The 144,179-nt window shown below is 32.5% G+C and overlaps 10 protein-coding genes, 1 long non-coding RNA gene and 2 other non-coding genes across 24 annotated transcripts in view; 4 read left to right on the top strand and 9 right to left on the bottom strand.

The window, feature by feature from the left end:
* The window catches only part of LOC109793231 (nuclear transcription factor Y subunit C-1), a 7,049-nt gene extending 6,544 nt beyond the window's left edge, over window positions 1-505 (bottom strand). For both annotated transcript variants that reach the window (XM_029270314.2, XM_020352696.3), the window contains exon 1: window positions 1-505. This exon is cut by the window's left edge and continues 309 nt beyond it. In XM_029270314.2, coding sequence (XP_029126147.1) covers window positions 1-365 — 365 coding nt within the window. In that variant the 5' untranslated portion in view covers window positions 366-505.
* Window positions 506-30,753: 30,248 nt separating this feature from the next.
* LOC109795801 (uncharacterized) lies at window positions 30,754-34,955 on the bottom strand. Its single transcript, XM_020355342.3, has 2 exons — window positions 34,748-34,955; window positions 30,754-33,544 (listed from the first exon to the last, which is right to left on the bottom strand). Exon 2 carries the CDS (start codon window positions 33,378-33,380, stop codon window positions 31,035-31,037), a length of 2,346 nt encoding a protein of 781 aa, XP_020210931.1. The 5' UTR covers window positions 33,381-33,544; window positions 34,748-34,955; the 3' UTR covers window positions 30,754-31,034.
* A 6,701-nt stretch (window positions 34,956-41,656) lies between these two features.
* On the top strand, window positions 41,657-41,730 carry TRNAR-UCG (transfer RNA arginine (anticodon UCG)). Its single transcript has one exon. It is a non-coding gene; the product is annotated as a tRNA-Arg (tRNA).
* A 6,572-nt stretch (window positions 41,731-48,302) lies between these two features.
* Window positions 48,303-52,621, bottom strand: LOC109797522 (protein NUCLEAR FUSION DEFECTIVE 4). Its single transcript, XM_020357579.3, has 3 exons — window positions 52,196-52,621; window positions 49,544-50,517; window positions 48,303-49,195 (listed from the first exon to the last, which is right to left on the bottom strand). Exons 1-3 carry the CDS (start codon window positions 52,529-52,531, stop codon window positions 48,718-48,720), a joined length of 1,788 nt encoding a protein of 595 aa, XP_020213168.1. The 5' UTR covers window positions 52,532-52,621; the 3' UTR covers window positions 48,303-48,717.
* An 8,426-nt stretch (window positions 52,622-61,047) lies between these two features.
* LOC109797103 (thylakoid lumenal 17.9 kDa protein, chloroplast) lies at window positions 61,048-62,775 on the bottom strand. Of its 2 annotated transcripts, none has more exons than XM_020357019.3 (4): window positions 62,408-62,775; window positions 61,948-62,062; window positions 61,717-61,786; window positions 61,048-61,351 (listed from the first exon to the last, which is right to left on the bottom strand). In XM_020357019.3, exons 1-4 carry the CDS (start codon window positions 62,659-62,661, stop codon window positions 61,332-61,334), a joined length of 459 nt encoding a protein of 152 aa, XP_020212608.1. In that variant the 5' UTR covers window positions 62,662-62,775; the 3' UTR covers window positions 61,048-61,331. The 2 variants fall into 2 exon arrangements, with proteins under 2 accessions (XP_020212608.1, XP_020212607.1); XM_020357018.3 differs by having other exon boundaries at window positions 61,048-61,436; window positions 62,408-62,769.
* Window positions 62,776-63,641: 866 nt separating this feature from the next.
* Window positions 63,642-63,723, top strand: TRNAS-UGA (transfer RNA serine (anticodon UGA)). Its single transcript has one exon. It is a non-coding gene; the product is annotated as a tRNA-Ser (tRNA).
* Window positions 63,656-67,137, top strand: LOC109797165 (mediator of RNA polymerase II transcription subunit). 2 transcript variants are annotated; one of them, XM_029270812.2, is made up of 4 exons: window positions 63,665-63,702; window positions 63,774-64,165; window positions 65,961-66,050; window positions 66,603-67,137. In XM_029270812.2, exons 2-4 carry the CDS (start codon window positions 63,821-63,823, stop codon window positions 66,699-66,701), a joined length of 534 nt encoding a protein of 177 aa, XP_029126645.1. In that variant the 5' UTR covers window positions 63,665-63,702; window positions 63,774-63,820; the 3' UTR covers window positions 66,702-67,137. The 2 variants fall into 2 exon arrangements, with proteins under 2 accessions (XP_020212696.1, XP_029126645.1); XM_020357107.3 differs by having other exon boundaries at window positions 63,656-64,165.
* A 997-nt stretch (window positions 67,138-68,134) lies between these two features.
* Window positions 68,135-71,110, bottom strand: NPC6 (non-specific phospholipase C6). Its single transcript, XM_020357947.3, has 3 exons — window positions 69,737-71,110; window positions 69,038-69,214; window positions 68,135-68,766 (listed from the first exon to the last, which is right to left on the bottom strand). Exons 1-3 carry the CDS (start codon window positions 70,809-70,811, stop codon window positions 68,468-68,470), a joined length of 1,551 nt encoding a protein of 516 aa, XP_020213536.1. The 5' UTR covers window positions 70,812-71,110; the 3' UTR covers window positions 68,135-68,467.
* Window positions 71,111-91,965: 20,855 nt separating this feature from the next.
* On the bottom strand, window positions 91,966-98,355 carry LOC109796825 (CBS / octicosapeptide/Phox/Bemp1 (PB1) domains-containing protein). 2 transcript variants are annotated; one of them, XM_020356641.3, is made up of 15 exons: window positions 98,053-98,355; window positions 97,807-97,942; window positions 96,588-96,756; window positions 96,336-96,468; window positions 96,078-96,242; window positions 95,853-95,934; window positions 95,630-95,743; window positions 95,446-95,512; window positions 95,147-95,252; window positions 94,990-95,057; window positions 93,369-93,463; window positions 93,159-93,292; window positions 92,751-92,836; window positions 92,566-92,655; window positions 91,966-92,413 (listed from the first exon to the last, which is right to left on the bottom strand). In XM_020356641.3, exons 2-15 carry the CDS (start codon window positions 97,917-97,919, stop codon window positions 92,243-92,245), a joined length of 1,593 nt encoding a protein of 530 aa, XP_020212230.1. In that variant the 5' UTR covers window positions 97,920-97,942; window positions 98,053-98,355; the 3' UTR covers window positions 91,966-92,242. The 2 variants fall into 2 exon arrangements, with proteins under 2 accessions (XP_020212230.1, XP_029126644.1); XM_029270811.2 differs by having other exon boundaries at window positions 98,049-98,256.
* Window positions 98,356-101,132: 2,777 nt separating this feature from the next.
* Window positions 101,133-107,796, bottom strand: LOC109796783 (F-box/LRR protein). 4 transcript variants are annotated; one of them, XM_083076572.1, is made up of 10 exons: window positions 107,435-107,796; window positions 107,248-107,355; window positions 107,063-107,155; window positions 106,849-106,983; window positions 106,152-106,253; window positions 106,037-106,076; window positions 105,375-105,554; window positions 104,623-104,798; window positions 102,777-102,895; window positions 101,133-101,724 (listed from the first exon to the last, which is right to left on the bottom strand). In XM_083076572.1, exons 1-10 carry the CDS (start codon window positions 107,675-107,677, stop codon window positions 101,265-101,267), a joined length of 1,656 nt encoding a protein of 551 aa, XP_082932698.1. In that variant the 5' UTR covers window positions 107,678-107,796; the 3' UTR covers window positions 101,133-101,264. The 4 variants fall into 4 exon arrangements, with proteins under 4 accessions (XP_082932698.1, XP_082932699.1, XP_029126642.1 ...); XM_083076573.1 differs by having other exon boundaries at window positions 101,133-101,706; XM_029270809.2 differs by having other exon boundaries at window positions 105,396-105,554; window positions 107,435-107,795.
* Window positions 107,797-118,440: 10,644 nt separating this feature from the next.
* LOC145958509 (uncharacterized) lies at window positions 118,441-118,830 on the top strand. The gene has a single exon (XM_083076003.1). The coding sequence runs from the start codon at window positions 118,441-118,443 to the stop codon at window positions 118,828-118,830; it is 390 nt and encodes a 129-aa protein (XP_082932129.1).
* Window positions 118,831-119,444: 614 nt separating this feature from the next.
* On the bottom strand, window positions 119,445-124,412 carry LOC109797843 (squamosa promoter-binding-like protein 13A). 4 transcript variants are annotated; one of them, XM_020357991.3, is made up of 5 exons: window positions 124,160-124,412; window positions 123,954-124,019; window positions 122,954-123,471; window positions 121,678-121,811; window positions 119,445-120,200 (listed from the first exon to the last, which is right to left on the bottom strand). In XM_020357991.3, exons 3-5 carry the CDS (start codon window positions 123,394-123,396, stop codon window positions 119,656-119,658), a joined length of 1,122 nt encoding a protein of 373 aa, XP_020213580.2. In that variant the 5' UTR covers window positions 123,397-123,471; window positions 123,954-124,019; window positions 124,160-124,412; the 3' UTR covers window positions 119,445-119,655. The 4 variants fall into 4 exon arrangements, with proteins under 4 accessions (XP_020213580.2, XP_020213583.2, XP_020213579.2 ...); XM_020357994.3 differs by having other exon boundaries at window positions 123,954-124,015; XM_020357990.3 differs by having other exon boundaries at window positions 122,954-123,474; window positions 124,160-124,411.
* A 6,268-nt stretch (window positions 124,413-130,680) lies between these two features.
* LOC145958825 (uncharacterized) lies at window positions 130,681-134,052 on the bottom strand. Of its 2 annotated transcripts, XR_014434381.1 has the most exons (3): window positions 133,868-134,045; window positions 131,833-131,933; window positions 130,681-131,455 (listed from the first exon to the last, which is right to left on the bottom strand). It is a non-coding gene; the product is annotated as an uncharacterized LOC145958825 (long non-coding RNA). The 2 variants fall into 2 exon arrangements; XR_014434380.1 differs by lacking the exon at window positions 130,681-131,455 and having other exon boundaries at window positions 131,592-131,933; window positions 133,868-134,052.
* Between the last annotated feature and the right edge of the window lie 10,127 nt (window positions 134,053-144,179).

Raw genomic sequence — 144,179 nt, 5'->3', positions numbered from 1 at the left:
GTGCGGCGCTTGTTCTCCTCGGCGTGGAGCCAGGAGCGGATGGTGAGCTCGAGGATGAAGAGCTCGCAGGCCTTGGCGAAGAGGATGGGAGCCTCGGCGGAGATCATGCGGACGTCCTCGTCGGCCTTCATGATCTTCTTGATGCGGGCGAGGGGGAGCTGGTGGTTCTTGAAGTCGTTAACGTGCTCGATCTCTTGCCTCTGGTAGGACCAGAACATCTGCAGCTGCTGCTGCTGCTGCTGCAGGAGGTGCTGGAAGGGTGGAGCCCCTCCTGCTCCTGGGTACGCCCCACCCGATTGCCCTTGCCCTTGACCTTGACCTCCTTGCTGCTGCTGCTGCTGCTGCTGCTGCTGGTTGTTCTCCATTCCCCCAATTCTCAATCCTCAATCCTCAATCCTCAATCCTGATGCATACCAATTGCATTCAATCATGGATAAGGTAACCTACCACTGCAACGGAACGGAACAACCCTTCCTGCTTTTTCTTTTTTCCTTTTTTTTTCGAATTTAAATAATATTATCTTACGTTACGATATAAATTATTTATTGTCAATTTAAAATATGATAGTTTAATTAATTAATTAATTTAGTCTTTTTAGCTTTACTCTGTCTAGGGGCATTGATGGGTCCATCCCCTTCTGTTCTACTTGAATACAATTGGCTTTTGTTAGAAAAACCAAATCGCTTTCGTTCCGGTCATTTGGCTTCATCTCGATGTTTTTTTGCTCTTGCATTGCATGTGATCTCAACTTGACGTTTTGTCACTTTGTGTATGTAATTTACAACTTTGCATCATACATTTACTATTTTTCTTTCAAAATAAACTATTCATTTTGTAATCCTTAGTTATATAATTTTATTTCAATACTTTATTTTTTTAAGCTTATACATAGTTTAAATTGTGAATTATATGACGTAAAAAGGTTGAATTGTACCTTTATTCGTTAAAATATTATAATTTTATTTATTTATTTTTTTAAAAAAATTCATAATTATTATAAATTCACCTTACATATATATTAGAGTTTATTTTAGTTGTTTATATTTAAAGTATATATCTAGATATTTTAAATATAAATCTTTCACTATGAGATAATTTCGTTGTTAGTAGTTGTAATTTGTAGGTGTAATGATCATAATGAATTAATATAAATTTTAATAATTATAACCATCATATATTTTAGAAATTAAAAATATAAAACTATACTTAATAAAAACATATATGATATATGATTTTAAATAAATATTTAAAGTTTGACTTACTCTATTATTTAATAAAAAAGATAAATTTAGACTTTAAAAAATATTTATTTAAAAAAGTTGAATTCAAATTTATAAAAAAAACTGGTAAGTCTAATAAATTAATTTTATCTATATAATATAATAAAAAATTAATATATAAATTAAATTATAAATTATATAAATAAATAAATAAATATTCATAATAAAAATTAAATCATTAATATTTTTTTTAATTTAACTACACTTAAATATTTTATGTTTCTTAAAAAAATATATTGTTATGGATTATAATCCTCGTCGAGTCACTTAAAATTTATACTTTCTTTGGTGTAAAAAAATTATACTTTCTTTCACAAAAAAAAAAAAATTTAATATCTCAACGTGAGATCACTAGTCCATATTAATATCACGAGTTGTTATGTTACTACCGAAATATCATCATTAATATTAGCATTAAAGTCAACTAACGGCTAACTAATACTTAATTAATAGTTAGTAATAAAATTACATAATTTAAACTTATAAAAAATAAAAAATATAATTTAGTTTAATACTTTAACAACACATAAGATTTATTCTAATAATGAACACAAATATAAGGGCTTTTTTTGCCATTATAAATTTAAAAAAAATTAAAATTGCTAAAATAAATTAATAAAAAAAATAATTTACCAAAATAAATACTTTTTGCCATGTCAAATAGGAGAGAGAAACACATGCATATACGTGGAAACACAAAAGATGAGGCAATGAATGGAAAACGTCAAGGGCATTGACGTTTTGTGAGAAGCCATATTGAATAGAAAACGTCAAGGGCATTAACGTTTTGTGTAGAATGCATAATGAATGGAAAACGTCAAGGGCATTGACATTTTGTGTAGAAGGCATAATGAATGGAAAATGTCAAGGGCATTGACATTTTGTGTACAACCCTTTCACTGCCCAGACATTTTGTGAACATGAGCTTCTCGTCTTCTTGGTTGACATTTTGTTATGTGTCCCATCCAATCCGTAAAAAACAACAAGTCCGTGAATGTGATGTCCCTTCCACGTGAATGTAAAGCCTCATCGTTTCTGTGGTTACGCGTGAAGGTAAAGTAATTACGTTTGACTATCCGTGAAGCTTGTCAGTAGAAGTTTTAATATATATAGATGAAGGAGTTGTTCTCTTCATTCCATATTCCTCAAGTCTTCGACCGATATTTTCATTCAGCAACTCTTATATGCGTTCTCATATCTTTATCTCTTGATTCTGCATATTTCTACTTTCATTTACAAAATGTCTTTCATTTGCTTACTATATTATAATGGTAGTAGAATTAACAATGATCAAGGTTGCATTTTTACAGGTGACACGAAAACAATTCATGTAAATCATGGATTGGATTTTGAATCTTTAAAGAAAAAAATTCATGCCAAATTGAAATTGCATCGTAACCAAATTGTTTCTAGCATCACTTGTAGATATTTACAATCTTTGAATCCCATTTTTTATCTAGCTGGAGAAATTGCAGACGATGAAGATGTTGCATGCATGCTTGATGGTTTTGAAGGGAAAAGTTATATGACTATGGTAGAATTATATATTGATGTTGATATTGTTGACACATCTTCTTTTTCTTTACAAGATTTAACTACAACAGAAGAAGCACATCAACCTCTAGTGTTAACACATTCAAATGTAATGAGTAGTTACTATCAGTTTGAGCAAAGAATTTCGCCACTAATAAATCATCTTGATTCAAACGTTGATTTTGCAACAAACTTAAGTGACGATGATGATATCAATGTTGAACAAGTTGATATGATAACTCATCAGACGAAGGTAACATTGAGCCTCTAAGAATAAACGAATCAGGTAATTACAAATTTTTTGTACTGTCATTTTAATTTTGTCATATTTATTATTGATATTATGGTTGGTGTCACCGTGTAGGTCCATCACAAACTCCATTTTAGAGCAATACTCCACATTATAGTTACATTGATTGGTCTCATTCGGATCAAGAGATGTGGTATGGTGGGTTAGACATTCCCAATTCTAAGTGTGTTGGGGATGAGTTATATGTTGGACTACGTTTTCATACGAAAGTTGATGTCCAAATGGCTGTTAAACACTACTCTATGAATGCTCACCAGACATTTGTAGTTGTTGAGTCTGGATTGAAGATTTTGTCTATCCGATGTCTTAATAGTAATAAAGGTTGCCCTTGGAAACTAAGGGCTATTATGTCGACTAAGTACAATAACAAGTGTGACACCCTTACTACCCCAACACATATATTGTAACAATGTAAATATACTAAATAAAATTTTCAACATTGGTAAAAGGGTTCACATAAAACCTTCATAATTGTTCTTCAATATCTAAAATAAAACTTGGCAAGTAAAAGTTAAGAGTTTACAAATTGTTTTCAAAAGAAAAGGTACAACTCCAAATACATATAAAAATTTATATCCTAGAATCCTCTGCCCCGTTGTCACAATACCAGAGCACACCCATAATTCAATTGTTGGCATTCTAGATGTCACTCAAAGCCGGATCTTCCTCACCTAAAATATCCATAAATTATACGGTGAGAAAAGAAAACATCTATATGTAAAGCACATACAAACACACCACAATGTAATCTCATCATAACTCATTACATAATGAAATATTTACAATCATTTCTACATATCATAATTCTATCAATGATGCATTAACTTCACATCACAATTTCACAATTACACCAATCCACCACAAATCTTACAATCAACACTATGTCAATGGTCACGCCACCTCAAGGTCGTGTCACTCTAGACATAAGTGATACGTATTAATTGCCTCAGTCATCCCACATTATGCCAGGGGCACGCCATTCCTATAGCATTACTTACCTAGGGTCGTCTCATCCCTGGTCATATGTGTGAGGAACCACAATCACAATCATCACAAATCTTACAATTAACATTATGCCAACGGTCACGCCATCTCAAGGTCGTGCCACTCTAGACATAAGTGATACGTGTTAATTTCCTCACTCATCCCACACTGTGCCAAGGGCACGCCATCCTTGTAGCATCACTTACCTAGGGTCGTCTCATCCCTGGTCATATGTGTAAGGAACCACAATCACATCACAATCACAATCATCACAAATCTTAAAATTAACACTATGTCAACGGTCACGCCATCTCAAGGTCGTGCCACTCTAGACATAAGTGATACATGTTAATTGTCTCACTCATCCCACACTATGCTAGGGGCACGCCATCCCTAAAACATCACTTACCCAGGGTCGTCTCATCTCTGGTCATATGTGTGAGGAACCAAAATCATATCACATCAACATCTCATTTCATATCAACATACTCACGTCATGTTATCAATTCAATATTAAAACAATAGATATAATGTATACATTTGTACGAAGGCAGCACACCATATTCCTACTACAACAAAATTTAGTATTACCGACAATTATTTAATGACAATAAATTAATTGCCTCTATTTTATTATTTAATAAAAATATTAATGACTATTATATAATAGTCATTAAAAAGGTATTTACATCACATCAAAATTTACTATTAGCGACAATTATTTCCTAGAAAAAACTTAAGTCCCACATCGACTAGAAATAAAATAATTAAAGAGTATATAAGTGAATGATAACTCTCACCTTACAAGTATGTTTTATAAGGTTGAGTTAGGCCATAAATTACTATTCTAAGTTGGTATTTAAGAGATAAGATAATTAAAAAAATTAAAGAATATATACTTAGAAGATAACCTTCATCTTCTAAGTCCCACATCAATTAGAAATAAGGTAACTAAAAAGTATTTGTACTCATCTTACAAGTCCTACATCGACTAGAAATAAGATAATTAAATAATATTATAAATCTTTTCTTAAACTTTTAGCAGCAATTTTAAATGCCAGTAACAAATGACACAAAAAGTTATACATTTTTCCCGACCATTATGTACCAACATATAGAATAATTGCCGGTAAATGTTTTAGCGACACTGCATACAATAGCTAATGTGTGAAATGCCGGTAAAAGATTTTGTAGCAATTTTTATTACCACTAAAAGTCATATTAAATGCCACTAAAAGTCCATTTCATTGTAGTGTCCATATCTAGATCATCAATTTTACCAAATAATGTAACAATAATATTTATAGATTAATATAAAACCTAATAGAATCATCAATTTAGTAGAATCTTAACTCAAATAGTAAAACCCCCAATTTTTCCCAAAATCTAACTCATAAGCACTTTTCTACAATTTCGTTCTCTCTCCTAGATCATCATTTTTACAAATTAATATATATTCATAATCCTAAATACATACAGAATCTCATAATACCATTAATTCTCCAAACATAAACAATTATAAAATTATTAAAAATTCCATAGGAACTCTTCTCCGCCCACTCCCTCATGTAACTCTACACATAAATCTCCCATTTTCCCCCTACCTCGATAAGCAGAAACTAGAGCAGGATTTAGTTGGTCTCCTCCTCTAGGTCCCCCTCGGTCTTTAGAGAATGTAGAAGGAAAAGAAGTCAGAACTGAAAGGTGTGCTTTTTGGGAGTGCTAGAAAGCTCTATTTATAGGCATCAAGAGTAGCTAGAACGACCCGTTCTGGACTCTTCGCTATATGTAAAATTTCACATCCAGAACGGCTCGTTCTAAAACCAGAATGGTTCGTTCTGGGGTTACATTTTAACCCATAACGACCATGTTTGGAATAACTCGTTCTTAAACCAGAACGGCCCGTTCCCAATTAGGGTTACAAGCTTTTTTGGTAATTTGAAACGCTCCGTTCTAGTTGGGAACGCCCTGTTCCAGTTGGGAACGCACCATTCTCAACAAAGATTTGTAGGAAATTTTAGTAGTTTGGAACGGCCCATTCCAATTTGGGAAGGGCTCGTTCCAGTTTGGGAATAACCCGTTCTGGACTACTAAATCACCCTTATTGGGCTTTGGCATTCGTACAATCTATGAAAATCGGGCTGTTACAACAAGTGGGTGATAAAGAAATGGGGTGGACGACACATATGAATTAATGCAATGTTGTCTCGAGATCACAACAAATTGGATTCCGAATTCATTTGCTCTTGCATATTAGGTAACTTTATCTATACATACTCTTTAAATATTTAAAAATAAAGGTTATTTTCATGATAACTATTAGTAGTATGCTTAACATTTCATTTCAGGAATGGTCAGGGAAGATGTTTTCGTGTCAATTTCATTAATTCAAGAAAGAATAAGTGAACAATTTAATTAAAAGGTTTCGTACAGAGAGACCTGGAAAGCAAAACAAAAAGCTATTTCAAGAGTTTTTGGTGATTGGGAAGATTCATACGACCTTTTACCAAGGTGGTTGGATATGATGCTAGAATGTGTCCTGGGTCTGCTTATAGACTTGAGACAATAGATTATGTATCCAATAATGTCGTTGACGCACATTTTTGCAAGTTTCACCGTGTGTTTTGGACATTCAAACCTGCTTGCGATGCATTCAACTATACAAAACTCATCATACAAATTAATGGAACATTCTTATGTGGGAAATATCGCGGTGCCCTACTAATCGGTACAACACAAGATGACAACGCTCATGTTTTACCAATTGCTTTTGTTGTAGTTGAAGGTGAAACATTAAGTGATTGGTCATGGTTCTTGTCAAACATTCATCGATATGTGACTACAAAGCAAGGCATTTGTTTAAAATTAGATTGACACCAAAGCATTAAATCAGTTGTGGCAAATCAAAATAATGATTGTAAACCACCTTATGGCTATCATGTGTATTGTATTCGTCACATTGCAAGCAATTTCAACCACCGGTGTAAAAATGTCAAACTCAAAGAAGAGTTGATTCACATGAGTATAATATTATTTCCTTCTTATATTGTATGTTTTTCATAGTGCATAATATGTTATGCTATTACATAATGTTGATATTTGTGGTAAAATTTGGACAAGCTACACAACTTGCAAACATAATTTTTTTAGGAGGCTTGAACAATTTCATGAAATAAGCCCAGAAATTCATCGATGGATTGATGGTATTTCGTTAGAAAAATTTGTCGATGTCCTCCTGGAAAAAAAATATAGTTTATTTTATATGTTCAACTTAATATAAAACACAAATATAAACAATCAAAATAATTAATTATAAAACATATATTGTTATATATGACTTACCACATAACCTTGTTTTGTAGTAATGCGCCCAATCTAACGTCTGGTGTGTCTTTTATACCACACCATGTACTCTGAACTACTACTTAAACGTAGTAGTACAAGCTTCTTGCGTCCAAACATGATTTGACCTTGATTCCCACTCGTGTACAAAGACATCTTTGCCACGTAGAGTTAGATCATGCAAATTATCTGGTTGACGTGGAGGATGAGGAATGTGTTGTACCATACCAAACTGGCGCATCACACAGTCAACATGGTGATACTCAATTATATGAAAATCTATTAATTACATTACCACCCTCCAAATATTTGTGTTCTCTACACAATATGGTGGTAGAGAATGAAAATATTGAAGGTATGGTTGTCAAACAAACTGCATACAAAAAATACAATAAGTCATAAATTAAAACTAATTTCAAGATATTTACTTTAAAATAGTAAACCCTAGAAACTGTCAACTTATATCTTTATCTTTCATCTTATCTAACGCATCTCGAATCTGAATAAGAGTTCTTTGCGTCACCTGTAAGGCACTATTCCACTTGAAAATATTAAAATTTAACAAATTAATTAAAAATACTTATCTATTGTTAAATCTAATATTAAATAAGATAATTTAATTTAAAATATTACCTTACACCTAAAGGAACGCCAACAATATTTAGTGGTGCAGTTACCGGTGCAAAATATGACATTCGATACCATGCCCACAATTGTAGTAAAACACATGCCTCACTAATTTCTTTATTGTCATAATTAGTGGCAATGCACAGCTCTCTATATAAATGAGCAAGCAATGCTGATCCCCAACTAAGTTGGCCACATTGCTCTAAATCTATTAACATGACCAAATATCGCGTAGGTACTAGAGTTGAAGACTTGTTAGAGAAAAGCATACCCCCAAGCAACCGAAAAATATAAGCTCAGGCATATCATTCCAATTGTTGCACGCTGTGCGCATGCATGGACACATAAAAAAAATGTTGATCAACCCAACTCATCTTTAACCTTCCTCCTTTAATTGCAGTTGGTGGTGGTGTAATTCCAAACAAGTCTTTAATAAGTGAAACTCATCTATATGTTGAACAACATATAATTGGGTCACCATGTACCTTAAGACCAAGTATAACTGAAACATCTTCCAATGTAATTGTACACTCTCCAAATGTTATGTGGAAAGTATGTGTTTCAGGTCTCCACCGCTCAACTAATCCTGAAATTAACTAGTGGTCAATACGAAAGTATGACATTTCTACCACTCTCAGCATCCCTGCTCGTGCAAGATAAGGTCTAACTTCATCAGGAATTGACCCATCTCGATAACCACTTTTGCTAGCTCTTCTAATACGAAGAACTCTATCAAGCTCACCATTCCAAATGTGCTCAGAGACATGAATTGATTACATAGTCAGCAAGGATTCATTAATGGGTCTCGGATTAACTTTTTTACAAGGCACTATAAAATTTTATAAAATCAAGAAACACACGCATAAAATTGAAATAATAAATATTTAAGCCCATAAAATAATCAATTAAACCCTAAACAAAATATTCTTATTCCCTAAACAAAATAATCTCACACTACTACATCAAAATTAATATTATTAATAAACATTACATTTTAAACATAACAATTTAAATTTTATTACTGCATCACAATTATAAATTTAAAATCATATCAATTTAAATTTTATTACTTCACCCTAAACTATAAAATAAAAATTATTTTAACATCTACAAAATTTCTTTATTTAGTACTGTAACATTTATTTATTACATTCCCAATTGTGTAACATAGGTGAGTCCATTTTAATTTCATGTGCTTGTAAGTCCAATACATAAACTATTAATAGTTACCATATTAAAATAAATTATAATTAAATATATAAATTTAAACCTTAACCAAGGGAGAAACTACTAATAGTTCACATATAATAAATTTTAATCATCAACATATTTTTCACATATAAATATTTATAACTTAAAAATTACTAAATATACATATTGATAACAAAATATACTTTTTTTCAAACATTAAAAAAATTACATTTTTCAAATTTATTTCAATTAACAAATTTTTTTATGTCATTTAACATAAATATATAAATGCAAAAAACAAAATATTATTATTATTACAAAAATTAAATTTAAATATAAAAATATTTAAGGCTAATCAAATAAATCTTATATTACTACATCACCATTATATATTTAAAAATCATATAAATTTAAATTTTATTATTTCACCTTAAACCCTAAAATAAAAATTATTTTGACATATATTAAATTTTAATCACAAAAAATTTATCATTAATATTTTTTTTTAAAACTTAAAATAAACATAAACACAAACATACTATAATTATTTTAAAACATTAAATAATTAAAAATTTTGAAATTTACCTCTTATTCTTTTTTCTCCTCCTTTCTTCTTTCTCTTCTTCTTGATTTTCACTCACGTTGTGAGTCTCTCCCTTGACACCTTCTCTTCTCCGTTCTTTTTTTCTATCTTTTCTCTTTATTCTCTGATTTTTTTTTCTTTTTTCAAAACACTACTCACACGTCCTTTGTCACCCTCTCCCTCGGCCTCACCATCTTATTTAAAGGGAAGAAGTGACAATTTTCCCCTTCTCGGTGCAGCATGCATAACTTTCAAGAAGAGTGGGTGTGGTTAGATAGAAAACGTCACGGAGGATGACGTTTTCTATACGTTTTCACCGCACATAAACGTATCCACGAATGACGTCTTCTACATGGCCTCATAGCCTAACACGCGTGGCAGGGAAAGGAAACTTGAGAGCACGTGTAGCAGGGAAAGTGATGGAGATGAGTAGAAGAAGTGAAACACAAACTCCTCCTAAGCTCCTCCTAGGCTCGGATCTTCTTCAATGGAGATTAAAACACAATTGAAGAACACGTTGAGATGAAGAACACTTGCGGAAATGGAAGAAGGAAGCATCCAAGCTCAAGAACTCAAGGGATTGCACACTTCAAAGTGAAGGAAACTAGGTTTTCCTAAGGATTTTGAAGGCATTCTCTTAGGTTTTCTCTCTTGGAATTTTCGGTGACTCTTGAGGGAATTAGCTGAAGAAAATGTTCAGAAATTCTCATATATTCAAAAGTGTTAATACAAGGTGGTAGAAGTCACATTTATAGGAAGAAATTAGGTCAAAGTTGGCGGCAATTCAAACTAGCCAAATTGGCGCCAAGTTTGAATTTCAAATTTTGAATTTGAAATTCAAACTTTGGCTTCCAACGTGATTAATTCAGATGCTACCATCATTTAGGTGTCATTTAGGAGTGATTTGAAGAGAATTTGAGCTCACATGGCCGGAACCACTACATGCCATCCATGTGACTCAAATTCAACTCAAATTACTTCTAAATGATGCATAAATGAAGCCTAATTCTCCTATTAATGTATTCTTCATATAATCCTAATCTAATGACCGAAATACATTGGTCTAATGAATACAATGAATAGGAAAAAATATAAGAAGAAGAATGAGCCTAATATTGGGTACCAAAAGCCCAAAGGCCCATGAAGCCCAAAACTAAGCCCAACTAGCCTAAAACCTAAAATGCTATTCTATGTGGTCCAAAATACAAGACCAAAATATATGATACCTATACTAATATGATGTATACAAAACATATGAAATTATCTATAACAAAATATGGCCCATGAAAAGTTCAACTTAGGCCTTCCCAGGCCCATCAGGCCCATTGGGCCCTGACTGGCCCAAACCTTCATGTCTAGCCAACTCCTCTTGGATCTTTGAGTGTGTCACCTCTTGCATTCCCAAGTATGATTCCATCATCCCCTCCCTCTTGAAAATGATTTGTCCTCAAATCTAGAGGATGCATGGAAGAAACATTAGCACCTACATGTAAAACATGCAAGGAATAAGAAGTGACATGGTAAGAAAAAAGATCATGGATCCTAAGAGGAGTCCTACTTTCTAACCTAACAAAGAAAGATAAAATATTAGACTCTCTAGAAATAGGCTCCTCTCCTAAGCATAACCTAGAAGTAAAACCTAAAAATGTGAGAACACTATGCCTAAGACAATGGAAAGATTGATTTTTAAACACTACTATATCTTGCCTAAAGTACCCTAAATGGTAACCTAGGCTTTTCCTAAAAAATAAAGAAAAAACTACTAGAAAACATCCTAAACAATTTTGGATTTGATTGTTTGCTAGATACTTATAATCATATAAACTATATTTGTCTTGTAGGGAAGGAATCATATTAAGTTCAAAAGAATAAGATCTTCCCATAGAAGCAAACATAGAATATAGATTATTACAAGTTGTATCTACCAAACAATGTAAACCAAAAATTGGGTGCTTTATTAAGACCACAAAAATACTTTCTCCCTTGTGCACCTCCAAGGAAGTAGTATAAGGAGTAAAACTAAAAATAGTCCTCTCCTTCTTCACTATATCCCGAAGTTGAGAATTCTTTGTTTGAAATTGATTTTGTTCCTCATTCTCAACTTTAAGATTAGTGGCAGCATTAGGATAAGAGTCAAAACTTTTATGAATAAAGAGAGTTCTTTGCAAGGCTTGTTTGGTAATAAAATAACTCTCCTTGTTCACAAATGTTTTAGTGGAGTCCCCTTCATCCACACTCTTTCCTTCTTTCCTTTCTTTATTTCTTTTTCTTTTCATTTGCTTTTGATCCTCAAACACTTGGGATGGTGTTAAAGGATTAAAAACAATTTCTTTATCTTTATGAGTGAAGGTTATTTTGTTAGTGAGGCCATCATGTATAGTGTGTTTATCAAATTGTCATGGCCTACCAAGCAAAATATGACAAGCTTCCATAGGGATCACATCACATAAAACTTTGTCTTTATAGTCCCCTATAGAAAACTTGACCTTCACTTGTTGATTTACCTCCAATTCCTCACCTTCATTGAGCCAATGAAATTTAGAAGGATGAGGGTGAGGAATAGTGGTAAGGGCTAACTTGTTAACCAACCTTGTACTACAACAATTAGAGCATGATCCACTATCAACAATAAGAGAACAATTTCTTTTGGAAACTAAACATCTTGTGTGAAAGATGTTCTCTCTTTGTGATAGTGAAGTGAGACAAGGTTGACTTCCAAGAAGCCTTTTGATCATAAGAAGATCACCATCAACATGATATAGCTTTTCACTTGGATGATCTTCCTCACTAGTCTCACTATCACTTGAAGTGGTAGAACTAGATTCATCATGACTGCTATAAATGTCTTGTCCTCTCAAAATCATAACCTTTTTAGTTGGACATTGAGAAGCTATATGGCCTCCCCCAAGACATTTAAAACATTTGATGTCACTAGTTTTACTACTAGAAGTGACAACATTTTTATTTTTATCTTTTTCTTTTTCTATTTCTTTTTCTTGACCCTTACTAGAGTTTTTAGAAGAGTCATATTGACCCTCCCTCTTGTCTTCTTTCTTGATATAAGAGCTAGTTTGAGTTTTACCTTTAAAAGAATTTTTCCTTAAATTTTGTTGTTCCACCCTTATAAAAAGTTGGACCAAATCATCAAGGTCCCTATAAGGGAGTAACTCAACCCTATCTTTTATGTCAAAATTGAGACCACTTAAAAATCTAGCAATGGTCAATCTTTCTTCTTCCCTTATCCTAGCCCTCATGAGATATAACTCCATTTTTTGTCTATACTCCTCCACACTCATGTTCTTTTGTTGGAGTCTTTGGAGTTTATCCATAAGCTCCCTACTATAATAGGAAGGAATGTGTCTTCTTCTCATAGCACTCCTCAATTCATTCCAATAAGTGATGGGAGGATCATTGTGAAGTCTTCTCTCTCTTTCCAAGGATGTCCACCAATACATGGCTTGTCCTTGAAAAGCTAGGGTGGCCAAAGGAACTCTTCTTTCCTCACCTACTTGATGACAAGTGAAGATTTGCTCCACTTTCATCTCCCAATCTAAGTAGGCGTCCACATTTTCTTTTCCATGAAAGTAAGGGAGATCAACCCTTGATTCCCTCACTTTGGGTTCTTTAATGACTCTTCTAGGATGGGGTTGGTAATATGCATCAAGGTTTAGGCTATCCTCATTTTGGCTAGGAGAGTCATTGGAACTCTTTGTGGAACCTTTTGAGGAACTTTTTTGACTTTTGTTTTTATGTAATTTTTTTAAAAGTTTTGCTTCTTGTTGCTTAATCTTTTGAATCTCTTCTTCTAAAGCAAGAAGTTGTACTTCTCTTTCAATCTTTTCTTTTTGTTTTTGAAGTACCTCTTCATGCTTCCAAAGTTTTAGTGCTTCAACCTCCTTGACAATTTTTCTAAAACTTTTAGGAGTATCAAAGTCACTACTACTTGGAGCATGATGACTCATGATTAAACAATAAGAATTTGTATGCTATGCAAAAAGGTATAAAATGTTTTTGGGATTTTCTAGGAATGAAAATAGCACTTGGAAGTCTAAGTGTACAAATTGCACTATCAAGGGAGGTGAGCTACAAAGAGCCACTTAATAACCAAGCCTTTTCAAGTGGAAATCACTAAACTCCTTTGTGGTACTTCCAATTCCCCAAAACTTTTCACAAAAATTTTGAATGCTTTTTCACAATTGGTTTGTTTTGAAAGCTAAGCTAAACGTGAACAATTAAGAACTACACAATTCTAGACATTTCAAGGCAGCAAAATAAACAAAATTAAAGTTCAAACACTTGAAGGAAGCAAGGATAATCAACTAGTCGGTTTGCCCTAGGTGGAAGCTTGAAACATATGAAATTTCCAAGCCACTTCCACTAGTACTACACGTGAGAATGCTAACAAGGAGTTAGATATACCTGACCAGCTTCTTAATACTCCCTCCAAGCTTTACAAATTGATTTTAAAATACAAAAGATATTGCAAAATTTAAACTAGCCTAGAAAGCAAGTAAATGATGGCTTTAGTGACCAATTAGTGACGGATTTTGATGTACAAATTTTCAACACTTATTCAAGAGTTTAATCCGCCACTAATCCTTCAAATATGATGCTACTGGACCTGCAAAAGAAACACAACAAAGAGGTTAATGGTGGCTGACTCACAAGGTGAAAGGAATGGTCACTCAAGTGAAGGAAGTTTAGGAAAAGCTAGGTCACTAAATTAGGTCAAATTTTTGTAGTCTTAGTGTCCAAACTTTTCCTACTCTTTGTTGAGCAATGCTTGATCCTTGAGGAAGGATTTGAGGCCACTTCCAGCACAGGTAATTTAATGAAAGAAAACTAGACAAGCAATAAAGCACAATTTGGAAAGCTTATACCAAAAGTAAAGAGTAATAGGTGTATATGACAAGACATAAAGAGGTTCAACAAGTAAAACTGAAAATTAAGACTCCAAATAAAAGCTAGCACTCAGTTAGGAAGGTTCCTAGATAGGTACTAGAGTAGATTAACAAAACAAAAAAAAATTGAAAGCAATTGGATAAGTATAGAACAATTAGTAGTCAAAACAATAATAAGGAATCAAGTGAATTTTATCCAAGAACACCTCACAGCTTTTTCAAATTAAATTGTCTTATATATTTTTTTTTTAATTCTTTCTTTTTTTTTCAGTCTCAAATTAACACTCCAGAGAAGGTGTTTGCCCTTTGTTTCAAATTTTTCTATGATTCCAAGCTATAGAAATCGTGACTACAAAATTAGGTCAAAAATTCAAGTGAAACTATGAAACTAGTGCACTAGTTTTAGGTTTTTGTTGTATTAAATTCTTTTTGCACACTTTTCTTTTAAACTTTAGAACTTTTCTTTTGTTTTAGGCTCTGTTTTATCTCTGTTTTCAGCCTCTAATTTTTTTTAAAAATTGAATCCACAAAATTAGTGCACTAGAAGTAAGAATTAAGCACTTGAAATTTTGAGTCACAAAAATTTTTATAAGATTTTTCAATGGAAAGTGATTTGAAAACTCAAGTACACAATGGAAACCTAACTCTAAAGAAACTTGCTAGGACTAATAGCAAATTATGAACACAATAAGGTAAAAGAAAAAGCACATATAGGTAGGCACAAATTAGAGCAAACCGAGAGCAACATGTAGACACAAAATTCAAAATAAAACTAGGTTAAACATGTTATTCAAGAAATTTGCAACATATAAGGACTAAACATGAACTTCTAAGACAAAACAAGATTAAAAACCAAAATCTAATGTATATGCATGAGGTCCAATCACGGACACATACAAGGAATGGAGAGACTCAAAAATAAAATCAAAATAGCACAAGCAAATAATTCCTAAACAAGTTGATTGAGGAAGAAAATTCAAAAACAATCAACCAATGGATCTATGGAACAAAATGTGATTCAAAACGTATAGATCCAAAAAGAAACTCAATCAAGACAATTAGAACACAAAGAACACACTAGAACACAAGAAGAAACGGACTCAAAAGTGAAACAACTTATCTCCTTGAAGACCTTGCTCTTGATACCAAAAATGATGGAGATGAGTAGAAGAAGTGAAACACAAACTCCTCCTAAGCTCCTCCTAGGCTCGGATCTTCTTCAATGGAGATTAAAACACAATTGAAGAACACGTTGAGATGAAGAACACTTGCGGAAATGGAAGAAGGAAGCATCCAAGCTCAAGAACTCAAGGGATTGCACACTTCAAAGTGAAGGAAACTAGGTTTTCCTAAGGATTTTGAAGGCATTCTCTTAGGTTTTCTCTCTTGGAATTTTCGGTGACTCTTGAGGGAATTAGCTGAAGAAAATGTTCAGAAATTCTCATATATTCAAAAGTGTTAATACAAGGTGGTAGAAGTCACATTTATAGGAAGAAATTAGGTCAAAGTTGGCGGCAATTCAAACTAGCCAAATTGGCGCCAAGTTTGAATTTCAAATTTTGAATTTGAAAATCAAACTTTGGCTTCCAACGTGATTAATTCAGATGCTACCATCATTTAGGTGTCATTTAGGAGTGATTTGAAGAGAATTTGAGCTCACATGGCCGGAACCACTACATGTCATCCATGTGACTCAAATTCAACTCAAATTACTTCTAAATGATGCATAAATGAAGTCTAATTCTCCTATTAATGTATTCTTCATATAATCCTAATCTAATGACCGAAATACATTGGTCTAATTAATACAATGAATAGGAAAAAATATAAGAAGAAGAATGAGCCTAATATTGGGTACCAAAAGCCCAAAGGCCCATGAAGCCCAAAACTAGGCCCAACTAGCCTAAAACCTAAAATGCTATTCTATGTGGTCCAAAATACAAGACCAAAATATATGATACCTATACTAACATGATGTATACAAAACATATGAAATTAGCTATAACAAAATATGGCCCATGAAAAGTTCAACTTGGGCCTTCCCAGGCCCTGACTGGCCCAAACCTTCATGTCTAGCCAACTCCTCTTGGATCTTTGAGTGTGTCACCTCTTGCATTCCCAAGTTTGATTCCATCAGAAAGGAGTCTCAAAAGGAAACTTGAGACTTGAGACTAGCATGTGTGGGTCTCAACGGAAGTCATCTCCTCAAATGACGTCTTCTACATGGTCGCGTGAAGAGGGGGAACTCGTCTCAAGAGGTGATGTTTTCACCTTGCGCGTTGCTTTTCTGAATGATTCCCCTGCAATCTGCATGATTCTCTACTGGTCAAAATCTGCATGATTCTCTGTTGGTCAAAAAGCTAATTCCCCTGCATGATTCTTTGCTGGTCAAAAAAGTAACCTATCTTCTACGTTATGTTCCTGCATGCATGCTTTTATGTGGTGGTTAAATGTAAGTAAAATGTTATAGTGCTTGACGTTTTTCGGAAATCGTCACCTTTCCATGCGTTTTCTTTTCTCCCTCCCTTTCCTATGTAGCTGAAAGTATTTAGTTTAGTAAATAGTTTTTATTTTATTTTATTTTAGTAATTTTTATTTTTTTTATAATTTATAATGGTGAAAAAACCCAAATATAAGAGAGACAACTTGTTTGGTGTCGCCACCGGCCCGAAACGGGCTTTCGGCATTCGCGAAGGATGGTTGGACTCGTTTAATTGTTTTGAAAATGTATTGGATTATTAGAACGACTTGTTCTCAAACTGAGACCTTGTCGATCTTATCCAATTTATTTATTAAAATGTCTCACCAATCCATATTAATCCCAAGCGGGACCCTCCATGGATTAGTGGTTTTCGTAAAAGGAGGGTTCGTGGAGTCGCCACCAATGTTTTACTCAAAACATTGGAAAAAGAGATAAGGCAATTGATTTTATAAATCAACTTTGGCCATTACAACCAGAGTTGGGTAAGGGAGTCGGTTACGCGTGGGGAAGGTGTTAGCACCCCACAGCGCCCCTTTCGGGTTCCCTATGACAGATTATTTTCTAAAATAACAGTGTAAAATTACTAAATTACCCCTATTTATTATAAGCGATTATAAATTAACTATCTACATGATGACAGTTTAAATATGCACACAGAAAGCAGTAAAAGGAAGGATTTAAGAAGAAACCTCTTGAAGCGTGCTTTTATATATTGAGTAAAACTGGGAAGCTTTTTGGCGTTCCCTCGCTCTACAAGCTCGCTCGCTCCTTCCTAAAAACTTTTGACTATGGAAATCCGGAGGATTTCCCTTCGACTAGGTTCGAATCTCCAAGCTAAGTGCTCAGAATTCCAGAACTTCGTCGGATCGACTCCCAGAGAGATTTCTAGGGCAGAACACTGCTCAAAAACCCCAGAATACTCAAGGAGGGAGTCAAAACTGAGTGAAAAAGTGTGTATTGACGTCAAATGACGCCATATTTATAGGAAATAGGAGCAATACGGGCGCTGGGGTCAATACGGCCCGTATTGAGAATTTGTTCTTCAATACGGCCGTATTGAACTCAATACGGCCGTATTGAAGTTCACAAATCTTCAATACGGCCGTATTGAGTCCAGTACGGCCGTATTGAAGTTCAAAACTTCAATACAGGCCGTACTGGTCCCCAAGCAGCCCGTATTGGTCCCAATTCCTCCTATTTTCTATTTTTAGCTATCCTAAGACCTCTTAGACCTATAGAGAACCCTCCTTGGGCCTTCTGGAAGTCCTTCTGGCTGATCCTTCTTCAGTCTTCGAGAGTCTTCAAGCTTTATTTCCGACCCGGACAATTTTAGGGGTCTACAGCTGCCCCCCCCCTTTACTTGGTCAAACGGCCTTTTAGTTTACCGGTTGACAAGTAAAGGAGTTGACCCAATTGTCCGGGTGATGTGCCAACCTTCTGACTTGTAGCGTCTTCCGGTGGAAAATTGGTTGAGTAGCCTCTCCAGGTTAGTCTCGCTAAACGCCCTAGCTGGAAGCTGTGAGTACAACTTCACTCGCTGCCCGAGTCGGAAGTTGCGTACCTCCGTGCTTTCTGAACACTTTGGTACTGAGTTTGCCCTCTCCAGGGTGAGTACCGTCTCTCCAGATACAACTTTACTCGCCGCCCGAGCCGAAAGTTGCATACCTCCGTGCTTTCTGAACACTTTGGTACTGAGTTTGCCCTCTCCAGGGTGAGTACCGTCTCTCCAGATACAACTTTACTCGCCGCCCGAGCCGAAAGTTGCATACCTCCGTGCTTTCTGAACACTTCGGTACTGAGTTTGCCCTCTCCAGGGTAGCTTCACTAGACGCCCTAGCCGGAAGCTGTGAGTACTGTCTCTCCAGATACAACTTTACTCGCCGCCCGAGCCGAAAGTTGCATACCTCCGTGCTTTCTGAACACTTCGGTACTGAGTTTGCCCTCTCCAGGGTAGCTTCACTAGACGCCCTAGCCGGAAGCTGTGAGTACTGTCTCTCCAGATACAACTTTACTCGCCGCCCGAGCCGAAAGTTGCATACCTCCGTGCTTTCTGAACACTTCGGTACTGAGTTTGCCCTCTCCAGGGTCTGCCTCCGTGTTTCTGATCACTTTGGCAAAGTGAGTTTGCCCTCTCCAGGGTCTGCCTCCGTGTTTCTGTTCACTTCGGCATGGCGAGTTTGCCCTCTCCAGGGTCTGCCTCCGTGTTTCTGATCACTTCGGCATGGCGAGTTTGCCCTCTCCAGGGATCTGTGATTGATTTGTCTCCACAGTCCACGATGCTGTTTCGACGGTTTGATTTTGATTTTGATGCCGCTGAGGGCTGGATAACGCAGGGATCCGTCTCGGGGATGTGCAGTTACTCATAGGTTCTTGTGTCCCAACTTTGCATTGTATGGTTGGTGCCCATTGAGGAATTTCTGTTTCCTTGGGGTGTAGACACAAAGATGCTCTTTTTGAAATGAGCGATGCCTTATGTTTGGCTGACGTCCTGTCGACGTTGGTGGAGTATCCCGGTTATCCTTATTCGGGTGACTCTTTTTGACTTTTCTGGTTTTGTAGCCTCTGTGTAGGCTGTTATCCGCTAGGGATGTTGACATGTTGATTTTTTACTGGCCTCTTCTGTTAGGCAGATAGTCTTGATGTTCGATGTTTTGGCGAGATGCCAAATTCCGCTTGGTGAATTTTATTAATCTTTTTGATTTTCTTCCCCTTTTGTGGGGATGCCTCTTGGATAGGCGATCATCCACTGGGGATTGATGTTGATTGGCCTCTTTTGTTAGGCAGATCATCTTGACGTTCATTTGTTAGGCTGAGAGCCAAATTCCACTTGGGGAATAGTTTATTGGTCTTCCTTTTGAAGAGATGCCTCTTTAGTAGGCGATTGGGGATTTGAAGTTTTTATTCATCCCAGAGTATTATTTAGAAAGCCTCTTCAGGCTTAGCTTCACTCATCGCTTTTGAGTTGGAAAACTATCCTCCATTGGGGAAGTTTAAAGTCCTTAGACATTTTTCTTGGATGATCAGGCCTCCTTTGGGGATTTCGCTGATCGCATTCTGATAGCTTTCACTGGGGAATTTGGCCCGTGAGTGTAAGCTTGAGATATCTCTGGGGAATCGAGCCTTTCTAGGCTCAACTATTCTGAAGGAAGAGTATTGTTTCTGCGAGCCTCTCCAGGCTCAATTATTCTGAGGGAGTATTCTTTCTGCGAGCCTCTCCAGGCTCAGTTATTCTGAAGGGAGTATTCTTTCTACGAGCCTCTCCAGGCTCAGTTATTCTGAAGGGAGTATTCTTTCTGCGAGCCTCTCCAGGCTCAATTATTCTGAAGGGAGTATTCTTTCTGCGAGCCTCTCCAGGCTCAGTTATTCTGAAGGGAGTATTCTTTCTGCGAGCCTCTCCAGGCTCGATTATTCTGAAGGAGTATTATTTCTGCGAGCCTCTCCAGGCTCAATTATTCTGAAGGGAGTATTCTTTCTACGAGCCTCTCCAGGCTCGATTATTCTGAAGGAGTATTATTTCTGCGAGCCTCTCCAGGCTCAATTATTCTGTCTGATCGGGAGAGTATTATTTAGGAAGCCTCTACAGGCTTAGCCTCACTCAATGCCTGAGTCGGAGAGCTACTTTCCACTGAGGAAGTCTGAAGTCCTTTGACTTGGAGATATTACTTGGATGATCGTACTTCCTTTGGGAGATTTTGACGATCTTGCTTTGAAAGCTCTTGTTGGATATTGGCTTCATGAGCTGAGGTTCCCTTTGGGGAGTATTATTTCTGCGAGCCTCTCCAGGCTCGTTTATTCTTTGATGTGGAGGATGAGGAGTATTTTGGTAAGCCTCTCCAGGCTCAATTATTCTGAATGAGTATTGTTTCGGCAAGCCTCTCCAGGCTCAGTTATTTTGAGAGAGTATTATTTCGGCAAGCCTCTCCAGGCTCAGTTATTTTGAGAGTATTCTTTCGGCAAGCCTCTCCAGGCTCAGTTATTTTGAGAGAGTATTATTTCGGCGAGCCTCTCCAGGCTCAGTTATTTTGAGAGAGTATTATTTCGGCAAGCCTCTCCAGGCTCAGTTATTTTGAGAGTATTCTTTCGGCAAGCCTCTCCAGGCTCAGTTATTTTGTATGACGCTGTTGATTTTCTGAATCTTTGCATTTTGTTTGCTGCTGTCATACACAAGCAATTTTTCCTATTTTTTTTTTTATGTAGTTGCCTCATGACGAGGTCTTTGAAAATTTCTTTATGGCCAATACGGCCGCATCCATTTCAGTATGCCCGTATTGAATTGAAAATTTGTTCATAACCCTAATTTTGGTACGGGCGTACTGAACATGATACGGGCGTATTGTTTTTTCTGAAGTTTATATATTTTTTGTTTTTTCAATAAACAGAGAATAAGTGATCTTCCAGTACACCTATCATCTGTATGCATGTATGCAGTATGATGCACCTAATTCTATTTGATTCTTTTTTCAAAAGAATTAACCGATGCGTTTTTGTGTTTGGATTTTGCCATTCCTCCAGACGGACTGTGCTCTGCCGATTTCTGTTACCGAGGAATGATGCATATTTGATTTTGGTGTCATCAACCAAATGATTCTTCCCTTTCTTTAGAAGATGTGTCAACCCTCCTATTGACCACTATATCTCCATGTTTCCACTAGATTATTCAAAAATCGTTGGGACAAGAGAGAAAAGAAGGAAAGGATATATATTTTCAAAAGTTTGTGTTTTAGAGGGGATTATTTTATTTTTGAAAAATGGATTTTGTAAGAATGGCTGGCCATTGGTAGGCTTATTGTGTTTAGGCTTGTTTGATTAAACACTTATGAGGTTAAGCACATCTTTGTTATTAATGATTGTGCTTTGACAACTTGGATAGCTTTTCTTGAGCCCCTTGTTGAATTCAATTGATGGTACCATCATGGATTTATTTTGTTTTTTTTTCTTTTTTTGACGGCCCTAACTTTTGCCTAAAACACCCTTTTGTGATGTCTTAGCGGGCTTTTGTATTCATTTTGTAACCCTAACTTTTGCCTAGGTCACCCTTTTCGTGGGATTCCTAGCGGGTTTTTGTCTTCATTTTGTAACCCTAACTTTTGCCTAGGTCACCCTTTTGTGGGATTCCTAGCGGGTCCTTTGCTCTTATTTTTGCGCAGTCCCCTTTTTGGGTTTCCTGCCGAGCTTATTATCTTTAGGATTTCTTTTATCCATGATGGCACTTATTGATGCCAAGAAAAGGTGCTCCAAGTTGACACACACACTTCCACATAAAAATGATGTGGGTTTATTATTATTAAGATGATTTTAACCTCATTCATGTTTATTCAAACAGGGTTAAAATAATGTGGTCTAGAATTTTATTGCAAGCGAGAAAAGAAGCAATAAAGAATTAATGAAGAATGATTTTATTATAATCATAATGGAAACATGTGCCCTATCGAGGCTCGGGGGTCGGGCTGTCCCCGAGGAGTGATCTCTAATAGTCACTGAATTTACACATCCCTATTAGAAGGAAAAGGACACTTGATGACGACGACGACCGGCCTAGACGCTTGTGAACCAGCCTTCCTAAAGATCTGGCTTAAAGAACGTCGAGAAGGATCTTGATTCCTCTTCGTTCTTTGATCTTTAATAGGGTTGTATCCTAACCCTTGTTTCCCCGGATTGTCCTTGATAATGGGTAGCTCCGGGATTCCTTGGGAGTACTTGCCTAATCCTTGTCCTGGCAAGTATCCGTTCTTTGTGAGCATATGAGCTACCTTCTTCATTTCTCGGGGAAACGTTTCAACATTGGCAATTTCCAATGCTTGGAAGGCGGTTTCCAAAGCTTCCTCTGCTGCATCCACATAAGGTATGTTGGATGGCTTGCTGATGAGTATGTCATCTTCAGCTTGTACAGTCACCAGTTTGTCACCCACTATGAACTTGACTTTCTGGTGGAGCGTAGAAGGAATAGCTTTTGCATCATGAATCCAAGGTCGGCCAAGGAGACAACTGTATGTTGGAGTAATGTCCATCACTTGAAATTCGACGTTGAAGATAGTGGGTCCAATTTGGATTGGAAGATTGATTTCTCCCATTACTTCTTTTTTAGAACCGTCGAAAGCTCGAACGATCATGTTGCTCGGGCGCGTTTGGACTCCCTTGATTGCCAATTGCTTGAGCGTTCTTTTTGGCATCACATTCAAGGAAGATCCATTATCTACCAAGACTTTAACGATGTGATACTCCTTGCACTTTATAGAGATGTGCAAGGGCTTGTTGTGGTTTGATCCCTCGGCGGGGATTTCTTCATCGATGAAGGTGAGGTGATCATTAGCCGTGATGTGACTAACAATCCCCTCAAACTTGTCTTGGGAGATAGTGTGCGACACGTATGCCTCGTTCAAGACTTTCAACAGATTTTGTCGATGCGGTTCGGAGCTTCGGATCAACGATGACAGCGTAATCTTTGCTGGCGTCTTATGAAGTTGATCCTCGATGGAGTACTCGCTCTATCGGATATACTTTAACAGCTCGTCTGTCTCCTCCTCAGATTCTTTTTCCTCGGTTTTCTTTTCTTCTTTTTCTTTATTCTTGGGGGCTTTATCATGAAGATCTTCGGGAGTGTAGATCCTGCCACTCCTAGTCATGCCCCCAAGTCCAGCGATGTTGGAGATATCGCTGTCGGCAGAAGAGTGGATGTCGTATATCCACGGCACAGCCTTATTTGATTTGTAAGGGAAAGGTCTTGGAGCGGTGATCCTTAATGGTGTCGGACCTTCCCCTTTATTCGTCTTGATTACCAACAACGGAGTTGATGTACGCTCGCTTGGCGCGGTTGTTGGCTTACACTTGATGACGAGTGGCGTGCGATCCATTTTTGAACATACGCATCGATTTAATCCTTTCTTTTTATTTATGTTTATTACTGAATTACTAGGAGGGATGTATGAAATGAATGATTCCTAGATCCCTCCATGATCTATATGCATGAGATGATGATGTTGAATATGCATACATTGTGTTTATTGAACTAAGCATTATCATGTTTTTAGGATTTTCCTAAGATGATGCATGATATTGCTTGGTTTGGGTAAATACATATTTTTCTTTTGAATATTTTGTATCTTTTTTGTATTTTTGGGTGAAAAGGGAAACTACCTATATGAATGCAATGAAGGTAGATGTTAACACCATGTACTAGAAGATCCTTATTTCTATTTATTCTTATTTTAATAGAATAGGAATGTTGTTTGTTTAAAGAATGCAAATGTATGCTCATACAATGTCACATAGTCAATGCACAAACAATTCACTCATCCACGAACAGTCACGAGCGAATCACGAGGTAGGGGTATCCTGCAGAAAAGTGCATATTCAAGGTGGTTCTAACTGTTCTCACCGGTCTGAGGCCCCCAAGGTGCCCCCATTATAGGGACCCAATTCCTCTCGTCGTAAGCCGATGGAAAGTTCCAACGCACTGTCGGACTTGAGTTCATGGTTATCACCTTGAGTGATATTTTTCCGACAACGGTCTCATAGGCTCCTATAAACCCATCAACCGGCCGTACTAACATCCACTCCCTATGGATTATCACTCATGCCCCCGGGTATAGAGGGAACTGTTGTGTGCAAAGGTTTGTGTACAGTTTGTATTTCAAACAATTGCGGAAATTAAACAAACAACAGTTATTAAAGCCATATAATAAATCATGTTATCATACAAGTGAGGGGTAGTGAAGTAATTTTAGACTATTATTTTGAAAATAATCCATCACTAAATGGGACTGACTCTCAAGGCATCCCCAGCGGAGTCGCCATCTGTCGCCACCGGCCCGAAACGGGCTTTCGGCATTCGCGAAGGATGGTTGGACTCGTTTAATTGTTTTGAAAATGTATTGGATTATTAGAACGACTTGTTCTCAAACTGAGACCTTGTCGATCTTATCCAATTTATTTATTAAAATGTCTCACCAATCCATATTAATCCCAAGCGGGACCCTCCATGGATTAGTGGTTTTCGTAAAAGGAGGGTTCGTGGAGTCGCCACCAATGTTTTACTCAAAACATTGGAAAAAGAGATAAGGCAATTGATTTTATAAATCAACTTTGGCCATTACAACCAGAGTTGGGTAAGGGAGTCGGTTACGCGTGGGGAAGGTGTTAGCACCCCACAGCGCCCCTTTCGGGTTCCCTATGACAGATTATTTTCTAAAATAACAGTGTAAAATTACTAAATTACCCCTATTTATTATAAGCGATTATAAATTAACTATCTACATGATGACAGTTTAAATATGCACACAGAAAGCAGTAAAAGGAAGGATTTAAGAAGAAACCTCTTGAAGCGTGCTTTTATATATTGAGTAAAACTGGGAAGCTTTTTGGCGTTCCCTCGCTCTACAAGCTCGCTCGCTCCTTCCTAAAAACTTTTGACTATGGAAATCCGGAGGATTTCCCTTCGACTAGGTTCGAATCTCCAAGCTAAGTGCTCAGAATTCCAGAACTTCGTCGGATCGACTCCCAGAGAGATTTCTAGGGCAGAACACTGCTCAAAAACCCCAGAATACTCAAGGAGGGAGTCAAAACTGAGTGAAAAAGTGTGTATTGACGTCAAATGACGCCATATTTATAGGAAATAGGAGCAATACGGGCGCTGGGGTCAATACGGCCCGTATTGAGAATTTGTTCTTCAATACGGCCGTATTGAACTCAATACGGCCGTATTGAAGTTCACAAATCTTCAATACGGCCGTATTGAGTCCAGTACGGCCGTATTGAAGTTCAAAACTTCAATACAGGCCGTACTGGTCCCCAAGCAGCCCGTATTGGTCCCAATTCCTCCTATTTTCTATTTTTAGCTATCCTAAGACCTCTTAGACCTATAGAGAACCCTCCTTGGGCCTTCTGGAAGTCCTTCTGGCTGATCCTTCTTCAGTCTTCGAGAGTCTTCAAGCTTTATTTCCGACCCGGACAATTTTAGGGGTCTACATTTGGTATAAGTTATTTATACATCTTTCACATTTTTATTTGTGAGAAAGTTATTAGAAACTAAAAATATTTAATAAATAATCTTATAAGATATTATTTAGTTTAGTCATAATATTTTTACAAAATTTAATAAATAAATTTGTATAATTAATAAGTTTGACTAATTAAAATAAAAATATTTGATGAATAAAATTATTGTCTCAACTTTTAATATTTTTCATACAATAAATATGAACATATATTTGAGATGTCACACTTTTTATAAAATTAAAACTAAAAACAAAAAATAAAGTTTTGCATTTCAAAGGTCATACAACAAAAGTTTTCTTACATCAAATAACTAAAAGTAATAAAAGATACATAAAAGGTCTAAAACACATACTAATACCTAAATCATGATGTCACATCTTATTCGAGTAAGACAAACACAAAAGCATAAGTATTGAGTTCCAAACCTTGACCCTAGCATCAATTTCCAATTGAATCTCATCCCGCAAATGACATTAAGTGTAACGACATGTTAGAATCCCTACACTAAATGGTACAACTATTAACAACGAAAAGAAAATTTAACTTAAGATCATATACTTATAAATAATAGAATGTGTTATATCACACACATATAAGGATGAAACAACTACACAAATATGTGTAATATACATACAATAATCCTATAAATGTAAATATACAATTGTGAGTCAAACAACTATAACTATCTATACAAATCTACCACATAAATCTACCACCAATATAGTCATAAAAAAATCTAGCTCTAACTCCACTATATGGCTTCCACTATGACATCTCAGTTCTATCCCTATCTTATTCTCATATAATGTATGATCATCACAGTTCAAATCACAAAAAAACATGCAAAGTTAGAGTAAAAAAAGAAACAATATATATATATATATACACACACACACACAACACAGGAACATCACATCATCATCTCATCTTTGACAACATAGCAATGGAGCATCACAATATACAACACAGTCAACTCAACACAATATATATTCAACACAACAACTATATGCGTCGTCACACATTATAACTAGGAGATCTCTTACAATATAGGGTGAGCAATTTAAGTGACTTGATCCTATCGAACCAATCAATACAAATGATATTTTTTGGCTTGCTAGATCAACAACAAATTTGGATATCAATCCATAACACAGACATAATTTCTCAGATATCGTCACTTAAACTAGGAAAGTCTAGTTCTATAGTTAGGAATAGTATAGTAGGGTATAAGCATATTACAACCTTGACATGCATTACCAAGTCACATATGGAGTTAGTCCACTAATTATTCACAAGGAACCACACAACATTTCTAGTAATCAATTAAGGATGATAGCCTTCGACTTCATACCTTACTCTACATCAACTAAGGAGTTGGATGAAACTCAATACAGTTCTTCACTTCAAGGGTCAACTCCCTAAGAAGGGTTTTCAACAAATTTGGTTCTCAAAGTACCACAACATAATATCCTCGCAATGTGATTTGCAACTTTTGAAAATATCTCCTTCAATCCTAGGTGGTCATCATAGCTCAACAACACAACAACTTTTTACACAACAAAGAAATCAACATGCAACTCCACATCTCATAACTCAATCATCATTACTCATATTCAACTTCTTACTCATCATACATCTTAACAACACATCAACATTATGCATATAAAATCCCTACACAACTACACAACATATTGCTTGACTTAAATTTTAACTAGCAACTCACAAAATAATGACCAACATATAACTTATCAACATTCAACATATAAAGTTCCTTATCATACAACATCTCTATAACTTATTCATCATCGTTTAACCATAAAACAACTCAAACAACAAGCTTTTAACATACAACTTATTCATCAAGCAACCAACCAACTCAATTAGAAAATAAATTTATTTTACTAAGTCTCAATGCTCAGCACAAAATCTCATGTTAAGCCTCGACCTTTCAGAGGGACATCTCAGCTCCTACGCTCAACATGAAACTCATGCTTAACGCAAAATCTCATGCTAAGTCTCAAACTTTCAGAGGCATTCCCCAATTCTCACATTCAGCGTGAAACTCACGTTTTTCAACATCAATGAAGAACATCCTAAATCTCCAATTTCTTTCAACTTATGCAATAAGCTATACCTACAACCTCAAACCTTCCAATTTTCACGGCACACAACTCAAAAATCAAAGGAAAAGCAACATGCATCAACCACAACTCAAAGAAATCATCAACATTTTAACCTTTCATCAAGAACATCAAAACTTCAATTTCATCATGCAACCCACTTTGAATTCATCCCTAGAGTTACAAATTTTAGAAATTCTACCAACATTAAGTTCTGAAATCATTCAACGGCCCAACATTTCAACTAAAATATAAGATTCCAACCTTCCTTACCTCGGAACGGAGTGAAATTGGGGAAGAACTCCAAACTACTCCGAGGTGGAATAAGAGAAGGAAAAAGAAATGGACTCCGAGCTCCAATAACCTGAGCTTTGCACCTCCACCACGAGATTCTCAACTCCAAATTGCTTTGAATCACCACTAGTTACAAAGTCTCATAGAAGAGGAAAACAAAGTCTACGATTATGAATCTTCTCTTAAAAATTTGAGAAGAAGAAAGAGAAGTGTTTAGCCCCTTAAAGTTTCTCTCCCTCCTAAGTTATATCTTACATTAAGCCCAAATACAAACAAAATACACAAAGAGAGGGGGTGACAACAATATGCATAACAAAGCATATAAGGATAAAATAGCACATTGTAGAATAATCACATAAAAAAAAAAAAAAAACATGTCATGCAACGCTCTCATATTATAATACAATTATGCATGCATATAATTAATGCTAATTCAAAAATACATCTCAATTGCTCGAAATCTCATACAAAATTTTTTATCATCACTAAATTAATTTTATTATTTAAAAAATAACACATCAAATGACATTATAAACTCTTTATTAATTATCTTAAGAAAACTATACATAAAATATCATCGAAAGCTCTTATTATTATTCAAGCATTCAGGCCGCAACTTGTGTAAATTAAAGTATTAACAATCTTATAAAATCTAATCAATACAATGCATTTGTGCATGAATACACCAGTGCTTGGTTTGGATCTTGAGAAATTAGCAGGACAAATTAGCCGAAAAGTAGTGTTCTTTAACATCTGAGTTGGTATGGAAAATAGCAAAGAAATAAATCATATCGTAATTTGTGCATAATTTTCTCATCCCATGAGCCTATAGTAAGTGGAAGAGTAAGAAAAATAATAATTTACATATCCCAGTTATATGAAATGACCTTTTTCAATAATATAATTTTTAAAATATAAAAATGAAACAATATACATGCCATTATACACAGAGTAAACATTCATAAATAAGTCCTTAAATGATATATATGCCAATCTAAAAAAAAATGGTAAGCGCCTTTATATTAGTTATTGAAATTAATAAAAAAATTAAATAAGTTTTTAAATTTTTATCTATTGTCATTTTATTTCTTAATTATATATTAATAATATTATTTTAATCATATATTTTAAATTTTAGATTAATCTGATTTTGAATTTCTATTTTTATGGACTTATCTGATATTTTTTTAGTTTTAGGATAAAATATAATAACATCTTCCAATTAAAATAAAATGACTATTTCCAATTCATGATCAGAAAAACCTTCCTGATCTGATTCACATGTGAAAAGTAATTCCAAAGCTAAATGCTTGGTGATGAGAAACACATTCATGACAATACATAAGATAATTTACCATCAAACAAATAAAGTAACTCCCTTGTACTTGCATGTGTACAAATTTGCTTTGTTCCTTATAAATCATCAAACATTATGCATCACTGCAATGTTTTATCTGTTTATGGACTCAAGTTATACAAACTTTTGTAACATAATTGATTGAGTTCCATAATCTATATAAATTCTTAAATTAGTATCTACAATTTAACAAATTTTAATAGCCACTAATAAATGAGAACTTACTTGAAAGATTTTGAAATATAAAAGCTTATAAATATTTTAACCATTGAGAGTCATTGAGAATAAGAGAAACAATATGTATAGAATAATTTAATGGTGATGCATGAAGAATAATTTAACCATGTAGTTATATAACAAAAAGTCCTTATCTCAAGCTTGCTCTCTCTATCTTAACAACTTCATAACAGGCTAGTGCTAAGAGGAGATTACATTGGCAGCTTCCTAAAAAGAAAGAACTTTTAGTTGTAAGTTTTAAGTTTAAGGGAGTCTTAATATCTACTGTTTTTTCAATTAAAAAAATGAATATATTACTAGTGTTGAAAAGGTCTAAGACTTGTTCTAATTTGTTAGAGAAACTGAATTCATGAGGAACTTGAAAATTATATATGTTTTAATGCATGTGGTGTAAGAAGAAAAAAATGCAGCTTATGGTGTACAATTTGAACTTCTGTATAGCTATGGCCAAAACAGGATTTTTTTTTAAAAAAAAATGAAGCCGAAAAATAGAGATATACGTTTCCGGTGGAAAGAGGTAAACTGAATGATGCTGAATTTTATTGGCTTGCAGAAACTAGTAACTGGCGCACATTGGCATTTCAGAAAGTTTCATAGATACAACTGAAATAAGTCCTGAGGGCAACTTCAACACTAAATGCAAAACTGTAACCCCGCCAATATACAGCAAAAACAACAAAAGATGTTCTAAGTTTTGTTGAATTGGTGATTGTAAGCTATAGCTATAGTTTTGTTGACTATTTAAATCTGCTATCTCTAGCTAAATAATGGAACACAGAATCTCTTCCAGTCATTAACATTACTTTCCACTTCCCAGCTCTTTCTTTTTCCCTAGACGTCTCCGCTTATATACAAACAAAATCTCAGGCTTTCTTCTCTTCTCTCCCATTCCTTCATCAGAACCTTCTCCCTTATCAACCAAACCATCCTCCCCGGAATTCTCTTTCTGCTTCAATTCATCTTCCACCGGCTTTTCAGTTGGCATAACAATTTCTTGCTCCAGATCTTCGGCAAACACCTGAAGAAGTTCCATGGGTGTAGCAGCAGGATCAAGCTCCAAGCAACCTTTAGGAGCATTGTGACCCTCTTCACCAGTAAGCAAGTAAGAAGGTACCTGGTGTGAGAAACGAAACATCTCCACCTTTGAAATGTTCCTGACTTTTCTTGGATCGACATTCTGGCGAAAGACAGTCTTGAAACCAGCAACCTTGACAAGTGGGGCAACATTCACACCTTGGTCTTCAATGTAGTCTTCAAGCACCTCTACCATGTCATATTTCTGTATGATTTCATCATCAGTGAATTCAGTCCAGTCAAGGGACCAGTTTCGATACAGAGCCCATACGTCGCCTTTCTTTGGATATATATGGACAACTCCCCTTGAACCTTTTGTCCACTTAACCCTGTGTGAGAAGGAATTAAGAGTGCTATAGGATACACGCTTTCCTATTCTGAAATCTCCGCTGGTCTTGGGAAAGCCAGAACTGATCCACTTTATAGGGGCCAATTCATCATTGCTTTTGGCATTCAGCCAGCTGATCCTCATGTTGAAAGGGTTCTTCGAGATTACTTCATGAATTAAGCAATAATAGCGTGGCATGCCATCATCATTATCATAAGCAGCCCACACCTGGTTCTCGCCAAAAGCATTTTCAATGCGGTCTCCATCAAAATCATGGAAATCTGGGTCTGGAACATTCATTGAGAGAGAACCAGGCAGCTCTGGCTCTGGATCAGCAGAGAAACACTTCTTGCTGACAGTCTCAGAATCAACAAATTCTTGAGGACCAGGTTTTACACCAGTTATTGCCCTTTCTTTGCCCTTCTTCTCTTTGATGTCTGTGTCAGTTTTCTTTGACTTGTCTAAATTCTTTGATGCAGAAGAAGCACTCCATTCATCAAGCTTTTTAAGAATCTCCTTCCGTGCCTTTTCCACCAATATGCTCCTTAGTTGAAGCTGTGATACGTCCCTAACACCATTGCGTTTGTAATTTCCGGCAGCATTAACCCTTCCTGTATCAAAACTATTCTTTTGAGACCCAAATCCATTAGCCAAGTTTATTCCTTCATTTTGAGAGGCTGCTTTGTTTTCCAAATCCCTACCATCACTTCTGACTTTATGTTCATCAATGGGCCTTATTATCCTTGGCCTTTCTCCTTTCACAAAAGAATTTGAACCAAAACTACAGAACTGAAAAGCTGAACCAGCACCAGTTCTCTCAGCAGTATGAGTTTTCCCAAAATGGACATCATCCCTCAAGACAGGTGTTGAATCTTCACGCCTTCTCTTCAAATTCTCAGATGACATCCTAAAAACACCAGGAGCTTCTGCAACACAAGAAGCTGATGTCGGTACACGGGAAATATTGTCAGGCATAGAGAAAGGACCTGACCCAAGGGATGAATTGACAGCAGACGTTGGTGTCCTTCCTGAAACATGATTGCTTTCCATTCTGGTACAGTTGAAGTTATGTTGCTTCATCTGAGAAATTCTTGAAGTGGATGTAATATTTCTGTGTCCAGGTGGAGGCAATGTCTCAGAAGCCACAAATGGCTTATGACAGCAGGTACAGACAAGATTGCAGTTAATATAAACATTATGGTACTCAAACTTTGTCTGGCAGAAAGTGCACACAGTCCAAAATGTGGATTTCAACATCACAGGATTGAAGACATTATTATTATATACACCATTCTGACTAGCTGGTACAGAAGGAATACCACCATGATTTCCACGATATATACCCAATGAATTGTACTTTTGGTCATAGGAGATTCTCTTGGCCTTATCAGATAAATAACTCCAAGCCTGTGAGATAAGGTTAAATGCCCCATCTGCACCTACGGATTTATTTTTATCAGGGTGCAGAGTAAGAGCCAGTTTCCTATATCGTCTTCGAATTGTTTCCTCATTAGCCAAGGGTTGCACACCAAGGATCCTGTACCAATCAAATTCTCCATCAACTTTTTTTTCAGCAGAGATATACACCTCAATAGTTGTTAGCAATTGAGCAAGGCCATCAAGTTTGGGATATAACTGTAGAGCCTTCATTGCAAGCCTTCTTGCCCCATCAAAATCCTTCTGTAAAAGCATCTTCCCTGCAAGTTCTTTAGCCCTTGAGGCGTCATCTTTATTACATTCCATGTTAGCTAGTATCTTTCTGCAAATGGCCACTAATTACTCTACTTTATACAGCAGAGTGATACCAACAAGAAGTGAGGACCTGACAATAATCATTTACACCCAGAACCGACAGCTCCACGTGCACAATAAAGATGCTTCCTTCAATTACAGAAGCCCAATAAACCCTATAAATAGTCCAAAATGATACAACTACGTTAGCAACAAAGGAAAGAAAAAACAAAGTGATGACGGCGTACATAAATCTTAACCAATTAACAGAAATAATGATTAATGGATAACAAAACTCTGTCCAATGCTTATTTATATCCATTAACTCCCAACATTTTACCTAAACAATCAGGTGACTACAAATTCAATGTCTGTATTTTTTCCAAAATAAGCATAACAATATCATAATATTAGATTTCTAATACATTTTCACATTCTCAGTCCCTTGCAACCTTCCCCAACCACAACCCAGGGAACATGTTCCAAACCTTGCAGACTCTGTAAAAGGAAATTGCAAATGAGAATTTCAATAATATAGCAACAAAACAAAGCATGCTTCTTCATATCTCTTAAAAGTAAATTCATGCTCATGCAGCTCTTCAAATGAACAACTTCAATAAATCCACAATCAACAACAAAAGAGGAAAATTAAAAACTAAATTCAAAATTTAAGAATCTGTTTGATTCTCTTCTCACTTCTTGGTTTTAAAAACTGTGTCCTAAAACAATTCCACACTAATCAACAATCATTTTCTCATCTAAAATCCATTCTGTTTTAAAAATTGCTTCCAAAGCAAGTGTTTCAAAAACCCAAAAAGCGAAACAATTGGGAGATGTTTTCTCATCTCCTTTTTCAATTTTCATCTTGTTAAACCTCTCCCTCAATTCCACACCCTCCACCAGCTGCCTAAGCAACCTTTTGCAATTGAATTTTGAAAACCAAAAACAGATTCTGAAAATAAAAATCAAGCACACCCCAAGACTCTCACCAAAAAAGGGGCAAATCACCGCGCATGCAGTCCTTCAAATAAACAAACAAGAACCACATAAAACGAACAACAAAAACACACACAAAAATAAAAATCAAATTTTTAAGACTTATAATCATGTAAAACTCAAGGTTTCAAAGTTTCCACGGCAATGCGGTTCCAACAGACCACATTGGTATTTCCGCTTGGGTTACAAAAAAACACAGACATAATCAAATGAATAAAAACCGACCACGAAACACAAAATCCCTTAAATCTTTTTCCATTCAATAGAATCAACAACTACCGGAGCAGATATCAAGAATCGAAAACCGAAACGCAATCCAGAACGCAAAACCACATTGATTCAGATAAAGAGAAAGCAAAGGGAGAATCAGGAAAAGGCCTCACCTGAAGCAGACACGCGAATGAAGCGTAGCGGGAAATTGAGTTGAGAAAAGCTCTCTGTGTTTGTTTTCTGAATGATTCGGAAAACGGTGGCTGAGTTAAGAGAATTGGGCTCCGATCAGAGTTTCAAAGCTTACTCTGTGTGCGGTGCATGTTAAGGCCATCATGGTGAGAGGTTTTTATACCGTTTCTCATTCACCTCTCAAATTTTTTAAATAAAGCTAATTATTCATGTTTATATGTATATATATATAAATAAATAAATAAATAAAAAGCCAGTTAAAAAATAGCACAGGAAGGATAAAAATCTTATAATGATTTAATTATGATAATGCAAGTGCTATCTTAACAAAACATGGTAATTTTTTCCATGACGTTTTCTTTTATAATTACTTGATCAATCCAAAGAAGTAATTTTATTAACTTTTTTGACATACTGTACATGACTATTAAAATATTAAAATCCTTTGAACAATTACCATGTGTGTATGGTTAGATATTTATCAAGTTTTGTTTGCGAAAAGTCGTTTTGTTCTGTGAAACGAGGTTCAATATAGTATAGTAATTTTTCCTGATTGAATTTCTTATATATGATAAGGTCAATTAGAGATATTTCTATATTTTAAAAGATACGATAAATTAATGCTTTTATCTAGTAGATAATAGATTAGCTTTATTTGTTAATTTTCTTTTTCCTTTTATTTCACCACATTATACAAGTATTAGGAGTGTGCCCCCTATGCTTTGGATTAGTACCATTGAAGGTGCATCTTTCAGTGGAAAATAAATGGTGCAGTATATTCAGTTAATCTTCATCCTGGTACTGTTGTTTGATGGAGTTTGTTTATCTAACTCTTTTAGATTGCAACTAACTCTAGTTAATCCAGTTGAGATGGCAGTTTTCAAAAATTGAGGGTAAAATATGTTTACAAATGATCATAAACTGGTTTTACAGTCATGCATATTGATACTTCCTTATTAGACTATTTGCGCACAATTATAGATATGCACACGTACTAAAGTACCTTCTGTAGATGATTGGATTCCGAGGATTTTGTTGAATACAATTCAACTCAAATTAGTGTTATAGGATTTTCTTCCATTGTTGGAGGCTACCTGATATGCCAAGAATTTGACAAAAAATAATGCTGTTAATTTTCCTTGATGGGATTTTGAGGCATTCTTCATCGATTCCATGCAGTCAAATTCACAGTAAATGCTCAGTATGCATGATAAAAGATGAAAATTTATGAATAAGCAATTATAATGCTTATTATGAAAATCCAAAGCGCCTTTCTTATAATGCTTGTTCTAAACTACCTGACAGAATTCCTCAGACCATAAAATGTGAAAAAGTTTTAGTACACATCAAACTAGATAGTGATGATGATCCTGTCCACAAACAAAAGACCCTTGAACATTGTGACTCGTATTTTCTTAAGTGGTTTGCCAGCATTCCCATTTCATGAGTTTTTATAGATCACAATGAAAAGCTAGAAACCTGATTATGTCCTATTAACCAGCATGTTCTTAATATGTCTTCTAATCATTACCTGGGACTTGACATGATCCATTATCAAATAATTTGAAACTTAGCAGTAATCCTTGACTTTTTCTTTGTTATCAATTCTCACAATAATTTTATAAATAAGGTGAAAATAAAGAGATTCTCGACATGCATATGTACACGCACACATAAAGCAGATGAATTGTGAGACCTCTTTTCTACTAGTAGAACCTTGAAACCAACACTTTTTATAAAGTAGAGCATAAACCCTTGGAGTTTTATTGACAATAATCAAACACTCCACGATGTAGCGTCCTAAGAATATTCTCATAGGTAGGGAATAGCTTATAGAACATTTTAAAAAACAGAATTCTTCAAGCCAATTAACTAAAACTGAAGCTGGAATACTTGTTCAGTAACCCTATTACTGAACTCCAATCTATTTTTCTTATAGTAACATGCAACACAAACCAGAGTAAGTAAAACATATATAAGAGGACTTTCTACAAGAATTTCATATATACTTATTTTATCATTTTATGCCTAAATTAGTTGACAACTTATGATGGTCTTGAAGATACAATCACTGAAGTTGCAAACGCAGATCATGACTAAACTACTTATAGTTGCCAAACTCAGTGTTAGTGAGACAAATATAACCTATAACAAGTCTTCACACTTTGGTTTCCATTAAGGAGAAATACATGTCTGTATTTCACTGACTTCAGCTAATTGAATAAATTTATCTGGCTCGCAATTCACCTTTGTCTTATGAACGCTGGAAGTGTCTATTTCAAGAGGCCATTTATCAGCAGCCTATTCAATTAGTAATTCCAATTCCAAATGCATAATAAAATGCTATGATTTTGGAATTATTTTTGGCATATGGAGGAGCTCACAATCATCTTTGGAAAAAATAAACAACATATTTCAATGGTCTTGGAAAAGTAAGAAGCCATTAATATTTACTTATCTATTCTTAGAGGAAGTCTAACTATATTTAGGGAGTCAGGAAAATAGTTAGGGCATTCAGGTCCAAAGAAAAGTGAACAAGTATGAGTGATCACTTGTAGTAATGAGTGTAACTTGTGAGTAAATGTTTTCACCATTCTTATTAACTCTTTTAAGTGGTTTATTTGAGTTCTTATTAGATGATAGCTGATACACTACTTGGGATGAGATTTTCAAGTTTAGACAACTTATAATCTTGGATTCTTGATTGAATTAACGAACAGAAAAAAAAGGTGTTGAACTATGTATCTTCTGTCTTCATACTCTTCTATTATTTCATATGATGTATCTCGAGTGTTCTCTTCAATTTTTGGTGTGTGTGAGTCTTCCCAACAAAAATATATTTTGGGCCTTAAAAATGTTAAGTCAAGTTGTTCTTACAACATACAAAGCATTCTTTAAAGTTTATTTTATCATGCCATTCATTTTGTTTCATATATATTTCTTTCTCTTCTCTTTTTACCTCTCAATGTTATAAAAAGCTGTAAAAATATTAAGCAAGAATAGAATTTCTCAAATGCTAATCAATCTTATATAACGTTTCTTTACAAAATGTCTGTTACATGAAAGTTGTCTTTTGTGCCATCTTCTATGCATTACACTCCGGTTTCCATGCATGTGAACTTGTTTTTCTTGTCATAGGCTATGTATTTTCATTCAACAAACGTAGATGCCATGTCTTTAACCAAATTCATCAGTTTTTTTCTTCCAAATAGCATTACCCTCCAGAACAAGGAAGTTCTCGTACACACATAATAAGTTGGCCATTATTGAGTAAATTACATTATTGCCACCAATAGAAGAGTAAAAAGACTATATTTATTTAAAAAGGAAAATAATACATGTGTGTATCATGCTATTGATCAGTACACAAACAGATTTGAGAGTTATTTACTGAGGTGTCATGCATGTGGCACAGTACAGACAAAGTCCAGCACTACTTATTTACGTGTGATTGAACACTTGTCTGTAACGCAAAAGAACGCTTCAAATATGTAAAAAAATAGAAGTTACAACTAATAGCTTTTGTCTTATACAGAAAATCATGTCATATAACAACTAAAAACGTAATTAACTAGCTGTCAGTCAGAGAGAGTAAATGATGCTTAAGAATATCAAAGTCCAGGTCTTTCAGAAAAACGCCCCCAGGAAAAACTTACTGTTATATAATAACGTGTATATATATATATATATATATATATTGAGTTCAGTTATACTAAAAAAGGGAGGCAAATGAGGGAGAGAAAGCAAAACAAAAGTGAAATACTGAAGAAAAGTAGTGGGAAGATGCATGAACTAATGTAGTTAGAAGTTACACCGCGACAGTTTTTTTTTTTTTTTTTTTTTTTTTTTTTTTTTTTAAATATAAATTATGTATATATATTGACGATGAAGTGGCGATAATGTTCACATCAAACATAACGTGGTATTTCAGTAGTGATTTGCCGACTAATATTGACGGATGATGTAACACATTACTATCAATAACGTGACATTGATATGATAAAGTAATATAGGATTTATTTTTAAAAATAATAATAAAATGGCCTTAATTATTGAAAATTTATTATTTAAATTATTAATTAAATTAATTAATAAGGTGTGACATGATCAGTATTTTAAAAGACTAATTTTTAAATTACATTAGTTTCAAAAAAACACATTATATAAGTCAGTTACTTTTTTTAATTATGTTTTAACAATATATTATATATAATATTATTGTTTGACACTACAAGAAAATTGACATATAGTGATATAATACGTGCTATTAAAAACTACTTTTACCCACACAATAAATATAATATATGTTGGTATATTGTTAAAAAGTGTAGGTATAGAGTATAGACTATACGTGACACACAAAATATGTTGTTAAATCTTATTCAAAAACAACACTAAATTTATATGTAGTTATATGTCAAATAAGTATATACCTACATATATTATACATATAGTTCACTATATGGAATATTTTTTGTAGTGTGAGTTAATTTTTTTTTCAACTAATCTTAATCTAGTTTAACATCAATAAATAAAAAATTTATTTAATAAAGAAATGTTCTTTAAGTAAATTAATTATATTATTATTATTTAATATTTTATACAATAAATATAAATATAAAAAATTGTAAAAAAAAATAAATAATAAAATAAATAATATAATATTAGTATATATTATTTAGTATATTTTGTATAATAAATAATATAAGATCTATAATATTAAAAATAATATAACATTATTGGTGTATTAAAAACATTAAAAAAAACATAGTTAAAAAATAAATGAAAGATAAAAAAAATGATTTTATGTTGATATTTATTATTGTATGAAACATTAAATAATATATTATATAATTAATTTATTAAAAAATTTATCATTTTATTGAATAAAATTATTATTTAATAATTTTAAACATGATTAACATTAAATAAGGAATTTAGAAAAATAGCTAACTCAAATAGTAATGTTATATATAATATAGTGTGCAGGGTATGATTGAAAAAATTAAGTAGATTTGTTGTTTCAATAGTGACTTTTATAGTGAAAGTTGTGGATTCTAGTCCTCATAAGGTTATTATTATTTTTTTATTTTTAAAATAAATTTTATATTACAATTTGCATAAAGAACACAAATTGTATAATAGGAAGACCAAAAGTATAATTTAGTAAATGAATAAAAAATGAATAAAAAGGTATAATTTACATTGATGAAAAATAAAAATAAAAATTACATGAAAAAAAAGTGACATTTTTATAAGCATAGACAAATATATAAGCCTTAAATATAATGTATAAATGTAATTTAAATTAATATAAATTAAATAACAAAAAAATATTTTAATAATTGTTTTTTCTTTTTTTATTTGTTTAACACTATAAATTCCCTTATACATTACATAAATATTTCAAACTTTATCACTCACTACCCAACATTCCTTCCCGTTTTTTACATGCACATACCTTACAAAATAATGATAATAATAATAATACACATTCTAGGTCTTAATAATGGTTACCCCTAGCCTTTCTTGGGTTGTCTTACTTCCAACATTAAGAGTGATGATATTTAATCCCAGGTTGACAACAAATTTACTTATGATTGTATCATGTGGTTATTTTATTATTTTGTTTGAGGTATATTTGCTTATTAAAACTTATTTACAATTATATTTTGTACTTATTTTATTATTATCAATAGATTTGTTATTAATAAATTTATTCGTGATTATATTGTGGACTTATTTTAATGTTATTGATAGAAGTATATATTTCATTGAATATTTGAAATATCTGATTTATTGCTACTTTTATAATTTTTTTAATAGATTAGTGAATTAATCCAACCTAACTCGCACTCATTAAGGGTCAGGTTCAATTAGGATTTTCAAGCTAATGAAAAAATTAATCCAATTTAACTTGCAACCCACCATGAATTAGATTGGATTAGTCCATTTGACACTCCTAATTTTGTAAAATTAATGATTTTCACCTTACAAGTCGCACAATTTTATAATGTTGAGATAAATCCTAAATTAAAATTTCATGATAATCTATTAATTATCTACCATATTATCTCTAGTGCTAACCAACTTTCACTTACTTTTATAACATATATAATGAGACTGTGGGAATGCATGGTTTTATTATTATTAAAATTTATTTTATATTAATTTTATTAATGTAATACATCACATTTAAGACATACATTTATTTTTGCTTACAAATATATCAATTTTTTTAGTACATGTGTTTTTATTCATTTTCATATTTGTAAATTATTTTTTTATTTATTTTTTTTTCTTGTAAAAAATATATTTTTAATTATTCTACTCTATTATAGACTTGACATATAATGACACGACACTATATTAATATTGATATTAATTATGTGACATTATGTTAATATGAAACATGATGTCATCATTATAAAACATTTATCTTATAAGAATGATTTTGAAAAAAAAAATATTGACAAAATTTTTTAAAGAATGTGAAATTAATATCATGTTTATGTTATATATATATATATATATATATATTCACAAAGCTAGAAAAAAATTAACAATATTAAAATTCTAATTTATCTTACAAGAGAGACTTATTTAATATTTTTTTTCTAATTACGAAAGTGCATTAACCATTAAATTATCATTAATTTACGTTTTATCCTAGTTAAAACAATGAATTAGTATCTTCAACAACAATTGAATGCTTGTTATTCTTTTTTTCTTTTATTGGTTAAACTAAGAATAATGATAAGTTAATTTTGGATAACTTAATTCATTTACTCTAATGAATTAACATGTTAAATATTGTAATGAGGCCACCTAAATAAAATATAAAATTTAATTGTATTAATATAAAATATGGGGATCTGATTGTCATCCAAGACCGCATAGCGCAGTGGATTAGCGCGTCTGACTTCGGATCAGAAGGTCGTGGGTTCGACTCCCACTGTGGTCGCGTTTTATATTAATTATTTCTTTTTAGTATATAGTCTTTTATATCTGTTCATAATTTTTACTTGCGATCTGGAAATGTAATTATAATTTTTTATCAGCAAGGAATTATATATAGCTTTTTTTTTTGGCACAGAATTAAATAAATACCTGACGGAAATTATTGGATATTTAATCTTTTTATAAATATTTTTATTTTTTGTGAGACTAAATTGAAACATTTTGATTTGCATATATAATTTTCAGAACACAATAAATATATTTCATTATTCTAAATTTTTTGTGAGACCAAATTGAAACGTTTTGATTTGCATACATAATTTTTTTATATAATATTTTGATTTGCATATATATTTTCCGAGCACAAAAAGAAATAGGAACTTGTAATACTAAAAGTAGTTATTAAAAACTATTTTCATGTTTGTGTGGAAAAGGAAGAATTTTGGTGAACAAGCTTGTCGTGGCTATCACTGTTTGTAGTATTGGAACCATGTAAAGGGGTCACATTCAGATACATTATAGAAAGGTGAGATTTTTACGGTAGCTTAAGAATAGATCTCAACTTTCCAACAGACAAATACAAACCAAGTTAATAGGAAGAGCACACTCCACACCCCACCAAAATATAAAGAGAACTCTTTGATTCTCACGGAGATGCAAAGGAAATGAAAACACTGAATATACTTCTATCTTACACTGGCTCTTTCCTTTTGAAAAACGGAGGACATGGGTGATTATTACAAATATACTAATGAATAAAAGTTTGTACCCCATCTCATTCCAAACAATAAGAAGCACAAGGAAATACCCACATGAGAATGTGATGAAAAATAGTGCTTTGATTGAAATATTTATCCCCAAGAAAGAGAGAGAGAGGAAGAAGGAGAAAAGTTGGCTTTGAATAATGGTTAGGTTTTTGGTTTCATTTATGGAGGAAAAGATAGAAAAGAGTGTTAGGATCCCTCCTTAATTGGAGAGGTTCTAGAAAATTCTAGAGCTTTCTAGAGAAGTATAGAATTTTCTAGAACATTCTAGAGAATCCTAGAGAATTGTAGAATTCTCTAGAAGTTTGTGGAATAGTGTGGAATCCTCTGGAACATTCTAGAGATGTGTGGAGCCTTCCGGAACCTTATGGAAGAGTATAGAAGGATATAGAAGGGAGTAGAGATTCCTGGAATGTGTGGAACATTCTAGAGAACCAATCTCAACCCTTGATCCCCACCATTCATTCTGAAGGTGGAGTAGTATAAATAGGGGTAGGAGGCTTCATTCCTATCCAATCCAAGCCAAGAGTGAATCCACTTCTTAGAGTGAGAAAGTGAGAAAGCCTCTTTGTGAGAGAAGAGAGATAGTCTCAAGTTTTGAGTGTGCCACCATAGAGTGAGTCAATTTTGTAATTACATTCTTGTAATCCTACTATTCTTTTGCATAGTGGAAGAATCTCCATATTGGAGAATTTAACTCGTGTGCTCCCATTACTACCTTTAATTTCTAAGTGCCTATCTTAACTTCACGAAGCGGGAAAGTCCGAGTTTTCCCAACAGTGGTATCAAGAGCCAGGTTCATCAAAGCTGTCATTAGCTCGTGCAGTTCAAGATGGAGGACAACGTTGCTCATGATGGAGACATGTTCAAGCTTACTGCCAATAATTATTCATATTGGAAGCCAATGATGGAGGATCATTTATACTGCAAGGATTTGCATGAGCCCATCATCTATAAAGAGAAGGTGGAAGGCAAGAGCGATGCTCAATGGGAGCTATTGAATCGAAAGGCCGTTGCTATGATCCGTAAGTACATCGACAAATCTCTCTTTGAGCATGTTTCTACATACACAAATGCTTATGAATTATGGGCAAAGCTTGAGTCCATGATTCAAAAGAAAACACCTCGTAACAAAGCCAATTTAGTTCGTCGATTGGTGAAGTTGGAGTATAAGGATGGTCATAGTATGATTGAGCACTTGAATAACTTCAAGGGGCTTGTAAATCAATTAACCAAAATTGAGATGAAGATTGATGATGAGTTGCAAGCCCTTTTACTCCTTAGTTCCTTACCGGAAAGTTGGGATACGCTAGTAGTTACACTTAGTAACTCTGCTCCTGAAGGAAAGCTCACTATGGATGCTGTTAGTGATAGCCTTCTTGGAGAAGAATCGAGGAGAATGGAACGAGGTGAGTCTATCCATCCCGAGGCTAATATCATTGAAAACCGGGGAAAGAATGAGACTCGTGGACGTAGTAAGAGCCGAGATCAGTATCAATCTCGAGGTAGATCCAAATCACGCTCGAAGATTACATGTTATTACTGTGGAAGAATGGGTCATAGGAAAATGGAGTGTCGGTCTTTCAAGAGAGATCAGAAGGCAGGTACTGTCAAGCCAGACCAAGTCATCCCAATGAAGAAGCAAGAAGAAAAGACTACCACTGCCGTAGCATCTAAAGAAGATATGTTATATATCATTAGAGAAGGTAACATCCTAAACATTGCTTATGATGATAGCTCTTGGATTGTGGATTCTGGTGCTTCCTTCCATGTTACTCCTCATGGAAGTTTCTTCTCATCCTACCAAAGTGGTGACTTTGGTACCGTTCAAATGGGAAATCAAGATAGAAGCAAGATCGTCGGGATAGGAGACATCATCCTGACAACGAGCACCGGATGTAGGCTAGTCTTGAAAGATGTGAGGCATGTCCCGGCCATGCGCCTCAATCTTATCTCTGCTGGAAAGTTAGATGATGCTGGTCTGATGAATTACTTTGGTGAAGGAAAGTGGAAGCTCACCAAAGGTAGTCTAGTTATGGCTCGAGGAAAGAAAGAAGGATCCTTGTACGTAATGCAAGCTAAGCTTTGCAAAGGAGAGGTAAATATAACCACTGATGACATAGAGGTTTGGCATAAACGACTTGGGCACATCAGTGAGAAGGGTCTTCACATACTCGCTCGTAAGCAACTCCTCTCTAATGTGAAAGGTAAATCACTTGATCCTTGTGCTCACTGTTTAGCTGGAAAACAACATAGAGTTGCATTTCAAAGATCTTCTCCGCCCGTAAAGAGAAAGAACATTCTCGACCTTGTACACACTGATGTGTGCTCAATGTCTGAGAAATCCATTGGGGGTGCACTGTACTTTGTGACCTTCATTGACGATCATTCAAGGAAGGTGTGGTTGCATTTGCTAAAATCAAAGGATCAAGTACTTGATGCCTTCAAGGAATTCCACGCTCTGGTAGAACGTGAGACTGGACGAAAGATCAAGTGTCTACGATCTGACAATGGAGGTGAATATAGAGGCCCATTTGAAACCTATTGCAAGAAACATGGCATTAGGTTAGAGAAGACTCCACCCAAGACACCGCAATTAAATGGGCTAGCTGAGAGAATGAATAGAACAATCGAAGAAAGAGTTCGCTGTGTGCTCTCTCATGCTAAGTTACCCAAGTTATTTTGGGGAGAAGCTATAATGGCTGTAGTTGACATTGTCAACCTCACACCATCAGTCCCTTTGGGTGGTGCCATCCCAGACGAAGTTTGGACGGGCAAAAGGGCATCATACAATCATCTCAAAGTGTTCGGGTGCAGGGCATTTGTTCATATCCCCAAAGATGAGCGAGCAAAGCTTGATGCAAAGACGAAGGAGTGCATCTATCTCCGCTCACCCAAGGATGAATTCGGCTATCGGCTATGGGATCCAATAAATAAGAAGGTGGTCCGTAGTAGAGACGTTGTATTCTTCGAAGACCAAACAATCGAAGACATTAAAAACTCAGAGAAGCCAAGATTGAGAAGTAATAAGAGTACCGAACTCACTCCAGTTCAACATGAGAATAATGAGACACATCAAGACAATGATCCTGAAGAAGATGAGCCTGTGTTAGAGCAAAGCAACCAGGAGACTCATGATGAACCAGCTCAGGAAGATCCTCAATCTAGTTTTCTACCAGCACCAGAGCCGAGGCGTTCCTCAAGGGAAAGAAGACCATCCACTTGGTATAACACTGAGGAGTATGTTATGCTCACTGATGAGGGGGAGCCTCAAAGCTATAAAGAAGCAATCAAGGATATCCATAAAGAAGAGTGGAGGAAAGCCATGCAAGAAGAAATGCAATCCTTGCATGAGAATCACACTTATGAACTCGTAGAGCTGCCAAAGGGGAGAAGAGCCTTAAAGAACAAGTGGGTGTACCGGATCAAAACCGAAGATAACAACACAAAGCCTCGTTATAAAGCTCGGTTGGTCGTTAAAGGATTCGGTCAAGAAAAAGGTATTGACTTTGAAGAAATATTCTCACCCGTGGTAAAGATGTCATCCATTCGAGTTATCCTTGGCATAGCAGCAACTCAAGATTTAGAGATTGAACAACTCGATGTCAAGACGGCGTTCCTTCATGGTGACCTAGAGGAAGAGATCTACATGGAGCAGCCCGAAGGATTCAAAGTTCCGAGCAAAGAAAATTTGGTGTGTCGCCTCACGAAGAGTTTATATGGCCTTAAGCAAGCACCTAGGCAATGGTACAAGAAGTTTGAATCCTTCATGGCAGAACATGAATTCAAAAAGACAGAAAGCGATCATTGTGTCTTCATAAAGAGGTATGCAAGAGGCGACTTCCTCATACTTCTACTCTATGTTGATGATATGTTGATTATTGGACAAGATCGCATAAAGATAGCTGCTTTGAAGAAAGATCTAAGCAAGAGTTTTGCCATGAAAGATTTGGGACCGGCCAAACAAATCCTTGGGATGAGAATAACTCGTGATAGATCAAAGAGACTGTTGTGGCTATCCCAAGAGAGATACATAGAGAAAGTGTTGGAACAATTTAACATGGACAAATGTAAGCCAGTTAACACACCACTTGCTGGACACTTCAGGTTGAGTTCGAAGCAAAGTCCCACAAGTGAGAGAGAAATGGAGGAGATGAAGAAGATTCCATATTCATCTGTAGTAGGCAGTCTCATGTATGCGATGATATGCACAAGACCAGATATCGCCTATGCAGTTGGAGTCGTCAGCCGCTTCTTAGCCAACCCCGGGAATGAACATTGGCTAGCGGTCAAATGGATCCTCCGATACTTACGTGGAACTTCCAAAAGATGCTTATGCTTTGGAAAAGGGAAACCTGTGTTAGAGGGATACACAGATGCAGACTTGGCTGGTGATATTGATTCAAGGAAATCAACATCTGGATACCTAACTACATTGCAGCTACTGAAGCTTGCAAAGAGATGCTGTGGATGAAGAACATGCTTCTTGAGTTGGGAGTAAATCAAGAAAGGTATGTGTTAAAGTGTGATAATCAAAGCGCAATATACTTAGCAAAGAACTCAACATTTCATTCCCGCACGAAGCATATTGACACAAGATATCATTGGATCCGAGAAGTCCTCGAGGAAAAGAAATTGCATCTTGACAAGGTTCACACAGACGAGAACTGGTCAGACATGATGACCAAGGTAATACCGACAAAGAAGTTTGAAGATTGCTGTCAAGGTGCAGGTCTACTACTGCCCCCCAATTAAGTCGGGAGGGGGAGATTTGTTAGGATCCCTCCTTAATTGGAGAGGTTCTAGAAAATTCTAGAGCTTTCTAGAGAAGTATAGAATTTTCTAGAACATTCTAGAGAATCCTAGAGAATTGTAGAATTCTCTAGAAGTTTGTGGAATAGTGTGGAATCCTCTGGAACATTCTAGAGATGTGTGGAGCCTTCCGGAACCTTATGGAAGAGTATAGAAGGATATAGAAGGGAGTAGAGATTCCTGGAATGTGTGGAACATTCTAGAGAACCAATCTCAACCCTTGATCCCCACCATTCATTCTGAAGGTGGAGTAGTATAAATAGGGGTAGGAGGCTTCATTCCTATCCAATCCAAGCCAAGAGTGAATCCACTTCTTAGAGTGAGAAAGTGAGAAAGCCTCTTTGTGAGAGAAGAGAGATAGTCTCAAGTTTTGAGTGTGCCACCATAGAGTGAGTCAATTTTGTAATTACATTCTTGTAATCCTACTATTCTTTTGCATAGTGGAAGAATCTCCATATTGGAGAATTTAACTCGTGTGCTCCCATTACTACCTTTAATTTCTAAGTGCCTATCTTAACTTCACGAAGCGGGAAAGTCCGAGTTTTCCCAACAAAGAGACATAGGTAAAGAGAGAAAAAAAAGTTAAATTAATTATCTTTTTTTTCACATCTCATTTTAAATCCACAAAATTTTTAAATGTTTTAATTTAGTTCCATTAAAAGTGAATTTTATTTCTATACATTTCATTTTGATCCATATCATATTAAAATATCAATATTTGAAACACATCAAATTAATTTATACTAACATAATATTTACAAGAGTAGTTAGTATAAATGATAATGTAATACTTTACATGTTAATTATTTCATCATCCAATTTAACAAAATTAGATAACATTTATTTATTCAAGAACTAATGTAAAAGACATCACAACTTTTAAAGAGACTTGTTTTTTACTTCCATTTTCCATCTTTAAGGAACTATTATGCATTCATCATATACTTTCAAGAACTAAATTAAGGATGTAACCAAATTATTTTCCTATAAGAAATCAAAGTAAAGAGTAAACTTAAAAGTTTAAATGTAGATTTAACAATAATATTATCCTAATATAACATGGTGTTAACAACTCGTTTGCAGCTGAACATGTAGCCACTCAAATCAACAAATGCCCTTTTTATACAAGAACATACAGAGGGAACCGTTTTCATAACAAGCCCCCTCCCCCCTCTCTTTTTTCCTTCTAGATGCAAGTGGTTCCACAATTCTATTATATAATACCCAAGCACATAAGATCGCTAAGGGGACCATGGTATAAAATATGATTACAGATCTTAAAGAGCCAAAAAGAGAGAGGAAGAGCATATACACACAATTACTCAACACAACATTCAAACCATAATTACTCTCCACTCTCCATCCATTCCCTTGAATGATTGGAACTTAAGAACTTTTTCTCTGCTTTCTTCAACTCATGTTCGAGACTCCCCATAAAGTTGGGCATAGAATCTCTTAGTTCGGTGAACCGAGACCAAGCTCAAAGAAGCCGCAAGAATGCAAACTAGTGCCAAAATTCCACACGTTATGGAGAAGCAAATGTTACCCTCGCAAAGAAGCAAGTCATTGGTTCCAGTCACATGAGGCATTCGGTGCTTTGCTTGCTCCTCAGCATAATAGTCGTATATTGTGCTTGCTACAAATCCAGACAAAAAGAGAGACCCTGCTGGACTAGCCATAGTGAGAAAATTGTACAAAGTTCCAAAGTTCTTTAAGCCAAATAGCTCTGAAGCTGCTGCTAGTGCAATTGACCAGTGGGCACCGTACCCAAAACCCATGAATATGGCCACCACGTAAACTTGTCCAACCAAACCCAAAACGTAGTAGCAGAGTCCCAAAGACATAATTGCCTGAATCACTGCCAATGCAACAAGTCTCGGATACCCCAAATTTCTGTTTCAAAACAAACCATTCAGAAAAACACACGTGGTATAGATCAGTCTAGGATAACACAAGTAATTCCAACTTTAGTCCATGAAGTTTAAGTTTTAGTCTCTAATTATACTAATAGTGATTTATTGACAGAATAAAACTTTACCATTAAAAGGGTGTTGGGATATCATATATCATTATTGTTAAAAATAAAAAACCTTTTATAAAATCAGAAAATTATAAATTTGAGGGGTAAAAATGGAGAGTTTTGTAAAGAACTGAATAAAATAACTAGTATTAACAAAAATGGGGTTTACTCTTGGAAGATAAACTAGAATTGAAAAGAAGAGTAGGAACTAGGAATAGTACCTTACTATAACCTCTGAGAAGTAGCCACCACCAACACGACCAAGGAAGTTGGATATGCTGATAACCGACACATAAACATTGACATTGTCGTCTCCCAATGATTGACACATCTGACCCATGTTATTTATGATTGTCAAGCCCGATCCAGCTCCCATGACTAGAGAGAAGAACATGATCCAAAAATCAGCCTTGACCATAGCTTCTGACAAGGTGAAATCCTCTCCTCTATGTGGCCCATTTTTCCTCTTGATTTTCTTCAAAGCCTTGGTGAGTCCTTGCCAAAGCCTAGCTTGAAACTGAAATATGTCCCTAGGCCCTTCTGACAAAGGAAGCACTTCTAGCTTCGAAGAAGCCTTCTCATTTTCAACATGTTTGGTAGTTACTTTTGTAGTACAATTACTAGTACTAGTCTCACTCTCACCCAGTCCAAGCACATGCTTGGACTTGGTTTCTTCTGCTATCATTGGTGGTTCCAAAAGGGCTTCTTGGTCAGGGTTTTGGGGTCCAGAGAAGAAAACCAATAGAATGGGAACTATAATAGGAAGCAATATGAGAATGATCAAAACAACTGCAAACAATGTGATGGTGCTTTGGTCCAAATCAAGCATGTTTTCTAGCAACAAAACCCCCATCAAATAAGCAGCCAAGAGGAGACAAATGCTGTAGATAAACATGAAGCCTGATCCATCAGAGGCTCTTGATTGTCTATAACTCTCAACGGGTCTTATGATGAACATGAAGGTGCATGAAACCATTGCGGGTCCAACTGCTATGATGAATATCAGAGAGGCTTGGTCGGGGAGTTTGATCATGGCTATTATTTGAGTCCAAATTGCACCACTTAGGCCAACGAAACCCTTCAATATCCCCACCACGGGGCCTCTGCTCTCAGGGAAACTTTGCACGCATGAAACTAGTGCTGCTGTGTTGTAATATGTTGATCCATTTTGCCCCACGAAGATTAGAATGCATAGCTGCAAATCAGCACCTGGTTAACAAATCATTTTACCGGCATGACCAAAGTCACATGTAGACTAAAGATAATGTCAAAATAGAATATATAAGTGAGAGATAATCTTTTCGGTCGAAAAACTCTTAAAAGCTTTTTAAATTTAAATTTGTATTCAAACAGACTGAATTTTACGACTGTAACACTGAGTGAAGATGAAACTAAAATACTTGTGTATACATGAGGACTGAATTAAAAGTTTTATTGTACAGACACAAAAACATGTTTTATTCTTGTTTTAAATTTCATGCAAACACTTGAAAGTAAATTCTTGCTAAAACCTTTTTCATATAATACGTGTATGTGGTAGCATGAGGGCAAAGCATATTTATATTGCACTAGCATTGTAACAAACAAAAACTGTACTTGTAAAAGGTATTTCCTTTTGAGAATTGAGAGGATAGTTCATTCTGTGGCGCTACAAAAGATCTACCATTACCAGTGTTTCATTAGGAAAAGGGAACAGATATAAAATCACGATCATGTCGAGAGGCCCCTTCTTTTCTGAAAGAAAATAGTTGCAATATAGAACAGAGCAAAAGAAAGAGTGTAAACTGTAAAGTCAAGTGATCAATGTTAACTTTTAACAATTGAATATTTTCCCTCCCAATCTTTTCTTAACAACTATCTCGATCCTATCAAAACATAGGAGGTAAAATGAAAACAATATCACCCAACTGTTTTTTTATTCCTTCTACATATTATCGTGTCACTATGGTGAATCAATATGATCACGACACAAGAGGTAAGGACCCGTTGACCCAGTTAATTTTCCCAGCCAATCAAGATGGAAAGACTACCGACAAGGCACAATAATCAAGGAAGTGCTCAGTGCTCACAAGTATAACCCTTTTATTTTATTCTTTTCACATCCCAAAGAACAAGATTTAAATAATTAAAATTAGAGTTTTAGCGCGGTTAATATCGATATTTAAGACTAGTGTTGATTTATCATTTATGAGGTTAAATTTAAATAATATATGACGGAGGAAGAAAACAAGGAAGAAAGAAAAAATATATATAAAGATTTATTTTTTTTTCTACTCAGTTGAAGAGAAAGTAAAAAACAAAAGAAGAAAAAAGTTAACTTCTAAAATTTTATTTTATTTTTTGAAAAAAAATCCTTATGATGTGTTTAGATGGAAAATTTATATAGAATAATTCATTTATTTGAAGAATTTCAAATTTCTTGAAGTGAAATGTCTTATTTTGATGAAGAATTTACAAAGAATTTGAAATTCAAGCATAATTTTACGAATAGTAGAATTTCAAATTCTCCAAAAAATAAAAGAATTTAGAATTTCTCATATTTATTTTTTTATTTTACCTATATATTTTACCTTATCTCTTGTCCTGTGTTTTCCTTCTGCCATGTGACTAAAAAACGAAGTAAAAGATGCCTAAATAACTACAAAAGTTGTAAAAAAAAAATAAAAAAAAAACTAGAAAAGGGTCAAAGGGGGCTAGCTAGTTTAGCATAAGCTTAGTTGGTTGAGGTAGTGGAGTTATTGGTGAATAAAAGAACAATCTATATACTCCGGAATTGAACCTATCTGAGCACAAAGTGAAGAGAGGAAAGAATTGGGTACAGAAGCATAGAAATCTGAAAAGAGTGAGTTAGTGATTAATTGAATGAAACTGACCTGCCACAAAGGCAAAGAGGGAAACCTGTGTGTGACTATGAGCCAGACCAAGCCATAACCGATGACATTCTGTAAGATCCCAACAAGTATGAGACCCCAAATGGGTGAAGCCTGGCTGATCTTTCCAGCAAGAAGACCAACGTTGTCACCCAAATCCTTAGCCACGCTCAAGAACGCGACCTGCTTCTGGTTGTAGCCCATGCTGCTCTTTATGACCGGAGATATGCTTCCAAACATGTAGGAAGTGCCCGCAAAGGACATGTCCCACATCGCGCACACAAACACCACCCATCTGTGTCCCGCGAACCCCTTCACTTTCTCATACACCGAAACCATCTCTGATAATCCTTGTATAGATGAACACGAGTCAATGAGATATGAGAGTGGTTGCTTATCAAGCCTCACCACAGACTATTAACTTATGATATTATAGGCACACTCAATTATCTTATAGACTTTTCCAACCAAACACTTGTTTCGTCATGTTATGCAACGTGTCGCCTTCCTACACTTCAAAAATTATAAACTGCTACTCGACTACATATTTTTAACTATTCTTTAATTAACTGTTATTAAATTTTATATATATATTATATCGATTGATTAAGATTATAATATTTGATAATTTTAAAAATGTTGAATAATTTCTTTACCAACCACCCTACCCTACGTTATTAGGTGTTAGAGAATCATATTCTGTGTTATAACATGCTTTGTTTCTTCGAGGAATCTTTATGTACTTTCTAGGTTTTTTAAGGTAGGTAATAAAAGAAAAAGAAAAAAGTATTGTTTGGGACTGTCGGTATGCTTATTTATTTATTTAAAACACGTGTGATTTTAACTTTTAAAATTTTTTAATCAATTTTTGTAGTATTAAATTAAATAAATTTGATCTTAGAAAAATAATTAATACTTCGGGGTGGAGGCTTGTTAGATTCGAAAAAATGGAAGGAATTAGATATTTTGTGAAATTTTTATAAAATTTAGAAAATTTTATGAGGCGAAAGGTTAAGGCCGGGAAGAGAAATGATAATAATAAAAAAAAGATTCTCTTATTTTTGACTAAAAATTGATAGTTTTAACCAAATGGACATATAAGAACAAATTATTTGAATCCCTTTATAAAAAAAACTGATAAAATAAAAATGTGGATATTTTTAGTATACTATAAATTAACAATATGAGAAAATATGTTTTTGAATTTTATAAAATTAGTGAATTTTGATTTTATCATTGTAAAAAAATTCTCTATGTTTCTTCTAAATTTTTTAAACATTATTTTTATTTTTGTGAAATATTCTTGGTCCGTGTAAAATGAATAAATTTTAATTTTTGTTTTTATAAAATATTTTTTCTTTAATTTTTATCCTCTAAAATATAAGATTAATATTTTTTTATCTCTATTAATAATTTAAAGATAGATAAATAATATTTATTTTTAAAAAAAATTAAAAATTAAAAATATCATACACTTAAAATAATCAATTAATTTTTTAATAAATAAATAAATAAAAACTATTAGATAATAGTAAAGACTAAAAATAATCATTCTAAAATTTAGAAGAAAAAAAATAATTTTTTTTATAACAATCAAAATTAAAATTCGCTCATTTTGAAGATTAAAAATATATTTAAATTTAAAAAATAAAAAGGTAAAATTAGGTAAAGAAAATCTTAGAGAACAAAATCATTCACAGTTTAAGAAATATAATTAAAGAATTATTTATTTAACTTTAAAAATATATAACAACCCGAATACAAATTGTATACAAATATCGTTTCAAAGAAAAACGTTTTCAACATATTTATAAATTAATTTTTTACTATATTAAAAATTACAAAATTTTGTTAGTCTTATTTTTTTATTTAATAAATTTCACTCGTAATTATATATAAAGAAAAAAGAAAAAAAAATGCGTTAGAGAACAAGTCATTAATATTCTTTCCTTTTGGAATTATTGGTCCAAAAAGTCATGTATAAAAAGATGGCTTAAATAAATGAGTGAGTCTCGGGAGAAAAGGACAAGAAAAATGAAAAGTACAAGACTATAAGTGGTTGAGAGTTGTCATCGTCTTCTTAATGAATAATGATGATTACTTTCTTAAACTCCAAAACAAAAGATCGTCCATCTATTTCTCTAAATACATCAATTTTTATTATAACTATTTTTATTTGAATTATATAAAATTATTATACATATAAGTTTTATTTTTAATATTTAAAAATGTCGCATATTAAAAATGAACTCAACATATGTATATTTTATAAAATAATATTGTTCGAGTTAAATATAATATTATAAAAAAATGAGTGATCCATTAAAAATGCAAAGTAATTTTACACTATCATAATTACAAATATGTACTTTCATTCTTATATATTAGATTGGATTGCCTAATTCATCGTGATAGAAAAAATAATTAATTTAGTTGACAACGATAAATCTACCTTATTTATGTATTTTTTTAGCAACTACCTTTACACTACTTTTTTTTTCCTAATTAATAATAATATATATCTTTTAACTAATTAGAGGATATGTCTTATATTATTTCTCTTCTAAGATAATACTCATATTTGTCATAATCAATTAGAGTGCATATTTTTTTATAAAATTTATAATTAATGTATTTTATCAAATTAAGAGAATATATTTTAAATAAAAATATTTTAGTTTAAAAATAATTATTATGTAAGATAATATAAATTGAATTTTATATGAAATAACAAAGTTAGGTCATATAAATAATAAGGAATGTAATATCATTTATAATAAATTATTTTACACCATAATCTAATCCCAAACTACTGTTTGTAATAAATTATTATTGACTTTTATTATATATGAAGAAAAAATCGTATCAACAATTATATATGATTAATTGATAATTTTAGGCTTTGTGTAGATTATGATTAAACTCTTCTTATAAATAACCAATCTCTCTTTCAAATATTTACATCTAATTAGATGGAGTCTATGTCAATTAATTTAATGGCTCGGTGTCCATGCATGATCCATCGCCATCGTTACCCAACATTTGAATCTTAAGATGAAAATATCTCTGCAAATTTAAAACATTATAAGTTCCCTTCAAATTGCTTTTCAAGCCATTGGATATTTGCCCGTCAATGTCGTGAAGACCTTAAAAAAAGATATTTTTTTTATTATCTTTTCCCTTGGCTTCCACCATCAATATATATTATATTTATGTCTTGAAGAAAAAGTTTGGAAGATAAGTGTTTATAGCAGTGTTTTAAAATCCGGACCGACCCGGTCGGACCGCGAACCGGTGGTCCAATCAGTTCGAATCTTAAGTTGGATCGGTTATGCAGTTGACTCATTTCAAACCGGATTGAACTGATCAATTTTCCGGTTCAACTGGTGAACCGGTGAGTCAAACCGGTTCAACCACTTTTTTTTTTTTTAATAAAATTTTTTAAGGGACCATAAATCACAAAAATTAATAATAATAATTGAATCTCTTAATAGAAAAGTAAGAAGTCTTATTAAATATAACAATAACTACTTGTTCTAATATATTTGTTTGTAACATATACAACTTAAATAACTTTTATAGTATATTATTAATTTTAAATTATATATTTAATAATATAATATTTATGTAAATATTACATATATTATTTTGTGATATTAATTGCAAGCATATTATATATGTAAATATTATTTATATTTTTAATTTGTATTAATATACCGTTCAACATATAATTTTTTATGTATTTTTTCATAAAATAAAAATAAAAATAATTTTAAATAAGATAGAAAAATTAAAATTTAAAATAAGATATGAATTTATTAAAATTTATAAGTATAAAATATATTTAATATGAATACTTTTTTAATATAAATAAATAAAAACCGAGTCATGTGGTTCAACTAGTGACCCACCGGTTCAACCTTTGACCCATTGACCCAGTACCTTAACCGGTTCGATGACCGGTCCGGTTTTTAAAACTATGGTTTATATCGTTGGAATTTCAAAAATATCAACTCTTTCATGTTCACGAGGTCCAAAGTATCAACCTAGGGCCAAAAATTGACTAATTAAGCTCCAACTATCAAATTTTGATTTTGACTCTAACACTACTCCAATAATTCTAGAGAAACTTTGTACGAGTTTTTCTCATTTTGTGGTACTTATATTTTAAACTTATATATAATGATTAATATTTTAAAATTAGTTCATAATATCTTTAAACAATAATAACTATTATTTTTTTATAATTATTAAACTTGGACCAAAATGGATGGGTTACTAAACTGGTTGAATAACACGTTGCGATAACATGTTTATGTTCAACATCTTATATGATTTGGTTTAATTCACTTATTAAAGTTGTGTCATTTTGCAATAATAAGAAGAAAAAAGAGGATTCAGACATCGAATGACGCAATGAAAACAACAAACTTCTTTGTATTTATTTGAAGGGGAAAAAAGGCCCGAAATTTACACCTTAGACGTAAATATAATTGTGATATTATTATATTTATAAATACTAGGTATTTAATGAATAATGAAATATACCAAAATATATACATTATGCATCTATCACAAACTCTCATTATTAAGATAAGCTTTGTAATTTTTCCAATCTATACATAATGATTTTTTAATCATGAATATATAGAAGATTTAAAAAAAAAATTATTTACTAAAATTTTCATCAGAGAATCTAGCTGATCACTTTTAATAAGATATCATCTCTTAAAACTATTTTTTTCTATTAATAAAACTAAAATCTAAAACTTTAATTAAAAAATATCAAATCTAATATCACTCGAACATTCTTTTAAATTGTGTAATTTTAAGTCCTTGCCAAAAATAAAAACATGTGCTTTTATTAAAATATTAAAACTAAAAATATATTAAATTTTTATAACGAACAAAATCAACTTTGTAAATATTTTGAGAGAATAAAGGCATTTTACCCGTCCTAAAAGAACAAAGGAATTATTTTGTTATTTTGTTTTCAATTGCTTTCTGCTTAGTTTCAAGCAATCGTCTATTCAGTTGTATCCTCGAGTCATTCCGTTTCTTTTTTCTTTTTTCTTTTGTCAGTTATCTTTGTTGTTGCCACCTATTATGGCCTTTGTCTCCCCATCCTCGCACATACCTAACAACCTACCTTTGTCTCCTTTCTCAAAAAATTTGTAGTTTATCTTTAATCTATACTTAATACTATTTTTAATAAAAAAATTATAAAAATAATGAGATATTCTTGTAATATATATGAATTTGCTAACTTATACTTATCTATTTTTTAAAAGGAGTAACAAATTACACATGACTATATTTTAAAAAATATTATAGTTATAACTTATTAATAAATTCATTCTAAATAAATAAATAAGTGTATGTTAAGAAACTTCACAAACATTTGATCACTTAATCCACTTAACTTTTTAGAATGAATAAGTTAACAAGTTGCACTTTGATGCATTTTTAAAAAAATATATTTATAGCTTGCTAACTTAACAACCCTTCTGCCCCCAACCTCCCATATGTATATATATATATATATATATATATATATATATATATAATATATATATATATATATATATATATATATATATATATATATATATATATAATAAAAATAATACAAACACCAAGTAAAATAATATATTGTGGTTTGTTTTTAGTTTGAAGTCATGTCTTTTAAAAACCACTTTTGTTTTCAATGATAGAGAAAACTATTATCGTTGAAATTCAACGAACTTCACATAGTTTCGGTTCAATGAATCAAGTAAGAATAGAAGAAATAAGAACCACTCCCAAGTTGAAGCTAAACAGTACCGTTGAAATTCAACATGAATAACATAGTTTCACTACAAAGAATTAAATAATGAAAGAATAATTACTCTCAAGGTGAAGTTAATAAAAAATGCTTGAAGGAGCCAAATTATAAGAGGCCATGTTATTTAAATATGAGAACCTTTGACTAGCATACTCTCTTTAACATTATATTACTAATATTTTCTTTTTTTAATAGAATATCTTTTATAGTAAAACCCATTTTATATTCTTAATGCCCTTTTTGTGGGTTCTGTAACGTGGGATTTAAGAACTTTTTCTTTGTTTTGTTCCAATAAAAGAACTAATTTGAGGTTTTAATTCACTTTATGTGAGTTTTTCAATAAATCCACTTTCTTCCCTTTTTTGACACAAGAATCTAGTTCATATGGATTCTTATAGAAGAATCAAATCTATACATATGTGACTGCACTCTGATGATAAAAATTAAAAAAAAAATAAGAACTAGTTCTTATTTTAATAATTTCTTATTAGAATTAACCATAGTTGAAAATCATAAATTTTTGTGAACCTCATCATTAAATCAGAATAAAAACTCATTAAATGAGATGCGGATATACAAAATTTATAATTTTTAATAAATTTCAATCAATAATAATAAAAATGTTAAAAAGAGTGTGTCCTATCATTCCTATTTAAATATTTTTTATGTACAAAACTTATAAGCCATTCTTCAGCCTTGCCTTGTGAATGTCATGATGCATGAAGAAAGCTCAAGAAGAATAAAGGCAGTAACGGGGATAAAAAAAGAAAGAGAAAAAACCCGTTCACTTGATGAACCATTAATTTGAAGGAGAAATTTAAGAACAACGATTCAATTATCAATATTGATTTCGTTTTTGAATAACCATTTTGCTGTCATATGATGATTGACTACATTGTTACCAGGATTAACAACTGATAAGGCACTACATTTTTAGAATTTGCTCTTTATACACTTATTTTGATCATATCAATGACTTATGTGAGATTTCCAATAAAGATTGTTTTAATGAGCTCAGCACTAACTGTTGAAGAATGAAGTCCATGCAATAACACTTCAACAATAATTTTCAATCAACTTGGTATTTAAGGTGAAATAAGGTGGTTACAAGTCATAAACAGAGTCACAGACTGGTTTTTCACTTTATTTCTCAAAGTGTAGCGTTAATATATAACTTCAAGTCAAAACAAGAACAGGAAATTCAGAAAGGTGCAATGATAAGCGTGTGGAATACTTGGTTTTCTCATCTTTATTAACACGTTTTATACTTCAATTAAGAAATTCTTTGCAAATTTTCTCTCATAATTGTCCAAAAATTTGAAGTAGAAGCATGATGAGGTATGTGAATAATTGGTAAATGATCCTTTGCATTTTCATGCAAAAAAACACAAGCTAAGGATGAAGAAAATTGAGGAACTAGAGATCTAGCGCTGCAGTGGTGGATCTGGAGCTGCAACACTAACTCTCTGGAAAACAGAAAACAAGAAAAGCAGCCCAGCGCCCAACCTCAGGAAGATACTTCATGGTGAAGGACTCACCAGCGCTGCTGCGCCAAAACCTTAAAATTCTGATTTTTCCCCTGTTTTACAGGGAACATATAAATCGGAAAGAAAAAAAAAAAAAAGGAGGAGATACGAAGATCAAGAAAGAAGAAACAGAACAAGGAAGGAAGCTTGGAAGGTGGTCTCTCTTTGGGAACAAGGGTCTCGCTGTTCCATCTTCATTTTCTTCTTTTGCTTCTCTTTTTGTTTTTTGTATTTTCATTCTGCATCTCTGAATGCCTTCATCATGAGTGGCTGATTTTGCCCTGAGTGGGATTGGATGTAATCACTAGTACTTATGTGATCTTTTGAATCTTGTATAGATATATTCGGTTTATCATATTCATGTTTGATTCCGATCTTATTGCATAAGCCTACTTGATCATTAGTCTTAGGATCTTTAGTTTTGAATCTCGTTGGGAAACATTTTCTAAACTTGGTTTCAATCAATTCACTTAACAATATCTTGTTCTAGGAATAGACTTAAAATTCTTAACCAATTACATTCTTATGCTTAATGCAAGGGTTAACTCTAGAGCATTGAGGGATCATGTTCAAGATTTAAATCTTAGAATTTCAAACTTGAGGAATCGGTTTGAATGACTACAAGGATTTGGAAATATGAAAACATGAAATTATATAGAAGGATCATTAGAAAACATAAGCATAGAGAATTTACATTCAATCCCAATTTTCATAATATAAGTTTCAATCCTTGAAATCAAGAGAGTTAACATTTTATTTACAAAGCAATTTATTCACTTCTTATTTTCAATATAGTAGTACATGAACTTCGTCCAAATTGAACATAAAAGGAAATTACCAGATATCTTTGGGTTCTTGAGGACAACATCTTAAAATACTACACAAAACTTGGTTCGCTTGTCGAAGAGTGAAAAATCTTCAACAAACAATATTGTTGATAGCTTAGCTAATAAATTATTAGTAGGTTGAAAGTTGAAAGTTTACATAAGAGATACAAAATATAGTGTTTCTTAACCAAACCCACTTCTATTCTAATACTAAACTTTTGCAGTACCAACTACCAAGAAATAAGTCATAGAAATGATACTCAACTCAGGTTTATTTTTCTCACACACTAAAGATTTACTCGTATTCTATTTTTCTCACTTTCAGAAGCTCTCACCTCTCTCAAAACTTTGTTTTCTGTTGCAGCTTCTGATGCCTTTTCATCTCCCAAAGGCACTATAGAGGTAGAATGCAAATGTGAAAGCATCAAAACAATGTTGCACCTTTTTTTAATTCAGTTCAATTTTTCAAAGACATGCACCCCCCGAGCCTAAATTTTTTCACCTCTATGTGAAACTTCCTTCAACAACCATTATTGCTATATTTTCCTCATAGTCTTTCTTTAGCTTAAGTAATTTGGTGAATTTCATGGCTTAGTATATTTACCTGCCGCTCTAAGGTAATCAGCACACAATTATGCTGATGAATGCAGTATAAGCTAATGCAAACAGTTGTAGAACTAGAAACTAACAAAAAGAATATTTGATAAAATAAAAGTTCCTACCATGGTGAGTTTGTGACTATTGAGCATTAAAATAATAAGCTGCAAAAGCCATGAAATTGCATAATAAGGCAAAATAGAGCAATAAAGGCATTCAGCTAGACACCAACAAGAGCATGAAACAAGACTATTCCATGGAATCAAAACTTGGAGCATACCATCCCAACTGATCATTAATTTGCTTGAGTCTTGCTTCTTGACCCTTTGAATCTCCGAAAGCAGTAGTGAAAGGGTACACATAAGTTACTTTCGTTGCCATACACCTGTAAGAAACCACATCACCTTTCACCAGAAACTCAATAACATCTCTACCAAATCCTCCATCAACTTCAGCTTGTAGATATTGACCTACATATTAATTTATTAGTTAAGCCCTTTGGCTTGCAAGATAGTACTTCTGTTAATCTCTTCAAAAATGTCTCTTGTCCTGACTTAGATAAAATCATTCAAAATCTAATACCTAATTCCAGTTACAAACCACAGTCTGATAAAAGTGCAGGTCTCCCTTTTCTTCTATTTATATTATTCAGTTGGCATAGCTTTTAAGTTCCTATTCAGTTGCTAGTTTGCTATTATTTCTTAATTGATCTAAAACTAAACAAAGCATGTTGCACTGAGCTTGTATTACCATCTGGTGTATCTTCCGCAAGCTGGAATTTCACATTTTTCTGAGTCTTTAGGATTGCTTCACGCAGTTTCTGAAAAATAAAAAATAATAATACAAAATGTATAAGCACAGGAGATGTAACTAAGGTATCTATGGACATAACTCAAATGCAAACAAACATACCAGGAAAGTTATAGACAATAAAAATAGATATAATAAAAATATAGGATACTTTTGAGGTGCTTTAGAAACCTGAATTGCATCATCCAAGGAATTTGCGGGAATCAACCAAGGAAACGAAAAAGATGATGACTTTGGATTTGTAGATATGCAACCTGGATTGATTGATGGGCAAGGTCTAATTTTTCTGCAAGAAGGAGTACACAGAAAATACTGTTAATTAATAATAAACAGTAATATTATTATCGAGCATGCAATCTATTACTATTAGAAACAACATGTAATGTACGATATAAAATCTATTTAGGTACAAACTTAGAAACAGTTAAAGGCCTGTGAAAATAAAGAACTTTTTTTAGGAGATAATCTCTTAAAAACTCTTTTTGAATTTATATTCAAAGAGACTCAAATATTATGAAGTAACTAAATCCTCTCAAATTAAGCATAATTCTGAGGCTTAGAAAACATAATCTAGTAAATGGAACTCTACATTTGAGGCAAAATGGGCAAGCCATGAAGAATGTTGACATACCCATTTTCTAGTCCAAGCTCCAAGTTCTTGGATTGAGAAAAAGGAGTGGTGAGGGAGATTGGAGGGGATTGAGAATTGAGAGATGGAATTGCATGAGATGGCAAAGGAGTGGTTAAGGTTACTGCAAGGGCCAAAGAGAGGAGATTAGGTAGGACCCTCTGTCCAACAACAAGGTTTGGAATGTGAATTTTGAGTTTAGGAACTGTATTTGTGTAAGAAGCAGCAAGAGGAGGTGGAAGACTCATCAGACTCATGATTTATGGAGTCCTCTGTCCACCATCCATCATTTTCTTCTACTTTTACTTCACAGACACCAAAATTTATTCCAGCCTCTGAAAGTTGATCCTTTCTGAGAGGTTAAATTTGTCCATCTACTAGTAAAAGGTGGTTCATGAAAGAGTGAACTAAAATTCATATTATTGCTCATGCATGGGGAATTATTTTTATATTTTAAATGGCGATAATACATAATACATGAGGTTGAAAACATTTGCGACAATAGAAATCACGGTAAGGAGTTTTACTTTCAACAATTTTTCTTTCATTTATACGAATATTAATAGCATACTTAAAAACCTCAACTATATGTAATATGTCAATTATCTTAGTTTCTGCCGACTATTAATTATTAACTTCAATTTTATATATAATTATAAAATTTATTATACTATTAATCAATCATAAATAATGTTTAGCAAAACTAAAAAAATTATTATACACAAGGATCTACAATTAGAAAATAATATTAAATATATTTACCATATGAATACATTTTAGTTAAATTTTAACTGATAAAATTATTTTTAACTATGTGCATAGCGTTAGAGATTTTTATCAGCAAATTTTTTTATTAAATAAGTTTCAAAACATTTTAAATTAAAATAATTATGCTCACCAAATTCTTTGTAATAATTATATATTTTATTTTAATTATTTGACATTTTTCTTCAGAAAAATACATGTTTAGTACGGATTTATGCAATATACATGTAAATCTCATCATTATAAGTACATTATTAAAATATATATTATGTTTGACATCAAATATATGAAAGACAAAACAGAGGAAACATATAAATTTTTTTTATTGTTATAGATCATTAAATTTTATTTACATTTTTTTACAATTTAGCAATAAAATTAATTGATCATTAATTGAAATTACTGATATGTTTTTCAACGAAAAAAATATTCATTAAATTTATAAAGGTATAAATAGTTGGTCGTACAGTTGGTCGATATGTCCGAGTGGTTAAGGAGGTAGACTTGAAATCTACTGGGTTTCGCCCGCGCAGGTTCGAATCCTGCTGTCGACGTTTTCTTTTGTTTTTAATTTTAAGTGGCTATTCTCAATTCTCATTTTTAGGAAGGGTAGGGTTTTACGATTTCTGAATCTCGACGTTGGTCTGTGTAATGGAAGAACAATCGGTGAACGGCATGATGTCGTCGAGGTCCAAAACGACGCAAGAGTTAGCGATGGAAGGGCAGAAGTACTTGGAAGAAACCATAGAGTACGCTTTCCAGATCCTCTCTTCCATGAACGACGAGCTCTGCAACCCCGTTTTGTGGTCCACTTCTCCCTCCGCCACCTCCCCCAACGCCCCCTCCTCCAACGGCGACGCCGCTTCCGATAACTCCAACCACCACGCCGACAGCGCCGCCGCCGCTGCCGGCGCCCTCGAAGAGGCTCGATTCCGGTATAAGAACGCTGTCGCCGCGCTCCGGACCATTCTCACTGCCATTCCTAACTCCCAGAAGGTACCTAATTCCGCTTCTCTTCTTTCTTTTGAATCTCTCCTCCTGTGTTTGCTTTGTCCTGAAATGTGTTTGGTGCGGTTAAGTGTTTTTTTGTCGTTGAGTTTTGTTAATTCGTGGATTTATACGCCGAAATGCGGTGTTAATATAAATGGAAAATACGTTGGTTTGCATTGGATTGGAAATTGGGAGTAGTTCAAGTTCAACTCTCCTCGGATAGAGATCTGAAAAGATTTAAATAATCTAGCACTAGAAATGGAGGAATGTCTTTCGGTATGAAATAGTTGAGTTTAACTAAAATACTTCAATTATTGGTAATTATGAGCATTCTTCTAAATTGCGTTTGCGTTGTAATAGTTGACATTGCGGGAAAATGCGTGCGACCAATTGTGGTCACGATACGTTGCGGTTCCCCATCATTAGAAATTTGTTTACACTCGTGTGCATAGTAAAACTCCTATGCATCAATTATGCTTTATATTGCATTTGCCTGTTCTTGATCAGTGTTATCAATCTCGGATACTGGAACGTAGTGGCCAATCCCAAAAATGCTATATTGGGATGACTGCTATTCTGAATTTTTTTACAGTTCATGTAATGTATACTATATTCATATAAGTTCTAGAAAATTATAGAAATTTAGAGAAATTCATAAAAAAAAATACAAGTAAATACCAACAAAAGTCACGGTTACAGCTAACAAAAGTCATAGGCATCTTTAACAAATCATACAACTGATACAAGTAAATGCCAGCAAAAGATAGAGAGACAGTCTTGCTTGGTCGGAATGATGCTATTGTGTCACTAATGCATGCTAGTGAAAACCTTACGCATGATGTTTAGGAAGTGTTGTGGCTGTCAATTTGTTCACGTGCATATTCATTGGATAGATCAAGGTTATCGATGGTGGAAGGCAAACTTGTGATTTTATGATTCTCTACTCACCGTCAAACTCTTTGGATAAACTCCTGTAAACTTGCACAAACTCTTGAGTCAAGAAGTGAGCCAGTAAATGCCCTGTTATTGACCCCATAGTGACAGACTGACAGTGTTTTGCCAAGGCTCAAATGATTTGAAGAAATTAACTCTTTTGTAATATTTTGACTTTAGGTAAACTTCTAAGTTGTAACAACTTGAGTTTACAGAGGGTCCACAAGTTTACATAGACCCTTGAGTTCAACAACCTTGAACCCCTCAAAATAATAAGTTACTAGTAATTATTTTGCTCGCCAGATTTTTAGATGATGGATTGTGAATTTCAATTATAAATTTAATTACTAGGATTTCTTTCAGAGAAGGTAAAAGATGATACAATCTCTACTCTAAGGTTCAAATTGATGTCATATTAAAAATGGGGGTGAAAAAATCTGGGATGACTGGATGAGCTTTATATGACAAACTCATCCGTGAAATACTACAGTATTAAGGGGATATCAAACTGACTGGGATAAATCACTTTCTATAAATTCATAATTCGCTAAACATGTTTCTGCTATATTGATGTACCATCAACTGGAATTTTAAGTTATTGACTATTGAAGTAAAAGAGAATGAGGGATTAAGGATATTGATAGACAAACTCTCCCTAGTGTAGACAGAACTCATACTGTGTAAAATGATGCTTGATGGATATTGGAAGTCAAACTTGTCTTCTTTTTTATTAATAATTTAATTTAATATACATATCACTGTTTTGCTTAAATATTAGTTCTGTACATTTTTTTGCGAGCCTTATAACTATTATCTCGTCAAGTGAAGCTTTTGTTTTCTGGTTAAACTAATTTGGTTAGTATTATAGGTGAAAACATTTGACGCTGGTTCTGCTGCTAGCCCTACTGATGAAGATGAAATTGAGAAGTTGGAGGAGCGAGCCACTTCTCTAAGAAGGGTAGGTTTGAACCAAGTTTTAAATAATTGTATAAATCTCTCTCTATTCTTTGATGATGTTCTATACAATTTAAATTTGTTGTTTTTGGCTCAGATTTTAGTTTGTTGAGGTTCAGAAACACTTATTTGCCGTGATGTTATGTCAGATCCAGTTAACAGAATTTAATGACATTCTTCTTATGGGTTTTAGATTTTTAGCCTATTTCTGAAACAGTTATGACCCATTAGTGTTAGCTTTAAAATAAACATTATATGTACAACTCTATTTTGGATTTTTATATATGATGCTATTATTTTTAGCTTCTTAGAGATACAGCAAAACAGGTTTTTTAGGTTTTTCTTTTTGAAAATTGACATTTTTGTGGTAAATATTTTAAACATACTAATTTGAAAAACACTTTTTTTTTTCTAAAAAACAAAAGAGGCACAAATGAAAATGGGTCCTCAATGCTGCAACAATATCTAGATTCTGACTTAAGTGGTTGGTTGATTTGCTATCTTCTTTTTTTAATTATATCAGTGGTAAACATTGAACTTCTGCTCATAAATGTAGGAGCTTGCCAACAAGAACTTGCACCTGAAGACACTCATAGATCAACTGCGTGATCTTATCACTGATATATCAACATGGCAAAGTCCTTTTTCAACCTGATGTTTGGGACGAGTACTTAATTTGCTTAGTACCAAAAAATGGAACCCTGATTCAGAGGTAATGATGCTAGATATTTTTAAGCTTGAAGTTGCCCCAGTCGATCTTGATGTGTTCTCGTCCTATGGTTTCTGCAATGTCTAATGATGAGAGGGGTCTGAAAATGGTTGTCCAATGGGCTTGTATTTTGTAGATTTTCACATAAATTTTATAGAATAACATCCTGCCATTCTTTAACCACAATTTGATGGAGTCATTCATTTGATTGTGATAAATTGTAACAGCTTGAGAAGGGTACATGCTTTTGGTCCGAAGATGAAACTTGATCTTATATACCCTTAGCTAAATACACTGTATTTTATGTTTCAGATCCATTTATTTGGTTTTGAGGAATATTTGGGAATGAAACAATAGGAAGGTGGTTGGTTAGATAGTTTAATGTGAAAGGTATCTTCCACTTCTTTATTTAGGAGTTAAAGATTGAATGACAGAAATCAGTTTCTTGTTCAAGATATTTTAAAAAAATTGTCTGCCAATTGAAAGGAGAAAAAGTATCGCTCTCTAAGATATGAACGGGGAGTGGATCCTCCACTCTTCCTCCCCTTTCAATTTAAAAAAGAAAAGGAGAGTCCAGGTGTCCCGGATTGACTGCAAAAACTATGCATTCCTTGCCATTTTCTTTACTTTACGATTCTAAAGTATGTGGATTCCGAACAAGGTCTGACAACCTGCTTTCCAATGTTCTGTGTTCGGAGTTCAAATCATGATCTAGTCACGTTGTCATTCTTTAGTGGAATTCTGCATGTTGCAGATCTAGTGGTATAGTATTATTCGTCCGGAGTATATGTGACCTTTCTCATTTTTAGGACACCCATTCGTTGAGTATACTGCAAATACTCTGTTCTTAATATGTACTACATTTCCCTTCTATTTTGTAACGAGGGTTTCTAAAACTGTTATGTATGACTTTCAAATATTATATCCATTGCCCCCTTTTCAAGCCAGATTATTTATTCCATTTCTAGCGTCTTGAATATTTGATCAGCTGATGAGACCGGAAATTTCGAATACTTGTATAGCATATAGATCTTTGTTAAATTTGATTTTCAAATCGTTTTCACGCCCTGCTTTTGGTATCATTGTTTTTCCTTTTCCTCCAAGTCATCGTAAGCGATATTGTGCACTGGAAGTGATCCCCATGTTGAGTAAGTTATAACAAATGCTGAATAAGTTGAAATCTCCCTTGCAAAAGGAGAAGTCATTAGTTCGCGAAGGAGGTAGTGCTTTTCATTTGTCTATCTTAACAGACAGAGTTGCCATCGCTGATTTATTACTACTTAATGACTGAAAACAAAATGATTTACCAGAAAAACAAAATGTGATTATGTAGCTAACTCGATACAGTTTCGTTCAACAAATTCCATGAATACAAGCAATTCAAAACAAAATTATGGAGCAACATTTATATTATACGAGTTTGTACTTTGTACAGCAGCATTGGAGTTTTCTTTTTTGAAATTACTCTCTAGCCATGCCATCATTCTCTTGATTTTTTTTTTTTTAATTTAATTCTTTCAAACAGAGACCATCAGAGCTTCCGTCCTTGCACGACCAACTCATAACACTAGTAATTGGCAAACACCCTTCCTCTTCTATTGCATTCCACTTTCACAACCCTAACAAAATCTAGCATAAGAATTATCATATAACCTAAAGACTATAATAATTAGATACAGATATAGCCGCACAACTTTCCTTTTTGGTTTGTATTAATTATGAATTGAAGATCTAGTAGTGAGAGAGGATCTCATATCCACAATAGCAGATTCATCAGCCCCTAACTTGATGGCCTCTTTGCTAGCTCTTATGAACCTTGAAACAGCCCCTCGAACGTACTCATGAGCTTCCTTCACACTCATCTTCTTGCTCATTTCATCGGGGAAACTGCTCAAGAAATGGTCCCCATTTAGAACAGCTGCCAATTGAACTACCTCACTCTGAAACGCAGATAGGCCTGCATTTTCTTTTGCTTCAGTGATCCTTAGAGGAGTGACGTCCGGCAAAGTCACTGCAATGCACATTAACATGTCTTAGTAATTTGTTACACATAAGAAGTTTTTTAAGTTTCAAAGTCAAAGTTGAAGAAGTATTCTTTTCTGTACTGGCTATACTATTCCTCTTTTAAAGTATATCACATAGTGATTATTGTTTTTAGTCCATGAGCATAGTCAACAGAGCATTTAAAACTTGATAATTAATAACTAATCTGCATTTGCAAAACGTGTCTTTTGCTGAGGAATTCAATTAATTGTCATAAAAAAAAAGGGTGGATTGGGTACCTGGGCAATCTGTTCTGGGTGAACTTAACTCCCCAACAACATGCTCAAACGTCCCAGCCCATGCGTCTCTATGAGTCAAAAAGTTGGAGGAAAGGTTGAACATCTTCTTTATAGTGGCAGGAATAGAAGAGTGCTCAAATTCTGAGTTTTCAGCAGGTCCTTTGGCTCCACTTATCACTGAGAAACCAGATCATGAGGTAGTAAATTAGTAGGCATGTCAAACCAATCAAAATCAAGTTGAAGCTTCTGAATCTAACAAATGTACTCAACAAGATTAGGTGAACATAAACCAATGTCATTATAACCACATTGCTCAAAATCAATGTCAAGTTTGTATACTAAATTTGGCTAGAAAACAACAATCCTTAATCCTTACTCTACTCAAAACACAAGGAAAAAGGACAAACATGGTCTTGTAGGCTCTAGAAAAGAAAAATCAACCCACTAAATGCAACTCAAAGTGAGGGCTATCTGTCATAGTAAAGGCACCGGAATCGTGGTAAACAGAAAGGACAATGGTCCCGGAAATGTTAATGTAGCATCCAATAGAATAATAAAAACATGCTATTGTCCTCATGACAGAAGAAGTATTGGACACAATTATATGACATCTATATCATAAAAAAAAATATATGAATAATGGGTTTGACCAAAGAGTAGAAGCTAAAAAAGGATAATCAATGCGGATTTTGAGCTTACCAGTCCCTTTCTTGATCCAAGGAGAGACCATAATAGTTGGCACCCTAACCCCTAACCTATCAAACTTGAAGAAATAGGGAGCAGGTCCGGTGTTCCCATCTGGATTAGGAATGTTAACAAAAGGAGTCTTGACATGATCAAAAAACCCACCATGTTCATCATATGTAATGACCAAGAGTGTCTCATTCCACTGAGGGCTTGCTCTTAGAGCCTCATAAACCTCCTTAACCAGCATTTGGCCATGTGCAACATCATGAGATGGATGGTCATCATTCGCGGGCAAGCCCTTCAAGTCAAAGTACCTAGGCTCAATCACACTAAAGGGTGGAAGTTTCCCATTCCTAGCATCTCTCTTGAACTTCAAATCATACTGATGGAACTTGAACACATACTTCAACTTCCTAAGGTTCCTATAGAACAGAGTTGTGGGTATGTTTTGAAAGTAAATCCCAAAGTCCAGGCCATTCTCATGCAGAGAATCAAAGATAGTTTTTTGAGGATACCCTTTTGCTAACTGCCTCTTGACATGACTCGTTGAACCGTGCGAGGTCGCTGAGTACACAAAAAGTCTATTGGGCTGTGTTGGGCCCGGAATTGAAGAAAACCACCTATCAAAAACAGCGAATTCCTTAACCAAAGCAGCGTAAACAGGCACAGAGTCAGGTTTAAACCCTTTCATGACGGTCTCAGAGAGGTTCTGAGACATGGACAATGCTTGTTCCACGAATCCATTCATGGAAGGGATGGAACCAGAACCGAATACCTGTTGCAAAACATCCTCAAACGAATGACCCGGATCCGGATCCACGAACTCAGCATCATCGGTGAAACAAATTGAATCTTGCCTCGGAGTTTTGGTGGAAACCGGATTGCATTCATCTCCTGTGACACCATTGATTAATTTGTTGACGCTCTCCTTCATCCACCCCAGCATGTGATCAAAGGAACGGTTCTCCATGACCAAAACGACAACCGTTTTTATAGGTTGCTGTTGCTGTGCCGTTGCGAGAACACCACAAAGGAAGACACAGAGAAGGAGAATGAGAATGGATGATCTGGGTTTGCCACCTCCCATTGTTCCCCTCAAAGATGGAGTCTTTCGCCAAATGGGTTGGCAATCCAAAACACTGAATGAGGAACAGAGGCTTTTATGACTGAAAGTGAAAAGAGTGCAGTGGCAGCAAGTTTTCACTAACTGTGGGAGTTTAGATGTATAAATAGATAGATTGAGTGATGGTAGCAGTAGCAAAGCACAGGAGAGGAAAGAGAAGGTTCTGGGTGTGGTTTTGTGCTTTACCTCACTCACTCACACACTCACCTTTAATGGAATATTGGACGAGAAAAAGTAACGCAATTTATGGAATGTGAATGGAAAGTGTCGTCTTGTGATTATTTTGCGTTGCATTGGACGACTTGGGAGAGCTTCTCATCTTACGTCCTCTCTTTTCGCGGTCATTTTATTTTTCTTTTTTCGGGATCAGTTTTTCGGTTTTTTCAGTATCTTCCACTTTCGGCAGTCACATTTTTTTTTTTTTTTTAAATTATGTTATTGTTCTAACCTTGCAAAATATTTACCATATTTGCAAAAAAGGTAAATAATCCCATAACATAAAATGAAACACAAATTCTATTTGATTTCAATTTCATTCACCTCTAAACATTCAAACATGTGCGCAAATTAAACCTAGCACACGACGTATTAATTGAAAGAAACTACTTACGCGTTTTTTTTTTTTTGGGAATAGTTTATTGAACTTACAGCGGCACCATCTCTGGCACTATCGTAGTGGGATCACAGATTCATCATTCATGATGTCCACTTCCGTAGGTCTCTTTTTGAACATGAACAACATAAGATTATTATTTATAATAATTCAATTATCTTGATATGATTATGTACCCTAAATTCCATAACAATAATGCTGGTTTTAGATTTTGTAATCACGAAAAATGCTCATCAACACTACAAAATGTTTAGTTAAAATTTTGTCAATTGTCAGAGGTTGAACTTGTTAGTGTTTCCTAATTATTTACTAAATGCCCGTGCTGCTCTATAATTATGTACTATCGTTTTGTTAAATTTTAAGAGTAATCGTTTTTTTTTAATTATTTTTCAATGTTATATAAAGTAATTATTGAACAAAAGTGAATTTATTTAACATTTTAAAAATATATATTAAAAAAATGAGTATTTCAAAGTTTACATATGAGAAAGACACCTTCTTTTGCAATATAAAATAGATCATAAACCACAACAAAAATTTATAATAAATTTTTTATCTCGTCTACCAATAAATGGAACAAAATTCGCAGAACCGTCAACAAAATACTTGATCAGATATAACAATACGTCTCTTTGTTTATTTGCAATCAATTGTTTATAGTACTTAGATTTGGGTGATGTCTTAAGACCACTTTTACAGCATGGTACATCATGAATTTTGATTATAAAATGCATCTAAACTAATAGCTTATTATAAATCCTATTACACAGGATCAAAATTTCTGAATTTTTTACTGAAATTATTTTTTTAAAAAAAATTACACAAAAAAACACGTGTTACGATACACTGACACAATTATTATTCACGTTTGGAACGGGCCGTCCTGAAATCAGAACGGGTCGTTCCAGATGAAACAATAACACATGAATAATGAGGGCCGTTCCAGATGAAAAAAAAAACACATGACGAATGGATCAGAACAGTCCGTTCCGAAATCAGAACGGCCCGTTCCAGATTAAAAATAACACATGACTAGTTAAACCAGAACAGACCATTCTGAATTTGGAACGGGCCGTTCTAACTACATATTTGTCATTAGAACTTTTTTTAAGTAAAATAATATTTTTTTTTTCATTCTACTAAATTACATTTAAAATTTAAGTATAGTTTTTCAATTGATAATGTTTTTCTATTAGAATTAGAGGTTTACATTAATTATATGCGTAAATTTCTAACTCTAATTAGAAAATAACACCAAACAAATTTTTTTATTATAAATATAATTTTCTCTCATTTAAATCATTGCAAAAATTCGTTAATTTTAGTTTTATATCTCGACATTTTCCTCTTAAAAAAACTGATGTAACCAAATATTTTTAAATTTGGTTTACATTAGTTTAATTACTTTTAAGGTGCATAGACTTTCGTCGTTTTGTTGTCGATGCCACAAACATTAGGCGTTGATTAAATGTCACCTAGTGTGAGGAGAGATACTCATTTTCTGTTTAGATTTGCATTGGGTACTAATGTATGTGGAGTTAAACATAAGTTAGACAAAGACCCTCTACCTAATTAGGGTCGGGCGTGAGTTTTGTCATACCAGACACGAGAGAATATGAGACTCTTTGCCTCAATGACATTAGGTGCGGGTAGTTTGGTGCTAAGTGTGAGTGAGATATGAAGTCCCTTCCTCAATGACATCAAGTATCCTATGAATGAAGCCCAAAACTAGGCCTAATAAGCTTAAAACCCAAAAAGTCTTATATTGAGGCCCATAATACAAGACCAAACAATATAAACTCCTATACTACCAAAAATATGAGAAAGGTGGTCATCCATGTAAAGCCCAAGTAAAGAGAACCCTAGACCCACCAAATCCATTGGGCTCACTGGGCTCAGAAGCAGTTAAAAGCCCAAAGGCCCAGGAAGTCCAAAACTAGGCCCAATAAGCTTAAAACCCAAAAAGTCTTATACTAAGGCCTATAATACAAGACCAAACAATATAAACTCCTATACTACCAAATATATGAGAAAAGTGGTCATCCATGTAAAGCCCAAGTAGAGAGAACCCTAGGCCCACCAATCCCATTGGGCTCACTAAGCTCAAAAGCAATCAAAAGCCCAAAGGCCTATGAAGTCCAAAACTAGGCCCAATAAGCTTAAAACCCAAAAAGTCTTATACTAAGGCTCATAATACAAGACCAAACAATATAAACTCCTATACTACCAAATATATGAGAAAGGTGATCATCCATGTAAAGCCCAAGGAAAGAGAACCCTAGGCCCACCAAACCCATTGGGCTCCCTAAGCTCAGAAGCAATGCAAAGCCCAAAGGCCCATGAAGCCCAAAACTAGGCCCAATAAGCTTAAAACCCAAAAAGTCTTATACTAAGGCCCATAATACAAGACCAAACAATATAAACTCCTATACTACCAAATATATGAGAAAGGTGGTCATCTACGTAAAGCCCAAGTAAAGAGAACCTTAGCCCACCAAACCCATTAGGCTCACTAAGCTTAGAAGCAATCAAAAGCCCAAAGGCCCATGAAGCCCATTGGGCTCACTAAGCTTGTATTATGGGCCTTAGTATAAGACTTTTTGGGTTTTAAGCTTATTAGGCCTAGTTTTGGGCTTCATGGGTCTTTGGGCTTTTGATTGCTTCTAAGCTTAGTGAGCCCAATGGGTTTGGTGGGCCTAAGGTTCTCTTTACTTGGGCTTTACATAGATGACCACCTTTCTCATATATTTGGTAGTATAGGAGTTTATATTGTTTGGTCTTGTATTATGGGCCTTAGTATAAGACTTTTTGGGTTTTAAGCTTATTGGGCCTAGTTTTGGGCTTCATGGGCCTTTGGGCTTTTGATTGCTTCTGAGCTTAGTGAGCCCAGTGGGTTTTGTGGGCCTAGGGTTCTCTTTACTTGGGCTTTACATGGATGACCACCTTTCTCATATATTTGGTAGTATAGGAGTTTATATTGTTTGGTCTTGTATTATGAGCCTTAGTATAAGACTTTTTGGGTTTTAAGCTTATTGGGCCTAGTTTTGGGCTTCATGGGCCTTTGGGCTTTTGATTGCTTCTAAGCTTAGTGAGCCCAATCAGTTTGGTGGGCCTAAGGTTCTCTTTACTTGGGTTTTACATAGATGACCACCTTTCTCATATATTTGATAGTATATGAGTTTATATTGTTTGGTCTTGTATTATGGGCCTTAGTATAAGACTTTTTGGGTTTTAAGCTTATTGGGCCTAGTTTTGGGCTTCATGGGCCTTTGGGCTTTTCATTGCTTCTAAGCTTAGTGAGCCCAATGGGTTTGGTGGGCCTAAGGTTCTCTTTACTTGGGCTTTACATAGATGACCACATTTCTCATATATTTGGTAGTATAGGAGTTTATATTGTTTGGTCTTGTATTATGGGTCTTAGTATAAGACTTTTTGGGTTTTAAGCTTATTGGGCCTAGTTTTGGACTTCATGAGCCTTTGGGCTTTTGACTGCTTCTGAGCTCAGTGAGCCCAATGGGTTTGGTGGGTCTAGGGTTCTCTTTACTTGGGCTTTACATGGATGACCACCTTTCTCATATTTTTGGTAGTATAGGAGTTTATATTGTTTGGTCTTGTATTATGGACCTCAGTATAAGACTTTTTGGGTTTTAAGCTTATTAGGCCTAATTTTGGGCTTCATTCATAGGATGCTTGATGTCATTGAGGAAGGGGCTTCATATCTCACTCACGCATAGCACCAAGCTACCCGCACCTAATGTCATTGAGGCAAAGAGTCTCCTATTCTCTCGTGTCTGGTATGAAAAAACTCACGCCCGACCCTAATTAGGCAGAGGGTCTTTGTCTAACTTGTGTTTAACTCCACATACATTAGTACCCAATGCAAATCTAAACAGAAAATGAGTATCTCTCCTCACACTAGGTGTCATTTAATCAACGCCTAATGTTTGTGGCATCGACAACAAAATGACGAAAGTCTATGCACCTTAAAAGTAATTAAACTAATGTAAACCAAATTTAAAAATATTTGGTTACATCAGTTTTTTTAAGAGGAAAATGTCGAGATATAAAACTAAAACTAACGAATTTTTGCAATGATTTAAATGAGAGAAAATTATATTTATAATAAAAAATTTTGTTTGGTGTTATTTTCTAATTAGAGTTAGAAATTTACGCATATAATTAATGTAAACCTCTAATTCTAATAGAAAAATATTATCAATTGAAAAACTATACTTAAATTTTAAATGTAATTTAGTAGAATGAAAAAAAAATATTATTTTGCTTAAAAAAAGTTCTAATGACAAATATGTAATTAGAACGACCCGTTCCAAATTCAGAATAGCCTGTTCTGGTTTAACTAGTCATGTGTTATTTTTAATCTGGAACGGGCCGTTCTGATTTCGGAACGGGCCGTTCTGATTCATTCGTCATGTGTTTTTTTTCATCTGGAACGGCTCGTTCTGATCCATTATTCATGTGTTATTGTTTCATATGGAACGGTCCGTTCTGATTTCAGAACGGCCCGTTCCGAACGTGAATAGCAGTTGCGTCAGTACATCGTAATACGTGCTTTTTTGAGTAATTTAAAAAAAAAAAAAAACAATTTCAGTAAAAAATTTGAAAGATTTTGATCCTGTGTGATAGGGTGTATAATAAGCTATTAGTTTAGATGCATCTTATGGTCAAAATTCATGGTGCACACATACACCACTTGCGCTAGTGGTCCATCAGAGAATTTACCCTAGATTCGACCGTAACTAGTATATATATATATATATGGGTTATAATTACATCAATATAATTTTTATTAAATATTATATTACTTAATAATTTTATATTTATTGTGAATTTTGTAAATCCAACCGTTAGATTGAAAGTTCATATCACTTTATATGTGTATATCAAATTTTGTTAAAATTGAGTAATAACTTGAAGATAATCAAAGTGTTCGTATTTTAGTCTATTTTGAAATGAATATATTACGTTAATTTTGTTTTATAAAAATGAAATATCAAATCATCTTGGATTAATATAAAATGTTGTATATATGATCTAAGAGATATGAATTTTCAATCAAACGGTTGGATTTACAAAATTCACATTTAATATAGAGTTATTAAGCGGTGTAATACTTTGTAAAAGTTATATCGATGTAATTATAACTTCTCTCTCTCTCTCTCTCTCTCTCTATATATATATATATATATATATATATATATATATATATATATATATATTCACATCACTTTATATGTATATATCAAATTTTTTTAAAATTGAACAACTTAAAGGTAATCAAAGTGTTCATATTTTAGTGTATTTTGAAATGAATATATTACGTCAATTTTGTTTTATAAAAATGAAGTATCGATCAAATCATCTTGAATTAATATAAAATTTCGTATATATGATCTAAGAGATATGAACTTTCAATCTAACGGTTGTATTTACAAAATTCACAATTAATATAAAGTTATTGAGCGATGTAATACTTAGTAAAAGTTACATCGGTGTAATCATAATCCCCTTCATATATATATATATATATATATATATATAGAGAGAGAGAGAGAGAGAGAGAGAGAAAGAGAGAGGGGTTATAATAACATCGGTGTAACTTTTATTAAGTAAAGAGATGTGAACTTTCAATTTAACGGTTGAATTTTCAAAATTCACATTTAATATAAAGTTATTGAGCGGTATAATACTTAATAAAAATTATACCGGTGTTATTATAACATTTCTCACACACACACACACACACATATATATATAACAAGAGATTCAGAAATTTTAGAGTAATACTTATTCATATATTTATAGTATTAAAAATTTTACATATAATTTTTTAAAGTATAAATATATATCATAATTATTTTTTACAAGTTTTTATATCTACGATTATAATTAAAGATAAAAATAAATTAGGTCAAATTAGATTTTATTATAATTTAGTAGGTTAGAACCTAACTTTCTTTAAAAAATACATATTCTAAGTATGACTTATTTATCTGTCATAAACATTTTTTAAATGTTTGGTTAGAACTACAATCTTGAAAACCTACTTTATAATAATTTAACACTAACAAAAACATAAAAATAAATATGTTAAATTTTATAAAAGTTTAATTTAATTTATTTATGATATAAACATGTTTTTAATATCTGATATAAATTTTTAAATGATAATTTATTTTAAAATATATTTTATAATAAAAATTCTAAATAAAATAATCTTTCGATAATTAAACTTTTTAAAAAAATTGATTCGTTATTAAGAAAATATTCTTTATTACATATGATAATTAATTTCCTTTGAAAGTTTGACAAATATCAAATAAATGAACATCTCATCTGAATTTATATTTTAAACATATGTGTTTATTTTATTATAATATAACTTTTATTTTTTTAAAATATATTATTATTTTTAGATAAAAAATATAAATATTAATTTAGTCTTCTTTTTATAAATCACAAGTAACACTCATTTAAAGGAAATTATGCTCAAGTCGAGTAAAAAGGTATGATCATTATGCATAACAAAGTTTTCTTTTGCGAGTATTATTAATGTATATATGAATTTACATATTTCAAAATGTATTTTTATAAATTAATTAATTCAAAATATAATAAAAGAATAAAAATTTTAATGTATTATAATATATATATATATATATATATAATTTTGGAAAAGTTACATTTTTATTAATATAAATTCTAATATATATAAATTTATACAAAATATTCCACGTTTTAACATATAAAATACTTAATGAACCTAATAAATATCGCCTCTAGTTTTTATTACTTTTTTAAAGAAACCTCTAGTCTTAATTATAAACAATAAGTTACATTTTTTTCCTTAATTATAAATAACAATCATTAATTTTTAAAGTCATTCAAGAATAATTTTTTTTTGAATGGAAGAATAAATTTTTTTTATACCCCTTAATTAATTAATAACTCTATTTCTTATACATTAACTTATAATTAATATTAAATATATCAATCCCTTAAAATAAAGGATATCTTTAGAATAAAATTGAAATTGATGAAAAAATTATTTAAAAAATCAATTTAATTACTTTTCTTAATCTTAATAATTTATTTTGTATTACTTATAATTAAGATCGAAAGTAATATATTATATTTAATATGCATCACAATTAATATTATAAGTAAAGTTGACTTTCTAATAATATTAAATACTATGTTTATAAAATAGATTCATTCTATTAATAAGTGTAGAAATTAAGAGAGATTTTATTATGTGTTTATTAATATTTTAACATATATTTGAATTTTTTATTTAAAAGGTTTTATAAAAAAATATTTTAAACTATAGTATAAAATTTTATGTGTGTGTTAATTTTTATAATATTTATATTTTATTCAAATTTAATAAATTATATATATATACATATATATATATATATATATATATATATATTTTATAGATCATAAGTATTTTCTACAAAAATAAAAAATAAATATTCTTAAGTTGAGTAAGATTACTATGAATAATAAAATTTCTTGTTGCATATTCAGGATAATTAAGCTAAAACAACATCTTGTTAATTATTAATGTGCTTGATAGTAATAAATATATCATATTTAATAAATATCATAATTAATGTATTATAAGTAAAAAAGCTATTCAATAATATTAAATATTATATTTAATAAATATAATATATATTCAAGTTTTAAAGATAACAAAAGATAATCATTCCTTTATAAAAGATATAGTTAAATTATTATATATTTTATTTTTGTATTTTGAAATATCTTTTATTAAATAATTCTTTTAAACACTGAAAATTGTTAAAGTTTGAATTTAATAAAAATATATTATATTTATTAATTTTAATAAATATCATATTTAATGCATTATAGGGAAAAAATTTAATAACATTAAATATTGTATCCTTTTGATAACCGTGAATTCTATTTTAATATAGAACGTGTTGTCTCTTATTTTTATATATATTTTTTCATTAAGCTATTCAATAATATTAAATATAATATTTAATAAATATAATATATATTAAAATTTTAAAGATAACAAGAGATAATTAAATTATTATATATTTTATTTTTGTATTTTAAAATATGTTTTATTAAATAATTCTTTTAAACACTACACTTAATTTAATAAAATATATTATATTTATTAATTTTAATAAATACTATATGTAATAAATGATAAAAAAAATAAGTTTTAATAACATTAAATATTATATTTATCTATACCATTATATTAAGGAAATACTTTATGATAACCGCGTTTTGGTTTCTATTTTAATATAGAACGTGTTGTCACTTGTTTATATATAATTTTTCATTTTACTCTATAATTGAAATGTATTTGCTCATAAAATTAATCATTTTAATTTTTTAATTCAAGAAAAAAAACATAAAAACATGTTCTCAAATTATTAATTTTATAAACAAATAACAAAAATTGTAACGTAATTTTTTTTATCAATAAGAAATATTATAATGTCATTAATAATGTTCGAATCTAAAATTTTGTACATACTATTTCATCATTTATCACTAGATTGATCTTAATGGTTAATAAAATATGTTATGTACTAAAACATACCTACATTCACTAAATTTAATAAATAAAGAGTTTAATAGACATATATTGTTGGTATGATATTTTTTACTTGAACTATTTATAAACCATCCTGTCTTAGCTTAAAAGGCAATTAAAATAATGTTTGACAAATGGAAGTTGTTCCCCACGTGTAACATTATTGATTTTACGACTATTTTATTAATCATATGAAATTTTCTTATTTAGATGTTATTTTTTTTTTAGAATTCTATGTCAAAGGATAATGAGAGTAAGTTAGTCTTTGGACAACTAAATTAGAGATAATTGGAGTCAAGTTAGAAGGATATAAAAGGATTTTCTTAAGTTTTGAACCTCATAACTCAAGTTTCAAAATTCTAGAGAGATAGATTAGTGAGAAGTTCTCTAAACTTGAACAAACTTCTTCCCTTTTCTTCTTTGGCTTAGAAACCTTTTTATTCCTTCTTGTAGTTGATAGGAATTGTTGAGTTGAAGGATCAAGTCTTGTGGAATTGAGGTTGTGAATATAACATAAAATTTTCATACTTAAGATAAAGTCTTCAAGCACGTAAGGGTAACAGTCTCACATTCACATGTTAAATGCTTTCATAATAAAGTAAATTAAATATCAAGGTAATTAAAGTAAATAAATAACTATATCCAAAATCAGAAATTAATATCATAAGAAATCCAAATCACCAAATAAAATGTCCTAATTTATCCCATGGTGTCACATATATATCCTAATCAAAGCTTCCCGCCTAAGCATCATCATGGAATTCATCAACGTCAGGCTGAAAGTCACCTACAAGAATAAATGGAAAGACACACAAGAACAAACAAGGGAGTGAGAAATGTCTCACTCGGGTTCAGGTGCAAAAACAAATGTTAGATAACACACACACAAAGCAATCACAAACGAGGCACACATACAAGCCATACATAAACCAGTAATACATGCACAATCACTTATCATGCAATGATGTCATGGACTCGACTCATAAATGCATGCATGTGGTGTTAGTCACATATCTCATAATCACATATCACGTGGTATGTTGCTGAAGAAATACACCTAGAGTAGTCTAGGAGTACATGTAGGCTTAACTGTGCACTCTCAACTAGAAGGATGTACTATTAGGGTCTCGTCGGGATAGCGAAGCCGCGCAAGATACATCCTATACACACAAACAAGCAGAATTGGGCCTTCCAAACCGCGCTATCCCCTAGGACTCCTCTAAGATGTTTCACACTTGGAGGGTCTCCCCTAATGGTGTACTCCATATCGTACCCGTTCATGTAAATGCATATGATGCATGTCACACATTCACAATGTCAAGGAGTCTTCACTTTACTTGTCATGGAATTTCATGTCTTATCTCATATCATCACGTTTCACATTCTCATAGTCATAGTCATATGGTCACACACATTAGTTTACACATTCATAAGATTCAGAATAGTACGTAATTCACATCATATCAATAATTGTACATCACACAATCAATTAACCATTTACAAGCATATAAAACATGAACCGAGGTCGCGCCCGGCACACCCCAACTTGTGCTCGACGAATTAAATGCCACACCAAAAGCGGAGCAATACGCCTGATGCTCCCCTGAGCGCGCCCGACGAAATTAATGTCACGCCTAAAGTGGAGAAACTTGCCCGACGAGGCTTCTTGTGTTCAGTGCAACTTTCTTGTGCTCGACTTAACTTTCCTGAGCCTGATTCAACTTTCTTGCGCCCAACATGAAGAACTACACTCGGAGCCCCAGCGCGAACCTACAAACCCAAACTTCGCAATCACGCGACTTTTCACATATAAACACATATTTACCCAATTTATTCGGTACAAATACTTTGATTAACACCTAGAACATGAATCCATACTCAATTTCACATAAAAATACCTCAAATCTTGTCATAAGATCACATTCCTAATTGTTTCTCATAGGATTTTTCGCAGGAACCCATAGAACACTCTAAATCATATCAAAACTTATCTATTTTTGAAATTAAACACATAATCATACTCAACATTCAACAAGGAACACAATAGAAATAACAATCATCCAAACAGAAAACTTTCACATTTAGCCTGTTACTAGAAGCATGCATCAGGCAAGGGATTAAGGGTTAATGCTACTACCCAAAAATTATTCCCACACCCCCGAGTGAGGTTACTTACTCCCCTCTTACCTGGATGAGCAGAAGATGAAGCACATGTGGTTCCCTGGTGATCGCATACTCCTGGTTCTCTTGAGTCTTCAGAGCGCATAGAAAAGAAATGAGAGAGTAAAGTCAAGAGAAATGAGAGAGTAAAGTCAAGAGAAATGAGAAGCGTGAAAAGTAACTCCTGACAACTCCTTTTTACTGTTTATAAAATAATTAAAAATAATCAAATACACTTCCTCCTTTTTAATCAAATAACATAAGTATAATTATTAATAAAGTACATTTCATAAAAGTTACCTATATATCACTAATCAAAATAATAATTATAAATCACGTCTCGTAAATAAAATAGTGCTAATATGATTAATTAAATAATATCAAAACTCTAAAATAATTACATTAATTATCAAAATAATAATTACAAATCATGTCTTATAACAAAATAGTGCTCATATGAATACTTAAGTAGTACCAAAAATTCGAAAATAAATACATTAACTTACTGAAATAATTTCTAAAATACTATTAATATATGGTATGAAAATTGGAGTGTTACAGAGGTTGAGTTTCAGAGTCATACAGGACCGTTCTACTTCTCTTTTCCTCCAAGAGGTAAAGGAAGCTTGTGTTGTTAAGGATTGCATGTTGAATTGTGTTTATTCAAGTTCATATAATTGTTGAATCCTTAATTCTCAACAAAAAGGAAATGATGAATTGTTGTTGAGTCTTTGGTTCTTGATGGTGTTTTGTGAGGATTGAGTGATTCCTGGTAATCTATGATTGCATGTTGTTTTTGATGATTATATCGTACTGTACATGTTGTATAAATGTTGTTTAGTGTAATGCATGTTGTTAGGATTGCTATATTTCAGGGTGGATTCACAAAAATCAGTTTAACTTGTACAAATGCAAAATTAGATATCACGTCAAGCATGCTTTTAAGGCGTCGGACGTAGCTCCAAAGAGGGGTCTTTGTCGTACTCACTTTGGGCACATGATTGGTGGTGTCAAGCATGAAAGAGAATCGTCTTGGGTTAGAATCATATTGGGTGTATGTTGAATCATCTCTACCTAGATTCACGTCGAACACTAATGTGTGTGGCATCGAGCATTAGTTGGGCAAAGGCCCTTTGCATGATTAGGGTCGGGCGTGGCTTTTGCCCTATCAAGCACGAGACTGTGGGAGACTCTTTATCTCAACCATGTTGGGTGTGATTAGTTTGTCGTCGGACGTGGGCGAGACAAGGAGTCTCTTGCCTCAATGGCATCAAGCGTCCTAGGAGTGGCGTCGGATGAGAGATGCATGAGTTTTTATATGTTGTTTAAGTTATTTTAATAGTTGAATGATGATGAATAAGTTGTATGGATGATAATGCATGATGATGAATCTATATGTTTAAGTTGAAACATTATGTGATGATATTCATGTTGTTAAGTTTTAAGTTGATTAATGAATAAGTCGTATTAGTTGTGAGAAGTTGTAGTTGAATGAGTTGCAAAGTTGTATGATGTTTAAGTTGCTTAAGATGTTAAGTTGTTAAGCATGTGGTATAGATACATGTCTTTGCTGAGATACATAAAAATTAGAGGAGAGTAAATGTTGCTTACAAAATTTATATCTCATTGTGAGGATATACATTGTGGTGCTTTGAGAGCCTAAGTGTTGAAAAACCTTCAGTAAGTAAGTTGACTTATGAATGCTAAGCTGTTGTGTTGTTTTCTCTAGGATTTATGTGGTATTCGTATGTGAGAAAGGTCGATGCATGCATGTATAAGGCAACTAAATTGAGTAAAGTACGAAGTCGGGGACTTAATCTCTGATTGAGTATTGGAGGGACGTAGTACTTAAAGGGTAGTTGGTGGGCTAATCCCTTAAGTGACTTAGTGATGCAAGCTAATATCGTGATAGACTCGTACCCAAATTGTTCTACCTTGACAATAATATATACTTTCTAGTTTAGGTGGCAAACCTGAGAAATTAAATTGAGTTGTTAGGTGATTTGGATGAGATAGGTCACACATTATGGTTCGATAGGGTCTAGCCACTTAAACTAATCACCTTTGTTGTAGAAGATCTCCATAGTTGATATGTATAACAACACATTAGATATATTTATATATGTTTCTTGATGTGCTGAAGTTGATTAAGTTGTTCGATTTGTCTCAAGCTACAAGTGTATATTATGTTGTTAGTTGAGGAGTGTATGTTGTTTTGAATGAATTTGGCTACATTGTAATTGTTGTGAGTTGTTCATTTGTTTATACATTTCTTTGTTTCGCAAGCTTATCCTATGTTTTCATTGTGGTTGTAACTACGATGATCATACTTGGTATGAGAGAATGGTAAGATTAGTTAGATTTCTTGGTTGGCTTGGTGGTGACTCTTTTGCGTTGTTGCTGCTTTAATACAATCTAGTCTTGTATAGTCGTTTGATTGGCGAGTATGGATTATTTTGCATATTGTTATGTAATTGATATAGTTGTGTGTGTATATATATATATATGTATAGGTTATGTATATGGTCAATGAGGGTTTTATTTTCAGTGGTTTATTTTCTACCTTATATAGATATAGCTTACATAATTGTTGCATGATAACTCTAGGTTGTTGTTAATTCTTTTCCTCTGTGAAGTAGTTGAACCATGGTAAGTGTAGTCACCTATCGAGTCGTTACATCGTGAACGTAAATTAGTCCTTAGTTGTTAGCTTTGAGACATTGAGTAGACTATGTCCATGGACAAAAAAATTATATTTATTATATTTTATTTATTAATTAACCAACAAATTATTGGTTTAAGTAGTACTAAACCTAGTCTTTTTAAACAAGATCTCATGTTTGAGTTATTTGGATGAAAAAGAAATAAGGTTAAGAAAGGAGACCACTCCTAGTTGTTTTATACTGTTGAGTTGAGTTGTTAATCCATGTTGAAAGGCTTAAGGGTAGAGATGTATTTTGACCCCAAAGGAAGAAGTATATAAGGTTTCTATTTTGAATAGAGTCTCATAAACTTTTTTCTCAACTTTCTAGAGAAAGGATTCTAAAGAGAAGGTCTTTAGTCTTTGAGCTCTTTTCCTCTCAATCTTATCCTTTCTTCCTTCAGATTCTCATTAGAGTTGTACTGTTGTTGGACTCAAGTGCTTAGGAGCATTTGAATTGAGATTTATATCCATTCTCCAAATTGCGTTACGAATCATTCGTAGTTTCTTCTTCTTTTTCTCTTTCCCCTTTTCTCCTCGATTTTGAGGTAAGGGAAGTTGGAAACTTATATGTGCTGGATGAATTGAAGGTTGGAAAACCATTTTTGAGTTGTGTGTGGGGTGAAATCTCATTTGTGTTGGTTGTGTTGATGAATTCAAAGTGGGAAGCAAGTTGGAAATGAGGTTTTTGAGTTGTTGGCCAGCCATATATAGTCATTGATTATTTGTAAGATCTTGTTACATGTTGAATTTAAGTACATTTTTCAGTAAATTGTGATGTATATACTTGATGTTTTGTGTTGTATGTGTTGGAACCTTGTTGGATTTCAGGTTTTGGCTCAAAATCGAATTCTACATATGCATAATTTTGATGTCATGTTAGGCATTGTTTTAACGTGAAGCTCTATATCTCAATAACATCAGATGCAAGATTAGTGGCGTCGGGCGTGAGGAGAGAGACTTATCTCGGGTTGGCATAATGTCATGTATGATTTGAATGACGTTGGGTGTGCGAACCCTAAAAGCTCTCTGACTTGGTGATGTTAGGCCCAAAGTTGAGTGGCATCCAGTGTGGTCAAGCTAGAGATCTTTGTCTATATTTTTTCGAGCATCGATGTGGTGACGTCGAACAAGAGTTAGGCATAGACTCTTTGCCTAAGATAAGGTCAGGCGTGGTAGTTTACCACACTAAGCGTAAGGTCTTATGGACCTATGCCTTAGTCACGCAGGGCATGGGTTGTGTAGCGTTAGGTGTGCGCAAGATAGATAACTCCCTACTTGGATGACATTGGGCATAGGGTGTGTAAAGTCGGGTGTTGGTTGTTAAAGAAAAACATAATGATGTAGTTGATGAAGTATTGAGTACTTGTTGATTTAAGTTGTTCAATGAAAATATGATGAATGAGTTGCAGAGATGAAGTAGTATGTGATGATTGTGTTGTAAGTCGTTAGTTGAGAAGTAAAAATGAGTTGTATGTTATGTGTTGATAGAGTTGTATGTTGATTGTGTAGTTGTGTTGAATATATGATGTGTTGTTGAGATGTATGTTGATTAAAAAGTTGAGTATGAGTAGTGATGATTGAATTATGAAATGTAAAGTTGTATGTTGATTTCGTTGTTGTGTTGAATATATAAAAAGTTGTCATATTGTTGAGCTATGTTAACCACTTAACACTAGAGGATAGGTTTTCAAAACTTGCACATCTCATTGTGTGGATATTGTTTTGTGATGTTCCAAAAGACCAATTTATTGAAAATCCTTCTTGGAAAGGTGACCCTTGAAGTGGATAGTTGTGTTCTTTTTGCTCTAGGACTTTATTAGTATCATGTGTGGGTAAGGTCGAGACATACGTGTATGAAGCGACCATAATGTAAGGGTCAAGTCGAGCTATACTGATTACAATGGACCAACTAAGTAAAGTACGAAGTTGAAAACTTAGCTCCTAACCGAGTATGAAAGGGTATAGTATTTGAAGGTTAGGTTAAGCTAATTAATGACGTGGTAAGCCCATACCCAATTATTCTATCCCAACATTAGTACTAGACTTCCTTGTCGAGAAACTGAGTAATTGTGTTGTGGATTTATATCCAATTTGTTGTTGATCTAGCAAACCCAAAAAAATCACCATGTGTTGTCGATTCGATAGGGTCAAGTCACTTAAATTACTCATCTTGTGTTGTAAAAGATCTCCTAGTTGAAATATATGACAACACATGTAGTTGTTGTGTTGAGCAAATGGTGTGTTGAGTTGATTGTGTTGTTCATATGCTATGTTGATCTATGTTGAAATGTGTTGATCTATTGAAACTAAATTGTTGTATTGATATGCGTTGTATAATATGATGTCTTGTATTGAAGATATGTTGTTTCTTTTTACCCTAATTTACCCTTACATGTTTTCATAAGGTTTGAACAACAATCATATGTGGTATGAGAGTAGAGTAGGGATAGGTCTATAGTGTTGTAGTGGAGGCCATGCAATGGCATTGAAGTTGGATGTTTTGTTGACTACCTAATGATGGTAGACTTGTATAGATAGTAGTAGTTGATTGACCGACAACTTAGATTGTATAGCTTACATTTATTGAATTATTGTATTTATATTGCGCATATTTATGTAGTTGTTTATCTTGATATGCATGTAATATAGTACATTCTCGTATATGTAAGTCAATTGTCTTAGGTTAGATATTTTTCGTTGCTAATAGTTGTATCGTATGGTATAGGGATTAAGGCGGGTTATTATAATAAATACTTAGCACTAATAACAATAACATGATTAAAATTATTTTTATTATATTCAACAAATATCATATTTAATATATTATACAAAATTAATTGTTCAATAACATTAAATACTATATTATATAGTATAATATGAAGTCAAATTATTAAGTTACATTTATTAAATTTTGTAAATAAAGAGTTTAATAAACATACATTAACATATTTTACATTATGAATTAATTAGGAGGGAGTTGCTACGGTATCCTCAAAAATCGAGAAGTTTCAATACATTTTCTATGTAAACTCATAAAAGATTTAAAAAAATTAATTTAATTATAAAATAAATAATCTAAATTATACTTATAAAATAAAAAGTAAGATAAAATTATAGAGATATTAAAATTATAATATTTCAATAATATTATAAAATATTAAAAAAGAAAAATATTAATAAATAGTAGAAATAAAAAATTATTAAAATTACAATATAGAAATTCAAAAATTTAAGATAAAAAGACAAAAAATATACTTAAAAATTTATTCAAATTAAAATATAGAAATTCAAAAATTTTAAGTGAAAAGATAAAAATATACTTAAAAAATTATTAAAATTAAACTATTTAAATATATAATAATATTATTACAAATAAATTATAATATATAAAATAAAAATAAAATGACTAAATAATTTAAAAATTGAAAGAAAAAAATATCATAAATATTATTTAAATAAATTATTAAAAATATAAAATATAAAAAATTGTACCAGTACTCTTTCAAATAAGATGGATACCATAAAATTTCTCTAATTAGGATCATTCTTTTATAATTTTTAAATTATAAAAATTAAAACTATTAGGATCAACATAGTGATAAAGTTAAATAATATGTATAAGATTCTATGTTTGAACTTTGTCATCACCACTATTATAATTCTTACAAATAAAAATGTTGATAAAAATCACCATATTTATTGTAAATGATAACTTGAAATTTAATTATAATATAAAAAAAATTATGTTTCCATTATATGTATTATGTCTTCATAAATATATTATATTATGTTATATTCTATCAATATTAAAATTATTATATTATACGAATATAAGTAAATTTGATTGTCTAAAAATATTAAGTACCACATTTGGAATAAATTTTTTTACAATTATATATATTTATGTATTTATCAATTTATTAATATTATATTAATATTTTAATGTTTAATATATATTTATATTTATATAGAGAGATATGAAGAAAAAAATATAGGTTGAATAAACATATATTATACTTAGTATATTCAACAAATATGACATTTATTAATATTCACTTTAGATAATTATATATTATATTAGTTAAATACAATATACAGTCAAATTAAATAACATGATTAAATATTTAAATGTTATATTTACTCAAATGAAAGGGTGAATATACTAAATACTATAAAACTATATAATATATATTAATTTTTATTTAATGAATAAGAAAAATATATTTTTAAAAAAAGATATTAGAAGAGAATTTAGTTTTATTTTAAATTTAACCTGACGTTTACATAATGCATGTGATTGGATTGGAGAAGAATTTTGTCACGTACTTGGAGTCATACAGAAGGAGTTGGGTTCACGAGACAATCCTAATATTGGAGGAATTTGAAGGCCTTGGCTTCGAATACTATAATCTTCTTTGTCCTTTTAACTGATATTTTTCTTGTGAAAGAAAAATAATATTTCTTTCTGCACCTTCTATTAATCACATGAACTCGTATATATCCGAGAGCAAGTAACGGAATGATACATGCATGCATTTTTTGTAGTATAATTAAATAACAAAGTTGTGTTTCTCGTGATGAAGGAAGACAATTTTTGCTGAGCTGGTATTAAAAATATTTCAACTTAATGAAGATTCAAGTGTGAACGCCGAAATCAATCTGATACTTGTCACCATGGATTAATAATAATAAAATAAGTAAGCCACTAAAATACCTTATTCCTTTCCCCTATAATCATATCACTTATGTAATAATAAAATAATTTTACCTTATCTTAACACCAAAGTAAAAATATTATATTTTTTTGTGAATAAATACTAATTAAATTGAATATACTGCTTTCTATATACTCTTATTATAATATAATTAAAAAAAAAACAAGACTTTGGAAAGTGGAAACTGGCAACATCCACCACGCGTTTAAGGAAAGATACTGTATCCCCGAGGCAAATCGGTGGGCAATAAAAAGGTGTAATTTTATTTAATTTAATTTAATTTTTGCATGCAAATATTTGGCATGATTTGGGCAACATGCAGCAGAGACTGCTAAAATGAATTCCACAGAGGAGATATTAAGATGTAAAATTGCAGTGATTTGGCAGCCTGTGAAATCAGAAAAAAAAAAAAAAAATAAATAAGAAAATGTCATTTTTCATACTTAAGGACCAAGCGATGCTGTCGGTGCTTCTTTGTGGTCAATGAGAACACACCAAACTCATACTACTACCATACCACAATCTTTACCTTTTTCTTTTTCTTTTTCCTTTTTTACATATTCTCTTTTCAAAAACAATACTATATATTTCTCTTTCCATTTCAATCATTATTAAAAAAGTTGAAACTTAACTCATTAAGACAAAGATTTATTTCTAATATATAAAAATAGAGATTAAATTGTACACTAGAAGTGTTATTTTTTAACAAAAAGTTAAATATTAATTTATCATATAATAAGTAACTTGTCTTTCCATTTAAGTCTAATTGGTACTTAATTTTGTTTATGATAACTATATATAAGTGTAAAATAATTAGATGAGTATTTGTCAAAAAAAATTTGATTAATTACCTTTCATAAAATCTTTTCTTCCGACCATAATTCTATCAGCAAAATTAAACGTAAAATTTTAAGAGATGTAATTCAATACACGTTGTTGATCGTACTTAATTTTACCTTTTACTTTTGAATAACTTAATTTTTTAAAAGAAAAAGAAGTAGGAAAAAAGGTGGAATAGGAGATATTTTTCCCAATGAATATACATTTTTAACCTTGCTATGTAAGGACGGGCCAACAAGGCCCATAAACCGACAAAAAGTGGTTATTATAGGGTCAGATGGGCCAGACCCTATTTTGAGATGGAGCGTTCCAGACCTATCGATGTGCGGTCAGTTTTCACGGTCATGAGACGTTCCTCGATGCTCTGGCTCTGCCTCTTGCACAGGAATAAAACGTCCTCCATTTTTTTTTAAGATTAAATATATTTTTAGTATTTAATTTTTTAATTTCACCTTTAAGTTTAAATAAAATCCAAAAGAATTTAAATAAAATTTTGACCATTCTTTTAGTGCTTAGGAACTAGTTGAGTAAAAGTATCTAGATGGAATTAATTGCAATTAGAAATTGTAATCTTTTAGATGAAACTTTGTCAACAATCTTATTATGTCATTGGTGCCTTACCTGATAATATTAATGTGCCTTACAATCATGTGTAACAAATACTATGCAATCTTAGTATGTCATTGGCAATCTTACTACTTTACATCTTACAATCATGAAACTTTATAAAACATCAACTACTCAACACATGAATTTCAACTTTAACTTTGTCATGTGTTTCTCAAATCAATAGCATAATATCATAAAGAAACTTACAACATCATTAAACACCTTTTGATTAACATAACAACATGTAGCATTTTCTAACTCAAGGTTTATGCACTGTACGAGATTCGTTGAACGATCCATGTTCATTGAGCAATCCTAGCTCTAGTAAGGATATCTTGCTCAACGAGTTTCCTTATTGAGCAACCTCAAAGTAATTTCTTAGAAAAGACCAGAGCTTGCTCAACCACAACTCACAACTTAACAAGCTCCACAACACCAAAATGGCAAGGACCAATCCTAACTCAACAAGATCGCCTCACTCATCGATCAAAAATGGTCACAAAAGCTCACTTAGTGAATCCACCTTGCTATGCGACAACATCTAGGCCAATTAGAGACCCAAACTCCCTCAGAGACTAAATGCTTCTTACGCGAGCTTCAACATGTTCATCAACTTTCATAAAGCAAAATTTTATATAATTTTAATAATCTCATTAAAAAAATCTTTTTTCATTAGAACTTTGTATTAAAAATATGTTCTTAAAATATAATTTCAAATAAATAAGATACTATCATCAAAGTGAAGTTAATTAAAATTCACTTATATCTTGTGCTAGCATACATGTTTTTTCTTCTCTCGTATTAGAGTATAGAGGGAGCAGATAATACACAAACTTTGATATGCTACGAACACTAACATCAAATAAAAAGCATTATTCCCAATAAAGTCAATCCTTATCGATTGATTTTATGAACTCGGAATGTCAGAAAAAATGAGCAGCTGTTTGTTATTGTACACAGTCTCCAGGGTTGATGAGGCTGCAAATCCTAAAATTACAAGTATACAAAGCAGCAAGGGATATGGGCATCCCAATTTTCAGAAAGCACAATAACCAACCAGCATGAAAAAATATGCTTTCACCTTTTCCTTGTATATATAAATGTGGTTGTACAAAATTTCAGCTTGGCCTCTACACTAACTTGGTTAAATTAAACTCGCTTCAAGTACGATAATAAGCCTAAGCCGGCAACAAGTGCAGCTCCAGCAGCAGCGGCACTATATGATGAGGCCCATGCATCCGAATAAGCATGACTTGATCCTGAACGAGAACCTTTCACATTACCACGTGCTCCTGTGTAATCTAAATGCAATTTCAACCCCTGCAACATTCATCAATCGCACGTTAAACTCCTTTTAAACCAGGCTTATACCTATAAATATCTTTACCATGAATGACAAGTTCAAATGTAAATAAAAGTTTTAAGGAGAGGAAATGTAAAACCAGCTGTCCTTGTAGACAAATCTACTATACCTTCAAACCAGCTGTCCTTGCGTGATCCACTGCTGCCGCAAGGTCACTGTCTGAAGCCAATACAACTTTATCATGATCTTCGTCTTCATACTACAAAGGCAAATATGGCCAGCTTTCCTTAGAAGAGGGTAACATATACACTTAACCTCAAGAATATAAAATATAATGTCTTAAAATTAATGTACCAGAATTTGGGGTATGTTGTTAGGATCAATATCATCACCAAGTCTCTGAAGGATTGAAGTTATAATCTCCGTCATGCTCCGGGTATCTGAAGTTGCAAGCAACCATAGTTACCATACAAACCACTCAACTGATAGTTTTCTACTCCAACCTAATTTCCTCAAAATAAGCTGATCTTATTGCATGCAAGAATACATTACTCATAGAGAATGTAGGAATGCCTTTATTCAAAACAAAGCTCAAGCAGACAAGTTTCCCTATTAGTTATTACTTATTTACTACAGCCCTGCATATCAATGTACATGCAAGTGCAACCTAATCATATTCAAGTGAAACTTATGAAAGGACTAGATATAAGCATATATTGAAACCATCAGTTGTATGCTGTCACAGATGGAAGGAAAGTATACCACATGTGAATCTGTGCATTCTGCCCTTCTTATCTTGTATTTTGAAAGAAAATGTATTGGGCATGCCTAACGAAAGATAAGGAACGGATCTCCCTGTTTCTCCTCCCTCGGAAGTCAATTTCAAGGAACTGTCACTGGAACATAATCAATAGTGTTTTAGTATATTAATAAATTGCAAATATTCCTCCAAGCAACTTAAATGCATATAACCTTCGAGAATCATCGTCATCATCATGTGGAGTTAAGGCCATGGCTGAATCCCAAAATCTTTGCATCAAGGTGGTTGCCGCTTCATTGTTTCCAACCTAATTAGTGGAAGAAAATGAAACCATGACACCATCATTAAAAATCAAAGAAATCTTATGTATATAAAGGAATTCTGGTATCATAATGTTTGCCAGTTAAGAATTAACATCAGCAATACACTCTTAACTCTATTTAGTAAGGGAATCAACAATAGAATGATGTCCTTAGGAGAAAAATAGTTGAATCTTTTTCGTTTTTGTCTTTAGCTACGAAGCACAAATACATGTTTTATGAAAGAAGCTTGCACATTTGCCGGCAGAAATATTTCTCCCCCAATTGGGTTTGAGTCATACGAATTCCATTTTAGTTTTCAAGTTGAACGCTGGGATATTGAGGCCACATCCCTGATCCCTGATGGTTGTTGCATTTTGTAGCACCAATCATCAATGTTTTTTAAATTTGCTAGTCTAATCCCATTAGGAACTGCAGATTCTCTGATCCATAATATTTCAATTTTCTTTTATTATCCAATCCTCTACACTCATGAAAATATTAAAAATGAAAGAATAAAGATGCAAATTGCCTAATAGTGTGTTTGGATGGAGAATTTAAATGAAGTAATTTATTTATTTGAAGAATTTCAAATTCTTTGAGATAAAATACCTTGTTTGGATGAAAAATTTATAAAGAATTTGAAATTCAAGCATTTATGAAATTCTTTGAAATAGTAGAATTTCAAATTCTCCCAAAAAAAGAGAATTTAAAATTCCTCATATTTTTTTTCTTCTTATTTCACTTATATATTTTATCTTATCTCTTCATATTTTTAATTATTGAATATTCAAAAATATTTTTAAAATTATTAAATATTATCTAATATTAATTTTTAAAATTATTAAATATTTAAAAATTAGCTAATATTTATTTTTATAAAATTTAATTTAAAAATCTCAACATATAAATATATTTTTAAAATCAATTTTACCATGGTGGAATCAAATTATCATATCCAACCTAATAATTTAAAATAAAAAAATTTGAATTGACTTATCCAAACAAAATATTTAAGGAATGATAAAAATTGAAATCAAAGTAATTCAAATACCAAGAATTTAAAATTCCTTGAATTTGTAAAATTCCTTGAATTTGTAAAATTCCTTGAATTTGTAAAATTCCTTGAATTTGTAAAATTCCTTGAATTTGTAAAATTCCTCGTCCAAACACACCAAGATTAATAATCATTTGTAGCTGGTGAAAATCATTCAGATTCACAAAATTCCAAGCAGCTAAATGGGGGATAACCAAAAGGTAGCATTTTAACAGGTTCAGAACCAAATGCAGATTCTAAAACAACTCAATTTATGTTAAGATATTTTCAATTCATGAACAGCACTTTCAAACCTACATTAACAATATCAATAAAACCAAATCAAGAACATGTTACAATATTTTGCTGACAAGAATCATTCTATAGGTTATGTCATGAATAAAGCAATTTATCCCATTCTCATGCAACAAGGATTCAATAGTCTAATCAACAATGGTAGTGGGTCAACACAGTACAGTCCAAGATAGATAATACAACCTGACTTACTGTCGCCACAGCAGCATGAGTGACATGAATCACATCCACCACAGCAACTACATTGCCATCTGTTTTTCAACCACCTAACCCAAATCAGAAAAAAATATTGATGCATATACCTCTCAATCTTCCCTATCCCTTATATTAATTACATTACCTCTGTCAACCACAGGAAGATGCAAAAATTTTCCATCATGCATAGTGTGAAGTGCATCAACAATGGGTGTATCAATTACTACGCATTCTGGATTTGGAGTCATGACCTGCATATTTTGTTGCATATTTATCAAATTAGAGCAACAGTAAAAGGTTGAACACTCAGAATGGCCCATTTTTCTTCAAATACTATAGAAAACATATGATCTTAAACATTACTAGATATAGAATTCAAAGAATGGAAAAAGTAAACAAAAGCAAATTGTTTCGTCTAAACAACGTAAAAATAAAACCAAGTACCTTCTCGATGGGAGTTGACTGTGGAGAAAGATTTTGTGCAATTACCCGCATCAAGATATCCTTTGAACTGAAATTTGTAAGCAGACATCAAAATTAATCTAAGGATACAATGACAGTTGGGGGAAAAGCAAAACATTTTCAGAAAAAAGAGGACAGTTGGTAACGTCAATGACTACAAACTTACGTAAAGATGCCACGAGGTTTGTTATTAACTGTCACAACAGCACAACTTGCACGAAATTCAACCATCTTCTTTGTTGTTGTCAGAACTGAGTCTGTTGGTGAAACTGTTACAGGCCTAAAAAGTGCCATTATCTGTTAAAGTAACTTGGATAGTAACAAAACATGCAGACAAAAAAATTATGTAATTTTTTTCTTCAACTCAAACAAAAAAAGGTATTACCTACTTTGAATTCTCGGGAATGATTGTAGACAACAATGGCTTGAATATCTGCTCCCGAAGAGTCTCAATGAATGATGTATTGGAGTCTGTGTAAAGACCAAATCAGCATGAAATAGAACCTAATATTTAAAACTGTGAACCTAACTACACCCCTAACGTTTTCCATGTACCCATCATAGAAATCAATGAGCCAAGAATGAAAAAGGAAAAAAAATCTACAAAGCAGAACCTGATGTTTCCCAGTGTTTTTCAACTCCTTCAACAGCTGCTGCAATTGCTTTTCCTTTCTCAGCTACCCTTTCCATACGGGCAATGGCATCATACAAACACTTTGCTATGTCTAGTAAAGCCAAAACTTCTCCATTTTCCACCACAGGTAAATGTCTGAATTTCCCTGTCAACGTATACAACAGCAATGTATTCAAAAGATAAGATACAGAATAGTAACCAACTTAAAAAGTTGTGTTTCTCAATATACACTACCAACCTTGCACCATCTTTTGAAGGGCTTCCGCAGCAAGAGTTTCAGAAAGGACAAATACTGGGTTCCTAGTCATAACTTTGGAAACTGGTGTGTCTTCAAGATTAATCTCTTTGGCAATAACTTTTGTTGCTATATCCTACATTTTACCGCAATATTGGACAGGAAGCTGTGTGTAAGTTAATACTGCAGAAATCCAGACATAGACTTAACTATCTTTCCATTTTTAAAGGCGAGAAAAACAAGTACGAGTCATACCTTATCTGTGAGGATTCCACAGAGCAAACCATTAGAATCGGTCAGTAATAGAGCATCCACTCTACGAGCAGCCATCCGGCGGCAAGCCTCAAAGACAGTTGTTGTTTCAGGTACTGTCAGGGCCTTTGAAAGTCGCAATGATTTCACTGTCCGCTCTCCCGCTAATGCCCTGATCCAATTCCGTGTGTGAACAATACACCGATGATTTAAATGGATAAAACTTTCACAAACTTATCTTTTCTTCTTAGAGACGCAAGCAGGAGCAACCATTAATTTGCTTAAAAAATAATATAATTGAGTGCATTTGATGACTCATGAAATTTATTCAAGCTTCTCTAGTCAGCCCTTTAGACATCCATTGGTATGCTATAAAATATGCAATGTAATTAATGAATGCATATTCTTATATATATAAGCATGTCATGATCATATACCTTTGCAACTGACAACTGCCTCATAATTATAAGGGGGAAGAGGAGAAATTCAAATGATTGTATATGGACACAGTCCGTGTTCACCTTTTGGGTTCAACAGTTCAAATTTTTTCCGTGCAGTCCACAAACACGATGTAATCATGGAGACATGGACTATATCCATAGAAGAATTCCTCGAGGTAGATGACTATAAATAGGAGAAAGAATAAAGTACCAGAATTAAATTTGTTTATACATTTTTATGCCCTTTTAGACTTTGCAAATACGTAAAAAAGTTTTTCAATCAAGTACTAATATCGACTGAAGAATCATAAAAACCGATTATTGTAAACCAACCAATCAGCCAATCCGATAACACTTTGCAAAGCCACATTTCTTTGACGTAGACACTTTGAAAAAACTAAGTTTTACAATTACGGCACACATAACCCAAATAGCAGCTCAGAAAAGCGAAAACCATGGAAGACCGCAAAAATCGCCACCGCTATAATTCCTTAATATTTCAAATTATCGTAAGGTTAACTTTTTCTTTTAGCACTTCAAACAAACAAAAAAAAGATAGAGAAAATGGAATCAAACAAACATATGCAAGATAGAAGGATTTTAATTATTAAACACGCAGTCAAATAGGGATTAATTAAGAAAAACTTTAACAATCAAATTAACAGTTCGATTGTTCGGCCGGCCACCGGAGCACAAGCGTAGATTATTACAGCAGCGGATATTAATTAAATTCTTAACAAACAAAAAAAAGATAGAGAAAGTGAACAATAATAACAACATACATAGGTCGCGTAGACGAAATCGATTTTCGAGAAGTCGCGTGAGGCACGCCTGATTCAGAGGCTTTCTTCGTCGACGAAAAACTCCTTCGAGAGGCGCCGGCTTGACTTGCCATATCTTCCCCCTGCTTCAATATCGCTGCAGCAAAAATCAGATTCAAACTCGCATCAAATCGAACACACAAACAAAAAAGTTATAAATTATAAATAAATAAAAATAAAAAAAAACTCCACGAAAGTCATACATACAAGCTAGCAACAGCTCCGAACTGAAACAGATTAGTTGAATTCGAAAAGCGAAGCGGAAGAACGGAAACGGTCTCGGTTGGCCGGAATATGACCGGAAAACAAGATTCCGGCGGCGAGCGGGAAGGAGGAGAGAGAAGGAAGGAACCCTAGAGAGAAGAGAAGAGAAGAGAAGAGAAGAAGAAAAAGCGTGGGAGATAGAGGAAGAGAGTTTCAATTTCAACGCTACTGCGATGGAGCCAATAGCGTGCGTGCACGTCACTGATTCCTTTTTTGTTGGAAAAGGTAATAAGTTAATGCTCCAGTAATAACCTCATGGGTGCAATGAATTTCTCATGTGTCACTGTGAATCATGAAATGTGAGGCGTGCATGGCTGCAAGGTGATTGTCATACAAGATATGTTTATTGGTTAATTTTAGTTATTTGTCTGAATGACCTGCTTCAGCTTCAGTTTGTGCGTAAGGTAATTCTAGATTTGTTTCAATTATACCATTTTATTAATATAATAATTAATTATTAATTATTAATTATTAATGCTGATTTTGGGTATAGCTTTGACTCGTTTATTTAAGTTGATCAAAAAATTAAAGCGGGAATTTGATTTGGCTAAAAAGTTTATGATTTTAAGTTTGACTTCTTGGTGGCTTTGTAACTTGACTTTTTTTATTTATTTACTAAAAATTAACAATATTTTATTAAAAACTGAAGAAAAATACTGATAACAATTAATTTTTAACCCATAAAGAGGCTAAATGTTGATGATAAAAATGGTATTTTTTTTTAAAAGAAGATCGTGATTATTTATATAAAATATGACTTTTAAAAGATTAATATTTCTGCTATTCTCTATTATAAGTGAAAAAAAAATTGATTTTATGCATATTAAAAAATTAATTATAATGTAAAAATATATAAATTAGTTATTTATATTAAATTTTACTAATTTTATAATATTCTTCTTAAATTGTTCTTGTTATAAATAGAAGAAAAAAAATAGTCCAATTAAAAGGTCATGCAATAAAGTGAGATTTTAGTGAGATTAAATGAGATAAAAGTAGATGAAATTTATTTATATTTAAGAAAAAAATGTATGTTTATTTTTCTTTATAATAGATAACGGAGGAAGTATAAATTTAATTTATGTACATTGTCAAGATAATAAAGTTTTACATTGTCAACTAATCAAATTATTTTTAGTATGATTTTTGAGATAGTTATTATAATAGTCAACAAATTTATTATATATAACCATTTATAATTAAATTATAATGTAAAATTTTTATACAATATAAATGCATAGACTATTTACTCAATTAATATTAGATAAATGACATATATATATATATATATATATATATATATATATTAAATAATAATAATCATGATGATGAAAATATTATTTGTTATATAAAATATTTTAATGAAATCTTTATTTTGGAATTTTCTTACCGGCAAGGAAAAGTCACAGATTTATATAAAAATAATAATATCTTCATCTCATAACGTGAAAATTTAACACAAAAATATAGTAATGTTAACAAGTTATCAATGCATTGTAATGTATTTAAGCTTGAGAAATGTTATCATCACTCTTTCTTAAAAATCTCAAATTTTAATAAATTATAAGTATATCACTAAATCAAGAACAAGATTCGAGATGTAAAAAAATTATAAAATTAATAATTTTTTAACTAATAATAATAAAAGTATTAGAAATAATATACTAACATTCCTCTTTTAAGTTTATGCAAAAATTAAAAATAAATAATAATAATAATAATAATAATAATATATCATCATCATAATTATCCTCGATCACTACTACTATTCTATTGTCAAACAAGCACATTTAAAAGATGAGGAATGTTATATCCTCTAAAAAAATCTTCTGAATCAGCCAATGACTTACATGTATAGATAAAATATTTTTTAATTTTAATATTTTAAAATTTTTAACTTTTAGAAGATTTTTCGAATGTTAAGTTTTGGCGGAAGAATCATTTTCTCTTAAAAGAACACGTATAAACAAGACTAAGAAACTTTAGAGAGAATATATGTCAACCAGTGATAACGTCAACCAAATATATAATAAATCATGTAGTAATGTGTTGTCATTTAAGTTTTAAATTACAAAATATTAAATTAAATAATTATTTATAATATAATTATTAAAAAATGTCAAATTTTTATCTGTCAACGATGTTTCAGTCAGATTCTTTCAAAGGATATAGATTTTTTTTTTAAAAGTATATGCTTCTTAATGTTAGCTCATGTTGTTCAATTAGGTATTTTATTTAGGGCTTAAGAAAAAGATATTCAATATTTTATGGGTTCTATTTTTATTTTTTTATCAGAAAAAAAAAATTACAACAACCACGACAAAGATAGAGACGAAACCTAATTCTCGTATATCTATTTTTGAGGAAAGAACGTAGAGAATGTTCAAACAGTTCGGGCTTTTAAAAAGCGGAGCTCATTTATCCCCCTCTGGTACCCAAGCTAAAAGGGCAGGCAAGAGAGCTTGTAAAGCAAATACCTAAAAGTAGAAGTTAAGATTTAAGGGCAACTTCTGACTGCTTCCAGGTGTCCGATCATATTCATAATTCCTTTGAGGATCAAGTGAGTCATAGCAGATATAGAATGATTCAATACATTGCCAGCCCTGTTCGGTAGTTAAACCCAATCCATTTACCTAAAGCACTCAGCAACTTTTAGTAAAGACATGTAAACTTTTTCAGAAATAATTCTAGAAAAAATTAAAATAAAATAATTCTCTATAAATTAAAATTAATTTATGGACAAGTTATGTGAAAGTTCTCTTTTATTGACTTTTTCAAAATGTTATTTTCAACTCATGCATAAACTAATTTTAATTTATAAAAATATATTTTAATTTATTTCTTATTTTTTACTTATAAATAAACTTATCCAAATTAACCCTAACAATGGTTCAAGCAGAAACATTCGGTTACATCCTGTTGGGCTTCTCACTTCCAGAACTTCGGCTTCAGAAGGTGTGAAGTCAGTTTCACAATGTAATTATGATAGATAGACCAAAAACTGCATACAGCACAGCATAAAATTCTATAACCATTAAATACTATAAATTATCTGATGCGCCAAAAATAGTCAGATTGATGTCCACGGCTGAGGGTAAAACGGCATCCTACTTATATAAGAAATATACATTTTGAAAAGAAAATATGAACAGCATCTAATCTTCCACAGAGGGAGGAGTATACGACATAGCCAAGTAGACAGTGCTGTAAACATGTAGGCAGCAACTAATCGGACTTGCTCCTTGACATTGACCAATCACAGTGGTACAGGGACGCACCATTTCTCCACCACAAAATATTCCAGATACTGGCACTCCTGGAAAATTTTCCAAGAAAGGGGAGCTATCAACATTATTACGTCCAAAGAAGGATTCACCACGGCCGTAACAAGCAAAAATAAGACCCCCAAAAACATTGGTGGCGCTGTCTCCATCACCCTTGAAATCCTTGGAATTTCTTTCCAGTTTAATATTCTTGAGGGCATCATGGACCTTGGTTAATGAAGCCAATGCAGTATTAGGATCTGAATAGTAGAACTGAAAGAAATCTCCAGTTTTTATGCCAATGCCATCAACATATAGATACTCTTCATCACCTCTGTCCAAAACATGAAAACTTAGCCTTTTATTTTCAGAACAGGGTTGTTTACAATAACCTGCTTGATAATAATAAACTGGGGGGAATGAGGGAAGGGTAGGGAAGTAGGGGTCTCATACGAAGAAAACAATAAACGGCGATGCAATTTCACCAGAGGCTATGTACCTAAGATATGTTTTTAAAAGCCAAGAACTGTAAGTAAACCAATAATATTACATGAACGACGGGGAACAAAATTGATTATCTAATGGGACATGTCCAAGCCACAGGAAAAAAAAACCATATAAAACTTGGCTGTCACAAAAACTAATACCAACTTCATTGCAAATGTCAGAAGCATCGTCTCCATTTCTCTGTGTGGGCACCATTTTTCTCGTTAATTTCAAAAGAATTATTTCAATGATAAAAATACTACCATCTATCACACAAAAAAAGCTTATAGTTTCACTTATGTACACAAGTCTTGTGTGCATTCATATTTCCGTCTAGATAGAATCCATATGTTAGATAGGATAGCATAAAAGAATCTAGGAAATCGTGCATACATGCATGTCTTTTTCAAAGAACCAAACAACAAATAATGGATTAGAAGATTGCCTCTTGTTCCATACACTCAACATTCAAGAATCTGAAGTACAATATTATATAATTATGCATTTAGCTGATCCTGCCATGGTTTATAAACATAGTACATGATTCCCCAAAAGCGTAAAACAAATTTTTAAGATTGACATTAAAAATTCAACAAATCTCCAGATTTGTTAATATAGACTACTATATAGTTGATTGATCTACTTACGAGCAACTGTAATTCATAACGTATTATCTAAGCTAACTAAACCAAACTTAATATCAGCTGTTGAAAATGACTCAGTGGATAGAATAATGGGATTATAAGCTATAGCACATCCACACGTAGTTGTAGCAAAATATCTTCCAATCAATTCAGTCCTTTTTTAAAAAAATAAATAATATATATATATATATATATATAATTCTTCGAACAAATCCAGAGAAGAATTAACATCGATGAGGAAGTAGAAAATCTACACAGGAGTTGTATACCATACCCCACAACTCCATGATATGCAATACATGTTCTTGGCATTGGCTTCTCTGCTCCAGTGGAGAATTTCCTGTGTTTAATTACACCAATGTACAAATCAGGAGACTCGATATGATTGTCCAGCTGTCACATTTTGCAAAGTTCAGAAAATTAAATTCAAATATAGGAAGAAATGGAAAAGAAAATTAACAACCACAAGCACAAAATATATATCAAATTACTTTTACAGATTTCAAGTTGATATGAAGTTTAACAACCACAGATAAATAATATCAGCCTATATTATCTCTTATTTACAACCAAAGAAAAATATATTATTTCTTACAACAAAAATAAACATAACAAATTTAACACCTAAGTGTGTCATGATCAGTAAGCATCAAATTACATACATATTGTTACTGCATCAAGAAAACATGTTGACAAAATACAAGAAAACCAGGCAGGTAATAGCCAGGGATTGTTTAGATGGTCAACTAGGTAATTTGCTGCTGACACAATTTTCTATCTTCAATTTCCTCTAAACAATTTTCAAAATCATGTTGAGCTATTGCATTATCTCCCCATAGAAGTTGAAGAAGAGAAAATAGTTTAAGATAGAAAACAATACAATGTTCGTTTTATTAGAGAATACCAATAGTTGGTTACAATCTAGCTACAGTAGATTAATAGTTAGAACAATTAGTCAGTTAGTTGGAGAGGTTTCATGGATGGGTTTGGATGGGAGGAGGGTATAAGGGAATGGTATTCAAAGTTGTTAGCAGTGAGAAAACAGAGCAGTGACTCAGTTGCAAGGGAAACCCTCGGAGAAGATATCTACTTTTTCTAATCAGTATTCAATCATCAATGTAGATTTTTTCTTTTTCTTTCTATCTCTGGTAAATTTCCCTTTTCTTATTTGTGCACTTGAAATAAGTTTCCACTTGTTTCAATTTAGATTAATAATAGGAAATTCCAAATATGCCATCATACTCCAAAAGAAGATAACATTCCTTAATTCATAATATACACTTAAGCATCATAATTAAAGATATGATCAGTTCCAAATCCATTAGTGTAGAAACATTTTATATCAATTAATTTTTCTTGCTTTGTTTATTTATTTCTCCTTTCTAAAATGAATTTTCAAGCCCCTTGAGGCATTAGTCTGATCAATAATTTAGAAAAAGAAAATGATGCAAGGACCATGGACCCCCACATGCTAGTAGACACCCAGAGAAAGAGAGGGGCGTAGATGCAATATGATCATATGATGTGACAAGAGAGACAGACAAATAATGGGTGCCAATGGGGTGTTTGCACTCCAAAAATATCACTCTTTAGAAAATGGGGAAGAAGGAACAGAACAAAAAAATGAAAGCACCATATTATGATTCCTCAAAATTGAACTAAAAAATTAATATTAAGGACCACTAAAATCTAACGATAAAAATCAAGTGACATAAGAAGTTTAATCATTGAAAATACATAAAACTTATTTAGAGACGAGAGCCATTATATTTTACTTGATCAATAAAATACCCTTAGTGAAAGTAATAATGCGTAATAGCATTCATTAAGAAAAAAATAACCACTCAATAATAAAAAAAGTCATTGGGAAGATTCCTCTAAACTTTAAGGATCTAATATAGAACTTCATTTACAATTGATAGCATCAGCAACTCAATCAGAATAAAAAATAAATAATATAGAACTTCATTTACAATTGATAGCATTAGCAACTCAATCAGAATAAAAAATAAATAAGCACTTAAGAAAAAACTATAGCTTTTTACAATGCCTTAATTTAAACTTATTTTCCTAAAAAATGAATTTGTAAATTTGCCCAAAATACAGACATAATTGCGCACCAAATTGTTGATATCAAGTAGAATACTCTGACCATCAAGAAGCTCCAGTTGCCCTTCCCTCCTAGCAGTTAGCCATGTTGAACAATCAGTGTTGTTTGGTCTAACTGAGGCTGCCTTGTATCTGGGACCCACAGCCGAAACACCATTTGACAATGCAACATGAAACCTAATAGTCCCTGTAGCAAAATCAATCCATAACAAAGTTAAGTAATTTGTAAAAAACAGCAAAAAAAACAAATTAAAATAAAATATTTGTAAGTGCAATATCATACCATATGACTCTGGAAACAACCATAAAAGTAGATACAAGACAGACTATTATTTAACATGTTCACACATCTAAAGGCAGCACAAAGAAGAGATGGAAGCATGATAAAGAAAGAAGAAAAAAAATTGGGGTTGTAGAAGCTTTTTGGACTAGTGGCACCTATGATGCATGGATACTCCAAAATTGGTGACATATTTGTATCCAATATTTATACTTGTATGATACACCAGCATTTGTACTCTCTGTATTTACAGACATGTCTAATCAAACTTGAAGGAAATCCTCATTTTCCTTTTCTTAAAACTTATTTAATTAACAGTACATTTTTATCATGTATAAATTATATATATTCATGAAAGTACAACAGTTGTCATGCCTTAGATCCTTTGAGGAATAAAAGGAAATACTCCTCATCAATGACATAGCATGGTATGCACTGTAGCAGTTACATGAATTATATAATGCATCAGGTGGAAAGGGCTACCAAATGCATAACAAGTCGTACCCAAAGACCTGTCTCTGTCCTGAGCAAATACGAGAGCAACAGCTTCTATGTTTCCTTTTTTACTACAAATGATTCCAGAATCATTCCCACTTTTGTGTACAAAGTCAAAGGAGCCTCGCTCATCACCCACAATGACTGTATCCATAGGCATGGCATAATCTGAAATAAAACACGACATCATTTTAGAAAGAAAAAAAATGAATGAAAAAAGCACAGGCCTGTGGAAAATGGATGTAACCTGTGGCAAATGGATGTAAATTTGAAGTCACACTCTGAATTACAAAACTAACACAACAGTACAATACAGTTGCCCCATCTAAATTCAAGTATCAAATTGCCATTGTGTATCCCAAATAAACATTTTGAAACAAAATATTTCAGTGAAAAGCAGGCAGTGATATCTTAAAATAAAATAGAATGTTGTGTATATAAATCCTAAGAAATCATTTCCTTCCTTACTCGTTTATCATACTAAAAATGAGGAGATAATCAGATAAACTTCACAGTCTACCATGCAAAACACCAATTTCGTCCTATTCTTTTCCTGATAAAGTAAAGAGTAAATGAGAATACGAAGCAAAGCATAATTAAAAAATACAATAACAGGTATATCAAAACATATGCATATAAGTATCACCCACCCAATTTCTCCAGAACCAATTTCATGTCACTGCTTGCTTCCTGTACAGTGATATCAGAGTGTTAGAAACAGAACCAAGAATGAAATAAATAAACAGAACCAAGCTATGAACTTACTCCAAACAATATAATCCCAACAGGGAATGGGCGACTGGAGACAGAAGCTGAATATTCCTTAATATCCTTTATAAAATTGTCAACCCATGGTACTTGAGATGCCTGGTATAAAAAATATGTAAAAGCATAAAGCAAACCCTTATTTTAATTTAACTATTCAATATAGATTGCATCAATATAGTCAAAAGATGCAAAGGGGTGCAACTGAGGAGCTGAGGTGAGGCAAGAGTAGTGACTCTTGCTGGTTGAGCTACACACTTCTAGTGCTTTACATGCCTTTACGGTTCCGAGTTCATACAAGCACAACTATAGCATCTCATTTACAAATATTAAATACCCAAAATATTTAGCCATCTAATATTACTGTGATGCTAAAAGAGGATCAAAGCGTCATAATGTTAGTCTTTGGGACTCCTCTGTTTTGTAAATTGTGTGGTTAATGATATGGAAAAAGATAGGCAAAAATTTACTGTTATATTCTTTTCATATTCATAACACCTTTCTTCAGGGACAGTGATGTGAGCCATCTCTAGCTTCCAGGTATGACTAAAACCCCTTGGCAGCTTAAGGGCGCCTTTTGCATTACACTACCTTGGGTTGTTACAAACCCTCATTTTCAAAAGTCTTCCTATTCCATATTACAAATTCATTTTCTGAGAACACGCAAGTCCAAATTTTCAAAAAGGGATTTTACTACCTTTGGCGGTCGTCGCAACGGCACAGCTTCAACCTTCAATCCAGGCAAGTAGCCAACAGTCAAAACTATGCCTTCATTTATAAATCTCGCGTATGCTTCCTCACCCAAGCCACTAAAAAGGGCACCCCATTTGACCTACACAAATCACCCACCGTTCATTCGAGTTCGCCAAATAAATCTCTAGCACAAAAGAAATCAAACAGCAAAACCCAACCTCTTTAAACTCATCAGTAACAGCGTCCCTTCCCATAATACCATTCGCCACGGTAACAATAACCGGAATATTGGACCCCAACGACTGTCTAATCTGCAACATAAGTATTAATCCAATTGCACTATAGCATAATAGTATAATACACACCAATAAAGCAAAAAAAAAAAAAGACGTTAATTCCTTACAAGTCGCAGAGTCTTGGACGAGCTGAATCCAGTTCCAACATTGGCAATAGCAAAATAAGGCCGAATTGGCTCCGACAGAACCTTGTGAACAACCTCGTTCACAGCATCCTGCTCGAATGCACAGAGTTAACCGACGTCGTTTTACCGAACCCTAATTGAGTGAAAATTGAGATAGAAAAGCACGTACGGGGAGCGAAGGGTTGAGGGAAAGCGCGGAAGAGAGTTTGGGGCGAGAGAGGATGCGATTGCAGAGAGCGTTCCATGTTTTGCTGACGCAGGCTGCGGAAGCGAAGGGCAGTGCAGGAAGCCTTGCTAGAATGTTCTGAAGAAGGTCCTCGTTCAGCGTACTCAAGCTCGTGTTTGCATCGCTCGAAGCTTTCACCTTCGTGCTCGATGTTCCTGGGGAGAACGACGACGATGGCTTCTCCATTGCGGTTCGGCACCACCTACGAGGACGCGATCAACACACTCTGGAACAAAACGCTCCCGGAACGAAATGGCGAAACATTTTGCACATGCGCTACATCTTGGGCCTTGGCCCAACAGAAATCAATTGCTTTTAGCCTTTTGTTAAATACAACTACCATTCTATTTTTTTTTCTTTATTTATTTCCTAAATATTCTTTTCTAAAAATTATTTTCCCCTTACTTGGTAGAGGAGGAGGAAGTATAGAGAATAAAAGGAAAATAGGTAAGAATTAATTTAATAAAAAATAGATGAAAAATAAGGTAAAATTTATAATTAATTTATAGAGCGGAATTATGTGAGAAATATAGATGAATTGATATTTTAAAATTATATTTTATTAAGTTAGGTTTTTATATAAAAATAAAAATAATATATAAAATTATCATTGTAACCTTTAATTCATTAATGTACCTTTTTTGTGTAAATAATGCATTATAGTGATAATCTATTGGAATACAGTGAGTGTGATTTTTGTCTTTTATGCATGTAATGTAATATCACACAAGATAGTGAAATATAGGTAGAAAATATACAATATATTTGAATATAGTCAAACATAATGCAATATACCTTATCATATTTGAATATGCTACGCAACATATTTGAATATCATACAAAAAAATAGTATCCATGCACAACTTATTCGAATATGATATATAGTAAAGAACATAATAGAATATATTTGAATATAATTAAATATGATTTGTATCATATTCAAATACAATACACAACAATGGTAACGAATATAGCCTTGCATATTCAAATATGGTTTCTTCAATTCGGAACCATAACTAATTATACTCGTGCAAATTTCAGTATTTCAACCACAAATAGTAATTTCATCATATACAGATAGTAGATTTATATATTTATTGTAAGAATGAGCAAAGAAAAATAAAGAGTAAAGCAACTAGATACCTTATTTACGTTAGACTAGTCACAATAGTGAAAACAAACATGAGTCACAAGAGTAAAAACAAGTATGGGTCATGGGAGTAAAAACAAGTAGATGATGAGTAATTAGTAATAAGTAGTTAAAAGAAAGTGGGGGCATTAATGTCTTTAGGCTAAACTCTACTTCAATCCCCTCATTTTGTAAGGTAATTACTATTCATGTTTCCATGTATTTTCGACTCAATTTCCCTTCTCGCGAGTGTCTTTTTACCATTCTTTTCAAATCCACTCCCCTCCCCTCAAATTCAATGCTACAAAGCATGGGATTCAAAAGCAAAAATATATACTTTTGGAAAGTAGAAACATAAAAGTACACTTTCAAAAATACATTTTGAAAGATAAATAAATTTATTATTTTAAAAAGTACTTTTCAAAAGTATGTTTTACACTTTCAAAATTCACAAGGAAAACTATAATTTTTAGAAGAATAAAAAATAATACTTTTGAAAAGTACTTTTCGAATGTATATTTTAAGAACTAGAAAACAAAATTTTAGAACAATAATAAAAAATATATATTATTTTTATTCGATAATTTATTTGTAAAATTAATCGACTATACATGTGAAAACTGCATCTTTACAAAATTCATAATCTTTTATCAAATGTATGCGATATTGAAGATAACACAAAATACTAGAGTTTAAAAATGTTGAAATTAAGAATGAAAAAAATATGATTTAAAAAATAATAGAGATAAATTGGTGGTTGTGTTGATTATTGAGAGAAAAAATCAAGAAATAAAAAGTTAAACTGAAAAAAGACATATGAAGAGTGATGAGAGACAAATAAAGTAAAAAAAGACATATGAAGAGTGATGAGAGACAAATAAAGTAGCAAAAGAAAAAAGAATGAAAAAAGAGATAATGAACCAAGAATATAGTTTTTTAAATAAAAAAAATAGATTAGAAGGAAGTTTTTTAGAAAAAAAAATTGAGAAGATAGACATATCTATTAGAAAGGAAGAGGTGACTATAACATTTCCCTTATTGTTATAATTCAATTTATATATATTTTTATGCTTCTACTAAATCATTTTTTTAAGTTTTAATATATCTTTTGACATTGAAGTTTTTTAAAATTTTCAATTAAGTTCTTAAACTAAAAAAGAATTATAATTGAATTCTTAGTACTTTTTAATTTTTGTAATTAGATTTCTAGCATTAATGAAATCATAAATTGTTACTTTTTGACGGTCTGAAATCGTCACAAATTAATTACAAAGACTCAATTACAAAAATATAAAATATTAGGAGCTTGTTCACAAAATTTGTAAGTTTAAAGACTTATTTAAAAATCTTCAAAATGTTAACTAATTAATATATTAAACTTTTTTTTAGATGTACAGAAATTGATTGCTCAACTAATTAATTCTGAATCTCATGATCAATCCATCTAAAATTATTTATGGATGACTTTTAAATAGTAATTTATTATAAAGTTAATAAATTTTTAAAAAATAAAAAAGAAAAATTAATACATTAACTACATGTTAACTTTTAATATGATGGTCATGTAAAAAAATTATAGTTTAATTAAATTCTTATTTTTAAGTTATCAAAATTTCGTAAAAAATCTTTTTTCTCCTATTTTATTTATCTTATTCATTTCATTTTTATTTATTATTACACGTGTGTTGCATTTTATAAAAAAAACGGAACTAGCATTTGTTTTAAAGAAAGTAAGAACATGCACATGAAAATTGCACATGACATTTTTTACTTACACACGTAATTAAATGTATTTTGTATTTGTAAATATGGTTAGTTTTAGGTGATTAACCACGTGAGTTGATATTACTCTAAGAAAATATTACTAGAGTTTTGTAATTATTCCTTCCCTTCATATATATATATATATATATATATATATATATATATATATATATATATATATATATATATAATTTTACTATATTTTTTTAATCTTTTTTATGAGACTATTTTCAAATTATCTCCTAAATATCAATAAGTTATTATTTTGAGTAAAATTTTGAATTCAAAATTTATATATGAAAAAACGTGATTGAAATGATAAATCTTACTAAAAATAATCTTCTAAATTTTTAATAAAAATTAGTCATTTATAAAGAATAATTTTTTTTTAAAATAATGTTACAAATAGTTAAAAAGTTTAATATTAATGATTAAACTAATTTTTTTAATAAGTGAATTAGTTAAAAAAGTTTTATATATTATGTTTGGATCGTTGATAGATAATGAAATGAAATAAATTGAGATCAGAATGGAATTGGATAATGATGAAATGAAATAAACATATTATTTTATTATTTAAATATTTTATAATGAAATGAAACTCTAACATCATTTCATTACTTAAAAAAAAAAGGATACATGATAAATTATATCTTTTAAATTTTCATATTATAAATTATATCTTTTTAATTTTTCATATTACCTATTTTAACTATACACAGTATTACAATTAATATAATACAACAATAATAGATCTGGTTGACCAGATTTTGTTCCTAATTTACTAGGTTTAATTCAAGTTAGAGCAAATAACCCAACGAAACTTTGGATCAAGTATGGACAAAATTATACTCGTACCAACCTGGTTCACACTCACCCCTAGATATAACAATCAATCATCATAATATTGATTAGAATTTTATCAATCATCGTAATATTAAGTTTTTTATTTAAAAATAAATTCATGTAAATCATTTTAACCAGTTATACTTGATCTTTCCAATTTTAAAATGATTTAGTTAATTAATTAATTTTATACTAGTTCTTTATACGATCAATTTTGAAACTTGCACTGGTTCAATAATCGAATTTCAATTGGACCGACTTATATATATATATGAAAAAATTTACAATAATACCTGCACAGTATTCATTTAACTGAACTAGAATTCACGCTCAGTTATAACAACTCTGTTGTTTTCTCTTTCTTTTTATTATTAAATTGAAATTCATGTAGAAACCATTAATTGATAAGTAATTCAAACCTACCTCATTAATTGATATCCATGTAATTATTTTTCTTGTTTGACCAGTCATGTAAATTTCAATTAACATTAAAAAAAATGTGCCATAGAAGCTATTGTTTCCCTTTCTTAAAGGATGCATTAAAGAAAACAAAAAGAAAATTAAGTAGATGAATGGAATGAAATTCAAACCTAATTCTTAAGAGGTAGGATTTAATTGGAAACAATCCAAATACCTTATCCAAATTTGAGTATTAGATTGACGAATAATCTTTATATATAATTTATTATTACTAATAGAGACAAAATACTTCACATTTTCGTTAAAAAAAATAAAATAAAATAGTATTTTAATAAAAATAAATAAATAAATGGATAATTATTATTTTTAAAGAGAAACAATTTTTTTTATTTTATCCTTAAATATATATTAGTGAAAAAAATATAAAGATATAATTGTCTTTAAAAAGTAGGCATAAAAAAATATTTTCTTTATATATTATTATTGATTATTATTATTATTATTATTTATTATATCATTGATTTATTAATTTTATTTTATCAATAATTAATCTCTATAAAATAAAATAACTAGACATATTTAACAAAATATACTCTCCTAATTATATTTTTTAATGTATTCATAAAATTCAAACTAGAAATTTTATTTAATAAATTTGAACACTTATGTTGTGTTTGGATGAGGAATTTTACAAATTCAAAGAATTTTAAATTCGTAGTATTTGAATTACTTTGATTTCAATTTCTATCGTTTTTAAAATATTTTGTTTGGATAAGTCAATTCAAATTTCTCAAATTTTAAATTGTTGGGTTAAATATGATAATTTAATTCCACCATGGTAAAATTGATTTTAAAAATATATTTATATATTGAGATTTTTAAATTAAATTTTATAAAAATAAATATTAGCTAATTTTTAAATATTTAATAATTTTAAAATTAGTATTAGATAATATTTAATAATTTTAAAAATATTTTTAAATATTCAATAATTAAAAACATAAAGAGATAAGAGATAAGATAAAATATATAAGTGAAATAAGAAAAAAAAATATGAAGAATTTCAAATTCTTACTTTTTTTTGGAGATTTTGAAATTCTACTATTTCAAGAAATTTCACAAATACTTGAATTTCAAATTCCTTATAAATTTTTCATCCAAACAAGATATTTTACCTCAAAAAATTTAAAATTCTTAAAATAAATAAATTATTCTATTTAAACTCCCCATCCAAAAACACTATTAAAGATTTATAAAAAATAATACTATTAAAGGTAATGTTAATAATACTCTCATAATATTAACATATCTAATGATAATATTAAAATTTATAAAAATGTTTGACTTAAATATGATTTTAATATTTTAAATTTAAAATAAAATTATTTTTAATCCCTTAGATTTAAAATTGATTTTTTTGTCTTATAATTTCAAAAAGTTTTTTATAGATTTTATTAAAGAATTTGTTAAATACTATCACATTAAATCTACCAACTAGTATTCATATTTGTGAAAACATCATATTAAACCTAATACTAAATAATTGTCTTAATTGGTTACTTTCAAATATTATTGGTGACCTGAGAATTTAAAATAAAATTTTTAAAAATTACAAAGACTAAAAATAATAATTTTAAATTTAAGAGATAAAAAATAAATTTACACTAAATTTAAAAAAAAAAACTAAAAACATATTTTATTTTAACATTTTTGGAGAATATGGACGCCCACAGGGCTAGTGTTTCGCAACCGTTTCCTTTAGGGACAAAGTGTTGCACGGTAAAGAACCTATGTCTCGACGAGAGAAGACCGATCTTATTAAGGCTAACCTTTTTCGGATTGAATACGAAGATGGCGATAGGCTTAAACCTCGATGTTTTTTGGATGAAACGGTGGTGCAGTCTCTGCGTGCCCCTTGGCAGGATGCAGTACGTGTTGGTGAAATTCCTGGGGAAACAATTAGGCTTTCTCACGATGAGGGAGAAGTTAAAGGGGGCATGGAAACCGGTGGGTGATTTTGAATTACTGGATATCGGTAGTGGCTTTTTCATGGTAAAGTTTGATCTTGCAGTAGATCGGGAAAAGGCTATTTCTGAGGGACTGTGGCTCATCTTTGACCACTATCTTGCGGTTAGGGAGTGGATGCCTGATTTTGTAGCAGCTGATGTTCAGCTAGACAAGACTTTGGTCTGGGTGCGTTTTCCATCTCTCGGGATGGAGTATTATGATGAGAGCGTTCTGCTCGCTCTTGCAACTGCGGTGGGTAGGCCGATTAAGGTCGATCTGACAACATTGAATGATTCTCGAGGAAAGTTCGCAAGGGTTTGTGTGGAAATACCCTTGAATGAGCCAGTGGTGGGAAGAGTATGGTTTCGAGAGCACTGGTTTAAGGTCGAGTACGAAGGTCTTCATTGGCTTTGCACGGGTTGTGGTAGGTATGGACATCTGGCTAGAAACTGCACGCATGCTGGTTTGGGTACTACAATTTCAGCATCGTCGCATGGCGGTGGGGACAAGGTTGGCCCATTGTCAGGCGAGGTGGCAGCGCCGATGCAGGGGTCTCCTAACCCTAATCTGGTTGTTAATGAAGATTGCAAGAATCACGGGGATGATGCTCTTCATGGAGATTGGTTAGTGGTGAAAAAACCGAAACAGCCACCAAAAAATCAGAATTCTCATTATGCTCGTTTTAAAGGAGAGCCACGTAATATGGGAAAATCCCCTCCTAATCATAACTCCTTTAATGTGCTTACTGATGATATCAATGATTTGGAAGCAGCAAATCCAGGTAATATTCATGAGATTACAAATGCACCTAATGGTAAGACTCCTTCTAGCAGGGATTTGATGCCAGTTGCCACTAGAGTGGTGGGTCCTGTTAGAAGTGCTTTTGAAAAAAATTTGAAGCGTCCACGTCATGCACAAGGGTTAGCACGTGATACTGTGGTCGAGACAATCTCGCATGAGAAACAACATGTGCGAGGTAGCTTGTTGGATAAGGGGGTACCATTTTGCATGATTTTAACGTGGGGTCCTCACATACGCAGGTTGTTGCCACCATTGTTACGCTTACTCCTATAGTTCCCCTACATGACATCAATAAGATTATCGTGCCCTCAGGCTTTACAACCACATTGCCAGCCCAGAGGGAAAATAATAAACATCTATTATGTTGTGAGGACCCTCAACCTCCTGATAAGGATGTGGTCGAGTCTGCTAAGGGTTGTCATGTACCGCATGAACTGGGTGACATGGACATGGACCTCACGGGTGAGGAGGAAGACGGCGATATGGTGGAGGAAACACCTGAGATAATGGGGTTGGGTTTGGGACTTTTTCTTAAGCTACGCCCAAGCTATACTTGTTTCTTTATACTATATTGTCTATCATGATAGGTTCTGATTGTAAAATTCTAGCTTGGAATGTTCGGGGTGCCGCAGGAAAGCGGAATCTCTCTCATTTGCGGGATACCATTCATAAGGCTCTCCCGGATCTTGTGTTTCTTTTCGAGGTGCACACTCAATTCTTGAGGGTGAAGCATTTCTGGGATAACTTGGGTTTTAAGGTGGTGGCTATTCAGGAGGCTCGGGGCATGCAGGGGGAATTTGGGCTCTACAATTGGCTACTTCAGTTTATAACTTCAAGATTTTGGATTCTGCCCCTCAAATTGTTTCATTAGAAGTTTCTATATGAGGTCCCTTAGGTGGATATGTTCTGGCGTCTATGCTAGTCCTATTCCTAACGAGCGGTTGCGGCTTTGGGACTATCTACGTTCACTCCGACATCGCTTCAAACAAGCGTGGACGCTCATGGGTGATTTTAACGAGATACTTCTTCCCTCTGATCAGCGGGGAGGGGTCTTTCAACATAGTCGGGCAACGAAATTTGGGCAATTGGTGGAGGACTGCAATCTTTTAACTCTTAATTAGGTTGGAGGCCGTTTTACGTGGCATCGTATGGCAGGTAAGAATGGACCGCTTCATAAGCAACTGGATAGAATTCTGGGCGATATTCAATGGCGTTTGCGATTTCCAGAAGCGGGTCATGGAGATCCTCCCTCGACGTCATTCAGATCATAACCCTCTTTTGCTCAGGTGTGGGGGTTTTACTCATCTTAAGGGTGTGCGACCATTCCGCTTTGAAGCCGCTTGGTGCACACACAAGACAAGGGGTATGGTGAGGTAGTTCATTCTGCTTGGGCGAAGGGTCATGGTAATGTGGCTAGCGCTTTGGATCATGTGCGAAAAGATTCTCTAGCCTTTAATAAAGAAAGTTTTGGAAATATTCTTTATCGCAAAACTATTCTTGATAGGCGCCTTCGTGGCATTGAGAGATCCTTAGAAAGGGTGGATTCATTGCGGTTGCTGCATTTGTATCATGCGCTCTTACGTGAGTATGAGCTTGTTTTGTTTCAGGAGGAAACTATGTGGTTTCAAAAATCTCGAGAGAATTGGGTCCGCTTGGGAAGCAAGAATACCCGATTTTTCCATGCTCAAACAGTGGTTAGACGAAAGAAAAATAAAATTCATGGCCTCTATCTTGCTTCGGGTGAATGGAGTGTAGATGAAGCCCAACTTCAATCTGCTGCTGTAGAGTTCTTCACTGACCTGTTTGGGAGGTCAAATACTATGGATGATTCCCCTCTGGATCCACCTTTGAGTAGCTTGCCTGTGGAGGCTGCTTCTATGTTGGGGACAGCGCCATCTAAGGAGGAAGTCTATGCAGCCTTGAAGAGTATGAACTCCTATAAAGCGCCGGGTCCAGATGGCTTCCAAGCTATCTTTTATAAAATGTTTTGGCACGAGATTGGAGATGATATTTGTAAGGTGGTGAGGGAGGCATTTGTTACTGGTTATTTTGATCCTAAACTTGCAGATATTCTAGTCACTCTTATTCCGAAGTGTGAGGATCCCAAGAGGCTTAAGGATTTTCGCCCCATTAGCTTATGCAATGTTATGCAGAAACTAATCTCGAAGGTGCTGGTGTCTCGTCTACGGCCTTGGCTCCAAGATCTAGTTAGCCCTCTTCAATGCAGTTTCATCCCAGGAAGAAATACTACTGACAATGCAATTATTCTGCAGGAGATAATCCATTCCATGAAAAAGTCGAAAAGGAAGAAGGCTGATGTTGTTCTTAAGTTGGATATTGAAAAAGCTTATGATATGATTTCATGGAGCTTTGTGGCTCAAATCCTTCGTGAATATGGCTTTCCCGGTAACACTATCAGTTTAATAATGCATAGTTTATCCTCTCCTTCTGTCTTTATTTTGTGGAATGGGCAAAAAACCCATGGCTTTCGCTACCAAGCGTGGATTACGACAGGGGTGACCCACTCTCCCCATACTTGTTCGTTCTCTGTATGGAGAAGCTGGGTGCTTTGATCACACATGCTGTCCAAGAAGGTACTTGGGTTCCCTTCAGGTTGGCCAGAGGTGGACCTCCTATTTCCCACCTATTTTTTGCAGATGATGTTCTCTTATTCACCAAGGCCAAGCCTTCTAGTGTGCGGACTATGATAGCTTTACTCGACCGTTTCTCTAATGCTTCAGGGCTGCGATTTAATCCTGAGAAGTCCAAGGCCTATGCATTGTGTGGAGTCCCTCCTCATCGTAAACAGAAGTTGTTTGATCTCACCAATATTCGATTTACGGGTTTGTTAGGGCATTATCTGGGTTTCCATATGGTGCATGGTCGTGTACTTGCTGGCCAGTTTGATTTTATCCTTAACAAGGTACAACAAAGGTTGGCATCTTGGAAGGGCAAGCTCCTGAATCGTCCTAGTCGTGTAACGTTGGCCAACGTTGTTGTGGCTGCATTTCCCACTTATTCCATGCAAATGCAGTGGGTTCCTCAAAAATTTTGTGATGCCTTGGATAGGTTAACAAGACAGTTCATTTGGAGTGGTGAAGGTGTGCATAAACTTCATCTGGTGAATTGGAATATTATCACTCAGAAGCGTCGTCATGGTGGGCTTGGAGTTCGAGTAGCAAGGCTCCAAAATACCGCCTTATTGGGGAAGTTGATTTGGGATTTTTTCAACCATGGTGAGAAGTTATGGGTCCAGTTTGTGGCTGCTAAATATCCTGGTCTCCACATGAAACTCAGGGCTACAGGCTCCTTCTTTTGGCAGTCCTTATCTAAAGCATTTGAGGTGCTCAAGGAGGGTTTCAAGCTCAAGTTGAGGAGCGGAAATGTTAGTTTTTGGTTTGACAGTTGGCTAGATAGTTCACCACTATGCTTGCAGGTTCCTTATGGTTCATTTGCATGACGTGGATCTTCTAGTTAAGGAGGTGGTGCATGAGAATACCTGGCGATTACAACATCTTTATACCCCCATCTCGGAGGAGTTACGTCAAAAAATCCAGGAGTGTGGCATGGGTCTACACCCTTCACTTCCTGATGTGATGGTTTGGGATCATAGCTTGACAGGGAAATACTCGACTAATGGTTATGCTTGGCAATTGGCTCATGCTAGCGGTACGCCAGAGAGTGGTTGGAGCTGGATTTGGCACATTCAAGCTTCAGAAAGCGCCAGGTTTTTTATTTGGCAATTCTCTCTTGATAGCCTCCCCACACAACATTTCTTGCGGTCTCATCATATTGGCCAAGAAGGTCTTTGTCAGGTTTGTACCTGAGTGGAAGAAGATTCTTACCATCGATTTTTTTAGTGCACAATAGCTACTATGGTTTGGAGTAAGCTCAAAATTGACCTTATTATTCCCACTCGTTGGAGTGGCGATCGTGGCTGAAAATAGCCCATCAACTGTGGGGGACGCTGGTTCTGGTCGCAATGTGGGAGATTTGGAAGGCGAGAAATGTTGTGGCTTTTCAAAATGGACAGTTTCCACCTCAAGTTGTTGTCTCTCGTATTAGGGCTCACCACCTTCTAAATGAGCGTGTGTTTGTTCCTAGCCTCCAGAGCTGCACGCGGGAGATGGATCAGATTACAGTTCATGTAGATGGAAGTGCTCAAGGCTGCCCTGGTCCAGCTGGTTATGGTGATCTTTGTCGGGACCATTTGGGTTGTTGGATCGTGGGTTTTTATGGTGATGCGGGAGAGACGGATAATCTGAAAGCGGAACTATTAGCTATTTATCATGGGATGGAGTTAGGGTGGAAGTATAATTTTAAGGATGTTCTCTGTGTTTCTGATCTGACTCGCTCTCTGTGGTTAACTTGATCTTGAGTGTGATTGACCCTTATCATAAATATTCGGTGTTGGTAGCTAAGATTAAAGATTTCTTTCAGGCCTTGGCGACGTGAAGGGAATCAATGTGCTGATTTCTTCTCAAAATTGGGACCTCATTACGGAAATGAATTAGTAATAGTAGAATCCGTGCTTGCAACTATAAGTTCTCTTCTTACGGCTAATAGAGTAGGAACTTTATTCTTAAGGATGTAATTTCTAGTTTCTTTTTTCCTTTTTTTTTGCCCTTATATTACAAAAAAAAAAACTAAAATGTTCTAACTAAATTTTGCTAGTTACCATGTAATACTCTTTGTTAAAAGATACTTTTTCTCTTTCCCAATGATTCAATTTAAAATTTTTATACACATTAAAAATAATAATAAATATATCATTTCTTTATTCAATTTAACTAAAATAATTTCACTTTTTCAATAAATACATTATTTTTAATTACAATATTTGAATAATTTGTGAAGTGACAAATTAGAAAAAATAATATTACATTTTTCTTGCATGGACATAAGACATGTCTTCCACGAGGAAGTATTATTATAAGATTGAAAAGTAAAAACATCAATTATTATGAAACATTTTCAAATGCTACGTGCATCAACATTTTCCTTTTACGATTCCCATTTCGAATCATAAGTAAAAATGTCGAGTTATTCTTTCCCCGAAGATACAAACAGAAACAGTATGATGAATTGTCCATAGGCATTGCCTCGATTAAAGGGAGAGTAAATGAGAATTCCACTAGTCTGTGGGGGAAAGAATCCATTAGTAATAATAAGGAACAAAGAAAGTATACATATGAATCTATTCCCATTGAAAGGGAAAGAGTTGAGGAGCTTCATTGCACTGGGACCCATCAGAGCCCAAGCTATACATGGACGAACAATGGTTCACGGACTCAAGGCTGTTATTATCCTGCAGGCTCAGGCCCAAGGGCTGCATGAGGGACATGGAAGGAGGCTGCACCATTTGATTCAAGGCGTTCCCATGAGTGTGCGTCTGTGATGATGACAGAAGAGAGAGAGCACAAGGAGAGTCATGCACCGAATTACTATTATTGGATGTTAAAGGGGTTGTGGTGGTGGCGGTGGTGGCGGTTCTGAGAAGCGAAGCAGGTGGAAAAGGTGGTGGGGTTTGGTGGTTGCTGTGTAAGAATGCTACTTGCTTCCCTTCCTTGTGGGAAGATCCCAGGAAAAGGTCTTGTTTTTCGACCAAATGATGCACTTGGTGGTGTTGGTTGTAGAACCTAGCTTCTGCAGAGGAAGTGACTATCCCACCACTCCAAGAGGGGCTCACCATGGCAGTGGAAGGATACACATGTGGACTTGAGAAGGGTAGCAACTGGGTCCCTGAAACATTGAATTTCTCAACTGTTATATATATGCACTATATCTCATGCAAGTATTAAGTTAACAAAATTACTGAGCTTGAGACTAATTCCTTCTGTAGTACTGTGTCTGTCGTTGCCCTGATGAATATAAGTGTTAATACAAGTGCTCGTTGACAATATATCATTATATGTATCGATGTTGACATCATTCATCAGAAGAATAATGTTATTTGTACAATAAAGTGTACAACAGTCATCTCACAATAGTAGTCATCTATACTAATAATAAAAGAGATACTACCTTTTGGTGTTCACTATTTATTTTCTTATTTTATTCTCTAATTAGCTACTAAAAAAATAAGTAAATAACTGCACATAACTGCACATGACTGCAAAATGAAATTATTCATTAATTAATATAAAAAAATTATTCTCTTAAAGGTATAGAGTGCCTTTAATCCTACTGGTTGGAGGAATATTTGTACATCAGATTATAACAAACTTTATAACTATATATGAGAGAAATAGAAGAAAGAAAAAAGAAGTATGAGATGTAAAAAAAAAAACATAAAGACAAAAATTTTTGATGTATGAATAATACAACTTTATCCAGAGAGACTTTCTTTTCAAGGTGAATTTGGAATGATGTATAGAAATGAGAAACTGAGAAATTTTAAGCAGGGTTCCATTAAAAAAATTGACACATCAAAAATAAGAATGTACTTTAAGAATAAAGTAAAAATAATAATTATTAATTAAAATACCAATGATTGAAAAAAATATAGTTTAAATATTATTATTTCTAGATTTGATTTTTTCAGGGTTCTGAACCAATAATTTTTTTTAACCAATGATTTTAAGTGTACTTTATTCTCTACACTTTCGAGGAGACATCAAAATACTGATATTAATATCAGCAATAATATGGATAATTTCTTATGGATGACCATCTAGATTCCACTCTCAAAAGGAGAATCTTCAAAACAAAATCTCATTTTAATTTTTGAAACTGTAGGTATTAATTACTTTAATATTTTATTATATAAAATCTTCACTCTAATCTTTAATTTTGTAAAAAGTTAGTCTCTTTTCATAGAAAATGACAGTAAAAATGGATACAGAGAGAAACGGACTAAAATGAATATATTTTTTCAAAAAAAAGAAATTTGTTAAGTCAAAGATTAAAATGATTGGTGCTTGCTCTACTCACAAGCACATGTTTACTCAAAATGGTTTCTTTTCTTTTCTCATTTATTGGTCTATGAAGTGACATAGTATTTTAGTGGACACTAGATTGCCATGAGCGTAGACATAAATGGACCAAATCAGCCACATGAGGTATGTGGGAAGCGCACTCATGTAAGTAAATGCATTGTTTTGACACCAAATTTCTTACTCTTTTGAGACTATTGTACCTATGGCTAATGCCTGCATGAAATCTGAGCATATATGCATAAGGGTCCATTTAGATAATGTGGTAGAACCAGAAAACTAACCTTGGTAATTGGACAAAAAACTACCAGGTCGCGTAAGAGGTTCTGGCTGAGGCTTTCTTCTCCTTCTGTTGTGTCCATCTAAACGTTTCCTGCAGCTTCTTTTTCTTTCATCAAATTGCTCTAGCGAATGGAACCTACCAAAAGGAAAGCTTCAGGATATGAGCAAATTCAAGCATGTCAATATGACATGGAATCAAGCAAATATAATCAAATGCACAAGAAACTAAGAGGTGAAAATTATTTACCACTGATTTTACTAGAAGTACAACCAACATACACAGGGTATATTAACAGAACAATACAGGCAAGTCATTCTCTCAAATTATATGTAAACTTATGTCATTATGTTCATGCAGTAGAGGTTTAGATCTATGGACAACCTGTTTGGATAAATTTTTCTAAAAACATTTCTTGAAAAAAGAAATAAGAAAGAAAATTGAAATAAGCTTAAGTTAAAATTAACTATGTGTAAGTTAAAAATAAGATTTTGGAGAAATTATAAGAGGAAGCTTCTACACATTAGCTCATGCATAATCTAATTTTAGATTATAAATAAATTTATTTTATTTTTCTTCCTACTTTTCTTTCTTAGAAGTACTTATGAAGAAGTTTATCCACACAGACTTAACTAGAATATTATTTGTAAACTGAAGTAATTAATCATAAACTAGAGTTTTTGGGCATGAGATTGATGTGATCGGGGAATTTTTTTAAGTGGAAACAAATTCTTTTTGGTTTAAGAATTTTGCTTACAGCAAAATTTTTTCGGATACTTGATTTTATATGGATAACTTTTTTCCTGTTTTCAAATTTTTTTGTCAAATTAAGAATGAAGAAAATTTTTCTAAATTTAGAAAATTAATTAACAGTATAAAGAAGTAAATACTAGAGTATCAAAAACTTTATCCTTCTAAAGAACGCTAAGTCAAGATGCTGATGGTAGCAGAAAGCAAAATAAAGTAATTTAGTGGCGTATGAGTCCTTGTGAAGCTAACATGAATAATGGACACGGATGCAATGCAAATGACATAAATTAAATGTCTATCATCAGGTACAAGGAAAAGAAAAGGGGAGCACAAACACAAAAAAAGAAAAAAGCAATAATTAAGAGGGCAAACTACAACTCACAAGCTAGAACCAAATTCCAAACGAAAGAACTTGCAAGTCTGTTTAGATATTAAAAGAGTTTCTCTTTTGAAAATAAATAACTTTTACAACAGTCCTTCTAGTTTGTATTCCAACAGACTCATAATAATATATATGATATGATGCACACCTGCTACATTGTTGGCAGAACCTTTGCTTTAGGCCACCAATTGTGACTTCTGGGGTCTTGGAGTGGAGTTCACACACCTTATGGCGCCTATGATAGTCTCTACAATTGCTAAGATCTGAATTGCACCCATCCACAAGGCATGAAACAGTGAGTGATGTGTTGTTAATGGCTCTAGCTCTCTTAGAAGACCCTGATGAAGGTGAGGATGCAACTTTGGAGACTCCACCACCAGTTGCAACAACAACATCTTTGGACTTCCCTAGTACTGAGTCAGTGCCAGAATTCCCCACTTGCCCAAGCTTCAAGTCAACTGAAAACTCCCCCTTCATTCTATAAACTCCAAACCTGTTTTGCTGATCCTCCATTTTTTCCATGTTGGCTAAGGTTGCCTTATTATCCACATCCACCAAATCCCAAGAAGGTGCTTTCAAATTCCAGTCCATAAGAAACAACAAAGAAAAATAAAAATTCCACTTTTCCCTCCTCAACTTCTTCAAGGTCCCCCTTTGTTTGGTTAACTTCTATTTGTGTTATACCATGCGATTCACAATTGCATGAGGAGCAACAAAAAATTAAGCAGTGAGTTTGTGTTGCATAAATAGTGAGACACTAAGGGGAACCAAACTTAAATTAAACAAGCCAAGTGAAAAAAACATGGGTAAAAGTCCAATTCAACAAGAATAGAAAGTGATGGATGATAGGGGAGGAAATTAATCATGTAAAACTAGACAACCACAAACAGGCAATTATAAGACAAACACATTGGACAAGGTTTTGTGCGTACTAGGAAAGAAGCTGCATCATAGGATTAAATATGAATAATAATTAAATAAAACACATGACTACCTACAGTCAAGTGGAAAGAGTTCCAAGGAAAATGGAACCTAAAATTCAGAAGGAGTTACCAAACAAAGCATAATGGAGCAACCCCAAGCATAAAAATAGAAAACAAAATAAATAAAATAAAAATAAACATTCATTGAAAGAAGGAAGAGAGTACTTGCACTTGCAGACAATAGCAGCAGTGTGATGCTCACTTCTTCCTTCACCGACCACTCGATGCTGCCTGACATGGATTCCATGATTACCCAATGGAGTGAATAGTAAAAATTAAGAAGAAAAATAAAATCTTTTTTTATTATTTTTTAATTAAATGAGAGAGAGAGTATTATGAGTTAGGTGAGAGGGAATCCCCAAAAACCATACCTGTTAGGCACTTAAAGAATATGAAGTCATGGATTTGTGCACACAGTAGAGTGGATAATGTATTGAAAGTTGATACACCACAAGAAGGAGGGGAGAGAGAGAGAGAGAAGGGAAGACTAGTGAAAGGCAAAAAAGGTCTGGATGATATGCTCCTTCTTGCAAGTTCAACCAAATATTTTAATAATTTATTTTACCAAAAATAGGGACTATTCTTCCCTCCCCAGTTAGTGTAGTAGGTAGAGAGAGAAAGAGAGGAGGATGGATAATAAGGACAGGCTGTTGGTTGCTTTCAACTTTTATGAGTCAGGAAAAAGAAGTACAAAGAATGGATGCTCAAGACAAGGCATGTGGCATTATGTTTCACATTTCATGGCATGTCTTTCCCCCGGCTCTCTTTTATCCCTCGAATCAGAGAAACAAAATATAATAATTAAATATACCATGTGTACTTAAAACTCTTATAAATCCAATACATAAATACAGATATCTTTTTTCGTTTAAGTATAAATATTTATATAAAAAAATTTACCGTTCACATAATTTTGATATTATTTAAACAAGACTGAAAAAATTATAAAATAAAAAGAGTAGTTTATTTAATTCATAAATCAATTTAAAATGGTGCGTGCTTACTTGATAAGATTGTTTTCGGTGAACAGTATATAAAATGAAATGAGAGACTATTCTTATAAGTTGTAACCCACGCCCCAGCAGCGAGAGTGGGCAAGCAAAAAGGGTCCAAATTTAAATTCTAAAAAAGAAATATGTTCTCAACCGTATGAATTATGATAGCTGGATTAAAATATACATACTATATGATAAAAAAAAATAAAAAAAAAGGGTACTTAGTTAACTAGTAGAGTGATTGGTGGTAGAAAATTGTAAATTTGGTTAGTGGGGGAGTTTCTTGGGCGAAGGCTAATTATGAGGGTTGTGGTGGGCCTGTGTAGTAGACGTCCACTATTAATTCTGAGGGCTCCATGGTTCTGATACTTTGCTGATTTAGGGCACAACAACTATGCAACCCCATGAAGCGTTCATATGCCCAAACGCCTCGAGCATGTGATCTTTTTTACTCCTTATGCCTTCTATCTGCGATGTTGATGTCACTTGTGGGGACTCTGTAAATTTATGATTCTCAGGATTCATGTTGCGTCTACACACTACTTTTGCATCCTTATTTTTTAGTCAAACGTTTCACTCCCACTTCTTCTTTTCTCCAACTCCCATTTTTCTTTTCTTTATTAATGTTGCCTCAGGTGTCATCTTCCTCACGTAACATGCATAATTCTTTCTACCCACATTGCCTCGAGTAAAATAATACTAATTTCTTTTTCCAATCAGATTATTCAGAGGTTAAATCTTAATTAATTTTATATATTAAATAAATTATTCACAAAAAAAAAAAACTCGATTTACGTGTACTCGTTAGTATTTTTGTTCTGTTTAATAAAGGCCGCAGATGTTAGCGTATTACAGATGCGCGAGTTCCGTGTACTTCAGTATTTATTTATTAGATTATTTATAACGTTATTTGTCAAAACTAATCTTTCATTCAACCCGCATCATTCTATTCATTTGTAGAAGGTTGTTCGAACGCTACCTATCATCAAAACATTTAATTTTAATTACTTTTTTCTTTTTTTTATAATCGTACAAATTTACCTTTTAATTCTTATATTTACAAATTATCTGTTTTACTCCTTATACAAACATTTTTAAATCTCTTTTAGCCTCTCTTGATAGTGGATGATGTGATACTCGTATATTGCTGACATGACATTGATATATTTTACATTTTACGTTTTATTTCTCATAACCGTAATATTTGTATATTTTGATCCTTATTATAATTGCACTATTTATTTATTTTGGTCCTTAATTTCACAAAATCAGTACTTTTAGTCCTTATGTTCGGCGATTAGTTGTTTAATCTATATATAAGCAACTTATTTATATATATATATATATATATATATATATATATATATATATATATATATATATATATATAGGATTATAATATCATCAGTGTAACTTTTATTAAGTATTACATCGTTCAATAACTTTATATTAAATGTGAGTTTAACCGTTAGATTGAAAGTTCTTTACTCTTAGATCATATATACAAAATTTTATATTAATTCAAGATGATTTGATACTTCATTCTTATAAAACAAAATTAACGTAATATATACATATTAAAATATACTAAAATATGAACATTTTGATTACCTTCAAGTTGTTATTCAATTTTAACAAAATTTGATATACACATATAATTAGTGATATGAACTTTCAATCTAACGGTTGGATTTACAAAATTTACAATTAACATAAAGTTATTGAACAGTGTAATACTTAGTAAAAGTTACACCGATATTATTCGGTCTTTCTATTAACACATTCCCATTTTTTTTTTTACTTTTACTTGTTTTCTTCTTCTTTCTCCATTTTTTTTCTTTTTCCTCATCAACCTTTTATTTGACAGCTTCTAGTTCTTTTGAATTTTTTCCTATATCAATTAATTTACATAATTTTAAATCTTAGTCCTAAGGTTATATAATTAAATACAATCCTAGTCATTATAAGACAACTTATGAATAGTGATTTTTCCTTAAAACGATATGATTTTTTATATTGTTTTAATCTTAATAAATATTTTTCTAGGCTACATAGGGTTTTTCACTACGCATCAATGCGAAAAGTTGTCTTTGAAGGTGACACATGGTAAAATGTTTTTTTTTCTTTTATGTTCCAATAAGGGATAGCAGCAGGAAAACCCTTGATGATGTGACGTCTAAGAGAACCTAACCACCGTCCTAACCTAGAACATTCACGATTGAGCAAAACTTGTATGTTAATATCTCTTTTTCCCTGTTTATACGAGCTTCATATCTAAGATACAAATCTTTTTCTCTAACCCTAATCCCTTAATATACGTATAAATCTCTCCTCATAATGGACCTAAGCAAGAATCATGAAAATTCCATCATTGATTAATACGTCAATAATTAAATGGGGCTTGGGTACTCGGTCGGATGGTGACTCGGGGACCAGTCTCTTCAGGTAACTCGTTCAATCGAAGATCCATGAAACATTCATCCCACATGACCCATGCTTACTCGACATAATGGGGATCCAAAGGGTACCTTATCCTCCAAGCGAGTGTTGATTTTGTGGAACAACTGCTCGACATGCTCGATCTATTGAGGATCTGGAGGGTACAATTTTTAAATTTATTGTGATTTAACATTCATAAAAATATTTGGATAATTTTATACCACTCCTTGCAACTGTTGACCAGCCTTCAAGGCCATTTTCTCCTTTTTCTAATGCCAATTATAATACTACATGATTTACTAATTTATTATTTGAATATATGCTATGTGATGTCTTAAAATGGTGTTATGTTGTATTAGTTGTTGTTTTAGAACTTTAAGGGTTAAGAGATTCTTGAGAGTTAAGTTATTTTGGGAGGTTTTAAGTTGAGTTCAAAGTTGAATAAGTTAGGGGAAGGTATTTAAGGTTTTTTTTAAAACTTAAATTTCATAAGTTTCATATCCTAAGAAATCTAGAGAGAAGTTTTAGATAGATAGGCTTTAGAGGCAAAAGAGACGTTTTCTTCTTCTAACTTCGTAGAAGTGTCCAAATCCTTCCTTATAGCTAAGTGGTAGTGCTCGACTGGAGATTCAAAGCTCATGAGCTGAGAATCAAGGTCAAGATTGTCATACGATGAACTCTTAGGGTGTGAGACCCGTAACTCATTTTTTTTCTCCCTTCCCTCTTTTATTCACTCAAACTCTTTTTCACTCTCAACTCTCATTCTCTTCCCTTGGATTTTCGTTTGGCCATTGAAGGTGGTGGTGTGGGACAGATTTGAGGTTTGGCTAGCTGAGTAGTAGAAGTTCCTTCTTCTCCTTCGATATACAAGCCTTTCTTCCACTTCCTCTCGTTGCTCTTCCTTCCGAAGCTCGAATTTCTTCACCAAGGTAAGGGAAGCTAGTCCTTTGACTTGTTTGGCTGAAAACGAATTCTAGGAACTCTTTGATTGTTTGATGTTTGATGATTTTGAGCTGAGATTGAAGGACATGGGGTTTTCGGGGTTTCGGGGTTTTGATAAAATATTTGGGATTTTTGATGATTCGTGGTTGCATGTTGAAAAAGAAGGGGTTTTTGTGTTGATTGACGAAAGTATAGTTCTTTGGAGGGTTTGCATGTGTTTGGGCTGTTGGATTGTTGCAGGTTGTTGTTCAAAAATGGAGGAGGGTTTGTGTTTGCTGTCACAAACGGCTGAGCCGTTCTAAGGCGCTGAGCGCTTTGGGGGCAGAGAGCCACCTGGGACAAAACGGCTGAGCCATTTTAGGGCGCTGAGCGCTTTTGGGGAAGAGAGCTAGAGGAGAATCCCTGGAGCTAAAGCGCTGAGTGCTTTGTAGGCGCTGAGCGCCTTGGTACTTTCAGAATTGGACATTGTAGTCTTCATGAAAGTTGTAGCCTTGGATGTTAGCTTTCCAATGGCGCTGGAATCACTCAAAAAGGAGTTTTAGAACTCTAGATATGGTTGTTTTAGTGAAGAGAGGTTGAGCTGTCACCTTTGTTTATAGCTGCTGCGGTATTTATCATTTTTAACAAGATAGATGAAGGAATTAGGACTTAGTGTCTTCTTGAGAGTTGTAGGAAACCTTCTTATCTTTCATGTGAGATAAGGATGAACATGGTAGGAGTAGTATAACTCCGGATGTGCTGTTTTCTGTGAAGGTTGTTTTAGGTGCTTGGGTTGATTGGTGTTGTTTGGATGAGTTGTAAACAAGATGGATAAGCCGTACTATATGTTGTATGTAGTGTAGTTTAACGTTGTTGATCATGCTGTCGATCATGTTGTGTATGTTGAGCTGAGCTGTAGTTGTTAAATATTGTTGTACTGACTAGATAATGTGAGATTATGATGTTGAGCTGAAATTGATGAATATGTCGTGTTGTAGATGTTATTGCTGATTAAGGATGTTTAGACTGTGCTGTGAGCTGTATTTAGATGTTTAGCTGAGCTATAAGCTGCTAGTTGTTGTATGCTAGTATTGTTGTGTTGTAAGATGTTTAGCCGTGCTGGATGCCAATATTGTTGAGCCGTAAGCTGTTTAGCCGCGCTGTAAGCTGATATTGTTGTAAGTTGATATGTTGAGTTGTACAATTGTGTTGTACTGTGTGTTGATATTGGATGTGTAGGCCGAATGGCTGTGTGGGCCAAAAGGCTGAGTTGTTGATCACTAAGACTAGAGGAGTTGTTTTCGAAACTTCCTCATCCCATTGTGTGGGTTGAGTGGCTGTGGTGCTCTTGGGGCCCAATTTGTTCAAAACCCTCCCTGGGAAGCTGACCCTTGGAGTGGTAACTTGCTGTTCTCCTCTAAGTCTTAGTGGTCCCGTGTGTGGGCAAGGTCGAGGCACACGTGTACAAAGCGACCACGGTATAGGGGCCCGGTCGACCTATACCGATTACAAGCGACCAATACTAACTTATATGCGTGACGACGCATTGTATGTTTTATTGCTGTTATGCTGTATGGTTGATGAGTTGTATGCTGATGATGTGAGATGTGTGCTGTTGTTGCTGAATGTTGTGGTATATTGAGTTGATGTTGTTAAGCTGGTTGATGTGCGGATAACTATAGCTATGTTTTTCTTATTATTTAGTTACATATTTATATCTGTATGTTATTTCCTTTCACTAGCTTACCCTTGTTGTTTCCATGTGGTTTGGACTGCGATGATCATACTATGTATGGGAGAAGAGCAGGGATAGGTTGGTGGCTAGTGGAGAGTCTGCAGCTGGCAGGCGGAGCTAATCCTTGTTGATGCTTGTTTGTTTCAGCTACTCGGTGTAGTAGTTCTGGATGAATTCTTGTACATTTTGAATCTAGTCAGATCTGGACATGTATATATGTATATTCTAGACACTATATGTATACACTTGTTCTTTTTTGTCCAGTTTCAGGTGTACGGTGTAGTGTATAGTGACCAGCCGGGTCGTTACATAGGGAGCCTTTGTTCTTCGTTGTTCTTCTTTTTCTTTCTCATTCTGAGTGATTTGAGGTAAAGAAAACTTGTTGTTTGATCTTTTATGTTATACATGTTAATTTTACTATATTAATTCATGCTTTGGTAAGCATTAAAGTTGAACTTGAAGGTAGGACCTTAGTGTTCCTTATTCTTGAAATTCTTGGTGAAGAAAGAAAATTTTGATGATCTTATTGTGCATTGGTGTTGCATTTTGTATTTTCTTAATTTTATGAGTTGTATGATGTTAATAGATGTTAGATTTTGATAAACATTTCACTTTGACTCACGATGTAGAATATAGTCGGATAGCTAAACATAAACAATAATACAAAAGGTATATTCATAGTAGCAACAAAACAATGATACAATTATCCAGAACATCATAAGATACAGTCCAATTAATAACACAACATACGTTCTCACAAAATTCACAAGCTAATACATAAATTCATTCACATGCATTATGCAATGAACACAGACTACAAGTTTTTTTATGCATGTGGTGCCAATCAAAATCACGTCATGTACTACCATAAGACAACACATTGAGTAGCCTAGGAGTCCATACCAGGTCACACCCTCAATGCACCTTACACTAGAAGGATATACAATCAAGGTATAGTCAGGACAGTTGTGTCACGTAGGTTCTGGCTCGTGCACACAATAGACGAAATCAAAGTTTCCCAAACTCAGTTGACCCTAAGAACTGATCCCCAAGTTTTTATATAAAGAGGCCTTCCCTAGTAGTATATTCTATATCATACTCATCCAAAACAAGTATGCACATGATGCATGTCAAACAAGACTTGATGCATTATCACATTACAACAATACACATCCACTATTGTATGTTAATTCACTTATTGCATTAGTCTCATCAAGATACCAAGGCAACACATCATTCGTTTTATCAATTGTTCTCATTCATACTATTAACATGCTTATATACATCATAAAGCATTAGCAATAAGAAATATAGGGTTTACATAACATTAATAGAATCCAATAGAAGTCATTGAATACAAAAGAAAGGAAAATACAAAATACAAAATTGACACTCAATGCCACTTTCTGTGCTCAACGTAAGACTTTTAGAGAGCACCCATTCTCTTTGGCTAAGCCACGCTCAATGTGACCACCCATGCTTAGCATGAGCATCATAGGGGAGCCCCTTAGAGCTCCAGCACCAAACTACACTCAGCATGGCCATGACATTTAGCACTGTGTTCGACAATAGTGTTACTACATAACACACAAATTTTTGAATTAATGTTTCAATCATCCAAATTATGATTTAATTGGTAAAGATGTTCAAAAAGGATATTAAGCACCAAGAAGGCATGAATTTCACATTTTGATTACATACTCGTACTTACTATTCACACAATAATCATGACAGTCTCTTAGGATTCTCATAGGAACCCACAAGCAATTCAAAATTCACAATTATAACTTTAATCACTAAATTGAAGGCATAAATAATTATATAACATCAAATAGAACAATGAGCAATTGTAAAGAAGACCAAAAACACATAATACAATTAATTAGGAAAAACCCCTTTCACATAATACAAGTAACAAAGAAGGGATTGGGAGCAATCCTATTACCCAACATACATCTCATATCCAGAGCGAGACTACTCATTCCCCCTTACTTCGATGAACTCTTGATGAAAGACATGAATCTTCAAAGTGTTCTCCTACGAGCTCTAGTCCTCCTAACTCCTCAAAATGTAAACACATGGTAAATGAAAAATGAGAAACGTGAAATTAAACATATTAATCATATAACATATTCCTTTCATTCACAATGTAACAAATAAATACCACATAGTATTAAGATGCATTATGCAATGGACACAGACTACATGTTATCATGCATGTGGCACCAGTAAAAACATCACATATCACACTAGTGCATTGTCGCTAACAATACACATAGAGTAGCCTATGAGTACATGTTGGGTCATACCCTCAACGCAGTCTCACTAGGAGGATATACTACAAAGGTCTGGTCAGGATAGTTGAGTCATGCAAGATACATCCCATGCACACAAAGGGCGAGATTGAGACTTCTAAACCAAGTTATCCCCAAGGATTGATCCCCAAGCTTTTACATAAGGGGGCCTTCCCTAACGATGTACTTCATATCATACTCTTAAAAACTCTTTTATGCATATGATGCATGTCAAACAGGCTCTATACATAACATTTCACATGATCTCATTAATTTACATATCACATGTCTTATCATATCATATTATCACATCATTTCACTGTTAAATAGTCTCAATATAGCAATTAACAATTCAACTATATCAATTAAATGTTAGAAATCAATGGCATAAGGGATCAAGTCACTACAACTCATACATAACTCATAATCATAGTAATAGCATGCTCACATACCACGACTAGTTATCAATATTAATTAGTACAATGATTATACATGTTTGCAGTTTAAACACAACAATTACATAACATCATTCGATATACTTCAAGATAGAACCATCATGAGATTGTATAATCATATGTTAACACCTTGACCATAGTCACTATGTATTCAAATCGATAGCTTAATTAGTCTAACATCCTTATCAATACCACACATTAGGTTCTTAAACAATCGTTATCATCAAAACACCTCAAGTCATTAACAATCAATTTACTTCATAAATTATTAACAATTGTTTTCTATCGCAATTCATCCTTCCTAAAAATTGATATAAGTCAAACAATTCATAAGATCAAACACTAAAAGGGTAAAATTATTCATCATCCTCATTCACCAATTACATTTTCACAACTTAATCTTCTAAGACATTGTATGATTCAAACGCTCTATCTAGAGCTATACATGTGATATCAATTTGATCTTAATTTTATTATAAATCTAAGAAATTTATCTCTAACTTCTATGTTGACTTTAAGAGCTAATTATGCCATCTACTATTTTTAAAAAATACAAATCGCATCATTTTAGCCTAAATCTGATAGTCTGACCCTTACTCACTAATTGATTATAACTTAAGCTCTAGACCATTTTTTAGGTGATTCCAATGACATTTGAAAGCTAACATCCATGGCTAAAATTCTTATGAAGACTACAAAACTTTATTCTAACAATACAACACCTGATGCACTGATTATTACACTCGACACAGAGAGGACCGCAACCTCTCTGTCACATTTATGCCCGATGCCAAAACTTGTAGGGGAAACTTCAAATGACGCTACCCATTTAATGCCCAACACTATATCAGTTTGCAAAAGACCTACATACCATGTGAAAGTCGCACAATACGAACCCAAAATCCCAAAACTCCAAACCAATTGGTAAAAATCATGATTAAAGCTTAATTTTATTCTATTATATCATCAATTACTCAAATCCAACCTCAATTTCACATTCTAATTACATACCTATATTAACTACTTGTACAATAACCATTTAGGGTTCTCATGAAAATCCATAGGCAATCCAAACTTCATAATTACAAGTTCAATCACGAAATTGAAAACATATAAAACTACACAACATCAAATAGAACAATAAAAAATCATATAGAAGACCAAAAATATATAATGCAATCAATTGGTAAAATCCTTTCATACAATATACAAGTAACAAAGAAGGGATTGAGGGTCATGCCTAGAGTGAGACTACTCGTCCTCCCTTGCCTCGATGAACACTTGATGAAGGATGTAGATCTCTATGATATTTTCCTACGAAATCTGGTTCTCTTTCTTGTTCTTCAAAGAGTTTGTGTAATATAAAAAATGATAAACGTAAAAAAAAAGAATTATCGTAATCCCCCTCTTAAAAAAACTTAACCACACTTAATCATTTAACAAAAATACTTTAACCATAGTCACCTTTTCCTTTCCTTCAAATATTAAAACTTATTAATAAATAATATATCAAATAAACATATTTCTCCCAATCTAAATAATTATAACAAAATACAATAATTAATAATTAACCAATATATAATATATAAAATAAATATATTTCTTCCAACACCATTATAATTAAAATAAAATATACAAACAATAAACAATCATAATAAAACACATATTTTTCTCTAAATACCGATTATAACAAAATATAATAAAAATACATATTTATTTAACAAATATTATACAAAATAATTTTTACAAATATTTATTATTTAATTAAAATACTTATAATTATTAAAAACTACAAAATATTTTATAAAATTATTTAATTAATCAAAATATCCTTTTAATAATTTTAAAAAACTTGAAATATTACACCTAGCATGGTTGAGTCCTTTATGATTTTCGCTGCATATCGTCAGGTTAATACACCAATGGCTGGTGTTGCTTGACCATTTCAACGACTAAGAAATACATATCATGCCCTCCACTGCCTCCATTTTTGCTGGCTCCGATGTTCTTCAATCCTAATTTTTTTTTGTTCACCTTCTACGTATTTTGTGTTGTTTGATTACTCGTGATTGTTGATTGTATGATCTGTTTCTTGTTTTTCAATTTTTTTGGGTTGATTATTATTGGTTAGGTTGTATTTGTGTAGTTTTTTGTTGCACGTGAGGTATTTGTTAAAATGTCTCTCTTAAAATGGTTGCAAAAATGACCCAAAACTTAGCCTAATATTAAATTCCCTAGTGGCTAAAACTAAGTCTTAAAATTTAACTTCTCTAAGTCTATATTAAAACTTAAAACCAAATTAATTAAAACTTGGACTTTTTAAAATTGCGTTTATATTAACTTAAAACTTATCCTAAATTAAAACTCTACAACTAAAATAATCAAAACCTGGTTATATATTAAAACATAGACACTGTAACTTAGACTATATAAATAACATGGCCTATATTAAAATTTAGGCTAAATTAATTACTATTTAGGCTTTTTAAAACTTAGCTTATATTAAAACATAGACACTATAACTTAGGTTCATAACTTATCTTAAATTAAAATTTAGCGACTAAAATATTAGAAATTTAGGTTGTAATATGTTTTTAGATTTTAGATATAAGATAAATTTATTTTCGGTCTCTGTTTAAAATTAAATTTTTTTAATCTTGTAGTTTGAAATAAAAGTTTATTTTAGTTCTTTTCAATATTTTAAAAATCGAATCAAGAATTAATTAAAACGTTATTTCAAAAGTTTAATGGTTTAATCGTAGTTGAACGATATTAATAAAATAATAATAATAATATTTAAATAATACATAAATATAATATCATAAATTTATAAAATTAAAATCAAAATAAAACATTATTTTATATATTTTTATTTTTTAAATTATATGTAAAAGTCTAAATATAATATTTAAGTTTAAATTTTAATAAAATATAACAATATATATTAACAATATTATTTTCAGAGTATAAAAATATAAATTAATATAATTTAAAACATAAAATATCATGATATAAAAGTTATAAATTAATATAAATGACTAAGTTATATCTTTATAAGAAAATTATTAAAAATAATAAATAACATAATTTATTTTAATTTTATAACTTTTATTAGATTTATTTATTTATTTATCATAAAAAATTAGTAAATAAAAAAAATATTTTTAAAAAAAATATCAATTTAATCTAGTTTTATGGATCGAGTTTTGCTGATTTTGGAGTGATTCTTCTGATTTTTGATCGGTTCTTTTGCACATCGATTTTGTGGTTCTTTTGGACCAATAGATTGATTGGTTCCTGGTTTAACTAGTCAAATTGGCCAATTCAGTCTGATTCTCACAACACAGGTTCTTTTATTCAAGTGTTGATAGTGAATCTATAAAATATTTTTTTAATGAATTTTTTTGCATGAAATATACCTTTTTACGTCATTATTAGGGAAAATATCACATTTAACTTTGTTGATATTGCATAATTGACTCAATTTATTCTTATCAGTTATGCTATTAGTAGTCTTAATTCTTGATGAACTAAAATAAGTTTTTTTTTTTAAATATAGGAACTAAAAATATTTTAAATTTGATGGATCAAAAATAAATTTATCTCAAATTTAAGAGACTAAAAACATATTTAATTTTAAATTAAAGTTATCCTAAACTAAAACTCGACGACTAAAATATTAAAAACTTTGGTACTATTAAAACTTAGCATATACATTAATTTTGCTTGATATATATATATTTTTTATTGAGTGGGTGCTAATGTTTGTTTGCCATACCTTTGATAAATGTGTGAGAAAAAATTACCAAAATATAAAGGAGATACTATTAAAGTTTTTAGAAAAATTATGGATAAAGAACCTTGGTTTTATAAGTTAATTTGTTTGATAAATTAATGAATATATATGTTTTACATTCAAGTTGTGTATTATGAGATAACCTTAATGTGGAGAAAAGATAAATACTAAAAGGGGGTTGAATAGAGTGTATCAAAATCTCTCACATTTGCAAGTAAGTGAAGTAATATCTGCAATAGACAAAGGATTAACAAGAGTAACCAACGAACACAAGAAGTTTTATACTGGTTTACCTCAACTACCGATACTACATCTAATTCTCAATCCAACCAAATTGAGTTCTACTAACTTTAAACAAAGTTACAAATATTCTTTCATCAATCCACTTTTGACTCAAACAAGTGTTCTTTGACTGACCTCTTCAAGTCACTACCCAAGTATTCTTCTTACAAATAAGCATCTTCATGCTTAACTCCAAGTATTCTTTTACAATCAAACCTCTCTAGACTCTACCCTATAAGAATGATTATGAAGGTATCACGAGGTTGCAGTTGTTGCTTTTTTTTAGACGTGATTATAACAAATGTTTAAGTACAAGAAAAACTCCTGAAGAAGAATTTCTATGAGTTTTATATTTTCTCAATATCTCAAAATTTTTCTATGTGTTGCTTCTAGTTCTTCTCTTGAGTTCCAAAGCTTCGTATATAGTAGCTTTGAAAAAGATGGTCGTTGTAACTTCTTGAGTGTGATTCATAGAGTTGTTTTATCTCACTCTTTCGTCTGATCTAGAGAGATATGAAGTATTCGTTGGTGCATTAAATTCTTTAATTAATGTCTTTCACCTAAGCATATTCCTTGTCTTTGATAGATCAGTGAGGATCCAATCCTTTTCCTATGCCTTTTCCATGAATCTGGGATCTTTGTCTTTTGTTATGATGCTTTTCATGCTTTTATACACTTTTAACAGAATATGAGTTCCAAGACAATGACTTTCAATCTATTAAGGTATAAAGCATTCATTTGAAAATTTAAAAATGTCAATCATAACAAATAATAGATGTTAAGAACAATTGTATGTTTCATCTAATTTTCTTCCTTTTATAGACATTGCTTTGTCTTACAAAGTTTGAAACAACGACTTTTTAAAAACTTTTTCTTATCAAAAAACGTAATTTTTGTTATCATTAAAACACATAGAAATATGAGGGATCAAAGATCGTCTTTTGACTTAACACTTAATTTTTCGTTTGGGATTATATACAAATGATTAAAGTAGGAATCATCGGATTGAATTTTAAATTGTTTGGTAAGATTGAATTTTTATACTTGGTAAATACCTAGAAGTTAAGTTTCGCCTTAAATTTGATAAAATTTTGGTTTGCTATATTTCGTGTTGTTCTCCAAACACATACTTGATTGTAGTGAATTTGATGCCACCACTTTCATTTCGTGTACCTAGAGATCAATATGAAATGCTACTAAAACTTTATCAAATGTAAGATATGAGGTTTACCATCTATGTATTAACCAAGTATAAAAAATATTTTCTTGAATGAAACAAAGCTTCATTGTATAAAAGAAAATCAGATTCACATATAAGGTATATGTTTGTTATGGAGTACAAAGCATAGTTATGGTTCAAAGTTAGATCAATTTAAGATGCATAAGTGAAGAGTATGAGAATGAAGTAACAAATATAATAAACTACTTTAATTAACCCTCAATTGGGTTGTGTGATAACGAAAGGTGTTTTGTGTTGTTGTTGATCCCTCGAAAGAGGAGACTTACACTCATCTCATATTAATTAGTTTGAGTTGGATGTTGAAAAATACCCTCAATTGTTGGTGGTCATTGGTAGAGTACACTATTTGGGGTCATTGATACACCACTAGACCTGACAATATGATATGGTGAGGGTCATGGTGGAAGGAACATTGATGCAGATACTTAAGTTTTCTTTTAATACCATTTCTTATAACTTAATAGTGTATACTAACATTGTTTATCTTTGTTGTTTAGGATAGTTGGCAACAAAAATACATGTTTCATAGTCTCAGAATGAGAAAGACATTGTTGATCAATCTAAGGACCTTGATTTGTTTAACCGACTAATGAATGTGGCTATAGTGATTACATATAAACTTTCACATGTGGTATGGGATCCCAATCTATTTGGTAGATTCAATATGGTACTTGTGTATATGAATAAGAACAGTTTAATAGAAATAATATCGACGAATCAGATGTTAAACATCTTAATTCTCCAATTATGGTTATTGTAAATACTTTTTCCCATAGTTTTAGTAACTAAATAATCCTTATTATATTATTTATTTTTATCATTTTAGGTATCTAAATCATGTTTGTATGTCAAAGGGTAATGTAAACTCGTACGAGTGTAATCTTATAAACAAACCATATAGTTATGAGTGGTTATCTTAAGCAAATAATCTCTACCAGAGTCTCGCCCGATGTCACCACCTTGACACCCAGCGAAGTCCAGACAAAAAGCTCTAGCTTAGCCACGTTGGGCGCCACACAACATTGGGTCTAACGTCATCAAGTTAGAGAGCTCTCTAGGCATCCACTCCTGACACCATTCACCCATACCTAGCATAGTCCTAACTCGAGACAAGTCTCTCTCATCACACCTGTTGTCACCGACCCTGCGCCCAGTGTGATCGAGACAGAGAGCCTCGAGTTAGAACAACATTTGACGTTTTGAAGGCGCGCCTAATCTGACATCAAAATTTTGCATATGCAGAACTAGATTTGAGCTACAACCTAAAATCCAAAAAATTTCCAACACATGCAACACAAAATAACAAACATATAAACCACAATCAACTAAAAAATGTACACAAACTCAACATACAACTTCAAATCAACTCAATCCATCTCATTCTTCGCAAGGAACCCAAAACCCCAACTTCTACCTCAACCCACTTGAATTTAATTCACACATAGCCATGAATGGAAATGATTTTCGTGCAATATACAACATCACAACCATCAATAACATATCAACTTCACAAAAATGATAGTCTAGTTTCCCTTACCTTGGGTAACTTAGCTTCAAGGTAGAAGAAGAACAATCGGGCCCCGCAACAAAATCAACAACTTGATTCAAGGTTTCCATCACTTGAATCACAATAACACAACTTAGAAAGGAATTGAGAAGGAGAGGAGAAGAAGATTGAGATAAAAAAAAAAAAAGAGCTCATGGACTAGAGACCTTCTCTCTAGAATCCTCTTTCTAGAAATTTGAGGTAAATGAGTTTATGACGCTCTTGTTCAAACAGAAACCTTATATACTATTTCTTCTAGGGTCACACTGAGTGTCTACCTAGAGAACCCTCTTCCAATACCACTGAAGCTTAACATGGATCTTTAGACCCCATGAGCCCCCTGAACACAGTCATCTCAACTTTACATCATAATACAACTAGGAGTAATATAACATTATTGCAACTCACAGTATTATAGCTTTTGCATAGGATAATTTAAATTATTTGATGCACTAATCATGTATTTTATTTAAATTTAAAATAATTTTATATCAACATTATAGTTTTAATTTTCTTTTGGTAGATAGCATTGTATAATTGCAAATATAAAAATTTTAAAATCATGTCCCTACAAAATACAGTGTTGTTGTTGTTTCTTTTTTCATACACTACCTAAAGATTTAAACAAATGTTAATAAGCATTAAAAATATGAAAACAAAACAAAAAGTAGATTTAAAAGTTAAAAATATTTAAACTTAAGTATTATTATTAATGAAAATTTTAAATTAATTAATTTTTTTTATATAGTTACATTAATAAATGTTAATATAATAAAGATTATTAATGTTAGTCATATGTTAAATATTATTTTTTTTAAGTTGATTTACATGCAACAAGAAAAGCCCAAGGGCCAAGGCCCTCGACATTTTTATTTTTATTTTTATTTTTTTTACTTTTGCAAAACACACAAAACGCTTAAACTTTCCAACATTTTCTTCAATGATTTGTAAGTAACATAAAATGTCTACTCAGGACTTTTATGTGATATTAAAAATTGCAAGAGATGCGTATAGGGTTCCAAGCGTTTTTTTTTTTTTTCCTTTTTCCTTTCTCCAACAGATATGGGCACACTCAAGAGTATTTCATTTATAAGTTTGTCAGCGTGGGAAAAATAATTCATTCTAGTAAATAATTTTTCTAATAATTTATTTTTGTTATTTTAATTTTTATTAATTTAATTTGGCCAAAAAGCCCAGGACTTAGCATGTTACTCAAGAATTGCTAAATGCTAACTGAACTGGAAGAGGCTTCGGATTGGATAGTACCATCTCCAGTTCTCCACACGAGGAATGGAACGCCTCTTTCTTCTGAAATATTTCTTAAATTCTTCTTGGTAAGTGAAATTTAATTATGCACAATTCATGAGTAAATAGTGTATCTATTGCTGAGTGGGTTTAGGGTTCAGGTTGTAAAACAAATTACTGTAACGTGTAAGATAAATTTATTATGTATAATTAATGAATAAATAGTGTACCTATTATCATTGTAAAAAAAAATTATTGTAATGTGTAAGATAAATTTATTGAATATTATAACTATATTATTAACTGCACTTTTAGTCCTTTAGTAATTGTGATTGTGTAATTTTAACCTGGTAAGTTATAATTGTTGCATGAACCGATTTATTTGGTTATTGCAATTGCGTGGTTTTTTTTATTTATTTATCATTTTTATCTAACAGATTTTTTTTTGGACAGCTCCCTCAACTTGGTCTTTTGTTAAATATTTAACATAAGAAATTTTTTTACAAACCATTATAAATTTGAGAGAAATTGGTCTAATTGTTGATTTTTAGACGAATAGCATTTGAATTTTTGTCGAGTTTAGTTTAATTTGGTTTAAAATTTAATTTTAAATGTTTCATTATTTTTGTTAAGTCAAAAGATAATTTTAGATCTCTCAAATTTTGAAGTTTTAATGTTAACAAATAAAACATTTTTACAAAAGAAAATGTTTTAAAAAATGTCTGTGAAAAAGAATTATCAGATGAAGTATAAGATACAGATCATTTGTAAAACGATATAAATCAGATGAAGTATATAGTCTGTCTCGCATACATTAAATGATCATTATTTACTTAGACTAATGACAAAGTTTATTTTGAATATTTCATTCATAAACAGATCAAACTAAAAAGCCATCTTGGAATTCACTAATCTATTAAAAAGAAAAATATGCTTTCCTTCAAAACCAAAATCCCTCAAATCATGAAAAAAAGTAGATAAAGTTACTGTTATAGTTATACTGCGCTAACATTACTTCTACAAGATTCGTTTGGTATGAAAAGTTGATAATTAGTCTCCTTGATTAGATAAGAGGTATCATTTGGTGAAATGCATTTAATGTTTGCATCAAATGAGTCAAATGGGTACCTACCATTACAAAGAAAGACAATAAAGACAAACGAAGAAAACTTGTGAGCTTGACTCAAAGTGTTGCAACGATCATCTTCTTCAAACTACTATATAAGAAGATTCAAAGCTCAACAAAGAAAAGATGTGTATATAAAAAAATGACTAATACAAAGAAACAATCTCTGTAAATCATACGTATTCTTTCTTGTAAGAGCTTATTACTCTATACTGGTTGTATAACATCTAAGTGAGACGATATAACATCTGTATAACCTTCATAACCATTATTATAAGGTTGAGCTTGTAGAGACTTCTTTAAAAAAGAATACTTGTTTTGAACTTAGAGAGATTTGACCGTAAAAGAATACTTTGTTGCAAAGCTTGTAGAGACTTGTTGTGAAAAGAATACTTGAGTAGTTCCTTGAAGAGGCAAATCAAAGAATACTTAGGGTTGAGTCAAAAGTAGATTGTTGAAAGAATACTTAGGGTTGAATCAGAAGTAGATTGTTGAAAGAATACTTGTATCTTTGTTGAAAGATAGTGAAATTCAATCTGGTTAGATTGAGAATTAGGTGTAGTGTTGGTGGTTGAGATGAATCAGGATAAAATACTCAGTATTTTATTTGACTTCTTTTCACTTTTCATCTGACTAGTGATACTATTTCACTACGAAAAATGTGAGAATTTTGTATACTCACTATTCAACCTCTTCTAATATTTATTTTTTCTTTCTAATTTTACTTATAAGTTGATTGATATAATGTTAGAGTGTTGCGAGATCTCGAGACATATAATTGTAAAATTAAAATAAATAACTTAATTAAATGACATGAGATAAGCTTACAATTTTAGGAATCTTAAAGAACTATTTTAAACCACTTCAATAAATGGTTCATAACCATTTACTTAACATTTTTTTTATTTGATATTAGATGATGGAGTAAAAGCTAACATTATTTGATGTGACATGACTTAATTCTACTATTTATCAGGTATCATAATTATAAGATTTTAATTTTAAGTTCCAATTATATCAATTGTGTAGATTTTAATATTAAATTAGTATATACTAATAATATTAAATATAATATTAATAAATATAAATTAATATTAATAGGGAAGAAATTATAAATTTAAACCAATTTATATTTTATTAATTTATTAATTTATTAATTATTTAATTTATTATTATTAATTGTATTATTATTATTAGCGTATATATATTTATTAGCATTACTTTTAATATCATCAATAACCAATAAATATATACTAATTTAATTTATTAATATCTTAATTTACATTTTATAATATTAATTTATTATTAGTATTATCATTATATTTATTAATTTTTATTTATCAATATTTTATAAACATGTATGTAAAGACAAATAATATACAAATTTATAAATAAAAAAATGCCAAAAAATTAACGCTATCTTATCTTTCACACATATATTTACTACTACTAAATAAACAATATTAGTATTATATATACTAATAATATTGAAAATAAACTGATAAATAAAATTAGTACATATTTAATGGACATTACTAATATTAAAATTAATAAATATATTATTTATAAATACAAATTAATACTTTGAATTTACAATTAACAATTTATATTGTGATTTTTAAAAAATTACTGGTAAAATTTTAGAAAAATAATTGAAATTCGGCTTAGATATCAAGATTAAAGAAATTTTATTAAAAGAAATACATGGTTAAAAAATCAAATACATAAATTAAAAACAAAACGGGTATAATTGTAGATAATTAAAGTTTTCTTTTCATGCGTGGAAATATTGTGTGAAATGCACGTTGCAAGAGGAATGAGAAAAATATAAAGGAAAAATATTGATAATGTTCAACTATAGTGACTCTGAATTACGTATTTTAATTGATAATATATGATTAAGTATTATATACAATGTAAATATTTTTATACAGTAATTTAATTATATCTACGTATTTTGTATCTAATGATATTTTTATTTATATAATTGTTTGTGGAAGATTTTTCGTAGGTTCTTTTTGTTCGAACTAACACGAGTTCACGTTTCAATTTATGCGTGTTCGTGACATGACAGAATCGAAGACTTTCAGTGAAAAAAGCAAATCGTACAAGCAACAAATAGAGTTAAATTAGGGTGTTGTTACAGCACGTCAGAATATCTATGCTCATTGTTTCAAGCACTTCAGAAGATCTATGCTGGTGTGGCACATCAGAAGATCTATGCTCACTATTTCGAGCACGTCAGAAGATCTATGCCAGTTTTAGCACTTCAGAAGATCTATGCTTGTTTCAGCACATCAGAAGATCTATGCTAATT

Source organism: Cajanus cajan, chromosome 6 (assembly GCF_000230855.2).
Source record: "Cajanus cajan strain Asha chromosome 6, NIPB_CcT2T_4, whole genome shotgun sequence".
Taxonomy (NCBI): domain Eukaryota; kingdom Viridiplantae; phylum Streptophyta; class Magnoliopsida; order Fabales; family Fabaceae; genus Cajanus; species Cajanus cajan.
Note: the sequence above shows the minus strand (reverse complement) of the source record. Positions and strands in the feature narration are given on the sequence as shown.

Coding starts and splice junctions, on each gene's coding strand:
- LOC109795801 (XM_020355342.3), bottom strand. CDS start 33,380: ATGGAATGTAATAAAGATGACGCCTCAAGGGCTAAAGAACTTGCAGGG.
- LOC109797522 (XM_020357579.3), bottom strand. CDS start 52,531: ATGGTTTCGGTGTATGAGAAAGTGAAGGGGTTCGCGGGACACAGATGG. Junction 50,518..52,195: donor CCTCTTTGCCTTTGTGGCAG/GTCAGTTTCATT, acceptor GCTGATTTGCAG/CTATGCATTCTAATCTTCGT. Junction 49,196..49,543: donor TTCTCAGAGGTTATAGTAAG/GTACTATTCCTA, acceptor GTTTTGAAACAG/AAATTTGGGGTATCCGAGAC.
- LOC109797103 (XM_020357018.3), bottom strand. CDS start 62,661: ATGAGTCTGATGAGTCTTCCACCTCCTCTTGCTGCTTCTTACACAAAT. Junction 62,063..62,407: donor GAGCTTGGACTAGAAAATGG/GTATGTCAACAT, acceptor TCCTTCTTGCAG/AAAAATTAGACCTTGCCCAT. Junction 61,437..61,716: donor TGCGGAAGATACACCAGATG/GTAATACAAGCT, acceptor ATTAATATGTAG/GTCAATATCTACAAGCTGAA.
- LOC109797165 (XM_020357107.3), top strand. CDS start 63,821: ATGGAAGAACAATCGGTGAACGGCATGATGTCGTCGAGGTCCAAAACG. Junction 64,166..65,960: donor CCATTCCTAACTCCCAGAAG/GTACCTAATTCC, acceptor TTAGTATTATAG/GTGAAAACATTTGACGCTGG. Junction 66,051..66,602: donor GAGCCACTTCTCTAAGAAGG/GTAGGTTTGAAC, acceptor TCATAAATGTAG/GAGCTTGCCAACAAGAACTT.
- NPC6 (XM_020357947.3), bottom strand. CDS start 70,811: ATGGGAGGTGGCAAACCCAGATCATCCATTCTCATTCTCCTTCTCTGT. Junction 69,215..69,736: donor TTGGATCAAGAAAGGGACTG/GTAAGCTCAAAA, acceptor CTGGTTTCTCAG/TGATAAGTGGAGCCAAAGGA. Junction 68,767..69,037: donor ACCCAGAACAGATTGCCCAG/GTACCCAATCCA, acceptor TGTGCATTGCAG/TGACTTTGCCGGACGTCACT.
- LOC109796825 (XM_020356641.3), bottom strand. CDS start 97,919: ATGGCAAGTCAAGCCGGCGCCTCTCGAAGGAGTTTTTCGTCGACGAAG. Junction 95,935..96,077: donor AAAACACTGGGAAACATCAG/GTTCTGCTTTGT, acceptor GTCTTTACACAG/ACTCCAATACATCATTCATT. Junction 93,464..94,989: donor CTGTGGCGACAGTAAGTCAG/GTTGTATTATCT, acceptor TCCACTAATTAG/GTTGGAAACAATGAAGCGGC.
- LOC109796783 (XM_083076572.1), bottom strand. CDS start 107,677: ATGGAGAAGCCATCGTCGTCGTTCTCCCCAGGAACATCGAGCACGAAG. Junction 104,799..105,374: donor TACGACTTGTTATGCATTTG/GTAGCCCTTTCC, acceptor ATTTTGCTACAG/GGACTATTAGGTTTCATGTT. Junction 101,725..102,776: donor GCATATCATGGAGTTGTGGG/GTATGGTATACA, acceptor TAAAAGGCTAAG/TTTTCATGTTTTGGACAGAG.
- LOC145958509 (XM_083076003.1), top strand. CDS start 118,441: ATGTGGGAGATTTGGAAGGCGAGAAATGTTGTGGCTTTTCAAAATGGA.
- LOC109797843 (XM_020357991.3), bottom strand. CDS start 123,396: ATGGACTGGAATTTGAAAGCACCTTCTTGGGATTTGGTGGATGTGGAT. Junction 121,812..122,953: donor TTCTGCCAACAATGTAGCAG/GTGTGCATCATA, acceptor TCCTTTTGGTAG/GTTCCATTCGCTAGAGCAAT. Junction 120,201..121,677: donor TTTTTTGTCCAATTACCAAG/GTTAGTTTTCTG, acceptor TCAATGTTTCAG/GGACCCAGTTGCTACCCTTC.